The sequence below is a fragment of the Thunnus albacares genome, chromosome 15 (genome assembly GCF_914725855.1).
Source record: "Thunnus albacares chromosome 15, fThuAlb1.1, whole genome shotgun sequence".
NCBI lineage: Eukaryota > Metazoa > Chordata > Actinopteri > Scombriformes > Scombridae > Thunnus > Thunnus albacares.
The window spans coordinates 18,031,547-18,175,725 of record NC_058120.1 but is presented as its reverse complement, the minus strand read 5'-3'; the positions used below and the strand labels follow the sequence as shown (position 1 = coordinate 18,175,725).

General features: G+C 40.8%; 1 protein-coding gene and 1 long non-coding RNA gene across 4 annotated transcripts; one reads left to right on the top strand and one right to left on the bottom strand.

Annotated features, from left to right (window-relative positions):
• Positions 1 to 29,280: 29,280 nt before the first annotated feature.
• LOC122998754 lies at positions 29,281 to 86,121 on the bottom strand. 2 transcript variants are annotated; one of them, XR_006407495.1, is made up of 5 exons: positions 86,040 to 86,121; positions 85,127 to 85,276; positions 84,682 to 84,710; positions 73,423 to 73,548; positions 29,281 to 29,740 (listed from the first exon to the last, which is right to left on the bottom strand). It is a non-coding gene; the product is annotated as an uncharacterized LOC122998754 (long non-coding RNA). The 2 variants fall into 2 exon arrangements; XR_006407496.1 differs by lacking the exon at positions 29,281 to 29,740 and adding an exon at positions 67,737 to 68,142.
• A 75-nt stretch (positions 86,122 to 86,196) lies between these two features.
• On the top strand, positions 86,197 to 143,187 carry cdin1 (CDAN1 interacting nuclease 1). 2 transcript variants are annotated; one of them, XM_044375730.1, is made up of 12 exons: positions 86,197 to 86,294; positions 86,578 to 86,707; positions 96,528 to 96,573; positions 97,703 to 97,767; positions 98,595 to 98,655; positions 103,858 to 103,930; positions 110,796 to 110,875; positions 111,606 to 111,655; positions 113,467 to 113,534; positions 115,025 to 115,090; positions 115,327 to 115,432; positions 141,492 to 143,187. In XM_044375730.1, the coding sequence occupies exons 2-12, from the start codon at positions 86,607 to 86,609 to the stop codon at positions 141,625 to 141,627; spliced, it is 852 nt and encodes a 283-aa protein (XP_044231665.1). In that variant the 5' UTR covers positions 86,197 to 86,294; positions 86,578 to 86,606; the 3' UTR covers positions 141,628 to 143,187. The 2 variants fall into 2 exon arrangements, with proteins under 2 accessions (XP_044231665.1, XP_044231667.1); XM_044375732.1 differs by having other exon boundaries at positions 86,238 to 86,315.
• The last annotated feature ends 992 nt before the right edge of the window (positions 143,188 to 144,179 follow it).

The following is a 144,179-nucleotide window of genomic DNA, read 5'->3' as shown; positions in this document are numbered from 1 at the left end:
TACAGTGTATAAATAAGTGTCACATAAAAAGAAGTGTGTGATTCTTTCATTGTGTGTCAACCAGCTGAAAGGAAGACAGATAGAAGAATGACATTCACCATAGTTTTTTTTTTTGATGTAGTGCAGTGACTCAAGCCGCAAATTTGAAACAAAGTGTTCACATACTTTCATTGCATTGTCATCATTCCAGTCATAAGATCTTACTCTGGACATAAACACCCTGAGATGAAGTTACTTTTCTTTATGACTACTGGCCAGTTGGGGAAAAATGGTTGAAAAAGAGATAAAAATGGAGACAGCATAAAGAAAAGAGTAGAAAAAGTTGACATTACAAGGTGTATTTGTACAGAAAACACCAAAATGAGGGTGCATAACTTTAGAATTTGTGTACTGAGCTAAATGCACAGAGCACTTTGAATGCTCTGCTCGCTTCTACTTAAGGAAAGTCTGTTCTGGCCCTGAGAACACTGATTCAAGAGCCTGGTATTTGCTGCTTCCTGCAGCAGGACAAAGAGAACACCAACATCCACGCACACATAACATTTTTAGATTACTTGCGTGTGAATCTCTTGCCATTATCAGTTTATATCTGTACTTCTTTTGTTTCCTGCTGAAATGAAATACTATTCCGCTGCTGTTTCTACTTGTAGCCCACTTATTTCCTAAGCAACTATGATTGCATGGTGGACCAACACAATAGATGTGAATCTGTTAAGGAATGTATTTCACAGCAAAGACAACGACACAAACAATAACATCCACAAAAAGCCAACTTCCTCAAATGGATTCTTTGGAATAACAAATGTCGGCTGCTTATGGCTCTCTGATGGCTTCATTTTTCACTCTGCATAACTTGCTAATTTTTACTGCTCAATGTCCTCCACTCAGCATGTGTCACTAAGTCATAAGCATGCTGCTCCTGGCTGATATATGGGTCCGCACGATGATGTCAGCGAAAAACACTTTCAATAATTGCTAAGATTAATATTCTCAACCTTCCAACACCTTCCCTTCTCCATCCAGCCACATATCTCCACCAAGGTTCATCTATCAGTCTGCTCTCAAACTGTTTAAGTCCTCCGAGTGATGCATGGCACACTGCCAACCCTGTGTTCCAATGCACACCATTTACATTCATTCAAATTATGAGTCGATGAGCCTCTAGTGCACAAAATAACCATGAGTTAAAGAGGTAGAAAGAGGGAGAGGACCGGTATTTACTATTTAATTGTTCCAACTTCATTGTGCAACACAGGAGAATAAACATTGTTAGTCAGTTGAAATCATGACATCAAAACTCTTTGTGTTTGTCTTCTTTTCCAAACAGTTTTCACTATTAATTATTAAGTAAATACATGTGAATTGTGTTAATAGAAAAGTGTTTACCCACATCTATCCTGTCCATGTTGGGTAATGTCCTACAGCTGGCTGCATTGGCTGGAATGTGAGTTGTGGTCTCACAGTACAGGTTTCCTCTTGGCCTGCTCACTAATTGTTTAGGAGGAAAAAGGTGAAACAGATATGTATAAACAGCGGAGGTCTCCCAGAGAATCGGGAGAGGCCTAGAGGGCCTGGGACAGTAGCTGACCTGTCATATTCACCATTCACACTGAGGAGTCAGGTCTGCCATATTCTGTCCTGTGGCGTCAGAAAAAATAAACTCTCACTTCCTCAATGTTGATGGACAAATTCATACTCAAGTGGGAAGCACTTTTCAGGATGTCCAGAGTGCATAAACAGTAATAGAACAGTGAAGTATACAGTAAATTACTTTGCTTCACCAAATCGATTGATGTTCATATTATTGCTTGTATATGAATACAGCTTCTGGTACTTTCGTATTTATGGTATATAAAAAACATTTAAATACAGGGAAGAGGACTACTTGTTTTGTAGCATCCACACACACCATTTCTCAGATCATGGCTATATATGAGACACTGTTTTTGCTGTTCCATGTGAAAGAAAAAATCTGTAAGAACCATTTACTATATGACATAATTACAGCTTTATCAGTGAACATACAATGTATTTTTTGCATTTTGTCTCATATGATTATGTAGACTTCCTGCAATTCACAAAATACATGAGGCAATAAATATAATATGAAAATGTTGTATAATGTTTCATAAAAGTGGCAATTATTGTATTAGAAAAAAGTTGTAAATACAGAAATTTTGTATATCCAAATACTTCCTAAATTTACACACACACACACACACACACACACATATATATGTGTGTGTGTGTGTGTGTGTGTATAATCAGCTGTGTGTGTGTACAGTATTTGTGTGTTTTTATTTTGTTTGTCTTTTTTTTGTTGTTTTGTCTTTTTATGGTCTTGTTCTGTACTTGTTCCTACACTTTGCATGTATCCCAAAAGTGCTGAACACTGAAAAGGAAATATGGTCATTGCTGGGAATGCCTGCTCTCTGTATGAATGAGCTCTTTAGACAGTGATGTTCAGTGTGACAAATTGATAGGAGTCAATTAAGCATCTATTATTAACCTCCTATGGTTCACTGTCAATTATCTGTCCCATTAACTCTGTAATACTGTACGCAGTATGTGTTTAACACTGAGGATATCCAGCATGGCTCGTATCTAATTTGCACTTATGAAAAAAGAGCCAGAAATTATGACTTTTAATGTCAATTCAATTTAATTAGATTTAATGAAATGGTTAAGGTCATTTATACCTCTGTTCCTGGGCTCTTAGATGATTTATAGAAATAATAAGGTACACTTATATAGATTAGTCATAAATTTCCCACACTTGTTCTACAGTCTTAAAGTCAAGGCACAAAGATGTTTTTTCTGCAATGATTACCATATTAAAGATAATATTACTGTCCACTTCAGAGATGGTTGGGAATTACTTACATCTATTTAAAGTCATGGGAAAATTTGGAAAAAAGACATCTCTTAAAAGGGGACGACATTTTCCTCTCTGCTAAATGACAAATGCTGAAAGGCACCACAGAAAAAATAATCGCCACCACATGGGAATATTGCATTTTTATCGCATGTGGCGTGTGCAAAAATGCCCTGCAATTTCCTCCATGTTGCTTCCATGTCTGTGTTACGTGATGTCAATTCCTGCCGCGTCCCACTTGATGTTCATCAGCAAACCACTGTGCTTGTAACAGGAAATCATTTTACTGCTGCAATGACTGAGTCCTATTTACACAAAATCCCCCAAAACACTTAAGACAGGATATGTGATTGTGAGAAGTCTTTTCCATGTTGTTTTCCCAGAGCTGGCCGTCACCCTAGGTTAAGCCCTAAACACATGAAACACACAACTCACAGCACTGCTTACATGGTAAAAAATAAAGACCTGCTAATCATTAGAGACTGGGGTTGCTGTGTTCCACATCACTAATTTAGTCAGGCTTTGTTTGATGCCATTGTTTTGGTCTACAATGAATTGAATCAGTCATGTGTTTTACCTACTGTGTTGAGACACATTGCATCAAGCAAATGAGCTCAGGAAACAGATCACATTGTAATTGTAAACTATTTGGAGAAGTTAGCATACAGCACACAAACGCAATGACATTCAGGGCGCACATTATGCGACAATTCAATTCCTCTGAGATCTGGGAAGGAAACCATTCTAATCACAGAAATCCCAAATTCCGGCTAGCTGGTTGCTGACATGAAAAGCGGGGCTGCCAAGCCAGACATGCTGTCATCTGACCCTGGTGAATGGACTGCAACCACATACACCAGTGTCTTGATTCAGTATCTGGACATCCTCTCACTGTGAATAGACCAGCAATGTCCCTGTGGCAGAGTCCCTGCCAGCCATTTTTGCTAATGGCTCTTCCCTGAGAGATTTATGATCCAGAGACACAGGACAATTAGAGAAAGGGAAACACAAAAGCCTGGACCTCTCCAGAGAAAGATTTACAGTTTACAGAGGTGCTATTTTTGAAATTGAAAGTCTGATTAGAAAGTGCTGATGGTCTGATCCAGTATCCAGAGGACTATGTGGCACATACAATGTCATGTCACTTAACTGTTGGCCTTATTATATCCCCCCCTGGTCCATGTGAGCACACTCTTACTGGTCTTATGTGGTGACTGACATTTCCTTTTTGTGTGTTCACTGTCATGTTTCTGCCATTAACATAGGCAGATGTCATAAATAAGTCACAATTAGATATGTGGCATGTTGGCAGAGCTGGCTCAGTACAAAGTATCTCAGATTACTACCCCCAACAGCAGACCCACCCACACCTCTGCATGTCTCTCCACTGAGGAAACAGGAAATACTTGTAGTCATGTTCCAAGACTCCACAAACCTCAAGTCTTGTTACACAGAGAAAGGATGTAAGACTGCATGATAGAGAGAGGGACTGAGTTAGAGGAGACATAGAGAGACAAAGAAAAATGAAAACAGAGCGAAAAAAGAAAGAGTGTGGATGAGCTGTTCCATCAAACAAATCTCTCTGATTATTATAGATGCTAATTGTCACTAAATGCTGTCAACTGGCCAACCCATCTGCCTTCCATTGTTATGCAGACGATGCCGCCCTTTATCTGTCAGTGAGATTGTGATATTTGTATGATATATAGTCAGTATTACAATGGTATGAGCTCATGTTAAAATAAATGTGTGCAATGTTTTGCAACAAAATTAATTTCAGCTGTTGTTGTTGGTCCCAGATTAGATTTTGACAACAGCATACAAAGAGAGACAATGTTGCAAAATTTTGATCTCCTCCTTGTCACGCCTGAGAAAAAAGACACATTTCACAGTGTTTGTTTGTTATATAAAGTCCTTTTTATCTGCCTAACTTTCTGAGACTGGGCCCCACAGTGTATCAAACAGGGAAGGGATACATTATATCCATATATCCAAGTCATTATAGGGTGGTGCTATAGGTGTTGGATCTTATATACACCATTAACCACAATCAAGGATCAAACAGATTGCTATAATGACACTAAATCTACACAAAGCCAGTACATCTCCTACTGTCTTCCTCTCTGTGTACAATGTATTGCTCAGTGATTGTGTTCTTTGATTGTCCGTATTTAATGGCAGCCTCCATCTGCCAGCCCTGTGTGTCTGCAGGCTAGCGGCCCGCGGCGCCCCCACATTACAGCCTGTTGGCGTGGGCCCCAGGCGCATTCCGCTTCTGGAAGTGTGATTATTGAGGCCTGATTACAATGTCTGCGACCACGATAACAAACCAACCCTCACTGAGTGCTTGGCAATCTCACTGCAAAACAAAACGGCTGGAGAATTAATGACGCTTCAAACTCGGACAGGTTTTTTAGTGCTGATAATCTAGATCTAGGGTAATTTGCTGCAATTGGTGGCATATGGTTTGGTTTTACACTCAGTGTCCAGCAACAGATATGAAATCTGTTGGATAGGGAATGATATGGCATCACATAAACATATCCATTCAAGTTAATTTAGAGCAACTGGATAAACAAATAGAAAACAAGTAAAAATGAACAACAACAAAAGTGTTTTGGAAATGAAAAGAAAAAATAGGAAAATGAAGGAAAAGAGGAGCTTAAAGAATCAAACACTCATCAAAACAAAAACTCAGCTGTTTGGTTTGAGTTTTCCAGAGGATGTCCATGGGCTGGCTAAAGCATGCTGCTGTGGAGAGGAACCAGAGAACAGAGAGCATGCTGCTTAGTGTTTGACACACACCTGAAAGCCCCCATGTTCTCCCTGTGTAGAAGTGCCTGTGGTGGTCTCCAACTGCCTGCTTGTTTTTGAGGGGTACTCATTGCCTCATCCCTGCCTCCAGGCAAAACTCCATCCCTATCCCTACCTCCTCTCTCTTTCTCTTTTTCTACCCTCCTCCTCCCCACACTCATCAACTCCCTATTTTGCTCAATCTACTCTCACTCACTCTTTTCTTCTCTCTGTTTCTCTCTCTCCGTCCCCTCAGGGCAGCAGGTTCAGGTAGAAGTCTATTGCAGCGATCAGAGCTGATAACCTGTATTCTGGACAGGCGTGCCACATGGGGGCACACCTTGCCCGAGGATAGGTCCATCCATGCTGGGGGCAACAGAGGCACAGGGGCCGGGGGGCTAAGGCCGGGGGCTAGGTCTAGAGTCGAAGCTGGGAGGTTGAACTGCAGCAGGAGCAGGGGGAAATGGGCTGGATGCTGGGACAGCAGCTGCATGAGCCTGAAGGCCGAGGCTGGTGGAGGGGCGGGGTGAGGGGCAGAGATGTGGAGCCAGGAAGAGAGGGAAGGGTCAGGGGAAGTGACAGGGGTCTGCACGGTCCAGCTGAGGCTCTACTGATCCATGGTCGAGTGGAGCTGACAGGTGAGAGAACTGCACCACCCCTAATGATGGCAGCCAAGCTAGGGGTTGGGGAAGATGTTGGTGCTGGTTGGTGTGTACTCTTGCACTGTGAGGTGAGTTTGATGGGGTGGTAAAGAGGTGAGGTATAAGGAGAGGAAGCAAGAGATGGACACAGAGCTGTGGAAAGTGATGGAATCAACCGTTATAGCCTGCTGTGTGTAAAGCTTTTGTTTATACTGATGTTTCAAATCAGAGCTCAGTTGGAGGCCTCAGTCTAGCTATGTTTGCAGTGCAGCTAGTATACTGTGGCAGAGCCAACATATAATTATCCATCTCAAATTCAACTTCAGCAAAATGCATTTGAACGGCAAAAACTTGTGTATGAAAAGTCAAGTAGTTCACATTCTGCCACTTTTCACAATCTACACAGTAATAATGCTGTTTTTATTCACTTATCTGGCTCCACACTGTGTGACAACAGGCCTTGTGTTCTTCCTCCATTGCAGTCTGGAAAATAGGACTTTCTGTCACTTTAGTTAGAGACCACAAGTTGGAGTAGTTGGTCAGAGGAACTGGGAAGATGCTGTCTGCAATCATATTTGTGCATTTGTGCATGTCTTTCTGCGTGTATATGTGAGTGTTTGTTAGATAGGTTTGTTTGTTGCAGAGGCAGGACTGCGTGGCAATGCTCCATCTGCCAGGCTGCCTGGATTGCCCTGCCTGTGCTGCCCCGATTCCATCACCTTCCATGGTTTTGTGGGTGGTGGGAGTGGGGGTAGATTGGGGGAAGGAATGGTGGTGGTGGGGAGTGTACACAAAAAGTCACCCTGAATCTGCTGGCTGATTAATCAAGGTTGATTCGGCGGCAAGCGCAGCCTACCCGCTCCTTCCTGGCTAGTCCGTGTGTATTTATTTAGAGTAACCCGTGGCCAGTCACGCCTGACCTCAAACCATCAGGAGCAGCCACAGTTGCGCCCAAGCATAAACAAAAAATGCGTAATGAAGGTAAGGGGACAGAAGACGGGGTGGTATGGGGCGGGGATGGAGGAGAGGGGAAGAGGCAAGGAGAGTGGGAGGAGGGCTGGCGCTCTTTCTTTTCTCAGAGATAGGGATCTTGAGCTTCACAGCGGAGCGCATGGGTCCAGACATTGAGCTGAAATAGCTGCCTGTGTCCTGGTGTTTACATCTCAGCTGACATGGGAAGGGAAATCATTGACCTCTGTCAGACCAACCAGAGTCCATCCATCTTCCAGGCTAAAGGTAGTTTTTGTTGGGTATCAAATAGCTGGCACAGAGGGGGAAACCTTCCTACATACTTGCATAGGGAAGAGTTAATTGGAACTCCAGGCTGCAAAACTGAACAGACATTATTTATAATTTTATGAGATGGAAAATATGGCATTGGTTGCAGTTAAGAGTCAACGGTTGTGACAATAACACTTAAATGGCAGTCAGCAGTCAAATCTGTTTTCTAGTTTTAAAGAAAAGCAGTAAGATTTTACTCTATTTTATTCAAACCAACACAGTCTCTTCTGTTGCTGCAATATCTAAAATGCTCTAGTTCATATAGGGGTTAAAAGCATCTAGCTTGATCAATTTCATCATCTTAGCTGTGATGTAAGCAGCACAGCAAGCAGGAGAACAGAAACAAACAAACTCCAAAGACTAAGCCTCTATAGAGAGTTATTGATCGAACATGAAGGTTAGCCAGAAGTCTGAGAAGATTGGCTCTCAGCAGTCCCACGTGGCGCTGAGAGGCCCAACTCTCCCTGTCTCTAAGAGCACAAAACACAGGGAAGAAAAAACACAGCAGAAGGGAAGAACAAGTATAAAACAGTACTCACAGTAAGGATGTGTGTTTCGATGAACCAAGTGGTCAAAAGTAATTTAAGAAATAAACTAAATAAATCAGAACCAAATCAATTTTTATCATATGCAGTGTCAGTAATTGCATTTTTAAATTCACAAAGTTATTCTAAAGGCACAGAAGGAGCAGAAGTCTGGTGTGATAGGGGAAGGTGTCAGTAAAGATGCATGTTTACCAACCTCCTTGTCCTCCACACATGTCTCCCTCTTTGCCTTGTGTTGGTAAGTAATCTGCATGGCACATGGTGATTGTCCAGGAGAGGCAGAGTGGCATTTCAGGTGAGCAGGTGGAAACAGGCAACACACCACCTGGTGCTGGGAGAAAGAGGGATAGAGAGAGGGAGAGAGAGAGCACAGACTCCCAGCACAGCTTGTTGGGTTTTGACCCACCACAGCCCTCAGTCTCTACAAACCCACTTGCCCTCTTTTTCCTCTGCCGTCACATTCAGATCAGCCACACAGCGCTGCCTGACTTGAAGCAGGAGGGGGCCTGTCTCCCGTAGAGGCAAACAGAGGATGGGAGGATGAAGGGAGGGCAGGAGAGAAGGAACATAGCGGTAAACAACAGCACCTTTTGTCCTGCATCTGTCTGAGCCTGGCATCCTACGGTGGGTGACAGTTAAAGATGCATGTGGTACATTCAGCTTTCCCTGACATAGATGTTGAGTCATCCCAGATGGCCATGACTTTTTTTCCTCCCCTCTCTTCGTCCCTGTCTCTCTTTCACTCTGTCTGTCTCTATCTCTGCATTGCTTTCGCCACCTCACATCAGCTGAAGGACAGAGCCACTGTGGTGTGACTTTGAAGAATGGAAATGAAAAATTTGGGCTACACAGTGGCCAGCATGCATATCCAGTCAGCTAATTATACACTTTGCCTCTTGATATGAAATGGGCCTGTGTTGTAATGATGATGAGCACAACAGTGTAATGATAACGTAATTGAGAGTTCAGATTAAAATCTGTATCCGTTTAGGCACATTGATAATCAGTATACAAGAGTTGGGAAGGCATAATAAGTAACAGCATTGGAATGTGATGAAATTGGGTTGACAATTTACTTAATAAAGAATTCAATAAATCTTTACATGGAATGTAATAGGCAAGATTCATATTTTTCTTTTTTTAATTTAATTTTTCTTTATCTTTGTGTTACAGATACAGTAAATAAAGGTGCAGTGTGTAGAATTCAGTGGCATCTAGTGGAACGGACTTGGCAGAAATGGAATATAATATTCATAAGCATGTTTTCATTAGTGTATAATCACCTGAAAATAAGAATTGTTGCATTTTCATTACCTCTGAATGAGCCCTTTATATCTACATAGAGTGTGGGTCCTCTTCCACAGAGTCTGCCATATTGCATTGCCATGTGTCTACGGTAGCCCAGAACGGACAATGGACTTTTGTGTTTTTCATGAGTTTTGCAGCCACCGTAGGTTCTTCTACACATTTGGACCTTTAAAAACATTTTTTCAGTTTTTCACAACTATTACTGTGCATGAATGTAAGCTGTTCTTTTTTTCTGTATTTATCTGACTGGGAGAAATGATATTTAACAACCTGTACATTTCATCTCATAGGGGACAAAGAATGATGATTAACCCTCTCTAATAAAACTTCTAATGTAATTATGCACATGCTAACTGTAAAGAAGCACCTCCTGTCAAAGTTAATACCCCTGACAGCTTCTCACTTTTCGTTGACAAAACAGAAAAAAAGATGCATAACCCTTTGACTTTCGACAGTTTGGATTTAGTAGCTGGCTTGACAGCTATGCTATTCCCCACATCTAAAAATGCATTATTAATTTCACAATGTGGATAGCCAATATTCATAGAGTGCAAAGGAAGAACAGGCAGGCGGGCAGGCTGGCGGATGTGCCAGCCAACAAGTGAACGAGCAACTCTAACCTTGAGCTTTCACCATCGCTGGTTGACATCTCTGAAAACATGTTCTTTTTTTTCCAAGTGTGGGTTGTCAGCGGTACTGTCACTGGCAGGGAGAGGCGACGTTAAGTAAAGAAGGACACATGTGGCTCTGGGAGGAGGAGGGGGGGTCTCTGTAAAGTCACTCACAGAGTTCCTGTCACGGTTAAGTAGACAGGTGCTTACTGTTAACACCCCACTAATATCTTTATGCATATTTATGAATCCCCCTCCCTTATAATACGTTGCTCGTTAATGTCACAGCTGCCAAATATTGACTATGACTTTCTTTTAAAAAGTGCATAAATAAAACAGCTTTTAAAGATTCTGACCTGCTTAAATACATCGCTTTTCCTGTCCCTTTGATCAGAAAGCTTTTCATTATTTAAGCCTCAATGCTTCTTTATATTCTGCCACCTCATCTGCTGCAAATATGCAATATATCTTTATTTAGAGTAGCTACCTATCCCTTCGTCTTGCGTACCCACACTTAATCCCCCCTCATTTTCTTGAGTCTAAGTGTGGTCAGGGACGTCTAAGTGCTCTCATTATGGGAAAAGTTTGTGATCGGGGCAAAACTTGCTGCTGGGTCTCATCAGTGAGAAAGAGGGAAATGGCTTTATAGTCTCTGAGGATTTGTATGCTGATTACTCCCTAATTCTGACTCCCGCCCTATAACTGTGCCTTTCTATTCCCATGAAAACTTGGCCAAGAATTGCAGACTTCTGCACATAAGAGGAAAAGTTTTGAGGAGATGTGTATGGAACTGGACAAGTTCCTACTCTGCTGTGAAGTCGCAGTCCTAGTTTGGGCAAAGATTCCCATTAGACTGATTTGCTTTAAGTCAGGCCTTTATACAGTAACTATGGGGCTTAAACAAAGGCCTACAAGAAACAATCATTAGAGTTTAAGTACAATTTCATATTGGATATAGTGGCTTGGATTAAATATACTGTAGATTACATTTGATCTTAAACTGTGTTTTTTTTTACTGGCTGAGAATACTACAGACTGTTTGGTGGTTTGTATTTATCTTATTGACAGTAGACTGACTGCAGACTGCTGCAAACAGGAGAAAATGTCATAAAAGCTCAGGATGGAGACTGTATTTTTCATTTTTGCTTTTTCTGTGGTCACGATTGTGGAATTTGAAGATCTGAATCAAAAGCCGAATATTGTTCTATTTGTCAAAAGTCTGATCTTACCGATTATACGGTGCATTTTGGAAAGTTTGAAATAGTTTCCTGCCAGACTCAGCAGACTCAGCTGCAAAAGAAACCTCAATGATCTGATATAAAACAGGTAATGTCCTTAGCTATAATTTTGTCTAAATAAATTTTCCTAAGGTTTGTGAAGGGATGTAAACCAATGCTCTGTGCGTGATTCTACAAACGGTGATCATAAAACTTCTACTTTGTATTCACTGGACAGCATTTGTAAATAATGACATATGGTGTAGGTGTTTGGAAGCGAGGAACTGCAAGATCTCAAGTTCATTCGGAAATAGTGGCAAAAACAGTGAGCATAATAACATCACAAAAATTCCTGCAGTGATCTCCAGACAAAAAGTCTATATACCTCAGTAGAAATAGGCCCAAAGAGATGAGAACAATGATCAGACATACAGCGCATACAGTATATTTAAAGGTACAGAATGGCCATATTCAAACCTTGAAGCTTTTGCATTCTGGTGGGATTTCAGTTTGTCCCTTCCTGTCTCTGAGAGTAAACAAATTAGCCCAGTGGAGCCATGGGTGGGGTCAGAGGTCAAGCCTGACACAGGAAGGCATGGTGTGACAGGCTTAGGCCACTTGGACTTCTCGCCCAAGGAACAGATGTTAGCGTCGGCAGTGCGATTATCGCCAAGGCGACCGAGGAACAGGAGCACCGGCCCTCGGATGGATGCTGGTAATTACCCAGGCTCCCCTGGGAAGGAGATGACACGTGCCCGCCACTCTTGGAGATCACAAGGGCGTAATTAAAGCTGCAGTAACAGTTGTTAATAGGGCAGCAAATAAAGGTAGCAGGGGATGAAGGGAAAGAGAAAGCGACAGAGGGAAGTAAGTAAGGGGGGCATAATGGAGGATTGTCTCTCCTTTGTCCTCTCTCTTGTTTGTTTTGCACACTGTGACCTTCCTGTAAGGCGATGGATTTAAATGAAGGACAGCAAGAAGAGAGTGAGCGCCACTAAAAATTTGGTAATGTGGCCAAATAAACCCGAGTAAAAGAAAAGACAGATAAGAGTGAAACACAAGTAAAAAACATGAAATCAAATGTTTGGTGCTAATTTTCCAGGGGCAGTAATATGCAATACAATGTTAATATCTTTGTTTTTCTTTGGATAAATCAACAGCTACAGCTTTAATGTCCAGCGGCATAAAAAAGCTTCACTGTACAACATAAATGTCACAAAGTCACCACAAGACCTCTGCTGGCATGAAATCAGCTAGGAATCTCTTTAAGTGCAGCAGTAGTGTTTGCTGGTGACAGGTATGTTTTTGTCTTCCTTGGCAGTGTGTGATGCAGAGAGTGCCCATGCAGAGCTCTTAAAAGCACCATACAAGACCCCGAGTGTCAGAGCACATCACCACAGCCTTTTACAGCCACAAAACCCTCTGACAGCACCAAAATGGCTTCTCTTGCTTTTTTTGTGCTCCAGTCGGCTCCTTATAAATGACCACATTCAACCCTGTATGGCACTTGACAAGCCTATGAATTCTTCCTCCTGAAAGGCCTGATGTGAAGAAATACACATTGCGTTAGGGGGTGTGGGAGAGCATTCTGTAAGTGTGTTTAGACTTTTGTATGAACAACTTAAATGGTTTTCAGCTTGATGGTAAGTTCTCTTCTGGATGTCAAAGAGACATGAACAAAAGGTTAAATTGGAACTGGTGGTGGGCGAGTAAGAAGCTACCAAAACATTATGGGATACTATATGATCAGTCCAACTGATGAAGACTGGAAAGATTTTGGTGGTGATACCGTATAAAGGTTGTCAAATGTCTGGCCCTACGCAACAATAACTTTAGTTTTATAGTATTCCTACTTACATTAAAGTGATTTATAGAATAATACTTTCAGTCTTTCAACCCATGAAGTCGTCATTGTCATTTATGCCTAACCCATTGTTTTTGGCACTTTCCACAGAGAAACCTCTCCAGTAGAAGAATGACGGAGGTAGAGGAGAAGAAGCGGATCAGATGACTGTGGCGATAATGTGTGAGTTTGCCAGTCAGATCTGTCTTCTGTAGCAGAGGGGAGTCCCGGAGAGAATTAGCCATGCTGAGCTTGACACAGAATACACACACAGATAAATGGCAAGGTTCTGGCAGGACATATTTTTGGGATTAACTCGATGACCCAAAAATGTGATGTCCGCAAAATGAGACCACCAGGGACAGCGGAAGAGAGGTAGCCATTTCTTCAGCTGTTGGAGCCTATGTCAGCCAATGATCCTCGATCTTTCAATTACTGCCATTTAGTTCTCAAAGAGAAAAGAGCCCACTAGGGATTATGTGTCCAACTTGAAGCTGCCAATTTATACATAAGGCTAGCCAAGGCAACGGTATGGATAAACCATCTCTACTCCTGTAAAATAGCCTTACCATTAGCATTTGCTACTCATGAACCACTTTAAAGGAACAAAGTGGGGTCTATCCAGTGTCAACCGTTCTCAAAATCCAGAATGAAAGGGCCACATCTTCTGGTTTTCCACTTCCAACATACATTTTTGATTCGTAAAGACCACCTCTGATGGCACCATGCGAACCCTCATTCGTTTTCATTGTATCTCTCTCTTCTTTGCACTCCTACTCTCTGTGGTAACATTCACACATCACACATTGCAAATGTCCGCCTGCTCTCTGTTTCTTTGAGTGTTGTGTTGTCAGTGTTTCATGACTTATTCACTCATTTTATCCCACTCAGGACATCAATATTTAATAGAGATGGAAGTATGTTTTCCCATGGCTTAATAAAGGATATGGTGTGCATGCACTACACACACAGACACACACACACACACACACACAAATGAATATGTGAGTTTGTTGTCTACAGTGGTATAACAGCTTGTATTCTCTGCTGTCTCGTCCTGTGGTGAGGAACCAAACAGACCTGCTGTCAGCAGACAGGACATGTACTGTAAGTAATTCAAATTTTAATCATGTTCGTAATTTTAACTGCAATTCAGTGAAGCTTTTTACACATTATTAGTACTGATGTCTCTTGAGATTAATGGCACATTCTCCAAAAAGCCAGTTGATTTCTGGCACAAAGTCGAATTTAGGGTTTTCTCTTTTTGTTTGCTGAAGTGTCATGATATTTTGGTCAGAATTTCACTCCAACATTTAACATTTTAAGAAATTTTAGAGGAAACTTTTTTGATGGGAATTATGCTAAAGGCAAATTGCTAATTTAATTATTTTAAAAATGAAATTACTGAGCTATTGATGAAGCCGTGTATAGATCTGTGTATTTCAAAGACAGTAAAAAAAATCTTTCATGTACTGGTTATCTCCTTTTCATGCATCATCAAACCACAGCCATAACTTTTAAATGACTCTATCTGCATTTGATCTAAAGCTGGATTTAGTCAGGTAAATCGATTGGTGTAACCTCATGCATTTAAAGGGCAAGCATGACTGAATTAACATTCTGTGTTACTTGATTAGCTACCGATCGGTACAGTCCTACAGCTATATCAATTCCACAGTTAACACTCATCAAATCTAATCCTGGCTGGAAATCCCCATGCAGCTTGCTGTCATATCCCGTTGGCAGGTTGCATCTAAACTTATTTGGCAACCTTTTGTCTTCTCTAATCTGGCCAAATCAATAGAAACATTCGCCCTTGATCCAGCATGGGGGGCTTGAATCAATATGAATATTGATCAATAAGTGGTATTGGATGCTTTGGGAGGTCAGCTAGCCATAGTAGGGTCGAGGCTAATCAGTTTAAGTTGCCCACAGGCAGTAAAATGGGGGCTAAGCGAAGTTTAAGTAGTGACCTGGCCTGCAGAGAGAGAGTCTTTGGCTCCTTCTGTGTCATGAAAGCTCCCACAGAGGGAGAGGGAGGGGCGAGGAATGAAAACAGGAGCTTTTATTTAATATGTTAGATCATTTAATGGATTTATGCAACAGTCGGCAAGACTGTCACTGCAGCTTCATTTTAGGTCTCACCTGTACCAAAAGAGATTGCTTGGAATTGGAAAATACACATTATTTAGCATACACCTTTGTATATGGAAGGATGTGACTCTAATAGTACGACTAATGTAAGTACCAGAGAACACAGTGGCTACTGTTAAATCTGACAGATTACACACAGCACTGAGCAAGGAGACATGGCCGTCATGTGGACACAGACACAAACACAAACACACTCATACACACACACAAACACCTCACACAAACCTTTAGGCGGGTAATTAACACAGGGCCAGTGTGCCTAACCCCAAAACCGGTTCCATCGACATGTTTTTGCAGATTTGCAGAGTTTATCCATTACTTTGCTATTTCACTTTTTCTTTTACATGCTGAATCCGTCTTTCTCTCTCTCCCTCCCTCTTTCTCTTTTTATCTCACTCTAGGATGGATGTTCTGACGCCTGACCAAGGTCAAGGATACATAGAATCATTAGAAGAGAGGATACATATTAGAGGGATGAAGGAGCCCTCCATGGGTCACATGACATGAATGATAACACACCGTATTCTCTGCAGTTAAAACACAAAGACCTTATAAAATAAGAGGAAGAAAGATAAAAGAGGCAGAGGACCAGGACACAGACAGAGAGGTATGGGAGAGGAGGAAAACAAGAACATGGTGAGTCGTGGCGGAGTCGGGGCAATAGATGACCTTTTCAGAGAAAGCCCCTCATGCAGTCTTGGGCCAAGGTACACTTTTATTTATAGAAGGTATTTATAGAAGCGATTTTCCCGAGGTTATCCTGAGCAAAATGCCAGTTCTCATTACCAGCCGGGTCCTGCCTGTGCCTCATTTTACGGCTGGATGAGCCCAGGCAGCGGGGGACCCAGCATGCAGCCCAGGGTCACCTATTAAATCCTCATGTCCAAGAGAGCACCGTCATGCACTTCTTGTTCTACACTGGGTGGGGCTATGGAGCAGCAAGAATAGAGTGAGTAAAGGGTTGGCCAGGTGTGTGTACGCACGTGTGTATGCTTTTCATTGTGTGCAGAGTGATTTATTAAGGGAGTATGCCATTAGTACCTGAGCTTGCCACTTTACATCCCTCCTGTTGTTTCGGGTGGTGATGATTACATTTTGAAATCTAAGTCTTTTTTCATTTGGAAAGAAAATGGGGACTTACTGTGACAAAGTAGTTCACAGTACAGAATACAAACTAATTCATCATTTTTTAAAAGTAGTCTACTTCACTCTGTTAAAACATTTGATAGAGTGAAAGAATTTATGATTGTGACTGCATACATGAGTCTGATGAACTCACGTTAATAAGTGTTTGTGTGTATATCTGCATGTGTGTGTGTGTGTGTGTATGTATGAATGTGTCTCTCATCAGAGCAACTGTAAGTCACCCTGGTGAAGCACCTCAGGCCCTTTTGGCAGGGCCCTGGGGCCCCAGCATGAGGTCATCACAGCCCAGGGATGCACAGACAGACTGGAATGTCAACTCAAAGACATAACCAGACATGTACAGGCTCCAGGAAAAGAAAAGAAAAAAAACAACAAAAAAAAAACCCTGTCCTCCACTAATGATGACTAAGAAGGAAACATATCTTTCTGCTGTAACATGAACCTTGTTAGAACAAAAAAGTGTGATATAATGAATACATTGATGACTGTTATAGATATATCTGCTAACAACATAAATTTCTTATTTCTCAACATGTCCCTTTTTCTAGACTGAAAGTGGAAAAATGAATGATGAGGCAAAAAATCCAACACACCTGCACATTCTTCTACTCATCTGTCTCTGAGCAAGAGCAGAGAAGTGGGGAATGTACAGACTGGACAGATACAGTACAGTGGTGTACAGGGACAATGGAAAACCCCGGGGAATTGCACCGTATTCACACAGTGGAGCAATATTCCTATTTGCCCCCCATCAAAAGAATCTTGCGCTCCTACTTTTTAGTCTTGAGGGAGTACAACACTACCAGCAGAACTAGATGTATAAAGCAAATTGCTACAAAAGTCAGACAGGAAAATGACCTCCTTATCATAATTGCCATTCCTCAAGACACTCTTGCTGCATATGCAAGGATGGTCTGTATAGCTGTATAGCACATTGCACAGGGCTACACGCTACAGAAGACATTTCTCTCTATAAGCAGCATCTCACCAATAAATTTGATACTTTGCTATTGATTGTATTTTCCTCTAGTGACATATTTTCCAACAAGGTATCCTGATATTCTCCTCTACTCTTCTCCTCTGCCTCCTATTCCTATGCTGCTTGTTTGGTGCAAGGTTGTGAGGCTGTCAGGTGAGACGCTGGAAGACTGGGTCCTGACAGGTTGCAGTAATGACGGCCAATATAGAGGAGCAGGTGAACATTTTTTGCACAAGAGCCATGCACACGCATATACACACACTTTTGGAACTGCTACAGATGCTTGACAGACAAGAGTCCAGTTAGTTCTCTCTCGGCCTCTCTCTATCCACAGCAATGCTAACTCCTCTGGTCATCTTACTTGTGTGCGTATGTGTGTGTGTGTGTGTGTGTGTGTGTGTGTGTGTGTGTGTGTGTGTGTGTGTGTGTGTGTGTGTGTGTGTGCGTGCGGTTATGATGGGATGACAGAGAGCTAAAGAAAAAAAATTGGCCCACAGCCAACATATATTTCAAAGCTTTATAGAGATTACGGAAGATGATGTTTAATCTGTCGGTTGCTATTTCCTCCCACTAAGGAAGATCATTTCTTTTTTTGTGGGGTGAGATTCTACCACAGGTTTGACATAATCTTTATCTTACTTTTTGGCCTCATCATCTTACCAGCAGGACTAGATTGGTGCCAGTACCTCTTTAACAACCCCCAATGTCTGATTGGCTTACAGGATCGACTATAGGGCTGTAATTCTTTCCATCCCACAAGGCTCTGTAACACTTAGCATGAATGGAGCAATTCCAGAGGAAAAGATAGATGAATTGAAGTTGGGATTGCTGGGTTTTATTCTTGAAATGAAATGTGTCTATCCAACATCCATGTCAATATAAAAGAGAGCAAGGACAGAGGAAAGGCTCATCTGTTCCTAAATTCAAACTTAGCCTAGTTATAATGTAAGTGTTTACAAAGATTTGCCCCACACAAATTACTTTCTACCAGACACTTGAGGAAAATGCGGATTAATAATGATGTAAATGGGGGAGATTTTAAATTAAATTTCATAAGAATAACAGTAATTTCCAAAACTTTATCGTAATAAAGTCAGACTACAGATGTAATAGCATCAGGTAGGTTATCTTAATCTTCCTAACACCTACCTGAATTCAAACTTAGCCTTGTTATAATGTAAGTGTTTACTAAGGGAAGATTTGTACCACACAAACTACTTCTTAGCCAGGTGTAAACTGCCACATAGATACAGTAACTGTGCTAGCTGACAAAGATAACATCAGCTTGCTAATATATGACCAGCTTAGATTGAAGGGTAAAAGAGGTAGCCTAATATGAAATATAGTAATAATATAATAATAAATAACATATATCCCACCTGACGCTTGATAAAAGTGCTGTTTAGTAATGATGTAAGGGGGGTGGGGAGGGTGGGGTAAATTACTTTCCGCAAGAATAACACAGTTATGGTAATAACATCAGGCTACAGTAAATGCTTAACCACATATTTCCCCCTCAGTCTCAACTGCATGAGTACTAAACTCTGAAAGACATCTCCATGTATGCATACATAAATAAAACAAAGTAATACCTTCAGATTCAGACCAAGATCAACTTTATTATTCCACACAGGGGAAACACAGAAATTCATTTGGTCCAATGCTCCAGACATAAAACTATTCTGACAGTTTGTGATGCCAGAGTGACGTCCTATTCACACAGTTTACCAATTTACACGTTACTAAAGTGTTTATGATTTAAGACTTTTCTTAAGTTTTATTGGTGCAGCCCAATTTAGTAAATCACAACTTTGACACTAGTACTAAAAACCTACAAAGGACTTTAACTTGGTGATGAATTTATGGATATCTGGAGGAAAGTAATGCTGAATTATTGGCCATGTCTGAAGACAGAAAGAGACTTGCTTAAATCTAAATTACTCCACACATGTTATTCATTACGAACTTTAACTATACAGTTAATCTGTTCATCAAGAATGCCAATAGATGGAGCTTATTTTCCTCTCTGTCTTGGAGTGGTAAAAAGGACACAGGGAAAAACAGCTATACAGTGCAAATTTAATCACAGACACATGGTCTGGGAATCTGGCTGCCATGCTCCCACAATGCACTGCATTGGCAAAGCATGACATCTTCATTCCAGTGTTCCTCCCCTGTGAGTCTCCCTAAATTAGCTAAAATCTTTGCCTGATATCCGACAGAATTTTCAACTCGTTAACTCGGTGGAGTGGGCGGATTCAAGGGTCTGGACCCAGGCAACTAAAATCTCATCAGCCATCAACATCACACAGAGTTTCGACCATTGAGTGCAGGCCCTAAAGGTGAGATCCCCCACTCTCCTGCCTGTGTGCCCAGCTACCTTTCCTAAGCCACATAATTCCTGGTGTTCCGGTGTTTGGAAGTGAGGGAGCAAGGTCTGTCCCCCAGGGCTGTTTGCCTGCCTGTCTGACATCATAGACTGCGGCATCTTCTGATCCGCCGGCACAGAGAGACGATCTGACAGGCTTAATTTACAATGTCAGGCCTTTCAAAACCACTTCCCCCTCATGCTGACAGCAATCCTGCATTTATAAATTAGCAGAAACATTAACCTTTAGACTGATTATAACGTGTTCTGAGGGAGGCAAATTAACTTCCATTTGTTAATGTCAGATTTTGGGTTCAAATGGTACCAAAGAAAATGAAGTAAGGAGATTGAGAAGATAATGTGATGCATCGTGTGTCATAAAATGAAATGTTTTGTCAGGTTTTGATGATGAATATGATATTGTTTTTGAGGTAATGTGAAGCGCATTGCACAGCAGGTGAAGCTTGGTAATTGCAGTCGTGCTCTCATCACATGCAGCACAAAGGTCTTATTGTCTTTAGAAAACATGATAATATGTACTGTCTTTTCCATTTCACAAGATGTGACCTTATAAAACTGCACACAGAAAATACAACTAAAAATACACAATAATGTTTAAAAATACATGTAAAAAAAACATCGCAGATGTGAATTATTACACTGGAAGAATGCCAAATCAGATAAATACATTGTTTCCTGATTGTTGTTAAAATGCAGCATTGCTCTTCAGTTACATCAGTGCAATTGCTAACTTGTGCCTATCAAACGCAGAAAAGTCTTCACACATTGGCATGTAACAGCTTGTCATGAGGAAGTGTTGCAGTAATATTTGTGGCTATTACCCTAATTAGAGGAAAGCACACAGATGGTGTTGTTTCACAAACTCACAGGCTGAGAATCAAAATGTCATCACTGCCAAAATTAGTGATGGTTTGAGAAAATAACCTAAAAAAAAAAAAAAAAACTAAAAAAAAAACTGCATCACCCTTTCTCAAAGCCTAGTTTTCATTTTCAAAACTTCTCTCTTCTCTCCAAGTGAAACTGACATTAAATGGCCTTTCTTCGTTGATGAAAAAACAGGGTCTTTAGTGGTGAAACAATGGTACTTGGGTACCATATGCTGCATTTAAACGCTGTAAGACAGCTGTGAGGCCTGAGTGTTCCTGGATGTGGGCCAGCTCCCAGAAGAAGCCTTCCACTGGTTGGAAAATGTTTCCAGCAAGAGCAGGAAGAAGCCACTTTTCATGGAGCAACTTCCAGATGCAGGACACAGAGGATGAGATGAGTGCATCTGTGTGTGTTTGTCTGTGTGTGTGTGTGTGTGTGTGTGTGTGCGTGCGTGTGTGTGTTTGGCATGTGTATGTGATTACTGTACCACATTTGTAGTCAAGCACAATCTATGTCGATACCTCTAATGAAGGCAGTACGAAAGGGGAGGTTTTCTACAGATGGACATTATGATTGGTCCACTCTACTCTTTGCTTTGACCACTTCATATTTTATTTCTTTTGGCTGAATGAGACAAATTTGTAAAGTGTTCTGTCTATTTAAATACCAACCTACCATACCTACCTTTTTTTTGTCAAGAAAGATGCATTTTTATCTTACAAGTAAACTGAAAGAGAATATCTTGAATTGCATTCAGCCACACAGCAGGTGAAAGGTGGATATGCAGCAGCATTGGTTCTGACTTTATTACTTACCCCCATAGAAACTGTCTGTCAATCAAATCATGCTCCTTCACAGACTAGCCCAAGGGTAGAGTGCTAGTGCACCTTCTCAACAATGTTACATTGTTCACTACATATAACATATCTTGCACAGAGAAGCAGAGGATTCAATAAGGAGACCATAAGGTAAGACGATCCCCTTTGTTGAAAAGAATGCTGAAGATTTTATATTGCTGAGGTGAGCTTTTATGTGATGCTCGAACATGGTTATGATGAGGTGAGAAGTTTCCAATAACGGTATTTTGCCTTCAGCGGGGATTAAACTGAATCTATGCCAATGCTGGAATCTCGGATTACAAATCTGGATCCTGCCAAAGGGGGGTTTAACTCATCTTTGTCATTCCAGAATAATCTCCTCACATAATACCTGTTTTGCAGTGATTTTATGTCTTAAACATAAACATGAGATTTTTTTTTTTTTTACCAGACACATTGCAGAGACTTGCTCGATGTTTTGGGATTTGTGAGAGAACCGTTCGGCTTGTGCGAGATCCTACCTGGTGCCGATAATTCCCCTTATCCTGTTTGGAAGGGATTTGTTTACGTTTGTTAGACAACAAAAGCAAGGGATGAGGTGCTGCTACCACCTATGAACAGGAGGCCTAAGGTCTGAAGATGTTGCAGGTAGACAGAGAACAAGATAGAGGAACAGAGAGAGAAGAAAATGTGTGAAAGAAAGAGAATAAGATATTTTCAAGGGGAAGCAGGTTGGCATCAGATTCACTCCTCAGAGCTTTAATAAAATGAACTCAGTTAGCCCCTACTCATTACTATACTATGAGTATTGACTTTGGCCTAGAGTCATGACCAGATAAAATGGTGTAAGGGCTTGTCCTAAGTGATTACTCCGAATTACAAATCTGTCTGCATGTAACCCAATACAGCCTGTCTGCTGAGCACTTCAATTCACAAAGAACACTTACACACACTGTCCACATTTTTAAACACACACACATAAACACTGACAATTTGAACACCCTAACCGCGGGTGGATATTTTAAAGCATGCATGGGCATGAGGATCACGTACACCTTATGACACAGGAATGAATACATACGGTACACAAACAAACGCAGAGGAGACCGAGGAGAGAGGGGGTCTATTCATCAGCTAATGATGGCAAGAGCACATGAACAACCCCAGCACACACACACACACACACACACACACACAAATACACACATGCTCTCTCTGCTATCTCACAGTCACACTCAGTCACCCAGTGTTGGTATAGTGTCTGGTCCTGACAGCTGAGTTTTAATTGGCCAGGGTGGTGCAGCATGGGCCGCTGTCATGTGGCTGGCAGTTTGAGGGGTTGTGGGACAGGCCCCACCGTGGGGGCTGTCAAACGGCCCACGGTCTCCACGGGAACCCCCACTGTGGGTGTCCCGCCTCATTTAGGAGTGCACAGACAAAGCGCCAATTAAGAAGGGCTTTAAACAATCAAACAGAGTTCCTCAGGGCCCACAGACACTCCACAGGGCACTAAGAAAGACAGACAGACACATATCCATGCCTGGTAGTACACATGCAGGCACACACACACACACACATGCACGCATGCACATAGACAAAGACTGAATGGTAAAAATAGACTGATCATGACTTGATCTGAAGACATAATTAATGCTTGTTCGCAGGACTGCATGGGTGAACTTGTGTGCAGGCATCCCTCTGAATTAAAGTGGAAATTAAATGTGACTGACAACAACACAACACTGAACCAATACTAAAATGCTCAGAATATAAAACAGAAGTCTCGTATTAGTAATCCGGTGCCGAAGCCCTATATGATTTTTTTCTTTTTGTTGAATAAATTCCTAACTTTGCCAGTTTTCCTCACAGCTTTCTGCTTACAACTGCAAACAACAACCATAGCCAAACTTAAAAAGGAATCAAAAAGGAACTCGCTGCAATCAAACCCTCCTGCATCTGCCTGTGTTTGTCTGCCTCCAGTCCCACAGAAGGAAGCGCCACTGACTGATATTCCCCACTAAACTGATGAACCTTGCATTTTTAAGAGCAAAGCAGTGTCTTTAATGTATATCTCTGTCACTCCCCTCCTTTTGCCCCATCTTCTACTATGAGCTTCCATATGCCACTTCCATATGGCCCTGCACCCTCTCCTGACAAGCCCATGGCTAAAGCCCATCCATCATTCTAGGGAGTGCACTCACTTGTTATCAGCTCAGGCTGGTGCTGGGGAGTAGGGAACAGAGATGAGAATGGGGCTGGGAATAACAGAATTCAGGCAAATTGCCCGAGTCCCTCCTAGAACTATTTTGTCACAGAACAGAGCATCATTTGGCTGTTGGATATTTTATTTTGGGATGTTTTTTTTTTTCTTCCTCTGGTGATTTGAATGACAGATTTCAGAATATAAGGATGGAGATGGAAATGTGGTTGGTGCTGCTTGAGCGAGGCTCCCAAAACAACTGCTTTCTCCAGCCTCGACGTTGAGGGAGAATAGAACCATAATGCAAGTTGTCCTGGAGGGGGAGATACAGGCATGCAATCGAGCTGGAGCACTGAGAAACACTACACAACATTATGGTGGAAAAAAGAGCAAAGACATGATGTGCACCTCAGTGGAATAAAGACAGCATGTGAAGACTCTTGCAAAAAGTAAATAATGATAATATCAATACTAATAACAATAATAATACAATTACGAACGTAACCATTCAGACCTGTTAAAGTAAGTTTACACAGTACGTCTAAAATGATTTATTATAAAAGGAAATGAACAAGCAGAAATATAGCAATAGAACCAAAGGAATCTGGCAAAATATATCATCTCTCTTATACAGTAGAAAAATAAACACCGTCCTTAAGACCAGATGCTGCTTGGATTCATGATGTTTATCAATGCTAGTATAAACATGGGCCACAGACGGTTTACATTTCTATTAGAGAGCATGTTCTGGGCTCTCTCAGTATTGGAAGAAAAATATATTTTCAAGTACATGTGGGTGGAAATGGAGGACTGTGCTTGTATTATATTTCAATTATAAAAAAAACATTTCTATAAAAGTCATAACAGCATGTACAAGAGCCGGGTATTTTTAAAAAGCACAGAGTCAACGCGCTGCATAATTCTATATCTTTACATGCCTGAGTGGTATTTCCTTACATGAGTCAAGTAGGGCTATCAGTCTGCTTGAATAGAGTGAAATCAATTCAGAAAGAAGATAAACAAAATACACCTCAAGAACGATGCCACTGATGGCCGCAGGTGTAATGGCATTCAAACACTGATAGAAATCAGTAAACACTCAGGAGCGTAAAAATGAAAAGCAGCTCTACAGACAAACACAGGAGGTTAAAAAAATCCTCCAGTGGTTATCCACCGGTGAAAAACAGCTGCTTTGAAAGAGGAGGAAAAGGTGAAGAAAAAAACCTCCACCTTGAAACAAGGCAAAAGGTGAGGAAGACGATGCTCCTGGAGATAAGAGAGATGACAAGGGCGAGGAAGTGGAGGCATTGTGGCCATTTTGTGGTATCACCGGTGCCAGAAATTCTATCTGGAGGGACATGTAGCCTCCATACGCTTGTATGCCACAGTGGTCACACTAGTAGTCCGCTGGGGAGCAGAGGATGAGTAATTTTAAACCCCATTACCAATCACCATATTTATTTATGAGGCTGGGGCTGGTATGTATTGTTGCCCACACTTCCTTACTTACTTACAATGAGTCCAGAGGACAGATGATCCATGTCTGAGGCTTCCTGGGAGGAAGAGAAGCCTCACTTCCTTGTAGACACTCTGATAGCATGAATTATTGAGAGGGTGTAAGGAAAAGAAGCAACTTAAATGTAATATGTGGCCTTGTTATTGACTCCCACCTTTTGTAACCTTTCAGCTTTAATTAACACTGTGGGATAAAGTGGGGGGCTTGGGTTGAGGGTGAGTGCTGGCGCCTGTATGCAGATCTGTGGTAGTGTCGGTGATGGGAAAGGTGTGTGTCTATGTGATTTTTTTTTTGAGGGGGGGGGGGTGTTATAGTGGATTTTTGTGCTCTTGTGTTCATTATAGAAAGTTGTTGTCAGTAAGCAAGCATCTGGGGACATTTGCTTCATATTTCTTGCATTTTGCGATCAACAAGTTTGTGGATTACCTCACATCTTTATGACAGGCAAGGAAGGCACCGATCCAAAACACAAATATCTCAACGCTGCACTTTGCAGTCAGACCAATCAAAAAAAAAAACCACATGCTCATCCTCTTCTGCCGTTAAGGTCAAAAAATCTCCCTGATCAAACACTCTGTGTCTGATTCTGGCCATGTGTCTCGAACAAGTGCTGCCAATATGGCCGCCACTCCTCACGCTCCCCGGGCGGGACGCTGCATCACCGCTGCGCCCCGACGACTTCAAAGACCCCGCTGCGCCGCGTGCAACTGATGGACAGGCGGGGAGGCTGCCCGATGTAAATAAACACTCAGGCATTTTACCATCAAAGGGATTGAGCCATTGTTGTGGTCAGTGTTGTCTCACATGTGTCATGTTGGATGATGTGGCAGGGAGTGTGTTGGTTGTTTTGATGTACAGTGGTGCTTTTTATGACCTCTTAAAGGGTTGTGGGGAAGGGGGCGTATGTTCAACCACAATGCTGAACCTCTATCGATCAAAGTCAAATGTCAAAACAGACAATTGGGTGATATGGTATCAGAGGAGTTTTTTCCTCAAAACACTGGAGAAGGGGTACACGGACGGATATTTTTTGCACATCAAGGTGTTTCAGTTATGAAACGATGAGTCTTTAATTATAAAGTATTAAAAAAGACCTGATAGAAGAAACAACAGATATATTCAGTTGGATGTCGACTCTAGCAGAGACACTATTGCACAAACACAAAATCCATTCTTATGCATTCAGGCTCTAAAAACAAGGTTTATGTTTCATGCTCTAAGCCTCCAGGCTGTCATTCAAAGGGTTTGTATTGTAAGCATTTTTCTTTTGCCCTCTTCCACTTTTCTTTGTGTGCCACCGGCGACCATCATATTAAAACACCTTTGTTTATGTTTTCTCTCCTGAAACCGCCTCTTCTCCCTTTTGCCCACTTTCTTCAAAAGATGTGTCATCTTTTTACATGATAGGTCTGGACCTGCAGGAAAGCCCTCCCAGTCCAGCTGTTTTGTTCTGAGGGTTAAAGTCTGAGGAGAGAAGTGGGGGGTCAATATGGGGGGAAAGAGGAGGGACGAGGGGGGGAGTCGAGAGCACCGCTCAAAGGGTAAAATGAGCAGAGGGCTTCTTCTCATCCTTGCTCAGACCATGTTAACCACAAAGATGAGTGTGTATGTATGGGAGAGAGACACGCAGAGTGAGAAAGAGAGAATCGGGGTCTGAATATTTCCACCCAGCCCTCACAGCAAAGGCATTTCCATAGCAGGTGGTCTGGCTCAGCCGCCATCTGGAGGCCTCGATGGCCAGATAACCTTAGCTATTTACAAACCCCAAACTTTGTTTAGACAAACCCTGTAAAAGCCATGTGATGGCCAAAAAAAACTTCAGGCTCACTTTTGTTTTTAACCATCAAGACCTGGGAAAAGGGAAAGTCACGCTGAATTTCCCCAAAACCACAAAGAGAATACTTCTGTTGGGAATACATAAATAAATAGTGAATTAGAATACGATTCTGCAATTACGTCTCAGACATTTTGCATACCAGAAATCAATGTCCATAAAGTGGAAATTCATGGGGCTGCATATGAAGTAGTTTCCTATTATATCCTCCAAAAAAGTAAAAATAATCATTTAATTTACATGCTGGGAATACATAAGCGATGCAATTTTGTGGTATGGGAAATTATTTGCCAGAAAGTGTAATGCCTGAGAGAAATTTGACAATGAAAAAAAATTGCCTAAATTATCTCATTATGTCGACAATTTCACAAAACTGTTTAATTTGCATGTCTTTGTTTTCTTTTTAAAATATTATCTTGCATTAATACAACCAATCTCTCTAAATTTTCAAATTTAACCCTTCAAACCTCCCACCCTTTTTCACAGCATACAGCAGGAGATGAGCTGGTTCAGGAGTTTTGTTGAAAACTAGGTCATTTACATTGGAGATACACCTGAGTTCAACACTCTTTGAATTTTGTTTGAACATCCTTTTCCCCATGCAGCTTCTCAGCTTCTCAGTGATTGGGAGTGTAATACAGGCCGACTGCATTAAAGCCATTTCCGCTAAGTGAAATATGTGTCCCGTCAGTGCGGCTCATTCATTATTTATCCGTTTGCTCACATCTGAAACAAACCTGAAAAAAACAAAGCTGTTTATGGCCCTATGGGTTGGAGGAACACTCGCTGATGTCATCCAGGGGATGTGCTGTGGCTGATTTATTCTGAATGTTATTAACCTTTCCCTCCCCGGAAGGCTCCACTCACCTCCGAGTGAGAGAGAAAGGTAGGGGGGGGGGGGTTGAAAGGGTAAAAGTGTATCAAGGATTGGGTTGCTTCACGTTTGTTCGGGTCAATCTGGGCAAACCTTGTTCCCCTAAGTTCAAAGCAGATAGCATGTGGTTTTTCACTGTCCTGTGAGTAATTATGAATGGTAAAATAAAGTCACTATGATATTGCCATAACTGAGCAAGCGCACTGTGGATGATTTCCAGATGTCCCTACGCACTAATGCATTTGCTACAGCAATAAAAATACTTTCGATTATATTTTCATTTCAAGAATAGCTGGAGCTATCATTGCAACTGGAACAAAAGCACATGAAAAGGCAAAAGAAGATCAGAGGGAGATGATGAGAAGATGGGATTCCAAGAAAATGGCATTATTGATAGAATTTTATATGGGGTGAGAGAAAGGGAAAGATCGGGGGAAGAGATGGACTACGGCTCTCGGTATGCAAGCAGTGCAGGATTTATCATCTTGTTGCAGGAGCAAGCAAGGAAATTAAATGATAAGAAAATCAATCGCATACTCCTGGATCCATATAAGTGTTGCTAATGCTTAAAATTCTCAGTAAATGTGCAGAGAATGCAGCATGGAGGGGAACGTAGGAGGGTGAAGTAAGGGGTTGCAAGAGAGGACGTGGGTGGGGGGGGGTCGAGGGGCGTGGAAGAGAGGGTCATCAATCACGTCTGGGTGACACACAATGAAATCTGACCGCAGCCCAAGATGTTTTAATACGGCATCCATTAGAGCCCTCAAATAAATTGCAATTTGGAAAACAGAACATAATACCAGCCAAGTTTTCCTCATCCATCTTGCAGTGTGTCATGTAATGTAATTGCGTTGTTAATTTATCCAAGAATTTCCTTGGTACACCATTTCATCCGCATTGGTTAATTTCCCTGTAGAGTATATTTTTTCCCTTTCCCTCAGCCGGCCCTCCCCTCTTCTAGCTGTATAGCTAGCGGGGGCAGAGTAATGTTTCTGCTTAGCATGGCATTAGTCGAAGGGCTAATCAAAGCACTGAAGTCTGTGACACTTTATCAATGCCTGGCTGTGTTGGCTGTGCGCCGGCCGACCTCGCTGTAGTGCAGATCCAATCAGGCCTCCACTGCCTGTCATTATGTCCCAGTGACAGCAGGATCACTCAAAAATGCCTGTGGATTACATCAATATTATTGACAGAGTTTGGAGGCATTTAAAGCTGGACAGCAGCAGCAAATGCATAGCAGAGGACTGACACTTGTGTGTTTGGACCAAAGCTTTACAGCGAGCCTGGGAAAAGACGAGAGTGGGTGAGATGTATGGGCATGACCAGGGTAAATACAAAAATCAATGCACCTTGTAAAATAAAAAAAGAGGAATAAAACAGAAAGATGAAACAAGGATGTGTGATTTACTTTGATGAAAAAGGCAACTTTGCAAACAATAATGCAACGGTTAAAAATTCGCTCTAACCTCAATGTTTTCGTCACTGTTTGAGTGAATAATTCCAACAATAAAGACAATACAAGCACCTGGGTGGTTTAGCTGTCAGCAGTAATGGGCTAAGGACCTCTAATGCAACAATAACACCCTAGAAATTCCTAAAATTGCTAAGCCTGGATGGGGGATTGGCACGTTTTGACATCCTTCTACAGCCGCATGGTGTGATATCCACAGGTGCTGACCCCAGTCTTGGTTAGAGGAACAGCACTGACAGTGCATGGAGTAATAAACTAATACGGGCTCCTGTTGGAGAAGTCATTCGTGGTATATCTGGGAAGGACCAGGGGTGTTTTCTTACCTCCTGTCACCTGACTGAGGATCTTGAGGTGGGTAGGTGAGGTATTGGAATGGCCCTGCGGGGAAAAAGCGGACAGGGTGAATGGGATACTTTCGTCTCTTCCATTGCAGTCCTGAGCGCGTCTTCTCTGCCGTCAGACCCATGAGGGTAGAGAAGAGAGTGAGGAAGAGAGCGAGAAGCCTGACATGATCAAAGGATGACAGGAGAGCTAGAGGAGGAGAGTCGGCCAACAAAAAAGGCTCATTCTAAAGTTCCCTTGTGCAGGGTTCTATACCAGCTGATAGAGAGGGAGAGACATGGACTCCACCCCTCAGCCAGCACTCATTTCTGCCAGTGGACACATCACAGGCAACAAATGAGCCCCTGTTATTTAATTCATCTGTATATTTTACATGCAAGGAATATTCAACATCTGGTTCAAAGTATGCATGCATGTGCCTAGAGGATGATTTCATAGTTCTGTGAGGTCAGGTAATTGTCAAATATGGAATGTAGGTTAATTAAGTATTTTTGGGTGCCTTCTCTCCATGAAAAATATAAACTTTTGCATTACACTTACAGCAGTTTAGAAGACACCAGTGGTGAAAGAAGTGCTAATTTACTTATTTACTAAAGTGAATGCAGTAATACACAGTGTAAAAATACTGTTACAAGTGAAAGTACTGCATTTAAAATTTAATTTAAGGAAAAGTGTTATCAGAAAAATGTGCTTAGGTTACAAAAGCAAAAGTATAACTTATCGTTAGCAATAATAAAATTAAAATTGATAGTATTAACATATAGTCTACACATCATTTTAATGTTGTAGCTGGTTGATATGAGGCTACTTTTAACTACTTTATATACTGATGGGTAGTTGTATTTATAAAAATGCATTATATTTGATATTAGATATTATTAATATCCCTCTCTATATATTATTAATATCTATATTATTATATTATATATTATTATATTTATTTGTTGGTCATATGTGTGTAAAAATGTGAACCTGCAGAGTAATTTGTAACTAAACTGTCAAATAAATGTAGTAGAATACAAAGCACAATATTTGTCTGAAATGTTGTGGAGTAGAAGTATGAAGTAGCATAAAATAAAAATACTCAAGTACAACTACCTCAAATTGCACTTCAGTACCGTATAGTACGTGAGTACTCTTCGCCACTGGAAGACACTGACTGGATAAATCTGAAAAGGTCTTTATTTGAAGCTGATCTGGTGATGCTACTAATATTCATTTAGCTTAAATTTAGAACTGTTTCGGAGCTCATCACATGGGAATGTAACATTGTTGCTATGAGTCCAGCTGAGCTGTCTTCTCTGTGTTCTACAAATCTATCATTAAAACTTTAGTGGTTTACAGAGAGGAAGTCTCACAACTTCCAGATAAATCAGTGAAATAAAGACAAAACCCTTTCATGCATGTCCAAAAAGCAGCGGTCCCCCAACCTCACAAACCTCAAAGCCAAGACTGCAGAAAGACATATTTATTTTTATGGTTTTGAGAGGTATAATCTGATGTCATTATGTGGATTTGGCTGAGCTAAATGTCTACATCTGAGTGGAATGGTTATAGTTTTGAAATCAGCACTGAATAAGACGCATATTCTTTTTTTTATTTTTTATTTTATTTTTAACAGGCCTATGTATACGTGAGCATCTGTAAAGTTTAATTGATAATCATATATTTCAGTTTTTGTATTTGTATTCCGCAAATTTTCTTACAGGATTAGATTTCACACATTTCAGGAGAGCAAAAGCTACTTTCTGAAGGATATGGGTGATCTGGAGGTTTGACAAGAAGCTCTCAGCATTCTCACCAAAAACCAAACGTTTACTGATTCAGAAGATGAAAATAATGTTACAGTTTCTGGATTTGGTTTTCTGTTTTGGCTTGCTAGGGGTGAACATCTCATCTTTCTGTCAATGGACCGGTGTTTTCATGGTCTGACATTAAAACTCACATCGCCTACCCCCGACCCCCAAAACCCACCTCCACACCTTCTCTCTTCTTATTCTTTATAGAAGTAAATGATGTCTCAGGAGGAAGAAGACAAGGAAGAGGCGCTTCCTTACTGAATTCCCACCACCTCACATGAAGCACAGCTATACCATGAAGACATGGGGGGTCCTTGAGATGTGAACTCCGCCTATTTCCTCCCTACAGCCTGTCACGGCCAATGCGGCTGAAGACGACAGGAAGGGCAAACAAGCACTTGTACGTCCGTCACCGTTCTGACAGGTGAAATAAAACGTTGACAGGACTGAAATCTAGCTTGGCCCCCCAGACATGGCCTCCTCAGCTCTTAGTCCAGACCAGGGAAAGGTGAGAAATAAATTAGTAATAGTGCTTTACCTGTCAACAACACAGGTACTCCTGGCTATCGACCCACTAGCGTGTTCACAGAATGCAACTCAAACACATTCACCTATACTAAAAGTTAAAAAAGGATTCAAAACCATTGTTTGATCCCCAGAAGGGAATAATTAAATTGGATTAGAAGTCAATCAATAGCATTTGTCATTCTGTCATTGGCCATTTGACAAGAATGAAAAAAAAAAAAAACATAATCGTAGCCTCAATCACATTTCAAGACTGCAAGTTTATTTTCATAGTGAATGGAAACCAATCACTGCCTGGAAAGTGGGACAAAAAAATATTCTATAATTTACAAAACTACTGTATGCTTTGGAAAATGTCTTAGCAGAAGTGTAAGTGTGTGTGTTTTTGTAACAGGACACTTCTCAAAGCCAAAACTTAGTTACTGGTATTGCAGTGGTATCTGAAAGAGAACAGTGGTCCTGGTAACTATGGAACGCATTAGTTAGCTGCACAGTGCACTATTCAAAAGACCTACTACCATTTAAACCCAAAACAATTTAGTGCCCTTATCCATAGGAAAATCTTCCAGCTTCAGATGTATCAGATATCAACAAACCTCTGAAATGAGCTCAGGAATTTACCTAATTGAATTTGCAATCAACTAAGGTTTCAGCTCGGTAAGTCTACTTTCATTTATATTCTTTGTGGCACTATGAAACGATGTGATCATCTAAAAATAATACTTCATGACCAAATTCTTTATTTGTTTAAACTCAAAGCCTTTCTACAAAAAAAATATTTTTTTTTTCCTGAACATCTGGTTTTAAAACCATCACCTATCAACACTTACTAATTTAAAGATGGAGCTTTCTATAATGCAGCATTCTTGGTACATTTCGTCGGCCTTTTGCAGGATACTCTACAAGCCTCATTTTTAACCATCAGAGTTTCATGACCCCTTAAATCTTTCTGTGGGATTCTACAGGCTGGTAAAATGGTTATGACCTCTTTATCTGTTTTATGGACTCCCTGGCCATTTCAGATGGGCAAAAATCAATGTCATTTTTTTTGACTGAAATCAATCGAATTTACTGGTGGTAATTTGAACATGCAGCACAATAAGGGTACAAAGGAACTGTAGGCTAAAAAATTACAGTCAGGGAGATTTCTAGTCAATAAATACAACGTTTAAACTTAAGATTGAATATGAAGAAAACTGCAAGAATAGTTATTTTAGTTTTAATTCCACAACATAGGCATAGTTTGTGCGTCTTTGATTCCATGTGTTTTAAAAAATAAAATATATTTTAATGCATGACTTGAAAAGGAGAAAGGGAGAGGGTATCTTTTATAAGACAACACAAAGACATCATTGATCATTTTGTTCTGAAAGCCACATCTTGGTAATCCCTCTCTTCCTCTTGCCATCGCTGCACTGTCTAATGATGCACAGATTGACACTGTGGCCCATCCTCCCTTCCTTCCCTCTTCTCTGCCCATCTGTGTGAAAGATCCTAGCGTACAATACTGCTTCTGCATGTTCCCTTAGATGTGCCTCCCAGCCTGGGAGAATAAGGGATTAATGAGATAGATTTATCTTTTCTGGTAATACACCCGCCATTGTTTTCTCCATGCATGTCCTAAATGCATCCCAGAGTGCCTTGGGAAAGGGCTGCATCATTGAGTCCCATAGATCAGTGGCGCAGCATTCTATTCTACATTCCCATTTCCCTTTAAAAAAAAAAGAGCAAGACACGTATGCATACAGTACACGTATTATTCATTCACCATTTCAGCACTTTAACAAGTATGTTATTCTGAGTTTAGAAATGAATATTACAAGTATTTGTATGGCTCCAGTGTACTTACAATATTATATCTATATCATAAACAAATAAAAGAACTTGTATTATAGCCAGTTATACAATGAAATAAAAACATGACACTTTTTAAGTGCACACTTAGAGTAGTCTTACATGCTTGGATACATAACCATAATAAACTATGATATAGTTTTATGTACCAAGTTGATATTTTTATACTCCTATTAATGAGCAACGTATCTTCTCTACTTTCACTTTGTTTAATCACTTAAAATATTTAAATGGCTTCATAAAGCCCTTAAACAAGGAAAGACAAAAGATAAATCAGTTATTAAATGCTCTCCTGATTACCCCTTGGTTCATATCAATACAAACTATGATTGTACAGACTATATACATGAGCACATCAAAGAGCAATCTGAAACAACCTGGAGCTACTCATATACATGGATAGACAATTATAGTGTCCTTAGGAGAGTAGTTAAAAAAGGCTAAGAGTCAATAATGACTTACATGTTCTTATTTGATTTTGTCAGTGCTTTTGCCCTGTCTGGGAAATTGTTTTGCTGCACAGCCTCAAGGATGATGTAAATTAGCCAAGATTTGACATTACTGCCGTGCAGATGAATATGTGAAAGCTCCATCTTAGAGGACAATTACTCCATTGTCAGTGCAGTACCCATTTACACTTAGATTAATTGGTTATAGCAACATTTGAAATGAATTGTTGATGGGAATAAAGATTATCTTTACAAGTATTGTTTCATAAAATGCAATTAAAATATCATACTCATCTTCCAGAAAACGCATGCTTTAGCTGAATTGCATAGTACATCTAAAGAAACACACAAATCCCTGTCAGGGCACATCTCCATAGCATCTGTTTGAATAGTCAGCTGCTAAAAATGAGAGGACACACACTGTAATTATCAGGGCATGAATCACACACACTATCCTCCCATTGCCATGCATTCCTGCCTGGGTGGCAAACCAGAGAAAAATACACAGTGACCCTAGAGACTGGTGGGTGTTCTGCTAACAGGTGAAGACCCAGCTTTCAGCACGCCAGAGATTAAGTTTCAGAAGAAACCTGGGGAGGGTGCAAAAGCATTGATGACTGGTAACGTTCCACATTCAAAATGGATGTGTGCGTGCAAGTGTGTTTTTCTGCAATTGCAACGACCTAGAACAAATCAGGCACACATCTACCCCCAAAGTCCCTGACCTCCCAGCGTGAATGGCAAGTGCTTTGGAAATTTACAGCAGGAATTATTAGCTCATATTTAAATGCAACTTAACAGCCAACTTCCTGAGAATTTCACAGGAGTGAAGTAGTCGCTGGTAGCCATCCCAGTGGCAGCCAGCCTTCCTGATTGAGTGGCAAAGAGTGCCCATAATTAAAATGTAAAACTTGTGAGACTTCACATAGAGACCATAACCTAAAATCTCCACTGTATGCTCATGAAGCATGGCATTTAAAATATCTTCAAACTTTAGCATTCCAGCAGATGTTCAGTGGTGTGAAAATTCTTTTGATTTGTTTTCCCCCTCATTGATATGACTCCCATCCATACCCTTAAGTTGAGAACCATGTTCTTTTCTTATGTTTGAAGGTGAAGAGAGACGACGAGGCTGTACCCGCAGAACCAGCAGCTTCCACAGAAGCAAATGAGTGATCGTTCCGCTGGAAGACTTTAGCCCCTGTGTCACAGTAATGCGCGTGGCTGTCTTAACTTGAAATGGCGAAGCAACTGAAGAGGGTTTCCTCCCTTGAATCCCTCGCTCCTCTCCACACATGCACAGCCATCAGCAGGTTAATTAACTGTGAAAGCTGCTCACTTGAAACCTTAAATCACTCATTCAGCGTTCTGTCACGAGCCGCCAGCTTAACCATGCTGACGAGGGTTCCGCCTTGTTTACCCAACACAGGAGACAGCGGCGTGGAGGTGGGGAGGTGCGAGGATTTAGGTGGTGTGGAGAGGTGCATCAAATTTGGACTGTGTGTATGGAAGGAAAAATGTCAGTGAGTGATCTGAAATCACATGAAGAAATATACCCCTGGGTGTCACTATAAATGTGTTGCTGCTCTTTTTCATATCTCTGCAATTGCAGACTACCATTCTTTGTACTCCGTGAAACGTAATCTGTCGATTTAGACTGAACAATAACAGGTGGATTGGATATGAGAGTCTTGGGTATTTTGGAGGTGAACCAATCCCACCCACTCTACTGACATCCTACCCAAGCACATGTACACCCAGACATTTCTTTCTTTGTCTAACATAAATTCTATACCTATATACATGTATAATCTGTATTTATGCCTTCTTTTATCGTCCAAGCCATCCTCTCTGCTGCAGGGCACAAGGGTGAAGAATTCCCAGCATTCCATAGTGAAGGTGGCACGGCCTTTTTGGGTGACATCTGTCTGCCAGGCAGCCAGTCCCAAGCAAAGCTCCTTCACACCCTTCAGGGCTCATATTATTCCTGCCTCCATAGGTCATCCATAATATCCAAATGTGTTTGCTTAGGGAGAACTGTGACGTTTGCCTGTTTTCCCTCATTAGTCAAAAGGCTGCGGTGGGATAGGTCTTTCTTTCAGAGCAAAACCCAACAGAGAGGTTGTGTTCATGTCTGCTCATTTCTCCTTTTAACAGGTTGGACATCTCAGAGGCGCTGGTTCATGTTGTTCTCACTGCAGGGGTATTGACCAATAATGGCACCCTGGGGAGGACTGGACTAATATGTAAGAGCTTTCAACAACAGCAAATATCTGGGACACAGATTTGGATTCATTTTTGTCGTGGCAAAAATCCATTCATTAAAAAAGGATAAGATGAAAAACAAGAAAATGGTGCTTTCCCTTTGACTACTAAAGTGCTGACAGTATTGACCATAAACAAAATGACCGGCCTCTGTGTGAGAATGCTTTCCTTCTCTCTCTCTGCCTGCCTTTACAATCCTCTGTCCTTCCTTTGAAACATTACCGGTGAATATCACCTCCATAAATCACCTCTCATCCAAATAATCTCATAAACTTTTTTACAGAGTAATTCATGCTCATCAGCATTCTTTGTTTAACATTTATGTTTATTGATAAATGAAGATAGGTTTAAATAATTCAGACCAAACATTAGCTGTGAGTAGGGAGATTAATAATTGATGGGGTGTGTGAAGGGCTGGGGCACTCTGGGAATAGATAATATTAGCTTAATGCAGGGCTGTGTGAACAGGGGAAGTGTAATGGACCCGCCGCCTTTAACTGATGATGGTTATTGTGGCCTGAAAGTTGTTACAAAAGGGGAAAAAAAGGGTCTGAGTTGTGCAGAGGGGGGATGGTTTGTAGTATGGTCATAGATTTGGCTCATAGGAGCTGACAGTGCAAATTGTGGTTTTAATAGCAGGAGGTTTACACATTCTACAGAGAGGCCCTAATGGCCAGGCCTGTGCTTAGCGTAAAGGGAGAAAAATGGCCCTGTGCTATTAAAATGAAACTTGAGAAGGTCCTTGCTCTTAGTTTGGTGTTTTCCTTTTTTCCCAGTCGAACTATGTCTCTCCATCACTCATTTTGATCCCCTCCTGTCCATTTCCTCCTCGGGGTCTCACTTAAGTTTGCCCACACACCCTCAACATAGTGGCTCACAAAGTGATCCAGCGCAATGACCCTGTGTGTGGCAGCGAGGCTCACCTTACACAGAGACTGAGGACACTGAGGGACATGACCAGGTCACTTAAGAGATAGTCTGAGCTAGTGCAGCAGATAAAGTTCTCAGAATAATCTTGGCATTACATTAAATATGAATATATGAGGAGATTAAAACATGAATTGGAAACATTCTCTGACCACCTATAAGGCCATACTTGTATCCCCTGGAGAAGTGCACACTGCTGTATGTACAACAAAGCCATATTATTGAGGCATCATTATTTCTTGTACACAAAAGCAGAAGGCAGCAATGTTAGATATTACCCATATGCTTATGTTAATGGCTGCTCAGCGCCTGCAGGTCAGCCTGCAACAAAAGGGCTTCATTTACTCTCCAAGGGATACTATTCTTGTTGTGCCAGGCTAGTAAAAAAGATGCAGAGGGATAATGTGTATCAAAGGCAGAGGAGGACCCCTTCATTCTATATTGCTATCACAGCAGCATATTAGCATCTAAACAAAGGAAGCAGAATCCCCCGCAGCGCAGCAGTGTTTCAAGTGGTCACTCAGAGCCTTTATTTATTTCTCAATCCGACACATTTTATGCTGAGTAGCAGAATTCAGCACACCATTCCCCCCAAAAAATCCTCTTGTGTCTTCAGCACAAAAGTGTTGAAGTTGCTGCTTCTTCTCTTTTTCTCCCCCCTCTCGTCCCCCCCCCCCACCCCCACCCCCACCCCTCTCTGCTCTCTCTCTCCCTCTCTTTTGTTTGACTTTATCACGTAGCTATGACAGCTGTCATCACTCCTCAGCAGGCCTCAGATCTGCATTTCAAGGTTTGCAGGTTCACCGGTTCACCAGGTTCTGCTTGGGCAGACAACACAGGCAACGCGTCTCAAACCCATCTTCTGGTGAATCCTTCTCATAAACAATAGGTTACACATACATGCACAGCAGCAGCCAAAACATGTAACATTTCAGGAACATTAGTGTCACCTTATTTTAAGGCAAAGTACTATGCTATGAGGTTATTATTTATAATACACTGTCTACATTATTTCCTTTGCAGACAATACTATCCTGTTGTTGTAGTAACACTATCTAAAGTTTTTATGTCATTGATAATAATGTATAATTAAATCCATTAATCATGAACATGCAGTACCATTTATTGATGACTGTATTGTTGCAAGACCTTGTGCAAACACAGTAAATTGGAATTAATGGATGTTATATTCAAAACAGTAATAAAACATAATGAAAGTGTATGTATTAGGAGTCACATTTTGAAAGAAATATACCGTATTGCTCATATATACTCTGTCTTAAAAGCTTTGGGCTATGCAGAGGGATGCAATAAAAGTACAAAAAGAGCGGTAAGCCAGAGGCAAAGGGAGGGGAGGAGAACAGAGTGTCTTTAAGGACAGTAAGAGCATCAACTAACAGCATGAGATGAAAGTGACTGTTGGTTGGAGTTGTGGTTAAAATTTTTACCTTCATCAGTCTGCCCCTTTGAAGATTTGATGACTGTTAATGTGTCATACATTAACCCAGTCTCACATCAAAATGTGTAATAGCTATGTTTGTCCACAGCACAAAACATATTAGTTTCACTATAACGGCCCTAAAATTTTGAGATGTTTTTTTGGCATATTCTTTTTTCTTGGTCTGCATCCACGTCACATGACTAACAAAAATGGCTGCCATTCCTTTTATTGTCAGTGGAAAATGCAATATTTTAAGCATTAAAATGCGTTTTGATAACATTTCTAGCAAGAAATGTGCATTTTATTTTCATAATGTCTGTTCATTGAATGTATATGATGTTTATTTTGTTAGTTATTACAAAGGTTTTTTCAGGCTTACTATCATTGTTATGGTGGTTGCTATGGACAACTGGTTTGTATCAGGCTGCATGGCACGGCTCTAGGAAATTGTAGTTTTAAAATTTTTTAGTGTTTTTCCTAGAATTTGAAGTTGTAAATATTGAATTGAGAGTACACTGGGGAGTCTAAGGAGATGGTTAACACATTTGTGTAATCAGATATTAATTATCTAATTGTTAAATAGGTGAAAATTAATTTCAACCATATTCTACCCATATTTGACAGCGCCCCAGTTGTTGACTATACTCACATGATAGCAGAGGTCAAGAGGTCTATATAACAGTTGGTCCCATGTCTGAAGCCCCTTTTGTTGCTGAATTATAAGCCTTCAAACATGCACCAAGGTCAAGATTCAAAGGTCGGTATTTCCATGTACTCTCATATGTTACTCTCCAGGTCGAGATCTTTCCAAAGATGTATTTGGTTTAGCTCTACAACAAATTTTTAATTTTCTCATTTCATGGACAAAAGCCATCTCAGGCCTAGTTTCAGAGGGCACTTTGAAGGCCCAATATATAAAATGAAGCTTTTTGTTTGTTTCTTCTTTTTAGTGAAAATAGTGACCAAAATGAGTTACCTTCAGAGATTACAATACTGCTGACACTCCAGCGCATTAGTACAGGTTTGGAGGAAGACCTGAAGTGCTTGGGTTAGGGTTAGGGTTAGGGTTAGGGTTAGAGTTGGGGTTAGGGCTGGAAAGACCAACCCTTTCTCATTCCCAGGTCGTCAAATACCAGCACATGCATAGGCTACTATTTACACAACCCTGGAGATATTTATTGTATCTTTATGATTCTTGGTTTTGGGATTTTATATCCGCATGACATAGCCCATTCAGTCACAATCAGAATCTGTTTTATTAGCCAATGCAAGCATATAGAATATAATATATATAAAAATGTGTCTTGATATTTACTCCCAAAAAATGCAACAAAGAAGGATAAAAATAGACAAAAGGTAATAATAATAATAATAATAATAATATAAACAAAGTAATATTAAAATCAAATTGAAATTTTAAAATCCATTTACAGAATGGAATAGTAATGGTTTTGAAATGGGATATAAAACTTGAAATAAAATATTGACTGTACAAAGGAAATATGGACTGTACTATGGACAAAGAAATGAAAGGTATGAAATATATGAAGGTGACAAGAGCAAAAATTAAATGTGACATGTGCATTAATAATTGAATTATGTAACAATAGAGGTTGAATGCAATGCACAACCTTAAGTCGAGTTTGATGAGATATATGAAAGTGACAAGTGCAGGGATTAAACGAGTGATGTGATGTGAAATGTAAAATCCAGATTGATAACCCCTTCTTCATCCTGTTTATATGGCCATGGTACAAGATTTGATGCAGACACACACACACACACACACACACACACACACACACACACACACACACACACACACACACACACACACAGACATTGGAGTGCTTTATTGGATGACGTGGCTCAATATTAATTGAGGAAGACTCTATGTTTTAAGAAAGAGGATTTCATATTGATTATCCTCAGCCACATATTCTTGGAAATATAAAATGAGCAACTTCACATTTTACAATCACGGGCTATAAAAGGCCTTTTCAGAGACGATGCTCTTCCATAGCCTACCGCTATCAAAAACTGACAAAAAAACTTTCTCCGAATTCAAGGAGAAATAATTAAAACTGATGGCCTTAACATGAACCTATCGTATTGTTGAGTTAGTTGTTTCGAGTTCAAACAATATGCAACTACGTGGCTTCAGCTATAGCAGCGTCCATAGCAGCCACCATAGAAAGCCTGAAAGAATCTCAGTAATAACTGGAGGATGATTATGAAAATAAAATGCACATTTCTCACTAGAAATGTTATCAAAATGAATTTTAATACTGAAACCATCTTAAAATATTGCATTTTCCACTGTGAAGAAAAGGGATGTCAGCTATTTTTTTTTGTTTTTTTTATGTTTTCACAGACAGAAACTTGACAGTCACATGACATGGACACAGGCCAAGAGAAAATCTTTTTTATGAAACTAATATGTTAAAGGAATAGTTGGAAAATATACTCGAACTGAAATTGCTCACTTGGTGCATAAGTTCTACCCATAGACTTTACATGGAAGTGACAAATTTTAAAATTGTCTTTCTGGGCTTTAGGAAAGTTTTGCAAGTATAAAACCATCATGGACCAAAATTTCATAATACAAAGAGTAATAAATGACCTTATTTGCAGTTTGAGGTGTCCTGTAAACAGTTTTATAGACTTCTCATTATAATGGCAGAAATGGGGAAAAAACTTTTCGGGCCACAGGGGATATTTTTTGCTGTAACACCACGAGTGGCCTCTAGGAAAAAATGGCAGCAAGGCTGAGTGGTTATGCCGTATCCAGCGCTCTCATGATAAAGACAGGAAGCAGGGGGAAACTGCTAGCCTGGCTCTGTCCTTCTTTTCATAGACCACACTAATGATACCTCTATTCAAACTTTCAGTACTCGCTGCTGACATTTTACGATTGACACCTATTACAAACAAGTGCAGTCAATCATTTTCTCAGAAATGTTTTCAGAGATTTTTCTGGGATAAAATTTCAGCGTTGTTGAGAGAGCAATCAGGGGCAGGCAAGATTCCACACTCTTGTTAGAGTTCTGACAGACAGACTTGTTTGCTTTTGACCCTGACTGCTCTCCTCTAATGCTGTCAATGTCAAAATTGAAATGCCCTTTAAGACAACTGTTTGACTGGTCAGCTGGTGACCTGCCTCACAGCTCCGGGATGGACAACATGCTAAGACCATCCCCACAATTTGGCGGATCTAACTTTGACAGCACATTGAAAAGGATCAATAATAACCTGTCAAGAGAAGGCAGCCATTCCCTCTCATTTAGTGATAAAGGTGAGTTTGTGTCTGAGTGACGAGTTGCAAGCAGATGGATGGGAGCGGAGGGGAATAAAAACTTACTGGACACAGATGTTGTTGGAAAATTTCCATTAAATTGGTATAAAAATAAAAGATAAGGAATACATGAATAAATCAAAATACGTCTTCTTTGGTTATATTTCTGTGCTAATTCTGTTGTCCGAGCAAAAGCACAGAATGTCTGATTTATGTCACCATTGTCTTTAGGTTGGTGTATGACCTCTGGGCATGAGGCCTGTGCATATGTAACCAGGCTAATTTACACAATGCTCTGAGCAAGCTTTACTCCATAATTCACAGGCTTGGTTTGTTTGAACCCTCTTTCTCCCCATCAGACAGCACTAGGTCTGCGGCCACGCACAACTTCAACTCCCTGGCTCATCTGGATAGCTGGAGGCCTAGTCGGAGACAGATAATAGACCAAAGGTACAAAGGCACACATATCTCAATACATGCATGAGAGGAAAGTGCAGGGTCGTTATGGTAGTCTGAGATGGCCCCAGTCCCATCACTGTCTCTGATGTGTGTGTACAAGGGTGACATGTCATTGTCCTCATGCTCGGCCTAAAGCGAAGCTCCTTTGTTATCGTCTCTGAATGCATAAACCCTTCTTGTCTGGACCTCAAAACAGAGGACAGGGCAATTACAGACAAAACACCAGGGCTTCTTGAAGTCGTTTTGAAAGAATTTTCTGTTCATTTTTTAAGTTTCTTTTGAAAAGATGTCTCAAAAATGAGTTACATAGCTTCATGGAATAAATGAATCGATGGGTGTTTCACTATATCAGTTATTATTGCTATACGTTTATTACCAATCTATAGAATTAAAACAAAACTGTGATTTTTAGGTAGGATTTAGGTAAACTGGATCTTGGTACAAAACAGCCAACATGAAAAGTGTTTATTTGCGCCCTCCACTACAAATGGGAGAATAATATTGAGAAGATCTTGACATGATATTCCAGACTAAAAGCGAAACTCAAATTTCAGATCATATGTAACACTTTGGCGAGCCTTCAAAACAAACTTCACTGCCGCCAAATCTCAGAAATGTTACCACGGTTCCTCTGTTCCTCTGTGAGAGTGTGATGACGAGCCGTTCTCCCAGTTCAGAGCACTAATGGTGTCTGTGGAAGGCATGCAGCACCGAGTTCCAGGCTGGCAGGGACGTGCTTAGAGCGGTACACTTGTCACAGCCCATCATATGAGGACTCCTCTGAACTACAGCCGTGAATAATTTCTTCACGATCCAAAAGTCTTTCTTTTCTTTTTTTTTTACCCTATCTTTACAGAACTAACCACCAAGTCCTTGTAACTATTTCAACACTTGCAGTGGAGAAAGCAAAGAGATGGAATGCAGTAGTAGTCTCTCTTTGTTTAACTGAAGAAAGTTTGCAAAACTGGGCTCAGAACTTGACATTAAAAGAAGAGCTTATGTGAGCAGTCAGGCAGAAAGAAAGTCAGGGTGGCAGGCTCTGAAAAGGATTGTGGGTAGGAGTTAGCTTATCTAATTGTAAATGAGCACACAAGTGTGTGGACACTCATCATGCACTTGTCAAAACATGGCTGCCTGTGATTTTGCTCTGCTGTGTTTCTGCTGTTTGCTAAAGATTTTGTTTATATTCAGACAGGCCTTTTATAATTCCAGTTTGAGAGAACAATTGTAGCAATTACTCTGAGAAAGGTGCTGTGCAGCTGGAGAAACAACAGAATGAAAAGATTTATCACAAGCATCCTTTACAATTATTGCCTCATTCTTGTGTTTTATTTTCAGTCTTTGTGTATCATCTTTGAATAAAGATTTGCAGATATGCACTACTTCCATTGTAGTTTCACATGTAAACTGTAAAAACTGAAATGTTTTTTATTTGTATGCTTTGCCAAATATGACAGTTTGCAATCTATGGTGAAGATGAAGGAGGCTGTTAAATGTTAACCGTGTCATTCATGCAATATGATGAAGAAAAATATTACATTTTTTCATTTTGCTCCTGGGTCTTTGTTTTTTTTTAAAAGATTGTTGAAATAAATAGTCACTGATTGGTGATGTAATCATAAACACAACCCACAAAACAACAACTTTGAGACAATGTCAGCAGTCTTAACAGAGACTACAGTATGCAGCTCATACTGACTCAAATTCTACCTATGGGAACTATGTGTCAGTTAACAAATTATAAGATTGATTAGGTCTTGAGGACTGGGAATTGAATGGAGTTTCACACCAAATTGGATCTCAGGGCAGAGGAAGGTGATGCCACTTTGTACCTTGAGTGGATTTTAGAGAAAAGACGGCAATGCACTTAAAAATTTGGTGACAGGGGTATTTTACGAACTCTACTGATGATGAGAGGAGGGAGGAATGTTTCCATGAAGGGAAGTCAGAGAGCAGGCAGATGGGTAGAGGCACCGAGTTTGATGTTGATCTTCATTTCACAGTGGTGGGAGGAAAGTGAGAAAAGCTTCCTCTCACAGATGTTCACAAGCTGCTGTCAGAAGAACATCAGCATCTCCTCTTAACGAAGACACTCTGTCCAAGCCTGAGAACATGATATGATAGCACACATCTTGCAGTTTTCCAAATATACAGTACATTTGAAGGAGACACATCCCTCTGCATTCACTGGAACATCCTCGCTTATCAGGTGTCACTGGTTGCACAAGGGTCAAAGTTGAAGGAAGGAAGAGGCAATTTTGTTTTTCAGCACGGGACTGAAACTGCTGATGGATGCACTTCCTAAGTCTTTGCATCCACACACAAGCTGGAACAAATGGTATGATTGTATGCTAATGTTCTTGCTTGTGGCCATGCATTATCTGCTCAACAGAGCAAAAGATTAAAAACAACCTCCGATCACTTGTGTTTTGAAGAAAAAAAATATTTGTTCGACAGCATTTTGCACTTCTCTTTTAATGCCACAAGGCATTAATGTCAAGTAATGAGTCAGACTAATCCCTCATTGGTTTCTGTGGCTTTGAGCATTAAAACTTGATGCGTCTCCTCACTTTGCTGTAAATGCCTGCGGACCTCTTAATGCGCGAGCCAAATGCCCTGCTGGGTTGGATTGACCGTAATGGATTTGGTCCAATGACAGATATCCAGCACTCAAAAATTGATTTGATCTCTGAGGACATAGGATGAGAGATGATTTTTACAATTGAGACATCAATGGAACATACACCACAACAGAGGAGATGGAGAAAGTCAATTCCTGCTAAATTGGCACTGAAAAAATCAAACATGTTACTCAAGTGACTGGTTACTAGCATCTCCATGCTGCTTTTATCTTATTTTTATGACGTTACAGATCCGCTTAATAAATTAAATAAATCCTGGTCTACTTTAAATCCCAAAACACTTTATCAGAGCTAATACTGTAACGAGTGGGTAAAGGTTATTCTTACTCAAATGTAAATTGTTGTTACTGTAATACTTAACTTTTTACTTGAGAGAGTAATGAGAGGAATAATACCTATTATTGCTAATACTATTATCAACATAATTTTGGGTTAAAGATCTGTAATCTATCACAGGGACTATTTTTAAAATCAGTCACTCAGCCAGACAAAGTCCGATTGCTCATAAATTCAGCATCAAATAAAGTGATCAGATTACATTTAATGCATTTTTTTGTATCCGCAGGCCTCTGCCATAAATTAAAACCATCTGAAAGCGTCTGGAGTGCATTTCATTTTGCCTTGATTCATGTGCTGTAATATAACCCCTCTCCGATTCCCTGTGTGGCACAGGACAGCGAGGCGAGTGAGCTGAGCGCGTCAGGAGATTAAAACCTAACCGCGAGATTGGACTCAGGATGTAGGCATCAGATAATATAGTAGAGATATAATGAAAGTGTAAACAAAAACCTGGCACAAGAGAGCAGCGCCTGCTCATAAAATCTCCCCTCTCACCATTGTCTTCCTAACAAAAGAGATTCCACAGGCCTGGCGCCCTGCGAGTTATTAACAGTTGACTGAATTACATACTTCAAAACTTTAAGTGATTTGAGTTTTTTCCCTTGCTTTTCCATTGTTGGATAGTATGTGTAGACTTCAGACGTCCATACAAGGGCTGAGTAAACAAGCAGCACTTTGTATGGAAGGGATACAATAAGTGTGCTATTGGGAATCCTTCCAAAAATCACAGTTTAATTGCAAAGCTGACCCATGAATATAATGACGATGTGAAAATATTCTGTCAGTTTCCTATCTAGATAGACAAGCCAATTAAATCACTTTAGCACATGTAAGTTTACGAGACAGATTATGATGTGTAAAGCTCTTGCACTCTGTCAGCATACTGCTGAGCCCTTCTCCTCTGCAGGCTGGGCTTACACCTTTGTGTCCTTGTGTGCCCGGCTGCTGTAGTGATAGATTGGTCGTCGCTTTCTCGTTGGGAAGCAGCACTGAATGAGACGCCTGCCGGACAGCTGTGCTGGCACAGACTGCAATCCTTGCTGCCAAGTCACAGAGCCTTTTTACCCCCGCTGCTCCCTGAGCACTGCTCAGTGCTTACCGTCAGCCTCTTCCCTGTCGTGCTTCAATGACAAAACACACGTCAGGCTTTAACAGCTCACTTTGCACTGGCTTGGTGGACCAGTCCGGCTTTTGTGTTATTGGCAGGCTCACTGTCTGAGGTGTACTAGTGTAGCCAATGTAGCATACAAGATCATATTTGTTCTCCATTGTTCTTAATATACTGAGTGAATCAAGATGTCTAATCAGTGCAGAAATCTGATGAATACAAAGACTGAATTACATGGTTAACTCTCATAGTTAACTAATTTCCCTTGCTGGTGAGAGCTGTTCCCATTTTATCTTAAGGCTAAACCAGCTCATATTAAACACTCAGCTGGGGAAAGCATCACAGAAGACTTCTGAAATACAGCCGTCGGGTTTCAAAGACCTTGAATTGAGACATACTTTTAGTTACAGTAATTGAAGAAGTTAACATGAAAAATGTAGAGGCGTATATGATTAGCATTTTACTGTGGCACCAGACTGCATTAATAAGAGATGATGAAAAATCAATAGTAGTCATTACACCACTACACAGGATAAAATATTAACTAGTTTGGAAACTGACCTGCGGGAGATTTCTTTTCCTCCAGCAGTGAAGGCTTGATATAGTTATTGGTAATAAACACCTACAGTGGTGCGGCTAGATGGGGAAATATCATATTTACCAAAGTGGGAGGGAAGATGAGCAGTTAACCTTCAGTATAATTTGACCAACATGCTTCCTTGTATGTTCTGTCAGTACAGTACAGGCAGACGAAGGTGTCTGAACAGAGAACATGTGAGGTAATACAAACCCTGGGAAATTCAGGTCCTGTATTTGTAAGCTTGTATTGACCCCGAGCCCCAGACCAAGAAACACGTATCAAAAGTATCACGGCTTTGTCCAAACATCTGTCAGTGTCATACTGTATGGTATCACATGAATGAAGTTACTTTGATCACTGCGAGCTACTTCAAGTGTGAATGCAAAATCTGTTTCTATGGCATGTTATGATTGTCTGTATGAAAAGCATACGTTTGAAACAGGAAGCAGATGATGTCATTAACCAGATTCTCCATACATTGTTCCCATTCTCACTGTAGTTATCCACCCGGCCAAGTCATCCCCTCTCTATCTTTTGTGAATGGATTCCCAGTGGAAGGATCGACATGGATTTCACAAACAATTTATCCCAAATTGCAGGAAAATTGGCTGCAGATCTTAGAGAGAGGACAGGAAAAAAATAGAATGAGGTTAAGATGATCCACAGGGTATTTATTCACTAAGGCTCTCATGGTCGTTCCACAGGGTTCTCCCCTTTCAAAATAACCCACAGCCCCCCTTTCAAAGCCCCCGACAGCCCTCCCTTTCATTCGCCGTTTCAAATGTATTAATGGGCCGGAACCTTCCTGGATGATCTTGGCCCTCTCCCTAATGAAAACGCTCTGCGGCTGGATCCCAGCGCAGTAATCAGGCTCTGGCCTCCAGAGCACTAGGGCATGCAACATGTAGAGCAGGAAGAGCCCCAGTGTGACCCCACACTGTGTCCTTCAGTCACCCCATGTTGCCCTGCGCCCTCTCTGGCCTGGGCCTCTTCTCCTCTAAAGCCCTCAGCGCCAGAGGCCACAATCCTGGACCTCTATAGAGTGAAGAGGAAAATCCAGCAGTTTGATGGACTAGAAACATCAGCCTTTAACAAACTTGCTGTTTATGTAATCCCAATGGTGTGTAACGCCCTGCAGTATCACAGTTTTATTGTATGTTTTTGCAGGAAATTAGAGCTTGAGGAAATGCAAAAGATTTTGAGTATGTTTTGATATATTATTATCTTGTTGTGGGCTGTTTGTTTCAGTTCCATTTCAAGACGATGTCAGACAATGTTTACTTTGACATATATTTAAATAAATCTTATCTCAATGAAAGAAAGTTACTGTTACAGTACATATTTCAAATGATTACATCATCTCTAACTGTGAAAGCTGTATACTGTGTGCTCCCCTTTGGGTGTCTCAGATGCATCATCACATCAGCGCCCTCAGCTCCTGTAAACAGAAGCTAGCCACATATTGTAAACACTGAAATAAAAGCCATCCACTTCCCTGTGAGGTGTCATTTTAAAGGGCTGATAGGGACAAAACAGAAGCAGAAACCATGTCTTAGGTCCTGTCTGCGTTTAGCTTGTCGGTAGCCAGCAAGCCTTTGTTTGGTCTGTTCTGACAGGTCTCCTTTAGTCTCAACTCTCTGTCCCCCCAGGCCCCAGCCTTCAGCCCCAAGGTAAGCCCGGCCAGATGTGGCGACCCAGGGTTCTTTGCAGCTGCATGTGTAGCAGGGCACTAAAATGATGGGGTAGTCACAGGGATGTGCATCATCTGTTTTAACTTGTCTGTCTTCCCTGACAGACCCGCTGAGTGCTGTTTTCATTCCCAATGGATAATATCTTTTACAGTTTCGCAAAACTGTCAGCGAACCTAAAGCACTGAGCCCCACCTGCCTGTACTGTTGCCCATCAGTCCTAATGACAACCAGACACCCTCAAAGACAGGACACTAAGGTGCTAACTACCCCACAGAGCTATATCGAGTGCAGATTTGCAAGATCACATTTTCCAATTGGAGAATAATGGGCAGATTTTCTTAGATCATTTTACAACAGTTAAACAGCAGTTAAAGCTCATGCTATAGGATTTTGCTATCAGATTCTTGCTTTGGAAAAAAAATACTTTAGGATATGTGTAAAACTTTGGATTCCATTTTTTCTATAAGTAAACATGAACCACTTTACATGTTGGGGTTTGAAAAAAAAACTTCCAGACAATTCCCAGAAAACACTGCACATCTTAGGTGTGTAATAATCTAATGGAGGGGTGATGTCACTCAAGCTCAACGACATAAGATAAACTCTGAGGACCATTTTCTCAAATCATGAAAAACGCCCCTCTTACTTCAGTTTATGCGGGACACATTTATGTGTGAGCACTTCTTCGGGGCAATTTATTTGAGAATAAAAGAGGAGCCAGCCTTCACATGTGTTAGTGGAGCGTGTGACAACTACACTATGGTCTGCATTTGTTTTTCTTCGGCACTTCCATTCTTTCTCTCTGACCTTGGGGGAACAAGGACCGGCGGGCAATTGTCTGGTGTCTTAAACAGTTAAGTCAGAAATTTCGCTGCTCTACAAAGAACTGCAGCCCCTCTAACTACTGAAGAAATTATGGAGAAAAGATAATGAAAGAAAATCTGTCAGATATGAAGAAGTCTCAGCTTTTTAGTGTCAGTACTCAGCCAGGCATAAAATGCTCCATTTAGACCCTTTTCCAGAAACAAAGCTTTCTGGCACAGCCTCACAGGTAGTGATTGTCTGAGAATGTAGGGAAAGATTTCCATTTCTTCTCAGCCCCCTCTTTTCTCCTACACATCCAACCTTTTTTCTCACCAGCCCTCCCTCTTTCCTCATATGAGACTGTAACGTTCAGCAGCTCAGCCTGGAGTTGTGAAGCAAACTTGGTGAAAAGCAGCAGGAGATGAATCTCTTTAAGTCCCCTTGAACAACATAAAACAGTCTGGGCTTCCATTATTCAGGGGTCTGTGCTGCTTGTTTACAGTGGAGTGGGCCCCCTGCAACTGCACTCCGGATGGCCTGACAGCTTGATGGGCCCTTTAATGGTGATTCACTGGCCAGATCTATGTGGATAAAAATGGAATTCTGGGAGAGCAATCTAATAAGAAAATAAAGCGCTGAATGGTTGCCATGGCTGTTGGATGTGCTTGTTGGGCCCTGTTCACCGGGCCATGCTGGCTGGAAATCAAATCCAAACTTTGATCTTGGGGCTTTATTACACACTATCACCTCAGCTATGGGTCTCTTCAAATAGAGTGTCACAGGGTCAAGTAGATGGTACTTCAGTTTTACCTTTTTAAACTTGGGCTTTAACCTTGATGCTCTGTAAACAGGAATTCAATCCCAGCGTTGAGCATTATTTGGATGTCTCTGGCAGTGTGCCTCTGCAGTGAACTGTATATTCTATACAGAGCTGGGATAAAAGATCTAACTGGTATGGAGCTGTGCCAACAATATCGCTAAACCACATATGTCAATGTAAACACTGGATATACAGTATTATGCTAAGTATATTCCACTAAATATAGATTTAAGAATGCTACACCAACAGAGACCACATTAGCATTTTACTGAGGCTTGCTTATGAAAACAGTGTATCTCCAGATTTGGTGATTTAGGAGTAAATATTAATTTTTGCTCTGAAATGTTATATGTACTTGTTTAGCAAAACCATTGGACTGGATTAAATGTGAATTGGTCACAAAGCGAACAAAACAGCTGTTTTTCTTTGCTCACAAAAATTCAACACTTTTAGAGATACAAATGATTTCTCCACAGGCCTTTTTTATTTTTTTAACAGCTTTTTGACTTACAGGGAAAAGAAAAGATGTTACTAATAACATTAATAATGTCATTGTTCAAGTGTCCCAAACCACTCCCTCTTTCACTATTATCTTTAGACACTCCAAAGTTTTCTCTTAAGTGAGCAATAAATTGAGATTTCGGACAATTGTCATTTTGTGTCATCACTGACAGGTGTAATGTTTGAATGACTATGATTTTCACATCTATAAAATGTGACATATTACATTGTGGGATTATTAGCAGAAAGTAATATGGACACTACTTTTTTCCATTGTAGGAATTTTTGAGGGCCCTGTGGTGCCTAAATTTTACACAGAATTCAGACACTCAAATAAAATGGCAGGGTAAATATAGTAAAAGTATTGAATGATTTTGGATCATGCCATGCCAGTGTGACAGTGTGCACAGTTACAGGACCTTGAAAACGAAGCAGCTAAATGGAATTCAGCTGTTATTAATCTTATCATTTACAGCTATGCATTTCTTGCTGTGACATATCAGAAAGTATTTTGCGATGAAATCCTCTTGTCACTCAAAGCCATATTGCTGATTTTACCTCCCTTTATTCTCTTCCTGATATGATAACATGAGATGCCTGGTATCTTCTCAGTCCTAACACTCTCTAATTTTCTATAAATACCAGTAATAAGAAAAAAAAATAGACATCATTCACAAGAGGAGCTGATAAGGTTCCCAGCCTCTTGGCACAGCAGAGCCAAGGGGTTTCGGCTTATATGATAAACCAACTTTGATTCTGTGTGGAATTAGCTGCTATGACCTCTGAAGGCATCCCTGCCTGGTATTCCCAGCCTCTCTATCATGAGGTGTAATGTATCCAGAGGCAGTCAACTCTCTATGATGTTCAACAGCATGTACCCATTAAAGACAGCGCATGGAGTGATGCACACACACATACACAAAAATACACGTGTATATACTCAAGGATGGATTCAGATGCTTGCACACACACACAAACACACTGATCCAGGGCTCTAACTCGCAGTCTGCATTGATCTCCCTTGTCATATATCATTAATGAGGGTATTAAATCCATGTTTAGGAAGCAGAAGGCTGGCTTTAAGAGGGGTTTGCCAGAGCAGTTCATAATGCAAAAGACCCTCACTGAAATCTCCCCCAAGGAAGGGCCACTTTCTGGCTCTCCTTGGCTGAGGAGCACATTAATGGAATGATGTCATGGTGGCCTGTATCACTACTACTGTCCAGGGACAGAGAGAAAATTCAACTCTGTGACCCATAAAATGACCCATAACCAGCTAATGAGGATGGACAGAGATCATCATTAGAATAGCTTAATATCTTACATATAGTACCAATACCAACACCACAAAATTTCCTTTTAGTGGAACAATCAAAACTATTACAATTCATACACTTGTCTTTTGTCACACTAATATTGTAGGTAGCAAGTAGCAAAAGGATGGCGCATCCTTATAGAAACCTTGTCATACTGTACACCAGCTGTATTGATCAGTCTAAAATTCTCCCTTGTGCACCACACCCCTGGGTTATCATCGCATCATTACCATCCGGAGTTTGCGGAGACGCTACTGTATGATATGGCAAATGGACTTGCTATTGATTTTGTCAGAGAAAGAGAGAATGGCAGATGGAGAGGAAGTCAAAAGGGAACATCTGGAAGGGGACAGGGAGGATGGGTGTGTATAAAGGCCTCGGGTGTCAGACGATACAGGAGGCCAGTCCTCATAGTGCGGAACACATACAATCTTGCTGAAATAAACAACTGTGTCAGAGAAGAGTGTATAATAATAAAAAAGCAGAATGTGTCTTTTTACATTCTTTTTAATCTAATTACACATGCTCAAAAAAGACAAAACGTCAATGTTTATCATGTCTTCAAGGAAAGCGAGGTTTTAGCACTTTACACTACATTAGAAAATAGCAACTTTGCTCTGACTAATCCCATTATGAGAGAGTCTTTGCTTTGGAGTGTAGCTGAGGTGTTAATGTGATGAGCAGCGTGAGAGTTGAAAAAAAATAATAAAATTGGGCAATCCTTCCTTTCGGGAAAAGGATATCCTGAGGCACGGCTATATAGACCTTAAGTGCTGACAAAGAAGATATTGTATTTTTCCAGTAATCCTTTTAAACACCGCAGGGCAGAGGCATACAGTTCATTGCAGAGTAATGCTGTTAAATTTCATTGAAGAAAGACTCCTATTGTGATCTTATCATTCACTTATTACAATCCTGATGGAATAAGATGAATATTCATATACTTAGCAGTCACAGTGTGCTTTTCTAAATGAAAATTCTGAGAAAGTAAAATAATCGCAGCAATTCCCTCAGAATCAGGTCACCCACACACACCAAAAGGCCAATTTTTTTTTTTCTCCTTTCTTCCCACTGGCTTGGTTTGTTTTGTTCTGCTTGATTAACCAAGAATGCTGGAAACTGTATGTATTGTTTCTGCACCATGAGCAGTGTCTAAAATATTTGCTGTGCATTAAATACTTTAGCAGACAATCAAAATCCTTTCAGCACTCCCCATTACTGTGAATAGGCTTAAGGGAAAATAATGTGCTGGGCATGCTGGTTTTGGAAAACATGTCAACAATTCATCGTCAGTGGAGTTTCTCACTGTCAGGTGGAGCTTACTAGGGGCTACGATTAGCGCGGATTTGTGTGATGCACCATAACCTTGACACTGAACTGTGAAACAGCTTCACGCAACATTCCAAAGCACCTGTCAATCAACTCACACCTACAAGGATAAATATCCATCTGCTATGACATCTCTTTGAAGGATTTGGTACAATGAGTTCTGTGTGGCTGTGTTAGTTACATCGGGAATATGTTTTGAAATATATTATCGGCTGCGTTTTCTGCTCTTGCAACATAACTGACACTGTGGCGTGCGAAAGCCGGCCGACAAATTGACCCACACAGTTGTCTACAGGGATTGAGTTTATGGTTTACTTTAACAGATTTTGAGAGGGAACAAAGTATTAAATATCTGACACTATCTGCTCACCGGGCTTCACTTTCTCAGTGTGGACCTTGAGAATCTTCAGCCAGCTGCATCGGATGTTGGCAGGGCTGTCTCCTCGTCACGAGACTGTCTGACCAGACTGTCTTTTCATTACCAACAGTACAGGTGGATCCTCATTCGAGTCTGTTCTGTTGTTCAAGCTTTGTCTGCTCTGAGAGCGCCCTTAACAAGTGAGCAGCAGAGGTTATGTGAAATGCGAGGGAGAGAGGAAACACATTTTTCAATACATTAATTTTCGGGAAGCATCTTTCACAAATGTCTCCGTTATTAACTGACCTGTGGGAAGGGGTTGAATGAGTTTCACCCAGCGTTCAAGGTAGGATAGCAGCGTTTAGGAAGGGCGTAGGTCAGAGAGCATTCGCTTTCATAAAACTAGCTTTAATCACTCCTGTGCCACTTATGCTTTTGTTGAACTCTGGTGTGTGTGCGTGTGTGTGCGTGCATGCATGAGTGTGTAAGACACCATAAAAAACGTACATTTTCTTCTGCACGTGCTTAAAGCAGTTTACTTCAAAAGCACTTTTCTTTAGCGTTTCCAATTGATAGACAGAATGTAAAGTCAGACTGACTACAGTAGCCAAGAGGGAAACAAAAATGACCAATAAACCCATTAACAGCTAGATGTCTGTTTAAATTTATGGCAGATTTTTTTTTAACTGGGTATTTTCCCTGCCAACAACTGCACGTACGCAATGTCTCATGGCTGAGAAATACAGGAAGTCTGGCTGCTTTGCCAAGGGAAGCCGGTGGTGTCGCAAGGGAACCCCGCGGAGAGGAAAGACGGGCTGAGGTGTGGTGGAGTGGTCAGAGCACCTCACAGGGGACCAAAAAGGATTTCACACCAGTTGTGGCCAATTGTTTAGGCTTATCCTAGACTATCCCTGATTATTAAGAACTCCACCTCATTGGCAGGAATATGAAAGTAAAAGAGCAACAGTCCCACACTGGATATTATAATGATGTTTATTATTGTAGCTTATGCTTAAATTAAAAATGTAATTACCTAAAATGCTTTTGCAAAGACATTGAATGGTGTTTTGTGTTGCCATAAGACTAACGCTCACAAGATTAATACCCCAGCCTCGCCTCCCGCCATTCCTCCTGGATTAAGGCTTTGGCAGGGCGGTGAAGCTGTCAGTCAGTGACATGTCTGGACTCATCATCCACTAATCATCAGAGTTTACAAAAGTTCCTCACCTTTGACAGGTTAGTATGACTGATACCTCACAGCAGCAGGCCCCACTGCCTCAACATGCACTTTAGATCCCATCAGAAGCCTTAAAATCAAAACAGGATGAAATGGCCACACTCCTATCGTCGAGTGTTTGGGAATAATTCCCCCATGGGCAGATTAATGAGTATTCTTTCTGGTTTGTGCCTTGATGGAATTCACATGTAGAGTTTGACAAAGGCTGGCATTCTCTTTGACGTCTCTTCATTTGGTGCTCTGTGCCATCGGGGCTCTTGAGGGTGGGAGATGAGTGGCATGGTGAGGTACACACATGCCTGCTGGTGTGACGTAAGGGCAGTGTTTATGCAATATCATAAATATGCATGCTGCTTCGTGCTATACAGGGGCATTTATGACAGTGGAGTGACAGTATTTGCACTTTCAGAGGTCATTTCCTTGTCATACTCTGTGACAGTTGGGATGAACGATGCAGATGACAACTACCCATTACATCTACTGGACAGGATGACTTTAAAGGCTTTGAGTGGCTACAGGGATCTAATAAAATTAAAATTTTCCAAATGAATTTCTGAACTTAACATGAATGAACCATACATGAATCATTTTATATGTTTTTTTAAAAATTATTTTTATGTGTTTTTTTTTATTGTGGTAGATTTTGATTTTTAGAACAGCAGCACACACACATACACAGGACTTATTATTATATTATTATTTTTACTTATTATAAAAATTTTTTACACCTCAGAAAACACCCCCTGTGTGGATCCCCTCCAGTAGAACAGATGCCTTGAATACAAGTAATGATTTAAGTGTGGTGACAAAAGTCAGGAAATGTACAGGAAACACAAAAAAGTAGAGTCAGAGAAGTAAGTTGGACAAAAGGTTTGACTCCTTCAAGTACTTATTATTCTAAAGTGAGAAATTTTGGGGAAAAAAAGAGATGTGTTCACCCCACTGTTTTCTCTTCTTCTCTTTCTCATCCTTTTCACTCTCTCCAGGATACTGGCCATATGCTGATTGGGGTTAATGCACTGGACAATAGCGCAACGCTGCACTTCTGTTCCACATTATGCTCCTTTTTTGAGACAGTATGGTGCTACTTTGGAGCATACACGAGCCCTCGCTTCAAAATAATATTTCCCAGACCTAAACACCAGCTACAGCATATGGTATCACTCTTATGGAAGAGTAGCGAGGCTGATATCATCAAGCCTTGTGACCTGAAGCTTGTCCTATGGACGTATGAAACCATTACAAAGATGTCTGGGCTATGACGTTGCGCCTGTTCACCTTCTATGAACTGAAGCCCCAGTCTCCTTTGAGAAAAAAACTAAACAATTTATGATTAATTTAATTTATGAATAACTCAATTCAAAACAAATGTTTTTTCCAGTGGTAAAATAATAAAAAGATGGACATGCATACAGAAGAGATTTTCTGAGCACTGAAAATTAATTATATACAATAAATTAATGAAAGAGGAGAAAGAAATTAACAAATCAAATATGGTAGATGATGTCATCCAGAGATTAGTCTTTTCCTGGGTCGACAAGGGGTTGGACAGTCAGAGGAGGTGTTGATCTGCCAGGATGAGTTCTGGACATCTATGTGCCCTTGCTGCGCCCCCCCCCTCTACTTCATGTCCTGCCTCAGACAGATCATGTGATGTGCAGAGCTATGTCCAAACAATCACAGGTGCTCTGATTCGTCCTGCATGTTCCAGCACAAATCCAGGCATCCAGGGAGCCATGCTACCCCTCCCCAACGACCATCTGCCCCGGGGAGACACTGATCCTGTGGATCTAATGTCAACACCAAGGGGATGTTTGGGAGCTATGGTGGAATCTAGAGTATTGAGTCAGAGGTATGGGCGTGTGTGCAAAAGACGGCAGCTCGGGGGTGCACTGGGATGGGATAGGTTTTCTTTGAAATTACTGAAAAGGTACTTCACACATTTTTCCATGCAGTAAAAAAAAAGTTTTCTGCCAGATGCTACAGCTGAAAAATAAACAAAGTACTCTATGGGATATTGTAAGTTTAACAAACAAAGCTTGGTGTAGTTCATCTTAATTTTTCTCTAAAGATGGATGATTTACATTTTTGTTGGTGTTGTATTACATATCAAATTTTATCAATGGACAAAAAAAAGTATGTATTCACTTATGATGTATCAAGTTAAATAATGGAGGAAGGTCATACAGGAAAACAGCATAAAGATTTAGAGAGACTACCAATCACACGTGTCAGTAAGTTGAGAAAATGATAAAGCCCACCAAAAACAAACCCTGCTGTGCTGAGACTTACAATAGCTCACTGTTTCCCTTCTTGGATACAAGTCTCAACAATCTCCTCTCACTGGGTCAAAGTGTTATATGGCACAAGCCCAAACACAGGCCTACAGTAAATAGAGAGTGCTTCAGAGTGCTCAGAGCCCTGCTGCGGAGGGACTGTGTTTGGATAGGCCCTCCCTGTCTCATCCACATGGACTGAAATGTTGAATTAATGAGCTCATGTGTGGCATGTTAGATTTATCTCACAGTGCTGCTCCGTCTCCTGTGCCTGGCGCTTTCCATTATGCTGTGGGTCTCTCACCACAACATACTGTACAGCCACTTGCTGATAACTTTGAAGTTTATATGCAAAAGCAAACAACTGCTCGGGCACTTGAACCTGACTCCATGACAGCCGGAAACATTTATATGATCTTATCATTTTTGTTTTTGTTTACTGAGTTAGGAGGTAGGAAGTGCTAGCCTCTGGCTTTTGCTTGGAGTTTGTCCATCATCAGTGGGTTGTAAGCTGACAGGATTAGCCGTGTGTGTGTGTGTGTGTGTGTGTGTGTGTGTGTGTGTGTGTGTGTGTGTATGTGTGTGTATGTGTGTGTGTGTGCATGCACATGTGCTAACTACACGTTGAGGGTAAATTGTTTTGGAAAAAATTCAAGCAGTGAACATGCCTGCAGGAGAGTGAAGTACAGTAATATTTATGTATAGTGTATATATTTACTGTAAAGAAAAATTGGCCAGATAGGAGGTGGATGCCTAAAAACAATTTCACCATTCCTCTCACTGCCTGCGGCTGGGGCTGATCTGTCCCTGGCATGGGCCCCAGGCACTGAGCGTGGAGATACACTCCCCAAAATTATCAGCCTGGAGAATAAATACAAGTCTATCATCGCTCAGCTGAAAGACTCATTAGGTCTGGAAGGACAGAGGAAAGACAGAGGAGTCGGAGGATGGTGCAAGTTTGTTTGCGTATGAGTGTGTGTTTGGGCCGAATGGGAGAGAGTATGATCAAAAGCGAGGGGGAGGCAGGAAATGATGCAAGGCTGTAAAAAGACAAACTGCTGGTGATGCTTATTTTCACTGCACTCACCACTAAAAATGGACTGAAGTCTGAGGCCCTGAAAGGTTGGGGCTGATGCCTTGGAAGTGACCTGACACTACAAATAGCCCCCCTGCCCCTGTCCAAACGTCATTGTTTGAGTTCCAGCGTGGAATATAGATAGTTCCTATGGGGTCAGGATCCCATGAGATGGATATTTCCCTCATGTCCATATCTACAGAGGAAAGGAAATATTAAACAACTTCACCACGCCTTGATATTTCTGCCCACCACTGTTTAGAGTGTTTCCTGACTGAAATCCTGCAGACCCAGGAAACACACCACAGAGCCTAAAGGTGCACAGCCAGCTTCCCCCAATCTCTAAAGAACTTCTTTTAAAAAGACTGGACACAGAAATAGAAAGTGAGTGCGAGGCACAGAGAAAGAGTTAGACAAACAAATAAAGACAGACATGGCCGTACTCTCAAACAGGATGGTACAAGAAGCAGCTACATCAAACTGTCAGTGTCAGTTTATATGCTGTGTCTCCATAAACTGCTGGATGCAGACAGGCCCAGCATGAGGCCAGGGCCCCCAGTCTGCAGAGTGCTCCACTATAGCGAGCCCAGGGGAGTCCTGGGCCAGGTAAAGTACTATCCCAGCCACAGTTCTGTCTTCTGCAACTAGAATCACAACCCGTCTAACGGAGGAGACAGAGCACTTCCACCACTGTCTCTCAGAGTCATTAACAACCTTCACTCACAAAGATTTATAACCTCATGATAAATGTGTGTGTGACTGAGTACAATAAAGACACTTCCAAGGATAACAGTTTATTTTTGTTCCAGCACTGGCTGACTGTGCTTTGCTCTCTGCAACACTATGCACAAATCCCTGTGTTTTATAAAAGATAACACAAAGCCAGTTCTTGTGCATCATTTTCCATTTCAGGACAATTCTTTATACGCTTTTTATTTAAAGGGCCATATTACAAAAACTCTACTGGTATTCAGCCATGCAGATAATTTAGCTTTTATTCACCCAGGTTTTGAGATATCAATCTTTTTTCCAAAACCTCAATACAGTCAAGAAAATTTAGTTTGTAGTGCTCACAGCATTGGAAAAATTATATTTAAAATTGTAAAAGCAAAGTGTCTTTCCAGAAACATCTGCATGCTACTAGAGGCAATTGAAAAAAATGTTTTTTTTAATTGTAATTTGGATGAACTGTCTGTTTAATAAGCATATATGTGATATATACTTATGATATAACCTGCACTTAATGCTAATATATGAGCTTCATCTCTAAACTAAAATATAGCTCTACTAAATGTAATGGAAACCCATAAAGTACATGATGTGCAGCATCCATGTGCAGTTGTAAGTAATCTGATAATGACATCAATTGTAGCAAACCTGCAGTAAACATACAGCAGATGCACTAACACATGATCGCACACAACCTCACACAGACACAGCACTCTCTGGCAAAGAACACAGCAGGTAATCTGAAGCAGTTCCAAGACTTAGTGCTGCTTAGATGGCTCCATGCCTTGAGGCCCTGCTAAACACTGCTCCCTTGGCTAAAGCCCCGGAGAGGAAGAATGAAGGAGAAATCAGTGCCTGAGCTCATGCAGGCCTGCAGCACTGGGCTAATACTAAAGCTAACCCTCACCTGTCCATGAGGATCCCTACCTCCATGTGTGCAGGGTGCGTGTGTAACTGCACATGTGTATTGTGTAGAAGGATGAGGAACATGTGTGCGCTCATGTGCTCATGTGCCAAGAAAGTCCTTGCCAAAAGCACAGCTGCCTTCATTCTGACGCATGGTTCCATTCCATCTGATCTATCTATCCAGAAAATGAACAACCCACTTTTCGTTTTTCTTCCCGTGGTGTCTTTCTCTGACACCACCCCTCTTTCACCTCTCTCCCTCTCTTTCAATTCTCTCTCCTTTTTTTCACTCCCCTCGCTCTTTATCTCATAATTTCTTCCAGTCCTGCTGTCTGACTCTTCCCTCCAGTCTCAAACTGTGCCGGGGACACAACCTGGAGCCCCAGCCTTTCCTCTTGGAATGCCATTAATCCCGACATTCCCATCTCCGTCTAAAGTGAGATCATTAGACCGCTCACTGGCTGTGGAGTTAAGAGACATATTCTGATGAAAACATCCTGCTGCCTGCTCCTCCTCTCTCCTTCCAATATATGCTGCTGATGTGAGCCAAAGGTTTAGTATGGGCAGAGAAGCAGGAGAAAGAAGGTGCAGTTTGCCTAACACCACTCTTTTTAGTCCCCAAACATCTGCAGAAAAAGGTGCTCCAACTACAAATGGAAAACTGAAAAGAAGTATCTTTTTGGCACTGTGCACATTTCTTAAGATTTTCTTTGTTGGCATATTGGATAGAAAAAGGATACTACGAGAGCAGTGCAAGAATACTTTTAGCAAAGATACAGATGTCTTAGACTCCCTGTGGGTGTATTAATTACACTGTTTGGTGCATCACAATTGATCAACCATAAAGTCACACATACTGCTAGAAGAATTACAACATCAACATCAATAAAAAAGGGTTCAAATCAACACAATTTGCATGGTCTCCCATAGTTTGTGTCAAACAAGAGTTGGAAACAGTGAGTGCAGATGAACGAAGCAAAACCCTGAAACAGTCAGATTACTTCAGCTCCCACAGGAGGACCAAGGACAGTACATTGTAGCACAAATGTCTGATTGATCAGACTCCCTGTTAATTGAGGAGAGCATGAGAAGAGCAAATGATTAAAGGGGGAGGTGGAAAACTGCAACTCAATAGTGGTAGTCCTGGAGGTCCCCCTCTGTATGAAATGGACTGCCAAATTTGCTGGACTGTCATCACTGAGGTTTTGGTGGACAGAGGAGAGTGGTTTTCTTGGAATATCTGACTCTGCATGGCCTTGTAGGTGTATGCATGCTGAACTATTGAAGAGGAGGATATACCTTGATATATGTTCATCTTAGGCACAGCTACTGTATGTGCTTGCATTGGGATTGTCATCTCCACAGTTGTCTCAATTATATTTCTGAAGTTTACACTCACTTTGTCTCTCTTCCAGTCTCTTAACTTCTATTATATGGTGCCTAAATCAAATTCTGCTCTCAAAAGACTTCATTAAATGCATCCATTCAAACTAAACAGTGTTTATACTTTCAGCTTCACATGGTATTACTGTAGGTTATCATGCAATCTGATCCAGACCAAATGAACAAATAAAAGCCTTTTACAGAATACCGTGACTCAATTAGGCCTTTTAACCGAACCACAGCAAATAAATCACTTTGCTGATCAATGTCTTCAATAATTAAATGCTGGGCAATAGCTTCTCTGTTTGGCTGCTGTCAATACTGCTGAAATTTATTTCTCTCTGGCTGTACAGGAAGTCAATTTTTACAACCCTTCGATTTTCGACTGTGAAAGCAAATAATTTGAATGCAGCAGTGAGGGGGGTTTTAAACAGTTTGCTGTAGATGGGGATGTCTTTACAGGGGCTTTCGTTTTTTTTTTTTTTTTGCTGCAGCGTTAATCAATAGCTGAATTTAGATATACCCTGTAGTCTACACTCTAGGAATGTTGGTGCACAATGCCTGAGACTCTGCACCAAGATATGAACATGATATAACTATTCAGAAGTGGTGCTATCCACAGTAGTAATCTAACATGATGAAATACATCCTCTGAAAGCATTTCAGAAAGTTTTCTGCAAGGGTCTGATTGTGTCTCATGCTGTAATCTCCCTCTGGACAGGACTGTATATCATTATTTTCTCCTAACCTCAGGCTATTTACTACACTTTACACTGACGAAATAACTTACTTTCAATCAGCAACCCTTGCCCTCTTTGTAAGGTAATTTCCCTTGCTGAGAACTGAGCAACCAGAGGAGGAAGCAAAGGGACAAATTATCCTCAGTGTCTAGACGGGTACATGGGCAACAACAAAGACTAACCTCTACAGAGCGCAGATCTAAAGAAAAGACAGGCACACAGTCAAATCTCTAGGCTGCAACCTAAGGTTTACACAAAATCTACGGAATATACAGTATCTGTAACTGTGCTAAAGCAAATAATCACAACAAACAGATATAACTAATGAAGTTGTCAGGCAATGTAAGGAAGAGTACGTGGAGAACATAAATCACGCAAGTATCACAATGCAGCACCACCTTCAACACAGTTCCCTGGGGAAGGGTCTGGGCAGACTTAGATCCTGGACTCTCTCACAGCTATGTATATCATACCTGCCCTACTAGACCCTCCACCAGACCCCAACAGCCCCCTCCAGACACTAGTCACAGCTCCCCTGCTCAACTGTTAATTCAACCCAGAAATCGCTACAGCCGCAGAGCCTGTGGCTCCAAGCTAAATCTCAGAGGAAGCGCTCTAACCCCAGCCGCAAAGCTCTAGACCTCTAACCTCAGCTCCTACACTACAGCCCCAAGCCCTATGCTTGAGCCTAAGTCACAGTTGTGATGCTGTAGTGTTGAGGTCTTAGCAGCATCTACCTCACAATCCTACATTAATCATGAGTACAAGAAGGAGCCCTTCGATCCCGTCTCAAAATAGAAAGTACAGTTTGACAAAGTGGCACTGTCATTTTAACTTTTACGCTCAGTGCCCGATGATGAAAAAATTGTGGGTAGGAAGGAGGAGACAGATAGAGAAGAGTTAAAAGTTTTGCTTCAGAGGCCATATTTGATCCTTCCAGACACTTCATTGGGAGCCCAGCAGCAGGAAAAAAAAAAGCTGTTGATGGAATGCAGCCATTTGGTTGACCCTGTGGCCGTCTCAGGGAGGAAGGCCGGAGACAGGTAGATATATGGCCAGTTTGTTATTGTGAATTCCAGATCCTGTGATTATCTCCGACTCTCAACCTTCTGGAGTTTTTTAATCTGGGGATTCCTGAGACAGTTCACTTGTAGCCGCTGACGTCGCAACCAGCTCACCTTTGTCTGACCCCCCTCTTGACTACTCTAACACTACACACACACACACACATACACACACACACACATACACACACATGAGCTGCAGGATTCCCTGTTTAGAAAAAAAAAGAAATGACGGAGAAAAAAACAGTACCTTACAGATTCCAGGGCCAGGGTCAGGTTTCGTTTTAATGTCCGTTTGCATGTGGATGGGGGGCTGTGGGAGCGGGTGGCTGGGGAAGAACTGGGGTTAGTGTGGAAGGGTGTGGGGTTAGCGGGAGTTCCCCATGGCAGCCGTCCATTCTGCACATACAAACCCGCTGATGTCACCTAGCGCTACTTGCAAGCTGGTTGACGAGAAGCAGCCTTTTACTGCCACTGAAGTCGCTCTCCTTACTGCTGATGGAGAATTTAAAATACCGTTAGCTGTAAAAGACGGTGATAGACAAGACAAACAGGAGACCCCTGATAGCACAGACTTCTAGACAAAAGGAATCAAGTTTCTGCGCCTGAGAGGCGGCTGATTGAAACCAGATAAGGTTCAAATGGAACTGTTAGGTCCAGTAATGAGATTCCCCGAGTGTATGTTTGGATTAGGTGATTACAAACCTTGCCTTCCTCCTCACAGTCACTCACACATGCACATTGTCACACGTGCAGACTCACGCATGCATGCAGGCACACACACCAACGGCTAAGCACTGAGCATTAGGCTATCATAAGGGTAAGAGTTCATGAAAATGGTGAAATACAACTCTGTCTTCCTGTCTCTGTACTTTTATAGGGAGGTGTAGCAGAACAAAAGGAAAATGGGTTATGAAAATAGACACAGCTGGCAGAGCCTAAACAATGGGCCAGCTGGTTCTTTTTGAAAGTAATGATCCTCACGGCTTCTCACAGACGTGACAGGGTCTGCTGAGTTACTAATAAAAGTACAGCTAAGATTAAAAGAAGAGTAAAACTCAGTAACAGAACTTGCATGTCAGACAGACACCTGCTCTTCTGGAGGTTAATGTCAGTTTCAGGGCACAAGCAGTGTAGGTTGAGGTTAAAATAAAATGATTTTTGTCCATCCCTTAAAAAATGCTTTTCAATTAACACTTTAAATATTGCATTTGAATTATTTTGTTTAACTAAATTTAATCTATTATTACACAGCATGAATCATGACTACATTTTTTTTTATTTTACCTATGCACCCGGGCACTCTGCAAAGTATATTGACATACGTTGAAAGTTTGTAGGCTTAAGTATTCAGAGAAAAAAAATGGCGTGCATAATTAGGTGATGTTTCCATTTTTTAACTGCTGGGACAACACTGTCAGAGAGGCTTGCAGCAGCTCACTTCAATAACGGTGTGTGTGTGCATTGTTCTTTTGAAAAGTTTGTCACAGTGACAGCGTCACCGGGGTTTTTGACATCGCCTGTCATGCTGAAGATCTCTGCTGCCTCTGTTGCTGTCACTCCTTATCAGCACTCATTTCTTAAGTTTATGCTTGCAAATATTCAAAAACCATATTACCATACCTACAGCTGCCAGGGGGGCAGAAATGAAAGGAGGCAATAATCTCTCTCTTTCTTTATCTGCGAGCTATCCTTCAGCAAAGAATTCAGCGCTAGGAATTTTCAGCAGGCTTATATGAGTGAGAAGGATATTAATGTTTTGATTGTCATCTTTTTTTTCTAAAATGATCCAGCTTGTGTTCTCTATGGCAAACACTCTAAAGTTATTCTTTTAATACTTCTCTAAATTATTCTATTTTACCTCGGGTTAAATGGCAATGGCACAAAAGAGCGTATATAAAATTATTAAATGCAGCACACAATAGTTTGGGGAGTGTGGGGGCGGCTTACATGCACATTTAATTGCATTACAAGACAAACACTTAGCACCATAATGCAGAATCACAGCAGTACAATTTCACAGTGCTTTTGCACAAAAACATGCTGGCTGGCATGCATTTTGGCATATCCATCACAATACTCCTATCTGCAAGGTGCAGGGTAACCTGATTTAAGGGCAACTTATTGGATTTGTGGGAGGGACTGAGAGGGGTGGAAGGGAGAAAAGAAAAACAAAAGGGAAGGATTAATCACGATGCAGCGGCATGACAGTGCCTACAAAGGCGGCCATGAAACAGTTGCTTGACGAGAGAATGATTGCAGGATCTGCAAGTAACCGGCTGCCACCGGCGATGTTCTTCCTCCAACTCAACTTGTCAGGTGTAATCATTTTGTTAAGCTTAATGTTTTATGCAAATGCACTTGGGGAGAGTTTTGTCAGGGGGCTGGTTGTTGTTTTTTGTTCCTCCGTTGTGTGATGTATGTGTGAGTATGTATTGTGGTTAAACGTGTGTATGATGTGTGTGTGTGTGTGTGTGTGTGGTGGTGGTGGTGGTGGTGATGGGAGGTGGGGAGGGGGGGGTCTGTATTTGGCGGTGTGCATGTGTGTGGTATTGTTTTTTAAGCACTCTGAAAATATTTGCATTCCTCTGAACCCTGCCTGTGTTGCCCTGATTATTTCCTGTATGCATCAGGGTTTTCTCTCATAGAGATCACACGGCTCAAGTCACATCACACGCTGCCTGAAAAGGAGGGAGCCGGTGCTCACTAGAACCTGCCTTCTCCAGTCTGCGCTCTTTCAATAGGGAGGAGAGGATAAAAGGATCAATGAGGAGAGGGAGGAGAAGAGAGGTCCAATACTGGCTGCACGTAGCAGTTGATTTTCCACAATGTATGACACAAAACTCAATGTATTGGCATGGTCTCATTATGATATATAGAAGCATGTGACCCATTTGTGTGACTGAATCCAATGTAGACTTTCAAGGTGACCAAGACGCCAACAATTGTCTCATTTGTCCTTTCAATCGGTGTGTCAATATCAGTCAGTTTTCCAATTCTGTCACCAATAATATATTGCCGTGTTATTTTTGGTCACAACTATACTATATTATCCCAGTTTTTAACAGATAATAAGTCATAGATCTTTAGTGATGGCAAGAGTAAAGCCACTGTGTTATATATATGCAGCCTCACAGGACCCAGCAGACACAAACATCCAAGCCACACTAACTCCCTCAAATCAAAAAATGTTTCATCCATAAATATCCAAGGTAATCATCTCTAAAAGCCAGCAGAGGGAGAAGAAATGCATTGGCACGGACCAAACCTAACATGGCCCTCAGGTCCTCTTTATGAACTTGCGCCTTTTTGTACTTTTATTGAGCTATATCATTTTTTATGGTTCATCATCATCATCAGAGGATCTCATGTGAGAATCAAAGTCTAATGTCAGTGTTGAGGGAAGAAAGCAGTCAGGCTGAATGCGGTCTTAGCCTGGGGTTTCATTTTCAATCGTCCTTTTTTTTTTCCACACGTGCCTTAATTCGCTGCCAGATGCAATAAAATGGATGTAGCCTGTGGAAAGCGGGGTGGCTGTCTTATCTACAAGATGATATTCACCGCCTTGCTTTTTTTATCACCTTTAAAACTCCCTCATACTTTTACACAGCCGCCTGAAACGTATGGAGCAGGTTCACTTTTCTACACTCTCCTATTTCAGTCAGTCAAAGACAGAGGAGACAGATTGAAATTCATCTACACTTTTAAACATCACAGTGCTTTGAATGGAATTGGAACAAATTGCTCATTTCAATTCCCCAAAGAGTATATGCCCCTCAGCTCTCACTCTATATGTTTAGGTTACATCTTGTTCATCATTGTCTTGAAGTGAAACTAACTGTTTTGAATGGGAAGTTGAATGTTGATGATTCGTGACTTTCAACATTATTTTTGTGTCCAAAAACGGAAAAAAAGCTGCACGACCTTTAAACTTTGGTTCTGTTGTGCATCTCCCATGTGCATACAAGTCATGGTAAAAATATTTGAGGATCCTGTTTAAACTGACATGACCTTCAGAGAGGGAATAATAGTGCAGGGAGGAAGGGGGGAGGGAGAAATCTCAAAGCCTGCTTTAGTTTAAACTTTTATCACTGCTTTTTTTCTAAAATTAAATCAGAGAATTGACTTTGAACCAATAACACCATCAGCATATGTATCATCTGGAGCTTCCTGCTTACAATACTGATCAGAAAAAAAAGAAAAAAAGATTCTATTACAAACAATTGAAATAAACCTGTTTACTGTCCTGTGAGATCAATGACTCAGAAATTATGACTGTTTCAAGCCCTTAATCAGTTACAAAACTGAGACTTGACTATTAGCCGTTGGAGTTAAAACTGCTATGAGTCTAAACATGAGTGGTACAGTACACACTGCTCTGTTTCTCATCTGACTTTAGAGCAAATGTGATGGTTGTTATGGAGGAAAAGGCCACCTAGCAACTGCAGATGGTCGCCACGTGCCGTCTGTCTGTTCATTCGTCTTGTCAGCATGGTTTAGTGGGACGGTTATTCAGGGACTGGACTCTAAAAAAAAAACCCACATCACCAGAGGAAAATGACATTCAGGATTGGATACACTTCTTCTTCTCTGTACTGTTTGTGATATCTATGGTTTAATATATTTGCTTAAGATCATAAATATGAATCTCAATTTACAATTTTTAGGGCAACAAATTGTGACTAGCCATGACAATATTTAAGAAAATCAATGCATGTTATAGCAGCAATATACCAAAGTTTATTTTATGCTAAGGAATAAACTGGCATACAGAGTGATAGGACTTCACTACATGTTGGAGAAACAGCCTTTGGGCATAACATTTTTTTTTTTTCGGGACACACATGCACTGAGGCAAACTCAAAATCAACACACGCACGGACAAATAAATGCGCAAATGCACACAAACATTCCTTCTGTCCCTGCTCTGCCATGCTGCTGTGTACCAGGGTTAAGATTCATTCTTTTTGCTAGGTGCTTCTGATGTCCATCCACCCATAAGTAAGCAATGAACAAACTGTAACTTCCAATAAACACTGGATGGTGTGTGAAGTGGATTTGAATTATGGCAGTGAGAGTGCGAGTGTCTGCATGGGTGTACGCGTGTATTGAGCATAGGTTGGACCACCAAACCAGACCAGAGAGGACAAACAATGTTGCAAATGACAACAAAGGACTTCAATACAATTGCACAGACAACAATAAAACGGCATCCATGGGTGCAATTACAGAATTACTAGAGTGGTCTAGCGGCTTTCTCATTAGAATATACCTCTGGCTCCCAACAGCAAGTTGAGTCCCATTAAGATGACCTTCACTGGTACAGCGCTCATTAAAGTATGCTGAAATGCTCTTTTTCATCTGTGGCCATAATGAGGGGACCAGTGTACATATCAATATGGAATTTTATCAAGAAGGGCGCAGACTGCAATTTAAGGACCTTTTTGAAAAGTTCACATCTATTATGCCCCTCTACCACTGGTAATGACATTGTGGCCATAATCGCTCCCCCAGTAAGTTAATATCAAATATGAAACCAGATATCAATGGCCCCAGAGACTTTGTGCATGGTGTGTGTGTGTGTGTGTGTGTACATGTGTCTGCATGTAAGCGCTACCACAATGTAAGCAGGCGCGTCCTTCATTGCTTTGTGTCTTTAATCTTTTGATATTACAAGCCATTCATCATTTCATCCTGACACCTTCATAAAATAAAACATACAGTAATTAATTTTGTTAGACGCAGAGAGAGAGAGAGAGAGAGAGAGAGAGAGAGAGAGAGACAGAGAGAGAGACAGAGAGAGAAGGAGTTGGATAGATGAGAGGGTGGTGAGGAGATGAGGAGAGGTTTATGGAGAGAGGGTTTGGGAGTTTCTAAATTAAGATTGAATTTATGATATTGTATGTGTCACGTCGAGTAAAAAAGTTGAGCATTTTCAAATTTTGGATGTGTCAAATCAAAGGAGGAGCAATAAGGCCAATTGAGTTTAACAGGAATATAATCCACTGATTGCATGCTTATGATTCCTGAAATACGTTTCTCATTTATCAATATGAATGCACAGGATTATCATACTGTAAGACTGCCAGATTCAACCCCTGATAAATGTCAATTCAGACCATAGATACTCTAATATCCGCTAAATTATTGTATATTATGCTCCCTTACACATGTTTTCGGGTTTTATGCAGCTGGCTTGTAAGTAGCATGGTATCTATCTAAACTAAAGCGTATTATGTCGTATCAGGGCATTTTATCAGCATAATATGCTGAGTCTCTAAAGCACAAGTTGTGAAAATGACTGCAGCTCGTTACACATTATGGAAATTAAACTAAGGCATTCTTTTGGATTTGGATTCAAAGGGAAAAATATTATCAACATTTAATAACCACAAATACTAGGAAGCATTGTTTTTTCTTACTATAGAAAGTGTACAGTAAGGATTACAAACTGTGTGTATAGTAAACCGCTTTTTTTCAAGAGATCATTACTCCATTGCAACCCGCTTCTGCCTGTCAGTTGTGGGCTACACATCAGTCTGTTTCACACCGCTATGCTCTGGACCCTCTAACGGTGCTGCAGACAGCGGAGATGGATGCTTACACTGTGGAAAGTATGAAATTAAAAGGAAGAGTCTGATAAATTGACAGCAGGCACCTCAGGATAGAGAAGCAGGAGATGGAATGATCAACCTGACTTGGGGGTGGAGCGCTGGGCCGCTGAGGAGAGGCTGATGGATATATAGCGGGGTAAGATGTTTGGCTGTAAAAATGTTGCTGTGTTGTGTATTCTTTGTTGCATTTGGGATTTGCATGTTTATACTGTATGCACACTTTTTCATAGCCAGGTTTATTTAAGAACCAATAAAGCTGATGTGCCTGCATGAATTCCCTCAGCGCAAAAGGGAATTTCTACCTTTTTTGTCACAATACAGAAATAAATAAATGGATGATTTTGAATGTACTGTATATATGTAAACATCTAAACATCTAAAGACCATCACTGAAAAGTAAAGGCCTTCAGCACACTTAAAATGAATGATAACTTTGCTATGAAAGACGTGCATGGTTTTAAATTCAGTTTCACATAAAAACAGCTTTACAAACTACGGGGACTGCTATAGGGTTAAAATGTTTCTAAAGCAAAATATCTTAAAGAAATGAAAGCCAACCAAAGAAATTAAAATACATATCAAGAAGAAGATAAAATGGCTATTTTAGCTTCAGAGAAAAGATTGTCTGAAATACTGCCAGAGGCTTGATGATGCCAAAAGCATTGTAGCCTTTCTATTTGGCTGTAGTTAGCTCCATACCGTACATACAGAGAAAGGCTAAGTCCAAAAATGAATGTGCAGAGCCAAATCTTCACTCAAATATTATGATATGGGAAAAGAATGCCTTTGTTTAAATCTCTGACATCAGAAAAATTTGGGAGGATAGATTGTATCAGCACAAAAATACCGCTGGGAGACATAGCTGAATATTGAACTCATATTTCTGAATTCAGTTTTCCACTGCGCTCTCTCTGTCGCAAAGCTATAATTCTGATGATCTCAACTACAATAATGTAATGTATCTGTATATGCCTGTACACATACTGCCTTTCAGGGTGACCCTGTGGCATAAGGCTTTACTGCCAGCACATGTGTGTTGAAATTTAAGGGGCTACCAAGACATTACTGTAACTAATTTCCTTAGACCTCCACTTCTCAGCAGCAAATGGCGAGGATGTAGTGGCTTTATACCTCTCTCTTGCCTCCCCTTCCTCTTTTAACAGTCTTTTAACCCCCAACCCCCAACGCCTCCTCCAACATACTGCCCGGCTGCTCACCCCTGCACAGGTGTTTCCCATTGCCAGTCACAGTCTCCCTCGCCCCAACACCAACATTGTTTTAATACAGAGCACCCTGGGCTCCTTCCCAAGGCTTCTGACAAGCCATCGGACCCATGTTTATCTGCATGCATAAAACTGCATACATCACAGTGTCTACTCACTCAGCCTCTGGGGACAACACATGGTTTTAACATTAGTTCATCCCTCTGAATTGAGTAAAAGTGTATCTGTGAGGCCTTTAGCCGCCACAGGAGAGAGCAGACTGGGGACAAAAAACAGTCAAGCAACTATGTACAGTAGTTGCTTCACAAATGCTATATAGAACAAGTGCAGTGATTACACTGTTACCGTACCTGAGTTAATGGGAGAGGCATGCATGCAGTCATCTTGATAATTTAATTTGAGTGTGCCCTGAGGTGGAGCAATCTTTATTTCATCAGCTTAAAGCAGTTTATTTCATTAAAATGTCTACTTGTCCATCAGTAAGAACCTGTTCCTTTTGAGATAAGCTGGCGGAATTCATCATAATTGCAAATGTTTGCCCATAATGTAAAGACCTTGTGGGGTCTAGTATTCTTTGAGATGAAAAAGGTTGTCATGCATACAAATCAGAAAAAGTGACAGTAATTCCCGCCAACATTTTTCGATTAGTAGCAATTCAGAATGTCAGAGTTGCTCGGACCTGCAGGGCATTATAATTTGGCCCCACAGTTTGTTTTTAAGTCTGTGCTTTTAAAAGTAATCTAATTTTCTCCAAAAACAAAATATCTATTCTTTCATATTTTTGATTGTTTTCTTTGTCTAATTTCTTTCAAGTGACTAACATGTCAACAATTCTAATGAACTTTAGGCTTTCGATCAAATAGCAGTCAGGCTTGAAAATTAGTTCAATACCTCCTCCGCCTTCACTCTTCATTTGAGACTTCATTTGACTTCTACTTCTCCTGTCTCCCACATTTACACACATTTACAGTATACACATTCATATACACATGACACATTCATGTATGCACACGCAAAAACACACACACACATACAGTACACTTGTCTACACCCCACTCCCACACACATCTCATGGCGTAGAGGGGCCTAACTGACAGAGATTGCTGGGTAATTCAAGCCAACATGATTGACTTTATGATCACTTTAAAGCCCCAACTGGTCTTTATGCTTTCAAGAAATGCCAAAAGTTTCCAGCGCAAAAGTGGCAGGGAATCAGGCATGAAGGGAACAAGAGACAGAAAAACCCTACAACTGCTTCACTTCAGAACCCACCTCCCTCCCTTCCTGCTTCCCTCACTCTTTCCCCTTGGCACTTTTAATGGCATAAAATTATGGGCCTGCAAGAGCGACAACAACTGTCTAAGTTTAAAACATAATACGTTGACAGGAGTGACACGGCCATTTTCTCCTCCTCCCTTAACGCTGAGATGTGGCCACCTCCTCTGCTCTTAAAGAACCAGCCACAGCGGCAGGCCATAGTTGTCAGACGTCACTTCCTCTGTCATTACCCACTGACACTCTTATTGCTGCTGCTTTTATACTGACAAGCACAGAAACACAGAAAAAATAAGCAGTCTAAAAGTATTTTAAAAGTGGTCTCTCCTGAGTTTTAAATTATTGCACACTAATAAATAGGAAGATTGGAACATTTGGAAAGTCTATAAACAGATGTAAAGCATTTGGCATCTTGGGAGAGGTTTACACTATCACATTCAATAGTGTAGTGCCTTTCATTCAATAGTCCCTTTCAGATTGATATTCACAGGAGAGATTGGTAAATTAAATTTTACGCAAAGATAATAGACTTCCCCTCACGTGTGCATTGGTTCCAAGTGTCAGACACACTATATACAGTATGCTGCACTTAAGCAGTGCAAGAGCACATACCTCTGCAGACAGTAAGTCCCTCAAATGTGTCATCAGCACTGTAAATGTTGTGTTTATGCAGGACCCCAGGCCAAGTCCAAACCTTGTCTCAACCCCGATGCGGTGACAATCCAGACCATGAAATTTGTCCCGCAGCGCTAAGTCCTCAGCCTCTGAAACTGTAGATCTGTCTGTCAGCTAAACATTCTTCGCTGTTTGCTTCTGCGGCCTAAGAGAGAGGGAGAGAGAAAGAGAGTGGGAGAAAGATCTATAATTCAAATAAACAGGAAGAGCATTATCAATCATAAGCTCCTGAAGAACTTCAGTAGAGAATGTTGTTTTTGCTGTGAATATAAATAAACAAGTTTTCTACAAAGAGAAGAGATGGACCTCCTTGTTCTGGTGTCAGCTTGTCCCAACTTAATAAGTATCTTATTGTTGCTCGTACTATGTTCCCCTCCCGTACTTGCTGTGTTGTCCCGGTAGCGGAGCCAAGGCCTTTGTTTGGCTAATGTCCTGTGGTGGCTTCTGATTGGTCTAAATGACCTGTGACACCTCATTAACTCCTCAAGTTGGCCTCTCTGCATCATATTATAAATGGCAACATTGCAAACAGTAGCCATATTAACCACCTCACACTTAATGGTGTTGGTTTTGATTAACATCACCATCACTAAAATGACAGTGAGGTTAATGGGAACTTTGAACAGGACCTTTAGTACACACAAATACACATGCTGTAAGTATGCAGGCTTGCACACAAACATGCATATTAACATCTTCCCTATCTTGGCTGATATCATCTTACCGGGGATCTGGGTGGTTATCATAGTAGGCATGAAAAATAAGACTGAACGGCCCAGGAAGCCTCCACTGACTTGTCTATATAGAGCCTCATTAGGGACATTGATGGATGGGCTATTGCCACCACCGGGCTCGCCCAGAAAAGCTCTGGGTATTATTAGTGTTTGTGTGTTTATAAACTGACACTTAATTACAGGTGCAGTATCATACCACATACATTAACGAGTTGTGGCCCACTGAGTATAATGCAGTCTGGATGTTTAAGCGAAAGATCCTTCATTAGAATTACAGCACTGTGTACAAGAATTGGTCAACGCTTGATGATTTAATACTGAAATGTTATAAAAAAGACACATAAATTATGTGTTTGGTGATTTATAAAAACCTTTAAAAGTGTTTTATAGCAGGAAATATAAATTTTGAGTCAACCAAAATTAGAAATGTTTTCTTTTGGGAAAATAAATTAAATTAAACCTTTGAAAGTTGAAATAGAGGAACTGGCAGAGTATTTGTATTTACTTTTTTTTCAATATTTCCATTATTTTGAGGGAAATTAAGATGTTTCTCTTGTGACTCCTTGTTTAAAAAAAAAAAACAGAAATATGGTAAATGCATATTTTTTCATCATGCTTTTAATCAGTGGCCTAGGTAAAATGAAATCTTCTTTTGTGTAAAACTCTTATAACAGCAGCAAAAGAGCTGACATCACACTTATAAAAATGAAAAGCACAGTCACTATTTCTGCATTCTTCCAAGTTGCTCAGCTATTCAGCTTGAACCCAGATGCAAACACAATGCTGCGTTTTCTCATTCAGCCAGCAAATTTGAAAAAAAAAAAAGGGAAAAAAAGAAGAAAAAAGAAAAAAGTATATATTGGAAGCAGACCTTTAACTTTCTTTAAAACATTTTCCTCATACTGGGAAAATGTATAACTAGTTTCATATCAACATATATCAATAAAATTATTTCTGAAAATGTAATTTCCAACAACTTCATTAGAATTTACTGCAGGGACAGCTGGTATTTATTTTACTGGTGAGCTTTATAGAGAACTCAGTCTTCACACACACTACTGTACTTGTGTATCGGATTTACAGCTGATAGTTTACTTTTATACCAGAGGAGGTCATACGATATGATATTTTCTGTTTCCCAAAATGGCTTCAGCCAAGGACCCAGACATATAAAACATACTCCTGACAGCGATACATTTCACGTGATGACACCACTCTGAAACAATCTCGATATTGCCTTTCCCTGTCATAAACAAAACCTGACCACAGTTCTGTTTGCCGGTGTGTGTGTGTGTGTGTGTGTGTTGCTGTCGATTTGTCTATCCAGTTTGTGTGCGCGGGGGGATAGAGAGAGAAAGAATGGTAAAAGGGACATGGAGACGAAAACTCTTATTCTCAGCGGTAGACAGAGTGAGTAGATGGGCTCACTCTGGGGAGAGCAGTGGGAATGGCTGTAAAATGCACAACTCCATGGTAACTGAAGGAGATGTGGCTCTGCTGAGAAAAGAAAAAAAAGTGAAAGAAAAGGCGGGAGACAGGACGGAGAGAGGGCTGAGAGAGAGAAAGAGGAGGAAGGAAGAGTGAAAGAAGAAGAAAGAAAGCTAAAGGAAGGGAGGTGAGCAGACAGACAGAAAGGGATGGAACAGACATGGGGGAACTCTGGCAGGTGCTTCATCATCTGCTAAGGCATTGTCAGGCCGCCCGTAAACAGTCATTGGGCTTCTCGAGGGAGCAACCTTCTCCATAACTAGCACAGGTATAAATCTGCCTCTTAGCCACTAAATTAGACACATTCTTGAGAGAGACTCACTCTGCAAGTGCTGCACAAACCTGAGGGAAAAAGGAAGACAGAAAATTAAGCTAATCCACTGAGAGTAGTAGAAGAGGTGTATGAATAAGGTATAGCCTACGTGAATTTAACCAGATGGCCACTTTGATCCATATGAAAAATGGTTAATGTTTTCTCAAGCAAAGCTGTTATGAATAGTTCTTTACACCGAGTAAGAATTAATTTCCCCACCATCTCAAGGAGCTGTCATTGCATCACGGGTAAGTGCCTGCTGTGGCTCAAAACTGAGGGCCAAGTCCAAGGTCTGCGCTCTGTCACCTCGTCACAATGTTTATCCTTCATTACGACTCTGAAAACAGTGACACACCCATGATTTTTTTTTTTTTTTTCTCAATGAATTTTTCTAACCTATGAAGTGGTGACATTGTGCGACAACATGACACTTGGATATTGTTTTAACACTTGCAGGGGTTGGTGAAGGGAGGAAAGGTTTGGGGGCAAAATATACCAACAGGAGTGATCTAGTGTTCTGAACATATTAAGTTTTTACAGCTCTGTGTGTGTGTGTGTGTGTGTGTGTGTGTGTGCAGCCACGTGCGCATACTGCACAATTCTAGCCTATGAAGAGCATTGCACTCTAAAAATAGCAGAATGATATGTAGACATCCACTAGAGTTTTTATTTGATGAAAGGCAATGTAAATAAAAAGTCTACATAAAAAGCCTTAATTATAAGAAAACTGCCTGACATAAACATAGTACAGACACACATGCACACTTTCACATAAAACATAATGCAATGAAAATGTGAAGTAAGGTAAAACTAATCACATGTACTAAAATGTGTACTAAAATGTTCTATGATAAAAAAAAGAGGAGAAAATTGCTTACACGGTGTATATTTACATGCTCTATCTGCTCCAGTGAATGTTATCTGCTTCTTTGAACAACTTTTCTGAAGTCTGAGGTCAAATTTGTCATTGGAAAGCCCTGCAAACACGAAACTGAAGTGTGCTGCTATGTGTTGTAACAGGATGCTAATCTCCTAAACACTCCATCTGTATTTGCTAAAACGTTGCCTCACACACAACCTGTTTGCTTAAATAGCACTTTACTGAGTCAGGTTTTCAAAAGGTGTCCTGTCGGTCAAAGGAACGGAAAAAAAAGTAGGTTAATGTGCAGTCACAATGCGGTAATAATAATACTCTTTATTCTAATAACAATTTTCACAAACTTTTACAATGTGTTTTTAAAAAAAGTTGCATAAAAACTGTTTTCATGAGGTTGTTGTTAAGAAAAAGGTAGGCAATTACACATATTTGGACCATCAGGTGTTGTCAAGGACAACATAATAATGGGAATACTTAGTACAGCTCTCATAATGACTAACATTATTTTATTCTTCAAAATGTCCTTTTTGTGATGTCAGTATAAAAAGTGAATAAAGGAAATAAAAGTATATATATTTATCTTATTTTAAAAATGTTAATCACATGTATGCATGTCATTATTAAAATATACTTAACAGTTTACAATAGAAATGTACTGCATTAGTCTGTACTAGCATTCTCAGCCAAGGGCTTTGTCAGTCCTCCAGTTTAGCACGACTATTTTACTAGTTCCCCTCTTGGAGAGTTTCTCTAGAAAAATCCCCACAGGACTTTTTAACATTCTAATAAAAAGATTTTACAGAGTGGTGTGAGTGAGAATTTTGGAGATGATGCCACTGAAAAAAAGAAAAGGAGGTGAGCACAAGATTGTTAGTGAGGGACAGGAAGAATAAAGGGGAGGTGATGAGCATATTTTACTCATAAATCAAGATGACAGCATACCGTATCATACAGTAAGTTGAGTTTAAGTTGGTCGAATCATGCTGAGCAATGAGAAAATTATGCTCCAAATCAGATCAATGCACTCTCAGTAAGTTAATGTGGCTGTGCATATCAGTATTAATAAATATAATAAAAGATAAATCATGCTAATGTTGAAGTTTTAAACTTCTAAACAAGATTAATTGGAATAAAAAGTTCTTTCCCGCAATGCAAAATTAAACTCACATTCTTTTGTATTTATTTAAAGAAGTTTTCTTTTTCATTTTTGATTGATCACACAGACAATAGTGCATACTAAATCAACTAAGCCATAATCAACCTTTGATACAATAAGCCTAGTGCTGACAGAAATAATCCACTGGCCACCTTCTTAATGAATAATTGATGCCCATCTTAACAGGCTAATGAATGAATGTGGTTTGGGTTTGAGTGATAGCCCTCTTGTTGGAGAGCTATCCCAGGAGGGACGGGGCACTGGAGACGGAGGTGCCATCCTCTATAACCTGTATAATTGGTCATTTGACATGAGTGACTTGACTGTGTGTGTCCGTGCACCGCCAGTGGAGGCTGACCCTTTTACCCTATTGTTTATTAGCGCTGTTCCAGGTTATCGCACCAATTAGGGCTGGAATAACAGTGATCAGGAAAGGAAAAACTGAAAGTATAAAAATGCATACTATTAGCTGAGGGAATGGAGGATCAACTCACTCATGGCAAACATAAGAGAATACTCTTTTGACCTCACTAAAAATATACTAGAAAGAACAAATAATCAAGGAATAATTATAGAATCGGATGAAAAAAGTGACAGATGCAAAATGGTTTTTTTTGTTCTTTTAAAAGTGGATGCTGTGTATCTTAACTAAAAAAAAAAAAAGAGTGTGGAGAAGTGACAAAGCTCCGAGGCTTTTCCCTGTGTGCCTTTGCGTTGGGCTCGTCCAAACAATCATACTTACATTTTCGCACTATTATGCGCACACCCTATTTCCACAGGTCTGATAACATTCTCACTGCAGTTTCGGTGTGGCACTCTGACTAAACAATACCTTATTGACATGAGCTCTGGCCTCACAATAGCCACAAAACATCAGGGTTCCTGTTTTTGTTGACACTGTTGGAGCCCTCCATTGAAGGCAAAGCCACTGTGGACACAGCAATGCATAATTGGAGCTCTCTGTCATACAATACAACAAATCAACCCTTTAAATGTTTGAGCATGATAAGGCAGAGAGGAGGCACACAGAGAGGGTGCGGGACAAAGACAGGGGGAAGTCAGGTGAATGGAAGTGTGGAAAGTTGATGGAAACGGAGAGTTGAGAGAGACTGTGGAGTCAAGCACCACTAGGGGACAGTAGTAAGTCATGGACGGCAGCAGCAGTGCGCGTGTATGTGTGTGTGTGTGTGTGTGTGTTTGTGTAAGCATGTGAGTGTGTGTGCGGCAAACAGTGAACAAAAGACTTTCTTTGTTGCACTCTCAGATAATAAAAGAATTCAGAAATAGCTACTTGACTGCTTTAGAAAAGATCTTGACAATGCATTGGCCCATAATGCACAGGAACAGCTCCAGATTTACATAATCATATGTAATGTAAACCACTACGAAGCACCACAGCCAACAAACAAACTGAGTGGGGAGAAGGTGACAGAGAGAGAGAGGGATCCACTTTCCCCTATGGACTTTATATACTTACGAAAAGTACGTTTAGCTTCATCTGCCCACAGAAATTTTGTGAGCTTCTGTTCTGATGATTCAACAGAAAATAAGCTTCTCAGGTACACATCAAAATATACTTAAAGCAGAGCATGAAAGGTACCAATTTTAGGCATAAACTGTATTTTAAAATGATTTATAGCTTTAATTATTGCATTTTCCTGAAGGAAAAAAAAGCGTACAATAGAATGCTGATTCCACACTGACAAAATAGAAATTATATCTGGTATAGAAAAGGAACCCTGTGTGTTAATGAGACATAAAAATACAGGGCACAGATCAAGATGAATGGTCAGAGCATTTGATGCTGTTACTTGAGGCATTACTATTTATATCTGTTCTCTTTGTGTTGTATGTTAAAAAGGGTCATTTGTTTAGTAACTGGTTAAAACAGAGAAGTTAACACCTCCACGTACCTCTGACGTTAGATATGACTGTCAAGAGGGAGCCAGTGTTTCTTTTTTGCTATGGTAACCGAGTATGTATATTCAAAACATGCTGCCTCCTCCTCCTCCTCCTTCTCCTCCTCCTCCTCCAGCAATTAAAAGCAGAACAATAACAATATTCACCAATGACAGCGGCGTCTGTACAGTAGTTATGCCCTTCGTTAGTTTCACAATGGTCCTCATGAATTAGTTAAGTCTGTTAATTGCACATTTATTACACTCAAGGCCACAGAGAGATATACTAAATGGCCCCAGAATAAAATAAGACTTGAATGCATATAGGAACCATGATAAATAAATTAAGCTTTTAGATTACAGCTTAACCTTGTGTGACAAAAAATAAATCCTACAAATTTTATTTATGTAAGTTTTCATCTTTTAGAGGAAAATGTAAATATCTTAACTACTTAGTTTATTAAAAAAAAAGAGCAAAACTCCGAATTACCATACTTTACTTTAGTATAATGAGCAGGAGTGAAAAATCATAGATTAATAAATTGTAAAACTAAATTTTAGGAACTTTATTTTGAAGTTAAAAAAAGCTAACAGCCCTAATTATTCCAATATAGGTATTTACATTTGTCTCAAGTACCTCCAAAACAACATAGTGACGATCATGTTTATTCAGAGACAAGAAAATAAGGCAAATATCAAAATCATCCGGCAGCATAATCTCTTTGTGTTTACACTTTATCATCGCCTTTTCTGATCTCCGGCGTGTTTCATTATGGAGTGACGTTTGAGTGACACTGCGCCGGCTGTCACAGCCATGTGCTGAGGTTCCCTCTCATTTCCAGCACCAACAATAATAATGACTATTCTAGTGCTAGCCCCACTATTTGTGTTATTGTTGTGGGGTGTCAGACACAAGCCCTGACGTTTGCTATGCTATCAGCAGGAGTGTACAAATACAAACACATTTGCCTGAGTTATTGACCTTTATCTCCCCACTTTCTTGACAGCCTTCTCCAGTTATTGACAATACAAACACATGGGACGACGCATAACCTTTCATTTACAGAGCACTCTCTCTCTTTTTGTCTCTCCCTCTCCCTTTGCTCGTTCTTTCCCGCAGTCTGTGTCTCTCTGCTCTCGCAATTTGTTTAAATAAAATGGGGCAGACAATGGTACTGCTCATTTCTGCCATTTTTCTTTCACTCCAAATTTCAGAGGATAATATCATTAGACCGATACAATGGCTGCTATTCAGCCTTAGATACACAGATATTTCAAGTATTCAATATAGTTTTGACATGCTGACATTAGGAGAGAGTGTTGTTTCCCTATTTGTTTGCTTACAGTGTTGATTCTGTGATATATCTTGTATTCCTAATGCAAGATTTTTGTCTTTATGATGTTAAAATTACCAGGGAAATATATAGGCTACATGGTCAGTGCAGTCAAAACACAAATAATGTGCAAAAGATGCACAAAGAAAAATGATTTTGAAAAGCTAAAAATTGCTACTGTTGAAAAATAAATATTTACTGCATATGTAACATTTACATTTATGTTTAAACACAGAAAAGTATATAGACAGTAGTTTTATTTATGCAGAATGAAGAACAACATAATTATTCTGAAAATGGGACTGAATCCATAAACCCATAATAAACAGAATAATTTACTGCATCTCAATACAGCGTTGAATAACAATGGTCATAAAAACCACTACTATTCCACTAATGATTCTCCTCGAGGATTTATTGTGTTTTTCAATGTGTGTCCTCTTGCATTTCAGCGTGAAAAATAGCATACATAAAATACGGGTGTCCCCACCAGTCATCCCCTCTGCAGGTACTTCAGAGCCCCAAAATTAAATTTTAAACAATCCAGACCAGTGTTTGGTGACCATGGTTAATCATCAAGAAACAAAGACATCAAACAATATGTGATAATGAGAAAAATGCCTCCAGGATATTAGGGGATGGGGGGAGAGCACAGCGTGAGCCGCGGCGGCAGAGCTAGGTAGAGAGGCCAGACCAGACACAAGCTGCATTCACATGTCTGTGTGTGGTGATGGTGGGTGTCTGTGTGTGTCTATGTGTGTGTGTGTGTATGTGTGAGTGAGCGTCTGACACACACAAAAAACCCAGACATGCACGCACACACGTATTAACTTCTGTCTCATGCACATATGCACATGCATGTATGTACACACACTGACACACACACACACACACACACACACACACACACACACACACACACATTCACCTCTTATGGAGTTAAAAAGCCATTAAAACATTGCTTCTTTTTTAAAGTTCATGACGAGATAATTAGAATTCAGTGTATGGAGCCAGTGGTGAGATTACAGCTTTGTGAAATTGTGCTTCATTTTGAACTTCACTGCATCACGCCTCAACCCAATTATCTGCAGTTAAAATGGCTTATTGAGGCTCCAAACTGTGACTGACAAAAATCCAGATGAACCAAAAAAGTTTTCTTAATAGATAAAAGTGATTATTTTCCCTAAATTTTCAAAAAAAAAAGCATAAAGGCTAGACTTCAAGCTAAAATATTATTACATTTAGATGATATTAATATACCTTAAATGTGTATGTACTAGAAAATGAAATATTTTAAATGTTCAAGCATTTCAACATTTTGAAAAATATTTAAATTATACTGTCAGTAATAAGCGTAAGCGAATGGTTTCATTTTTCATCAGGCCAGTGTAATTAGTGCTAACTAAAATAAGAAGTTGGGCAGACAAGAGAAGGGAGGGAGGGGAAGGAGTGTTGGGTAATGAGGAGAAAATGTTTTTTTTTTTTTTTCCTCTCTTACTCTGTCATACTGTTATTGGGTTATCCTTGATTGACGCAGCGTTAACGGTCTGGCCAAATCGAGGCAGATCCAGCAACCTAGGCCGAACGGCAGCATGTGCAGCCACCTTGGTCATGCAAATTGCACCCGGGCAACCCGTTGACTATGATTAATGAGCTTGGGCTGCAGCCTTTGTTTCGGCGTGCAGCCATTTAGAGTGAAATACAATCCCAAAATATTATCAATCCCCTATTAATCCAGTAAATTTGTTCACATCGCACATGTTGTTTTGAGCAATTGACATCAACAACGTGCGCGCGTATGTGTATGTTATGGGGGTGATCACAATTGCATTTAATTACATGTCCACTAATTAAATTCATTAAAGGATAATAAAATAAATGGAAGGAACACGTTTCAAAGCTAGGGTGAAACACATGTGTCTTGTCTCCCATGATGTAAAATATGGATGTGGGATTTTCAGGGCCAGTCATGCTGTTCAGGGGGGAATGCATGAATCCGATACCTTGCTAATACTACAGGCATTTCCTGGTTATGGCTTGCCTCATGTTTAAACTGTGATTTTTAAAGCTGAGATCCCAGACTCCCCGAAGATTGGAGAGCAATTCTGTGGTACAGAGGAGTGAAGTCACTGACTTCACAAATGGAAAAAAACCCCGAAACATTATGACAGTAATGCTGATGATCTAGTGTAACAAAATGCTCTCTTTGTATGGTGAGTAATATCACTGGATATGGTAAGGAGGGACTAATATGCAAGACATGGGAGGACTTGCAATTTCCTTAAACTGTGTGATGAGGAAATTACACCTCGCAAATCTTAAGATGCATCCACTGAAGATGCTGTCGATAAAAAAAAATAAAAAAAATTCTCAAGCACACACGTATTCTCCCCTCCACAGCCACACACTTTCCCTCTCCTGCAAGCAAAATGTAAATGTTTTCCAGGCATTAAGGTATATATAAGTGCCATTAGTGGCACAGTGCTTAGCACTACAATGGTGTGCCGAGAGCAGTGGAGCAAAGATCAGTGCAGCGTCTCCTGGATATCAGAGGGAGACATCCTTTGTAAATTCATCTCCCACTGTGAGCAGGCTTCACAGCTGGTTAACGGCACTGTGTGTACCACTGCCCTGTTTACACGCAGCCTCCAAAGCACTCGTCTTTCCCCCTGCATCCTTCCCCTGTATCCCCTCCATCTCCTCACTCTCCCCTTCAGCTCTCATCACATCCCACTGTGGCTCTCATAGCCATCAAAGATGCACATAGACACCAACTGATTCATGCAAGGGTGTGTGCGCACACAGGAATACACACACACACACACACACACACACATGAGTAGACACCTACACACATAACAAAATCTCTGATCCCCCAGCTTTTGGAGCCATTACAGTACACTGCCTTCCAACCCCTTCTCTGATTTTTATCTTTTTATACCATCACATTACACTGATCCTTTTATACCTATTACACACGCGGCTCCCCACCAAACCCCCTGATCCACTGATACCTAGATGAGTAAACTGCTCCTCCTGCCCCTGACCTCAGCCCTTTGTAGCAATCAGACCAGACTTCCTCAGAGGCCCTGATCTTATCTGGCCATACCAATCCCACTACACAGCTCCCTTTTGTAGCCACCACAGAGCACTGAGCCCTTTCAGACGCGGGGACTGTGCCGGTGAACACACAGCCCGAGACCTCAGCTCATCTCAGTCATCATACTACACTGCCCAACAACAATGAGCTCTATTTTCTGATGCACCACAGGTCAGATAGATCCTTTCTGCTCATCCATGCATTGTTCACCCACAATGAGAGAAACCAGCAATGTTGTTGTCAAAAGAATGTATGACTATAGAATTTGTTTGATATCTTCTTTCACATTTTTAAAGCTAATTATTTGTGACCATTTTTGTGCAAAATGATGGGACAATCTATGTTGTGCAAACAACAAAATAAATAAATAAAACTCACCATAAAATGACTTTAGGACTTCCCTGCATCTGTATGTAAAGAGAGAAGGTTGCAGAGAAAATCTATTAGGGTAGACGGAGGTTTAGCACTGTTCAGAGACTAATTACACAATAATGCCATTGTAAAATAATATTGATCTCTATTTGACAAATTAGGCCTTAAAGATTGTAGTCCTATTTCAGTGTTGTCTAAAGTCAACACTCCAGATATAGACAATCATATGGTTCAAATGAAAATAAAGAAACTGAATTAATCATGAATGAACTATTGACTATTTTTTAAAACATCAGTTTGCATAGGTAGCAATTCCTCTTTACTTTAAAGTCAACATTATAGCTGTATGTTTTACAAATCTGCAGAGTTTTTTCCTACTGCAGTACTCTATGGCATATTATCATCCTTGGTCTCATTTACATATATGCGCCTGGGGCATTTAAAGCAGTACCTTCACTGGTGAGGTGAAAGGTGTTGATGATTCTGGGGGCCCACGGTTGGAGATGGCCCACGAAAATTTCTGCAAGTTAATTAAGGAAAGCCCGGACCAATATTCTCTCAGGAAGCAGAACTCCTAGTATCTATGCCCCTGATTCAACCACTGCAAGGTGAAAGAATTCAGTATATAAACATCACTGATGTCTCACTGCAGTGCAACTAGGTGAACTCCTTGACTTCTTTTTTGGTACATTTTTTAAATCACTTCACTCCATAATGAAACTAACTTTGTCTTAATTGGTGGAGTTAGTCGTTTAAGATGCTAGAATTTGAAGCTGTAAATGAAGATGAATAGTAACACTTTGTTTTACCTGGGCTGTTCTGTTAGGATTTACAATTTTAAAAAAACAGAAGAGTCAGGCCACTGAAACTGTGTCACAAGCTTCAGCACTGAAAAATATATCAAATTTTTAATCATTAAATATTTAGTTTGTTTATTTAGCCTTTGTCATACCCAACAGTACGTTTTATGTTACATCAGACGGTAGGCTACAATATAAAAAGTCACAAATGAGAACATGGTCAAAGCAGATTATCCGTGCATGGAATCAGTGAAGGAAGCAGCATCTTTTTAAATAGACTATAGGCACAAAGGCAGCCTGTATTGTTTTAGTCATTCTCATCAAAAATGCAAGCAGGCGCAGGACCAATATTAAACTGTGAAATCAGTGACACAGCAACACTTTTACACTAAGAAACGCGCTCCCTCCTTTCTCCCTCTCCGGTTGCCTCTATCTCTCTTTCACTCTGTCCCTCAAATACGACTTCCCTGCACGGTTTATGTATTTTTGAAGAGTTTTTTTTCTGGCCTTGTCAGATTTTAGGAGTATTTGACGAGTGTCGCAGGACAGCCAACGTCAACTTACTTCAAGAACTGTCCTTTGTGAGTATCGCTTACATTTTACGAGGATTGAGAGATGCTTCAGATCGGCAGTGAGTGAGCAGCATGTCATTGCTAGATACCGCCCCTCGTGCTGCAAAATAACCAATCATCTGCCAGTATACTCAGCTCTCGTGGATGTATCGACCAATCAACGCGCTGCTCACATAAAAGTCATCTCTTCAACTTCCTAGCGGGAAGCTGCTATCGAAGAACTGTCCACAGGCAGCAGGAGTCAATGGTAAACAAGCCGATTTGAATGGTATTTATTGTTCTGTGGCCATATTTGACAACGTTTTACATACATTAGCTGTGTTGTAATCCCTCCAAGATGATACATTGAATTGTTTGTCGCCACATGCTTTTAGTGCGGAGCGTTAGCCATAACATAAAGCTAAGTTCGGTTAGCAATGAAGGTACAGCTGTTTTTGACAGCTGTTAAGTCACCTGACACGTTTGTTTACTTCTCAAAACCAGATTTCTACAGTAGCATTAGTTAATTAAACTCTCACCTGTCTGTACAGATAGATACAGTGGCTGATCAAAAAGAAAGATGAGACTGTCCCGAGCTGAATATAAAGAGATAGCGAAATGGACTGAGCAGCTGAGACCTACCCGCCAGTGTATGAAGATGCTGAAGGAAAGATTTCCAAAGTAAGTGGTTACTCACCGGACTCTATTCATTTTGTCAGTCTCTTTTCTCTTTTACTTGTGCTTTTTCACATGGTGTAGTTGCTGTAGGTGCGTGTGTGTTTGTGAATCAACGAGTAATGTGTGAAATAAGATGTGTTTAGATAATGGGAAAGTAATCTGTAGTTCTGCAGGCATGTCTGGTCTTAATTACACTTTAAATTAAATGATTACTGTCTATCAATTCCCCTAGAAACATTATTTATTCTTGTCTCTCTTTGTTTTATCTTCCATTATTAAATATTTATAATCCCATTTAATGTACTTGTTATGATCACTAATTAATTCCACACAGCTTCTTGTATAGGCTTTCACCATAGCATTAGCCAATGTTTTGCCATGCAGCGCCTGCACATCCAGAAATCGAAGAGAGGGGTTAATGGTTGTGTTTGCCTTTCTCCTTGACACTGAGGGCCCTCACTTTATTGAACGTAACATGTGTAATCCCCCAAGGCCACCAGGACACCATGGCAGATCCCGTCTAGGTCACTTACAAAGTCGCATGTATTTGGAGCTTCCTACTTCCATTGTGACCTAATCACCAATCTAGAAGAAGGTATCAGGTCCCCAAAGGGGATGCAGCTGAGCTTGAGCTTGCCTTTGTTCTCACTGTTCGCATTTTACAGAATATGTCATGCGTATAAAGTGCATCTAATATCCTGTATGTTTAGGCACCAACACTAGGAGGTCCTTCTCATGTTTATTTTGAGTTCCTTTTCTCCTTTTGGTTTCCTAATCCAAACTGTTCAAATGCCAGTTTTTTCGAAAAGTTGTACTGGTGGGTGTAATAATTAAAGGAAAACATTGGACCGTTTTCCTTCCAATAATTCTGCACGATCTCTCCCTCCTGGAGGTGCTGGCTCTTTTGTTTAGTCTTGCTGGTTATTGTTATTATTTCGTTCACCATAACCAATCTTGGGGAGGCCCTTGCTCTTTAAAATCCCTGAGTCTCGTCACTGGGCCTGACAGACAGGCACGGCAGCAGTGTTTTCACAGCCTGCGAAATTATTCTGGTTGTCCAATCAGCTGAGCTGGGCTCTGGAGGGTTAGTGATTGGACTGGCAGGAAATCAGGCTCTTAAGACATAACATATCGACTAGGCCATCCATCATCTCTTAGCATGCGCTCAGGCACGGCAGTCAGCCACCCCCACCCCACACCCCTCCTGTCCCCTCGGACTGTGTGGGAGCCCTGCCACTGCGTAAATATTGGCTAGGCTGGGGCTGGCAGGGGGAGTTGGAGGGGGGTTAGGGGTTTGTTGTGAACTGGCCTGCACTGAATGGGTGGGCAGAATATTATTTGGGTTATAATAGTCAGAGATAGAAAAGACAGGTATCTGGATATCAAATCATTTCACATCGCACTGGATGATTTCTAAATGATGCAAGCAATGGTGAGGGAATTGTAGATTCATGTATTGTCTGCCAGTGTAATGTTGGAAACTGTGCTAGTTCTTTCAGGGGGGTGTGCTATATTTTTGGTAGAGCAGGACACGCTTATTTTTTTTATTAAGTGATTATTTCATCATATATACAAATTTTTAATATTTTTACGCTAACCTTTGTATTCAAACATATAAACCAATCAATATATGGAATTGTTGCCTGGGTCATGCATGGAAATACATGCTGATAAAATTTAGCTGCAATTATCGCCGGGCTATAATTCAATATTGTCAGCTATTGACTAAGTGAAGTCATATCGTCATGATAGGATGGTACTGTATTACCATTTTACAAAATTCTTATTACTAAATGAATGTCTCTGAGCAAATTGTAATTAAAAAGTAATAAAAGGAGTTATTGAAGTGTACGTATCACATGTGCAAAGACCTGTCTAGTGTAAAGCAGAGCAGTGGAACATATTTATGTATTACATCATTGTGGTGCACATCACATTTTACATGTGATTTTCCAAACCATGATAAATATTAATATCAGAGAAAATATTCTGATTAATATCCTGATATTAACTTTAATATATTGTCCAAAAACAATATTGTCCAGTTTTTTTTGGAATTAAAACATTAATTTGAAAACAACATTATATTTGAGTGTCATGATGTAGATCAATAGCAGTAGCCATTATGCTCAAGTCTCTGAATGCTGTATTGTGTATAAAACCATTTCGTAATCATTGCTTTTGATTGCGGACTCAAAGGGAGGAAAATTTAAACTTTGAACAATATGATAGTTATAGACAATTTCAAGGTAATTTCCACGGAAGGTCTGTCATTCTTTCTGTTGTACTATGAGTATAGTGGGAGGAGAGAGGGAGGGTCCCATAGACAGATAGAAAGAGAGAGATTGCGATGTGGAGTCCCTCATCTGTAACGGCTGCATAACACAGATGTTGGGAGTCATCTGTCAGCCTGGCCTCTCTTGCCGGGCCCGAGCTGCTCTGGGGGGAAAAGAATTGGACACGGTGCTGTCACTTTTTACCCCCACTCACAATGGAGGGACATGCAAATATCAACCCCCATTCTTGCCCTCTCTTCCTTGCCCTCCTCTTAGCCAGCCGTGGTGTCCTGCCTAGTATCTGGACCGCGGCTAGGCAGCAAGGGGGGGGGGGCGAGGGAGGGCTCATCGCAGGATGGTGCAGGGAAAAATGTGACATCAGTCCCATCAGGTCCTTCTCTTGCCACATATTAGAATTGGAAATGATGGGCTGCTCTCTGAGGCCTGGCCTGGCTTCCCCTGGGTCCAGAGGGGACCCCAGTCCTTCAACCCTTTGTCCCCCGAGAGAGTCTGTGCAAGGAGGGCGAGAAAAAGAGGGAGGGAATGTGAGAGTCCACTGTGTCCTTCTGTGCTATATTATGAATGAATTTGGATGTAATGATTACCCCCCTCTTTAAAATGCCATTCAGCTTACTCCTCATATGGCTTTCACAGTTATAGAAGTGGGAGGGTTTGCAGAAAGGGGCAGATGCCTCTATTTTGGAAAATGTTTTAAAAGTAAAGTGTGAAGCATCCCTCCCATCAAAATACAGCCAGTGCCTCTCTCTCTCTTTCTCTCTCTCTCTCTCTCTCTCTCTCTCACACACACACACACACAGACACACAGAGTTCCCTGGTGAGGAGTCCCTGAACGTTTTTCGAATCGGGCCCTAATGTGCCGTTTTCATCAGCACTGAGGCGGGCTGCAATATGGTGCTGGGGCTCGCTCTGGGAATATGAATGTTGATTAAGCATGCGTTCAGCCTTTTGAAATTCTGAAGAAGTGTCAGAATAATGGATGTTGAGCAAATGTCAAGCATTTGTTAATTTCTCTGTTATTTGGGGTTTATCTAGCATGATCTTTGGAAGGAAAGCGCAGGGCAGGGTTGTTGTGGCATGTGCCATTGATATGGTGATTTCTTGGCTCCAGACACTTTGTTTTTGATGGTAATATCTAGGCTCAGGAGGACGAAGCTTAGGGACTTGCTCATTGATTATTTATTATGGCTGTAGTGTTTATCTCTTTTTTTACATGCTGGTTAAATCCACAGATTTGGTAATGGGCATGATGCATTAAACTGGCAAGCTCTTTATACATTTAGTTTAACTTTATAGCTCAAGAAATTGACAAAAGACTTGATCAGTTTTTGGTTTTTTTTTGTGGACTCATTAGCAAAATGGATATATCTGTATACCTTGTATTGTTTCTCTGTACCAGCTTAGTGTTATTTGCAGTGTAGGCACTGTTTAATTCAAACATTGATTAAGACTTAAGGAGCCTTTTTACAGTTTTTTTTTCACACCTAAAAATTCACAACATTACATTAGGGTACTGTTTGGGCAAGATGATCTAATCACAAGTTAATTAATCTTGTTACATAGCTTAATTAGATAGTCAGTTCAATCAGCATTTTTCATCAAACTGTATTATATTTCCTGATTTAGTCACCAGAAAAGTCACATTCTTATTTTCACTTCAAAAAGCTTTAGTAAAGCTCACCTGAATGTTTTAAAAATATATATAAGGTGAGAGGGCATCTCAAGACATATGACATACTGAAATAATAACATTTTAAATATTTTAAATTGTCCCAGTTGGATTGTTTCTAGCTTTAACTGCGATTTCCATCATTGTCTCTGCGGAATCAGCTGAGTTGCTCTGTTGTAGCTCTTGTGAAGGTAGAATTCCCCAGCTATTTTGTAGCCTGGAAGTGGCAATGACATTACCCAGAGGCTGATCTAGTGCAGAGCTTGTGAGGGCAGCCCCGGCAGCCTCCAGTGCACGGCCTCACACTTCTGGCTGCCCATATTGAACAAAACACAAACTGGCAGTTGGGGCTTAGGGGTACAACCCTTGAAGGCTGAGAGACTGGCAAACTAATTCCACAGCTTTATGTGGTTAGATGAGCATTGGAAGGGTGAGGGGATGAATGAAGTGTAAGCAGAGGAGGAGAGATGTAGAAAGAAGAGAAGCTGTGCTGAGTTTACAACTTCATGTCAGGCTAAGGAGTTCATGAATAATAGATGCAATCAATTACTTGATTAGGAAGCACAGGAATGACTACTTCCTCTTCATATCATAGGGATGTTGTCCAAGCACACTCTATAGATTGCCCTGCCTTTTCGGCTCATTGGGCTAAAAACACTGAGGTAAGCAGCCCGTTGCACAAGTAAGGTGTAGCTTATAGCAATTATAGGGACACTATCTTGAAAGTTGCTGGGTTGCTAGACAAAATAAGATGTAAATATTTGTAGAGACAGATATTCAACTTAGGAATATGATAATGGTAAAAGCAAGTATTGTGTGCTGTATTTGGCAGTAGCATCAGTGCTGTCCCTCAACCCCCAAGCCATACACACACAAAGGGAAACCTACAGCAGAGTACTACAGTTCTGCTGGGCAGCTATGGTAGAGTCTATTGCCCCAGGTTCTCTTTGCATACTGGGATCAATTGCAAAAGAAGAATGAAACAAATTGCGCAGAATGGTACAAGTTTCCCAGCCACGCTTGGGGGAGTAGGCAATTGGTCAGTGTAATGTGTTTCCTTGCCAGACCAGTGGACGCTCGCCACTTGACGGATAACATGGACCTCATTTTCAATTTTCCACGAGAGTTTGCAGAAGCAGCAGTGACAATAATTATACTATAACAATGGCAACGTACTATAATAGCCATAACATGTTTTGTCACAGACAGAGTCATGAAGATCCTTAGCTTTCAAGAGGAATCACAATTAGGGTGGTGATTGCGGGACTTTTCCCGCTTTTTTTTTTGCTACCATTATAAAACAGTTCTGACATCTTCGGGCACCTCAGTAGACAGGAATTTTGAAAGATTGTAATAAAGTGAAGAGGGCCGGGTAAGGGTCATATTTTCCGTCTATTAGGACAGCAGTAGGCAGTGAGATGCCCTGTTGTGCTTCTGCTAAAGCAATTTCTGTCCACAGTACACCACAGGCTGGTAGGTTTTCTGTGGCCTCCCCAGAGAGACATTGAGGAGGGGGTTCACTATCTTTTAAATGTAGTGGAATGCATTTGAGTCAAGCTTTGGGTAAATATTCCTACAGTAATGTAAGTAACAAGCTTGAGAATACAGTGATAATATAGTGAAACTGAAAGAAATATAATTTTACTTCAAATTCTAACTTTTGTTGTCACTTAAACCTAATAATACAAATAATATACATTTTAATGTATATTATAAACATTATAATACATTTTGGCATCTAACTTAAACAATTGAAATTGAAAGAAGGCTATTCAGTTGTTTTACAGAAAAGCAAACAAACACGTAAAACTAATTTAAACTGTAAACACGTGTGCTCATTGTGCAAGTATTTGTTTGAAGCTGCATGACACTGAGATTTGTGTTTGCTTCTATCCCTTGTCAAAATATATCACATTTATACATTAACGCATGAACATTTTTTCTACGCATTTGTTTCACTGCAGATGATGGTAGGCTTAGCTGAGAAACAGATGTTAGCATTTTGCCTATCAGCATGTGTAATTAGCAGCATTTGCATATCCAGAGTGTTTAACCCACATTCAGCTGTTTTTCACTTTAGAAAATATTGATATATAGGAAAGTAAATGCTTAATATATTATTGTCGGCACTTTTGCATGAGTGACATCTTAAGATACATTCTGGCAATGCTAGGAAAGCATTAGCTAATAATAAAAATAAGAGGTGTGGGTAGCAATAGAATGACGTGTTCAAACTAAGCATTATCTCCATACACTCTCTAAGAGTGAATCATTTCATCCATGTCACCCCCCTCTTAAAATAGCTGCATTGCCATTAGTAAAAATATGTGCTATACCTCAATTAGCCAGTTCCATGCCCTGAAGAGTCGCACCATGCAACACTCACTGCATGCAGATACACCAAATGCTAAGTACTGTCGCAGCATATGATACCAATGCCATTAGCCAGGTGGCTTTCATTACCTAAATTACAGCTATTGTTTATAATTAATTATTTGTAAATAGGAAGATTCTGAATATAATTGATAGCATGATTTCCCCCCATCTCCTATTAATTAGGTTGATGGGAATTTCTAGTCTTTTCACTGCTGTTTTCCGAATGCATAAGCAGATCAGGCAATTCAACACTCAAACACCGCTTATGAATCTGACAAATTCAAGTTTGAATTTGTCAGATTCATAAGCGGTGGATGGCGTAACTTAATAGAGCCTAAAGCACTGACCAGACAGGCATACCAGCTCTGTGACAAAGTGAAAGTCCCTAATTGTTTTTAATTTAATCTGCCGCTTTACTATTTTGGGTGCCAGTGCATATTAATGCTCTGTCTTATGTTGTAAGGAAGGGTAATTAGGTTGAGAGTGAATGAGTCCCTAACCACTCTTCTGTTACCCAACCTTCTGTTTCCCCATGTTCTAAATTACATCCAAGAGGGAGGGATTTTTTCTTCTTCTTATAAAGGTCAATGTGAGGATGCGCTGTAGTGTCACAGACTCTTTTTGAAATGTATTTTCAAATGTGTTCATTGTTTACTTTAATAAATTTCAGTGACTGAACACTGATTTGAAACCATACCGGCAAACCTCACCATAATTCATAAAATACATTTAAGTAGGCTACGTAAGTAAGACAGGGATTGGTGACCTCAGTTGTTTACTTAGGCGTCTTACCAATGGTCTGTCTATACACAGATCGAGTTTTTAGGGCTCCAACCTCCCCGCCTCTGTTATAGCCAAGGGGTTGTTTTCGATTTACTCTGAGAAGTTTCTCTAATCTTAGAATCATTTTAATGACATTGACATAAACCTTTATTTTTCTTTTTTGTGGCTTATTTTTCAGTTGTAACCTCATCATCAGCAGGAAATTGTAGAAATATAAGAAAAGGTTTAAAATCTTGTTACCTAACTAATCTAGCTGCTGCACTCATAATGTGCACAAATATGGATAAAACTCTAATTACTAGCCATTTTGTAGGCTAAAAAGCAGGAATAAATGAATCTTGTTTTGCAATAGTAACAGATTTTTTTTGTATCAGTTTATTTATTTTCAAAACCCCTGAGATAAGATAGAATTCTACAAATACTGGCATTATGAGGCAAGAAGGTGGATGAATTACTGTGAAAATGTAATGCTACTGTTCAGCAGGCATATCAGATCCCTATTGTAAGACTGCACTTGGCTCCATATTTTAGCATGATGTGAGCATACTGTGCCCAGGAGAGCACAGGTTGGATATACATTAATGTAAAGCCTGCAATAACTTACTACTAATGTCTTTTAAATGGAAAAAGGGGCATTATACAATACGAGTGCAGTGTAAAACTTGACAGACTATAAAACCAACCCAAACTCTTGGTTTGGTTCCAGATATATGCACTCATCTCTTCACATTGCTCTCATTTTTTTTTCTCCTCTTCAAACCTAACAAAAACACATTCAAAAACACATCATATTTATGTACTTACTTTCAGCAGTTGTGGTGCTTTTGTCTAGTTTTGATGTCAGCAAAAATGGATTGACGTAAGAAAGAAAAACAAAAGTCCCCAAAGTTCTTAGTGTTTTTGAAACGGATATGTTTTCCCAGATATTAAGAGCAGTTTATGTCCCTTTAAAGTTAACAGGGTATAGATTTAGCAATTAGGCAGTAATCATGCTCATTATAGAGAGTAATCCATTTAAAACCTAACAGATGTCTGTTCCAACAGGGGGATCGCGATGGTCCCATGCAATAAGGCTGTAATGTTGTTGAAATGCTCAGGTGCAAGGTTGAAGTGTGGAAGAAATTTTTTTCCTCCCTTAAGTGTCCTCATGTTGACAGTTGACCATTTAATGGTCCACTTAATTGCAGTGGCCCCTTCGTCCCCAAGCATCATTGTAAATTAATGCTGAGGTGGCAATGTTTTTTTCTGAGAGTTTCCCCTACTTCAAACATTCGGTCATTCTCTTTTGCAACTGTACTTGGTGGTTGACGAGAATCATCTGTGTGATGGGTTGAGCCCCAGAGAGTTTCTAATTGTTGAGAATTCGCTGTTCTTCAGCCAGAGCAGTAAAACTGTTTAAAACTGGCATTTGGAGATTCCAAGATGATGCCTTTGGTGGGGTGAGTCATTATAAACTGCTAAACCATTCCAGTGTGTGAAATGCTTTTATTAAGATATGGTCACATACTGAGACTACAGACGGAAATCAAATGTTTGAGATTCCTCTGGCTTTGTTTATAAGTCACATGGTTATTTCATGGTTTATAGTGATTGATGTTGAAGGCCTATGTGGACTCAATATTTCAATGTGGATTGGAAGCTTCAGCTTCTCGTCAGTATTTACATACCATTCTCAGGCAACTTGTAATGAAAAGTCCATTAAATTTAACAATCAAGTATACTGAGAGCAGTATATGGAGACACAAAACCACTGGAGACGATCACAGACCGGTTTGTATGTGCGTATGCATGCTTCCGCTGCATTCATATGTTTTCTGTTGATATGAGGGGTGGAGGTATGTACCATCCAATTAGAATAATATCTGTCACTGCTTTAAATATCTTCAACTCAAAGGATGCAGTGGGGGTTGGGGAGGGATATATCGAAGGGGCTGTCGGAGCTGCCTGTTTTCCAGGTTTGCCTCTCTGCCAGGTGTTTGACATTGACTGGAGCTGGAGATGAATGTAGCTTATGGCAACCCATGGAATTGACCGACTCCTGGGAGTCCCAGCTTCCTGCAGTGAAAGTTTCCATTTTCAAAGCCCATCAGTTGCAGTGGGAGGGCTCCAGAACGGCCCATATGCCAGCGCTGACAGTGAAGCAGGAAAACTTTCCTCTATCTGTGAATTGCTACACCATTCACACAAACAAATACAGACACTCACAGCGGTCACTGCTTTTGCAAAGAGACATCTACCAAACCAAGAGGCGTAATTGGACTTGAACTCTACCAATTATTTGCATGAATTGAATTTAATTCCCTCTGATTTTGTACTGTTTGCTTACTTACTGTTTTGCTTTGTGTCGTTTTACAACAGTATAAACTGCACTTCAATTTAAAAAAAAATGCTTTAACTACAGTAGCCTAAATTTAAATATGGTAGAAGAATATGGTATGTATGAATGAGTGAAAGAAAAAAAACAGGCTATATTTTTCTCATCTCTCATACCACACACATCCTCCCCCTTTCTCCCACCCCTACGCCATCGTGGCAGGAATCCTTTGTCAGAGGTGTTCATCTGGAACAACTTTGCCACACTTGTTTTCATGTTCTTTTAGATTACAGGGCAGCTGGCCCCAGCTTTGAAGCTCCCCCTCTCCCTTTGTCTCTGTGCAATGCACTCTGGTAATTAACTTTGTCCTTCTTTTATTTGTTCCAGTCACTCGCAGTCCACTCTTCTGAGCATCTTCTCCCTGGAGTACCAGGTTAGAAGTTTTCTTCCTTTGTGAGCCCTGACAGGTGCCTAATTGAATGATGAATGTCCCTTTATTTCTTTGTAATTGAACTGCCAGCTCTCTGATTGGTTTGGAGGATGCCCCCCCACCATACCCCCGTTTATTTCAAGCCCCCCCACCCTCTCCTCCTCCTCCTCACGTTCACGTTGAGGGCCCTTGCCTGCCTGAGCCTCAGTGGATGTCTGCCAAGCCTTCCCATCCATCTGTCTAATAACATCTAGCCCCTGCTTATTTGGTGGACCTGTAATAAATTATGCTAAACCATTATTATTCTGACAATAATAATTTCCCCGTGTAGTGCGGCTGCGTGTGCTAAATGTTTGCTGACTCGCACTGTCACTGCTGCTTTCCACGGCTGACAGCGGATGATGATAAATGGCCGCTGCCGCCAGTGGCAGAAGGCAGCACAGGCAGAAAATGGAGTCATTTATCATCCCCCTGACAGGTGTCAGTCACACTGCCTGTCTCTGTGGAATTACATTTTTTTTGTGTGTAGTAGTTTTTAAATAAGTTGTTTTTTAACCAATGCTCTTCCTTTTTTATCCCCTGTCCTCCTCCTTCTCGGCAAGGATGGCAATTGAATTGCATGGAAATGTCAGGGTGTGGAATGTGGAATAGGGTCATTGTTTGATCGAAAAAGGGGAAATTAATACAAGGTTTGAGTGAGGAGGATGGGGGGTAAAACAAGCTTGCCTGGGCACACTTTGACCCTTAGCAAACTTATTGAAATTAAATCACTTTGACCCAAGATCTCTGGTGCTTATTCATACACAATAGGAGCCAAGGCTGAAAGGGTCTGCATTTTATTCAGGTGGACTGTAAACTTAAAACTTAAATCCCTTACTTCTTAACAAATGGAATTTTATGAAAAATTATTTATTATACTACTACTACTAGTACTACTACTACTAATAATAATAATGATAATAACAATAATAATGCTAATAACAACAACAACAACAACAACAACAACAACAATAATAATAATAATAATTTTGTTGTTATTGTTATTATTATTAGTAGTAGTAGTGGTAGTAGTAGTAGTGTTGTTGTTGTTGTTGTTGTTGTTTATCTTACATCAGTGTTCCCTTTGCGACAGAAACGAACCAAGAGAACAATCTCAAGACACCATGCGCCAGATGTCATTGAAAGCCACTACCAGAGGTACTGTATTACTCTGTATTTCTTTATTGCTCTTCTCTACCCTGTCTCACACACTCTGTTTATCTTCCTCTCATCTCTATCACTGTTTTTTTTTTTATTTTCTTTATCTGTCTCCCACTTTTGTATGCTCTCTTTGTCTTCCCATTTCTCTGACTGAGGAAGAGACTTGCCAAAGTCACATGAGAGTAGGTGGGCCACCGTGACAGATATAATCTCCCCCAAACAAATCACCACCCTCAGGATTCATTCCAGACCTCCACTTGCACCTGCTAAGTTAAAGCTCTGTTCTCCGTGTCAAACTGAAAGCAGAAAAAAATAAACAAATAACCAGCCATTGGACATTTGCCTTACACTGGCTTATGATGGGCTGATTATCTATAATTCAATGAATATGGATAAAAAAAACACAGGCTATAAGGGGAAAATCTTCTTTGCATATTGCAATTACCCTTTATCTAGCTTATTAAGCCATTGTTCTGAGGAAAACAAGGCTGGATAATGCACTTCTAATCCACTTAAACAACAAACCTCAGAGATGATCTGGGTAAGATCTGAAGGGGGCTGCAGTTTTAGCTGGCGAGGGAAAAAAGGCTTTTTAGGCGGCAGGAGTTAACTAACTATCATATGCTTGTCTGGCTTCAAGGAAATTTGAAGCCCTCCAAGCAGTGCTGTTTTAACCGCATAGAGCCTGCCATATGCCACCCAGGGCAAAGTCATCAGGGACATTAGCATGTCTTGGCTAGCCTGGTCTAGTCCCCTCTACCCTTCTGTCTGCCTTTGTGGGCCATGTTTTTTCACTGCTTTTGTTGTTCTTTGTTGTAATGAAGGTATCTGAGTGAAGCCAAGGCACATCCGACTGCTCCCGTCTTGTTGGAGTTGGCCAATGAGGTAATGGCATAACCTTTATTTTTTTCTCTGTCTTTTTTTTTTACCATTAAAAATCTCATCAATGGATGCCTGCTATTTTCTATAGATTGGATAGATAGAAGTTGGCAGCAGTTTTTGATTTTCTGTCGTCTGTTAGTCATTAGTAAAATTGGTAAAATGGTCTGCTCTATTATCAATTATTTGATGTAATTAGCTCTCACCTCCATTAAGCAGATGTGAAAATACTTTTTGTGTTTTATTATGTAATTTTCCAAATTGCAGTTTAGGCACAGTTGCCGCAAACTGCGGACAGGTGAGGGCAGGGTCATTTGTTAATTCCTCTCTTCATCACTTGTTTACTTTAGGAGGTCAGTGTAGTATTTGTACTTTGGTTGATGTAGTAGCAGTTGTATGGATACCTATAATTATATGTTAACTTAAATCCAAGCTATTCAATAGTACAAAATCCAAATATAGGATGGTGTGTGTTTGTGTGCTTGTTATCAAATATACTGATGATTTAAACACTTAAAATATGCACATCACCAAGTTTCTGGATTTCACATTAGTAACTATTAATCTTCCCAATGGCCACTAGTGTTCCTTACATTTTGTACCTAGTCAGTAAATTATCATTTCCATTAGAGTGGCACCAAATAATCAATCAGCAGTTCCTGCTCAGTGAATAAAATGCAGCAAAAACAGCTAATGTGGCTGAAATATTATAAATGTAAATTGATATTATGGTTAATTGATACCAGACGGATTGAAGCCAAACACTGAAATTCTTGCATTTATTCATTTGTCAATTGTATACATTGTTAGTTATTTTGTATATCGATCAATCAATCAACTTTATTTGTCACATGTCGTAATATAAGGTACAATCACAGTGAAATGTAATCCCATCAGTTCCTTCAATTTGTGCATTAAAAAGAGTTTGAATAGAATAGGAATAGTAATAAATATATGTGTATGATTGGAAGTAGAAGGGGTGGGGGAGTGTAGTCTTAGGCAGTGACCTCATTTAGGATCCTAGTGGCCTGAGGGTAAAAGCTCTTCCTGAGTCCCTCACTGCTGGCATGGTGTATCCGGTACCTTCCTCCTGACCGCAGCAGGGAGAAATGGCTGTTATCCGAGTGGTTGGGATCCTTAATGATTCTCCTAGCCTTATTCTGGTGTAAATGGTGTGCCTGGTGACAATATACTTTAGGCAAGGCCTTGCGGTCCTGTTAAGTGCTGTTTCCGTATCAGGCATTGGCATTCCCTGCCATGATGCACTCAATGGTGCACTCAATGGTGCAGGAGTAGAAATTCCTCAGTATTTGAGGGATACCTGGAATTTCCACAAGCATCCTAGGTGAAACAGTCTCTAGACCTGTTGATATTAAGGAGGGCATACTTCCTTCCCTGCTTCTTCCCAAAGTCCACTATCAGCTCCTTAGTCTTGCTGACATTCGGGAGTAGGTTGTTGTCCCGACACCAGTGGGTCAGGTCCTTTACTTTCTTCAGGTAGGCTTTTTCAATGTCATCTGTTATCAGGCCCACCACATCCGTGTCATCAGCAAACTTGATGATGGTGTTGGAGTCCAAAGTGGCTATACAGTTGTGTGTACAGGGAGTACAGCTGAGGGCTCAAAACGCAGCCCTGGGGTGCTCCGGTGTTAAGGATGATGGTAGAAGAGGTGTGTCCGTTTACCCTCACCACTTGGGGTCTGCCTGTCAGGAAGGCAAGGATCCACATGCACAGTGAGGTGTTTAATCCCAGGTACACATTAGCCTGGAAGGAACTATGGTGTTAAACACTGAGCTATAGTCAATGAACAGTAATCTCACATAGCTCCCTTTCTTGTCCAGGTGAGATAGGGAGGTGTGGAGGATGTGTGCTATGGCTTCTTCTGTACAGACGGTAGTGGGTCCGATGTGCTGAGTAGTTTGTAGTTAGTTAGTTTGGGGACCCGAAGTTAGGTATAACCCTCTTAAGGTCAGCCTGATTGAAGTCTCCAGCAACAATGAGCACAGCATCAGGATTACTGGCCTGTGAGTAGTTCAAGTCTTTGCCAAGATTCAACAAGGCAGCCTTAGTACTCACCTGTGGTGGGATTTAGACCGCTGTGATAGTGACCGATGTAAATACCCTTGGTAGAAAATGCAGTCTGCATTTGATAGACAATAACTCCTGATCAGGTGAGCAGGAACGGGATAGCATTTTAATTCCCACCGTCACACCAGTCCTTATTCACCATAAAGCACATGCATCCTCCTTTTTCCTTGCCAATCTCTTCTGTCAGAACGGTATACAGAAAAAGAGTCACCTGGTTGAAAGGTGCTGTCCGGTATTCCAGGATTTAGCCAAGTTTCGGTTAAACAAAAGACATTACAGTCCCTGATATCCTGTTGGAAACTGATGCTGGCATGGAGGTTGTCCAGTTTATTATCCAACGCCTGTACATTGACCAGCAGGATGCTTTGGCAGAGAAGATCCATGTGGCTGGGATCGCAGCTGGTGTTTAATCCCTCCATGTTTACCCCAATGTTGAGATGGATATGGTCTTAGATGTCTATGTGGTCGGGATCGTAGCTGGTGTTCATCCCCTTTAACTTTTCCAAGATGTTTACTCAGATGTTTACATTTGAAAACCTGGACCGGCCAGGTGGCAGAGTCAGCAGGGGGAGAGTTTGAGTCGGTGAGTTGACCATTTCCCTATCCTGATGAATAACTTGGAGTTATGTTATCATTGTCCAATATTCACAAAAGTGAATATAATATTGTAAAAATAAATGTAAACAACATAAATTTTCGTAAATTTAGCAGAGCTAACGGAGAGGCAACTTGATAGGTCCGCGCCTTCTAAAATGTATTATATATTGTTAGAATGGGCTGTATAAGCTTTTAAAATATTTAATTGCACATTTTATTTTTTATTGGTGCTTACAGCAGTCAATGAGATTTGAAGGTTTCTTAATCTAAAATCAGAGTAGTTCACATGCATCAGTGGCACCTCAAAGCTAACTGCCATTATTCATTCTCCATTTAATTGACACGTGATTTTTTTTTTTCTCTAAAGGATTAAATTCAGCTCAGAGATAACTGTCTATGAACCATTTAACTGTCATTTTAATATGCTACTTAACATTTAAACCAAGCACTCATGGTCTCCCACACCGCTAATTGATGTAGTTTCATCCCTTTATGAGACAATATATCTCCAACAGAGGGAAATGATTAACAATGATGAAAACTACTCATCGAATCTTTTTTTACCCCCAGAAGTGTTCGGTGAATATTGGTTCTAAACTCAGCAGTTGCAGTTATATGCTTTATATAGACTTTTATTTAAAGGTCAGTGAAACATACAGGCTTAAGAACAGGCACAGTTATGCTGTACTGTATGTGACACTCGTTAGCTTTGGGGGATAATAAAATCAGATCCAGAATTTAATGAACAATGATTATTTTCAGCAGGATTTCAAGGTCCTGTGACTCTCAGTCACATCTTAAGCTCATGAAGTGCTGCGATCTGACTTGAGAATCGAGATGGACTCATGATTAATATGAAAATTAGGGAGATGCAAGTACCTGAACTAATCAGGTGGTCCTTATTCAGGCTCAGCCAGTGTTAGTAATGTTGCCATTTTTCATGTGTCAACCCTGATGCAGGTTACCAGGAATCTGATGTTCTCTCGTTATCCAAAGGTGTGAATGGAGAGAAGGCCAATAAGCACAGGGAGGAAAGGATTGAGAAGGGTGAAGAAAGGGAGAGAAAATGAGGAGGGTTAGGGAGAGGAAAGCTACTGTAGCTGCAGGCTACAAATGCTAAGTCTGAAATGCTATCAGAGGTCTTAATGAAGATATAAACTCTGTGCTCACCCCTTAATTATTAGAGACATGTTTGGCCTTTTTTACAAGCTTCCTTCTTAATGCAGTATTATGGAGATGTTAACAAATACAACTGCGGGTAAAAAGACATTGTTTAGACAGAAGCCTCTCTGCTCCCAGCGTTACCAGGAAGCTTCAGAGAAAAGATGAAACGCACCATTCTCACTACAGGCTGAGGGCAAATTCACTTTTGGTCCCCAATTATGCTAACAAGAGAAAAAATGATCTTTGGCTGCAAGTACGTTGTGTTTCATAATGAGCTGGCTAGGAATGGCAAAGTCTTCAAGCAATGTTTTAATTCCCTCTATACTGAAGAGACTGTGAAATTTAGTAATGAATGACTTGGTGTGTCTTCTTATTTGCAGCATCTATTTTGTTTAAACAAAGGTCTAATACAATATTTTCAAAAATAATTTCATTCCATATGCCTGGTTTACCTTTAGAGCATATACATGCACCTCTACATCTTGGATATTTTATGTTAGATGCCTGTTAATTGAACTGAATAATTGTCACATTGTGCTGGCCTTGAAAATAGCTGCTGGTTTCCAGTGCATACCATTCTAACACTTTCTATTTATTTATATTTTGTGGAAATGCATTGTGCTGAAATGTGATCTGGTAGACACCTTCAGTACCAGTCATTAGTGCTCCCTTACCTGTCAGGGCTTCTGCCTGCACTCAAACCAAAAACATCTCACATCTCTCAAGGTGTCTTTGTGTTCAAAGAGTGCTGCAGCCATAGGTTCTATCCTTCCTATTAAGGACTGCATTCCCATAGTCCCTCTGGTGTGTCCTGTTGGTTCCTGCAGTTTTTGCCTTGGTGATCATCCTATGATTAAAGCTCTCTTTTGTCTCTAGGCTGGGCATAGTATGTGCAGCTTTTTCATATGAGATGAGAGACCACTATCTTCCGTTTGACAGAAGCAAAGGCAATTCAGCTGGGTAGCCTGGCTGCGTAATAGTCGATCTCTTGTTCCTTTGGGAAAGGTTATTGCAAAGCAAGGCTTTCAAAGACCAATTTGCGCAGATTGTCGAAAGTTGGGTCAAGGTTTGGAAAGGCAATAATATCATTTAGAGCCATTACAATCATTATTTTCAATGTGACATCAGCCAAAGGTAGACTAGCTGTGTAATTTCAGCGTTTCAGCTTTGAAATATGTTCGCACTTCCAACTGAATACGTTGGATTTAGTCTGAAGGTTTGTAAATGAAGTAATTCTCCAGAGAGGAATAACAATTCCACTATCCCTATGTATTGAAGTAGCATTAACTCCCCATTGACGCCTTAGCCTGTTTTTTATTAAGGCTAATTCTCTTTTTTTGTGTCCAATCTATGCTAAGGTGGATCTGTCTCCTGCACTGATGGCTCGTATCATCCTGGACAGGTTCCTTCAGGACCTGGAGGGTGGAATGTGTGAGTAACACTTTTCCATTTCCCACTCTGTCCTTTCTATCATTCCCTCCATCAGTCTTAATTGTAGCACTTTGTCTTTTGAATCCTTTTCTGTTTGAGTCCCAATTTCAGTTGTATTGCCACGGCTAGCTGCTGTATTTCCAACCTGTCCAAGCCTAATGAGAGACAGACCACATTTAGTAGCAGCGGCATCCCAGGGCACATGACTGGCAATTAAGCACTGGGAGGACCACCCACCTCTCAACTGCAGTGTGGATCAATGCTAGCTCACCTCATCAGTGTTATTTATAACACCCCTGATTTCTTCCCTCACCCTCCTTCATCCCCCAATGCCTCCATCTACCATACCCTCTCCTCTTCCCTCATCCCGGTCTCTTACTCCAACCCTACTGGGGTCCACTGAGGAAATTGTGTTGAAGAAAAGTGTGGCAGAAAAAGCAAACCATTCCTAGGTAGTGCTGACGGGCACGCTGCAGGAGAACTAAATTCCAGATGCAAATATTTTTGTTGAACATGTCAGAGATTGTCCAGAAATGGTGTGAATAATTGTCCATGTACGTTCTGGTTAGTGTCTTTTTTTGTCTTTTTTATGGCTTGAAATTACTTACATCATCTTCTGCTAAATGTTTTGGCACAATTCCTGGGATAATTTGCAGTTTTTGCGTGTGACATTTGTTAATTTATATAAAAACAAAACAAAAAAGCCCTTTCCCTTCACCTCTTACTTTCACTCTGGAACTCACAATATTACATGCACACATGATTCAATATTATTTTAATAGGTCCATGTCGAAGACTGTGTGTGTGTGTGTGTGTGTGTGTGTGTCTGTGCAGTAGTCAGTGCTTTGAGAGTGAATCGCATGATGTCAAAAAGACGTGCTTCCAATTTAATCAAGAAAGAGATTAAAGTGGATGTGTGTTATTTTCAACTTCACCACAGCACAGCCATTTGTCAAAGTCAAAGATGTGATTGCTTTGGACCCACCGTTATCCACTGCCTGTCAAAATACTAGTCTGAGCAGCTTGTAGAACAGGGCATTCATCCAGGAGAAGCACTCCGTCTCAGATAATAGCACACTACATCCCTCCATCTCCATACAGTGAAAACATGCTTTATTATTGCTCAGAATAGATTTGTAGCAGATGAAACTTCCTGGATGATCGTTGTTTAATTTCAAAACAGTGTTGTAACCATGCGGCGTCTCAGTGTTTGCGGGCTAGTAATGTCATGGTCATGGTTCTTGTAGAAAGTGATTTCACAGAGACTTTTACAGGATAATCTTATATCCAAATCCTCTTAACTAAACATAAGTGCTGTGACAAAAAATAGCTATGATATCCACTATTTTATATCCACTATTTTATTTGTTTGACTGTTACCTGCTATTTGAATATGAAGTATTTTCAAATGATAATGTCATCATATTGTACCTTTCCACTGTTGCCAGCTGTAGTGGCAGTGAGGGTGACTTCTGTTTTGACAGAGCTTCTCTGCTATCTCCCCATGACCTGCTTGGCCTTTGCAAATGAATCGCTGCCCCCATGGGCCGCACGGTCAAATCTTCCAATCTCCCTCTGTGTATATTAGACTCCAGTAATGTGTTTCCATTATAAAACAATGCAAGGATAATTGTCTTTGCTGGCAATTAGCTAACAGGTTGGTTCAGTGCTATTGGCAGGGATATCCGTCATGCCCCCCTCCAGCCCCAGACTGCGCTCTTGTGTGCATGTGTGTGTTTTGTGTGTTTTTGTCAGACTCCAGAGGGAGGGCGGGCAGGCGCCCTGCAAAGATCAATAGACTTCTATATAAGGGACATTACCCCCAACCGGGTGAGTGGCTTGCCTTTGCCTAGCACCGTTTTTTTTTATTCCCCTTCTCTTTCCCTTTGCATTTAAGAGACATAGGAATGGGGCCTTTGGGACTGTGGAATATATGTACAATCACTACTGCTGGATCAATACAGAGTTTTAAATTGTTTTCTCTCCCTTCCTTGTTTTGTTTTGCTCGCTTGTTGTTGTCCTGCCCTCCCCTCCTCTCCCCTCCTTCCTCCAGCTACATACACCACCAACACCACCACTACACCTCAACATGATGACAACAAGCTGCCTCCCCCTCTCCTTGCAGCAAAAGTATTGGAGAGAGCATCAGTCAAGCAGAATGAAAGACTATCTGGTGGCGCTTGTAAATAAATCAATACATTCAAAGCAGTTTTATCACGTATTGAATATGATATCAACATCCATAATGTTCCTTGTCTCATGAAAACAGACTAGGCAGTAGGGGAGGAAAGGTCACATGAGCACTTTTACACAGTTTATATCAACTATTTGCAGGTCATTAGAAGCTGTACTACATAGGACTTTTAAACTAGAGCACACACACGCTTGGGGTGCAAAAACTTTTATTTTAATTATGGATTTTTTTTTCAGAATTTTATTTATCCAAAAACAGGGGAGATCAGACCTACTTGAAGTGATTATCAGAACAAATTCCATGATTAATAAAAATCGAACAACACAGAGATGTCAGTAAATGCCATGAAAACAATTATTACATTATATATAACCGTATTGTCATTCCAACTCTATGTCAGTAGACATTACCTCTAAGAAGTCACTTGCAGGCACATTGGGGGAGCTCCTGCTCTTTCTTTCTCCTCCTCCTGCTATCTCTTCATCTTTTCTCTCTATTCCGCCTTTGACAGGAGTTGATGTGCCTCTAGATTTAGACATACTTTTTTGAGGAGGCAATTTTGCTAGCTATTTGACCTTTTCCATTTTCCCAAGGCCCAGCTCCAGATTAGATTGCTGCTCCATGTTTTGTAACTATGTGATTCGACCGCCTTTAAGATTTATTGTCACATTCCTTTACAGAAGCCTTGTATGCAAGGTTATAAATGTCCTGTGTTTGATGTTAACACTGTGAGAATGTTAGCGTCTACTATGATTCTTTGGTTCCTTGACAGAATTCATAATAGCTTCAGTGTTTTGCAGATCAGACGTGCTGATAGCTGAATATTGTATTATGTTCTATCCAGTGAAATCTTAAGTTAGTATCCACTAGTATCATCGTTATGGTTCTTCCTCTCTTGTCTTCAAGTGCTCCTCTCTTCTCTCCCTCACCTCTCTACTAAGGCAGAGCTGGTGTGTATATGCAGCCTCTTTTCAAATAATGAGAGCAAGGGCACTTCATTAGCAAGAAGGGAGGGAGTAAGGAGGTGCAGGCAAGATGAGTGTTTCTGTGCGTGCGCGCGCGTGTGTGTGTATGCATGCGAGGGGTGGGTGCAAGGGAGGTAAGCAGCAGTGTGGCACTTCAGTTGACAAGTATACTAATTACTCCTTTTCAGAAGAGAAGCTCCAGTCAGCCTCTGCCACAGTCTAATGGCCTGACCTAGGAAGCCTCTGTCTATGGCAGAGCTTTCCCAGATCTACTATTACTACTGCTACACACACAGACGTGAACACACACACACACACACACACACACTGTAGAGTCTCATCTCACCGCTATGAGGGAGAATCAGGTGGAAGCAGATCAGTTCTGCCCCAGTAACCTCTTCAGGGACTGGGCTCCTCCTGCACAGGAGATACCACCTCATATCATCAACTAGCACCTACACACCACCACAGATAGCTTAAAAAAAAAAAACAAAAAAAAAAAATCACTTTTTTTTTTTTCCCTTCCTCTTGTGTCCCACTCTCTCTCACTCTCTCTCTCTCTTTCCCGTCTTCTGTTTTTTTTCAATACGGGAGGATAAATTTAAAAGGAGTAAATTGGAAAATCAAATGAGGGCTTTAGGCAGCCGCAGAGATTTGCAGAGCTGTCGGCCAGCGTCGGAGAGGCTCATCCATCATGTCCCACAAGTAGTCAATTCCTCTAGTATCTGTAAATGTTTTCAGATATTAGCCAATTTATATGCTCCGAGATTCATCATGGAAAATCAGCTTTAGCGGCGCACATTATCAGGACCTGTCTCTCCCTTGCTCCATGAAGTTTGATGAACGAGTGCCCCTCCACAGCTCAATGGCTTGTGCATGGGGAGTGTGGGTAGGGGGTGGGCATATAGAGGAAATGGGTAAGTGCCCCCCCACCCGTGGAAAAAAGTGGGTTTTTTAATTAATAAACAAACTTGCAGAGGAGCTCATCAGTGTCAGGGGCAATAACAATCGTCATCCGTTATTGTTTATTACGGTCCTCCCTCAACAAATGTTGCTATCTAATGAGGTTTCTCAACATTTTTTTGTGTTTGAGATAATGACTTTTTCACCCTGGTGGAGAAAGGAAGAGTAGTTACAAATGACATGAGTAAGCAATGAGAAATCAAGCCAAGGTAATGCTGTTCTTTACGTAGTGTATCTTGTTTTGGAGTTTCATATGAAAACAGGCTTGTGATTTGTTTACACTGGCTGTTTTCTTTAGCAAATCCCAATGGAGGCGTAGCGTTTCACATCTATTATTCTCTTCTTCTCTGTTCTTTCTGTTCAGATGTTGACGGTGTGATACGGTGCCTTAGTCAGAATTTATACCAACATGGGACAATTACAGTAAATTTGGTGAATGTTTACAAGGTGCAAAGTCGTGCTGCAGGGCTTTGTTCTCTGTGTCTGGTGTTCTTCAGATTATGCTTTTTATTTCCTGCACGTGTTTTTATGTGTGCGTCTCTGTGTGCCTTTAGTGTGTGTATTTAAAGAGCATTGTGTGTGTGCGTGTGTGTGTGTGGCAGAGAGGAGCTCAGGGTGTCATAGAGGAGTGCTGCCGTGCAAGGCGGGGGCGTCTTTAATAAATGTATGCTGATGTTGGAGGCTGCAACGATGCGAGGGATGCAAGGGCCCTGTTGTTATTTACTGCTGTGTTTGTGCACAGCAGCGAATCCTGGGCCTGCAAATGGCATTACAGCCCATGATGAATGAGCATTAGGGTAAACTCATTTTAAAAGCATCCTGATTTATTAGCGTACTGGCCTTCCATTTTCATCAGGTCAATGCTTGGCTGAAATTCCACAATGTCAGCGCCAAGGTCACGTCTTTATGGCTATTTTTAACCCCATCGCTCAAAAGAGCAGGAGAAAGGGATCCTATCACTTATTATAACCATTTACCAAAAATATCCAAGGGCTTGAGAGGCAAGGAGAGGGAGAGAAATGTAGTCTTAGAAGTGTGTGTTTGTGTGTTATGTGAGAGACCAAAATGTGGTGGTGGTCAACCTCCAATTATGAGCGCTAGTAAGACAAGAGCTTTAATGGCTACCGTTTGCCTTCGGGGAGGTTTATTACACACTACTGTTTTGCAGAAGCAGCATCAAATCTATAAAACGACCATTAGGAAGAGGGAAAAAATCAATCAAAATGCCATTAAAGTGGAATAAGTTGCCAATATTGCTGATGTGGTTGCGGGTCCTTTGATTTTCCTTCAGATTATTAGGCACAGTCGAGTAGTGACTTTGTTAAGGGAAACCAGTGTTGTTGGGGAGTAATATGTCTCCTGGCTTCATAAAGTTTGCTGCCTCATATTTCCCGCTTTATTGATTATCCATTATCATTTGTCATGAGGTGTCCTAACTCAAGGGGAAAATATAACACTCTTTCTTCACCGCCGTCTGCACTGCACAAGAGCATGGTATGGATCTGCGTGTGAAGGTACCAATCTCTGAGAAAAATGAGCAAAGAAATAAAGCACAGCCCTGTGCCTCGCAGCTCTAAGAGGGAGTGTGGGGTTATGGGGTGGGCTGGGGGAGTACTGTGGCTAGGAGAGACTGAAACAGAGAAGAGGTAGCAAAAAAAAAAAAAAAAAGAGGTGGCAGAGAAAGGAAAGATGGAGACAAAGAAGAAGAAACTGAAGGAGAAGAGGGAGTACTGAATGGGCTTTGTTCTTCTTCCACCCTCCTCCCTCTTTATTTCATCATAGGGTAGAGTAGATGAGGGATCACAGCACTGTTTGTCCTTCCTGTAATTGTTTTCTCAAGGAGTAATGCCTATGAAATAGCGACAATGACGGGATGAAAGGACAGAAAACTGGCATTTTAAGGGTTTTAAATGTTCTTCTAAATGTATTTTTCTATTAATGAAATTCATTTACCACACGCTTAATGATCCAGTCAGCGTTTGTAAATCTAGACCCAGATCTTTTTCAATTAATCTTTTTCTTTGGTGGATTTTTTTTTATAAACATATTTTTATAAATCTTAAATCTAAATAAGCTGTCTTGTCTTTAAACAGTTTTACACCGCACAGTTTTTTAGATGAGCTAAGGAATCTCTGTGCAGCGTTGGTACAGGCACCATTCATGCCTGAAATGTGAATAGAAACATTCCTTGTATTGTCTGTAATGCTACAAGTCTGTCAGGACCATGTGTATATATATCACTAAAATGGCGCGCCTCAACCATTTCGTCACACAATGATACAATCCATTTAATCCAAATCTTTTTAAGAAATGATTTAAGGAATTTTTTGCTGTTGCAGTGCCAGGGAATCAATCCAGCAGGCTTTCCTTTCTGATTTATAATGTTAGTAGAGCAAGAATGGGGATGAGAGATGCAGAATAGTCAGCGTTCATAACATAGATAAACTACATGGGGCTCCTGTGCTCTGGACTGAAACATTTATCTATAGAAAATCTGTATAGACACCAAGCAGCCATCTAATGGACTAGTGTGGAAATACTGCACTAACAGTGGCATAGTGAATTACAGTATGTCAAGCTTGCCTTGTCTATTTTTTTCCACTGTTCGCTTCCCATTCAATGCAGCAATTACATTTTTTTAGCATATATATGTTACACACACACTACAATGTTTGTTTCCATTTGCATATGAATGTTTATGTGATTTCTGTTTATGTGTCTTACTTTTCTCTCTTGTTCTCAGCCTCTAAAACAGTCCTCAACAGCATGCTTAAGGAGCCATCGTTAATTCCAGACCAGACTTTGGCCAATAACGTCTACCAAGTAAGTGTTCTAAACTGCAGTGCGGTCCCTTCTGGCAGTGAGAGTAAATAGTTAAATAGGCAAGTTAGCGGAGAGCTAAGTCGGAAGTTAGCCGGCTCGGCCAGCGGAAGTCTCTGGTGCGCATCCTCTATGGGCGCCCTTCAGCTTTGGCACACCAATCATTGCTGGTTGATATAAAACACATCACTACCAGTGTAACAGCACGGGAAGCTCACCATAGACATCAGATTTAAAGACTCTGTATATTGTGAAATACAGAGATTTATCTGATGGTGATAGGCTTTATCAGCATTGTGTGAACTCGTTAGGCAAGAGCTTAAATGTAACAGACGTTCATTTATATGAAAAAATCCTGCACTCCAGCTTTAACTTTCACAATTTATATATTTTAGGAGATTATGTAAATCATTTAGTGTCATGGAATGGTTTCTAAATTTACTTCTATTGAATTTTCTATTATATATAAAGTTTTTTGTGCTACCTGTTTCCATGTAACAAATCTACTGCTCATGTAGGGAGCTTTTAAATGTTACTTTATTCACCTGTCTGACAGACAGCATCAGCCGCTCATGTTTGCTGATGAAGTCACGTGAGAGCCGGCGGTCATGCCTGCCAATCTGCCAGCATCTCCAGTGTTTTCTCCTTTCCCAGCACTGTATGGGCTTCCTTCCCTCACCTCCTCCCACCCACCCTTTTTGCACGCCATAATATTTCTTCCCCCTCTTTTCAGTGCACAATAAATGACTGCTGTTATGGACCGCTGGTAGACTGCATCAAACAGTATCCTATCCCATAAAATTTTAAGCCTGAAATTGACGAGAAGCTATTGAAGGGGATGAGATGTGTCTGGCTTCACCTGACATAAAAGTTCTGCTTCACAGAGGAAGTGTTTCATCCTGCCTGCCATCCCACTATCACCGATACAGGGTCTGGAAGGCGATGGAGGGGAGAGGAGGAGGAGAGGATAGGCTGATCTAAATGCATCTCCATGTGCACGCTGTGGATCGGACCCAATGTTCTATGCTACAAAGGGGGGGGAAATGGCATTCATAAGCCTGGTGTTTAATGTGTTCTTTTGTTTGGTATTTTATTCAACCCAGCTTGTTTGGTATTTATGTAAATTATGTGATTTGAGAAAAAAAAAACTGTCAAGTATCATTTTAAAAATGATTTTAATTTGATTGCATTTAGCTCTGATAAATCTGATGTAGTTCAGCACCATGGAGAGTTCTGGGCAACTTGAACTGTTTTATTTAATTATTTTATTGCACATTTTTTGTAATCCTTATTAAGTTTGACTCCTTGTGTTTTCCTTCCCCCTCCTTGGCCTTGACTATAGGGACAGACTATAGGCTATTTGGGGGCAACTATTTCCAGGGGGAGGGGACTTATTTAAATGAGTGTATACGTGTACGTCTGCATGTTATTGTTTCTGTCCAAGCTTTCACTTGTGTGGTCGGGCTGGATCGATCTGTTCATAGCCAGTCAACCCTGTCCCATCCTGCCCTCGTTCCACATCCCCACTTTTTACCTTTCTTTGGCAGTCCTCTCTGAAGTGTCAACTTAGAGTCAGTTACTCCACCACAGAGAGTCCATGATAGCCGCCTCACTACTATGTGCTTTTGAAGAGCTCCATCACCACATGAGCGTAATAGCTCTTAGTTCATGTGTGCATTAGGAGCTAGAGAATTAATACAATGCATCTATTAATTAGAATCCAGTTAGTGAGTAATCAGTGTGTGTTGAGAGTAGTATTATGCTGTAAGAAGTTCATAAGTGCAGGATGCCTTCTGAGACATCAAGCAGCATGCACCCTGATGCAAAATGGCATTTATTCTAAAAGCATTTTCTTTAAAGATTTTAGAAGCATGAGTGGAGCAGCTAGGCCAGGCGCATTTTACCAGATTGGCATTTGTTCTGTCTTCCTAATTTAGATAATGCACTTTGGAGATTTGTTGTGAAAGCAGATTAAGTTTGACCTGAAAACTCTGATTGTGCTCTCGCTATACATCGGTATGAAGGGAAGTGGCTTTCACTTTGCATAGTAAGCCAATAGACCTTTTTCACAACAGACATTTCGAAATGTCGATGCAGGAAAAGCAGAGGGGTGATTAATAACATTAATAATGGCTGAATTCCATTTAGTTTTTCCATATTCTTGACCCTGGTATAGTTCATGATGGTTCACCAGTATAGCTTCGTTAGACTCTTGAATGGAACTGAGCCATCTTTAACGTTATTTGCTCCACTTGTTCTTTTCCTACTATGACAAGTCAAAATGTCTGCTGTGAAAAAGGTCTATACCAAAAGCAGATTCTTTACTTGATGTCAAACATACAAATGCACCGTTAAGCTTACATCACCTCTCATCTGTCTTACCACAGAAAACTACAAAAGCAGATGTTTTTTGTGGTTTCCATAGTAACCAATTTTACAGGTAAAATGTCAGATTTTCTTGCAGGATTTTAGTGGGTTTTTTTGTTTTTTACATAAATATTGATTAGGAATTTTTGAGCCAATTTGATGATGAGTTCACATTTAAAACATGCTGCTGTTGCTGTATGTTGGAATCCTTGACTCTCTATTCTCAGTGCTATTGGCCAAGAACATGAGGTACTGCTCCGTGACAAACTGAAGGAGAGAAACCTTTCCTTTCTAGGTAAGTCATCTCTTGACCTTCTCATCACGATCTCTAAAGTCACAAAGGGCTGGACATGACTGATGCAGTGGATGCTATCTCTTATTGATTTGCTAACAACCAGGAGCTGTTATCAAATATCCTGTTTATGCACCAGCCTACAATGAATATTTAAAGAATGAAAGCTTGAAGGGTAGCTCTTAATGTGTCATTGGCTTGAAGGTTTGGCTCTCTCAAGTTGCCTTTCAATGTTTTTTCTTTTCTTTTCTTTTTTTTTACTTCAAAATTGATGAAATAGGCCCATTTCTATTCACATGAACATGTCCATTTTGCCTGCAATAGTTTTTTAATCATTTAATGTTCAGGGAAAAACACTTCACTTTGGTAATAATTTCAACCAATTATGTTTTTGTTATAATAATGCCTTTATAACACCATTTCTTGTAAATCAAAGTAGAGTGTCCACGTGTGAAATTGCGAAACTGAATTTTGAACCCCTTTCCCTCTTCCACCCCCATCTCATCACCATCCCCTAGGTCAGATGAGTGATGAAGGATAAAAGTCATTCCCTCTGTCATTAAGACCATATCATTTATTTGGACCTGGAGTGCTGACCTTTCTTCAGGGCTGTACAGAGGACTGTCCTAAAACTGTCAGAGTTCGGGGGGCACAAGGGCCACTGAGGCAGCCTCACCCCATCTGATAAATGGATTGGAAATAAGCTACCCAACAGCAGGGATGGCCCATTAATTTTAATCAAAGGTGATGTAAAAAGGCGATCAGAGCCACATGACAATGTCAACAGCCCACTAGGTGTGAATAGAGGTCCCCATCCTACCCCACACACATTACCACACCCAGGATGCCCCTCTGCACCAGAGGCTTCTGGCAGCCTCTCTGACCTCACTCGGCTCTCTTTCTCCATCCTTGGCTGATGCTGCCTCCTCACCAGCACTGACACCGCCACCCTCCATCTCTCCTCAATTCTCTTCCATGCCCCATTAGTTGAGCTTGGCTGGAGACAAAGAGGCAGGCCCTTGGAACTGAATGACCTGGTCAGCCTGAGATTTAATGGAGAAATCAGGTGTTGTAGGGATAATAGCCGAAGCGCGCCAGAAGTCAAGGACAATGGCTGCAGCCTGTGCAGGCAGGGGTCAGGCTTACAGAGGCTATAATGCCAACCTTGTCCCCTTGCTGTATATTTTATAAAGCTCTGCCAAACTGCAAACTGGAGAGCAGCTCTGTAACTCGGCTTTACAGGCTTTTGTGCAAAGACAGCGAATACGTGTCAGATGTAGTTAATGGTTTTACTGTGCTTGCTGTCCTCTATTATTATTTCTTCTGCTTTGCTCTGCTTGGAGTTTTGTTACGAGCACCTTGGTGAATCCTGTTAGGTTAGAAGCCTGTGATTGCTGTACAGTATGTAGCCTACATACAGTAGGCTTATTACTAACAGAGCTTGTTCAGTTAAGAATAAAACTTATACAATTCTGCACTTTTATCTCCTGTAGATGAAAACCAACTGAGAGCTATGGGCTATGACAAAACACCCGATATCATCCTGGAGGTTCCAATTGGTTAGTAATCCCATTACAAATGTCAATATTTTATCTAAAATGACTGCCTGGTACCATTTCTCAAAGAGGATTATGTAGTTGTCAAAATGTTGTCATGTTAATGCAGTATCTTTCATTTTTTGAATGACAGGAGTAAAAAACAAAGAAAATGTTACTTGTCCCCTCTGGATCTTGTTTGTGTGGCTTTCTTGTCAACAGTTGTCTGAGTGTTTCTGTGTGTTTCTGTTTATGAAAAGCTGTGGAGGGACACATTGTACACTGGATTGAGAGCAAAGCCTCGTTTGGAGACGACCACAGCCACCGCACCTATCTCAATGAACAGTTCTGGAGCTACTGGAACAGGTTAATCTTCTCTTCATATTCTTCACTCTTCGTATTCTCTTCTTGTATTCTATTTCATTCATAATCTCACATCTTTGTATTGCATTGTTTGTATTCTGTTTTCATTTGGACCCTGGGGAACAGAGGTTTGTGTGTGTGTATGCTTAGGGGTTTGTGTCTCAATGGTAGAATTGAAAAAGAGGCAAAACATACAGACCTTCATTGTCTATTGAGAAAACATAATTTTCCTGCATCTTTAGATATTTACAAAGTCTTCCCATGGAGAACACAAAGTTTTTGTTTTGTTTTTTTAATCATACAGCATTGAAAATATAGTTTATAGTTGTATGTAGAATGCTTCTGTGTCCCTTTTTTTAGCTATTGAAGCGTTAATTCTTACTTTAAAAGCTGCATATATTTTACAGTGTCCCTGCCATTGAATAAGTTGGGTAGGTCGATCCTTACCTATTACATACCAGCAAAAAAAAATGTGAGCATCTGACATTCACCATTATCCAAAAATTCAGCCAACTTTAATCTTAAGTAATCAGGTAGAGTTTTTTTCGCGTTGGGGCAAATACAGAGAAAAGTCAGGGTTACTCACACATGGTCTTCACATCCCTGCTTCTTTTTGCACGGGTTCCAGTCACCAAGTTGAAAAGTCGCCCCCACTGCCTCCATCGGCCTCGTTACGGCCTCGGCCCCCCTTAGCCGTGACGGCCAGCTGACATGTTGTGACATGGTGCTGGAGCGCCAGGAGGTTCCAAACCCCCGATGCTGTGTCCAGAAACTAGGCACAGCCAGCTCTCTCTTTCTTTGTCTCTTTGTTTTTGGGTTCTTTGTTCATGTATAGTACCAGTGTTGTGGTCTATCAAGACCCAAGCATAGAGAGGAGCTGTTTACCATCAATTCAAATTTATGTGTAGTTTATTATGTGTAGTTCCCAAACCTGAAACAATCCTACCGTCATCTGACTATTAGAGATTAGATAGCAAACTATATTTATATCAGGGTTTTTGTTAAATACTGTAGATAACATTTCCATTCAAAATAGCTTGTTATGTTTGTGCTCTTGCAACTTTGGCATACAATGAAAACTAAGTGGGAGCACACACTTTTGAAATTGATAATCCCATCATACTCCTGAGTTCTTAAGACACTCCTGTATATCCCACAAACAATGTAAAATAGATCAATATTTTAAGTAGCAATAACTTCCAAGGCATTTTCAAAATATGTTGTAATTAATAGATTTATAGTTGGTTTGAAAAAAATAAATAGAGTCACCACATTTAGCGAATCTTACCCTGTCTATGGACGACTGACCTGCTGATTTCACTCAGAAGCTGCCAGCAGAACAGTCATTTGATTTTCAGGGAAGATGACTCATTCAATATCATTGAGCAATTGAAGTGTGGGAGATGATGTCAAGGTCATAATCAATGGTGTGTTTAATTTTCTCAGTTTTATTTGGAAATGGCCTGCTTCCTGCTTCTTTTTTTTTTTTTTTTTTTAACTATTGTTGACGTCAGGAACTAAAAGTCACTGAGGTGTGAATTTAAAAAGCCCCATTTCTCATGGTTACCATCTTTGTTGGGCCTCATTAAATGCCTCTAAGAAAGTTGGAGACTGAAAAAGGCTTTGTTTAATCTCCAGAACATTCTTTTAACATGTTTAATGAGAATTTACTTAAATGATTGCTGTCTCGGTCGATCAAATCTAAAATAACGTAACAGTGAAGAGAGCTCATATGATTACCATTACAGGCAGCATGACAGGGAGATCAGATGTCTACATAAATATCTCATTGTCAATGTGCTTTCTTGGTTTGGATTGAAGAAAATGGAATGAATCTGTCTTTGGTCTGCCTCTTTGGTACTAGTGGCATTAGTTTACAGTAAGTCAAAATATCATAATACTAATAGGCTGATCGGATGGTTAGGGTTAGTCTGAGCCTTACATATTTGCCCAGGGGTGGCTTTCATTGATATTCACTGGGGCGGCCTTGTCCGAGTGTATTAAGGAACTGACAAAGTAGATCCCATCATGTCAGCCAGCAGCCCGGTCAGATAAACATTGTCGTGTCAAAAATGAAAAAATGTCAGTCCCTTCAGACCCTACCTTTTCCAGCACCCTTGTAATTTTTAATTGACATTTACTGTTGACATTTGAAAATGTGCCTCATCTTTCTCTTATTGTTAGACCTTATACATCATAGTCTGAGGTACAAGTGTGTGTGCGTTCGTGCATGTTTGTGGGTGTGTGTGTAAAGAAAAAGCAGTGAATTTAGGGTCAGTGCTTTGTAGTCACAAAAGCATAAACCAATAGAGAACAAGGGGACAAGAGAGTGATGGGGTGACATCATCTTTCTGTCACTTCTCATTAGTTGGTTTTAGTTTATGAGACGAGCCCTGAAGGGCTGATGTTTAGGGTGTTTGTCCATTCCTTCATTCTTCAAACTCAGATTTCAATGCTTGACTCCAAACCTTATGGGTTTCTTTTAGACTGCCCTTGGAATCACACAGCAGTGTTTGTAATTACTTCATTGCCCCTGATTGACATTTCCAGTGATTTGCTTATTTTTCATGAATTCCCTCTTTGCTTTAACTGAGCTGCTTCAACCATTGCTTGTGTTAATTGTTCTTGGTTTGCCCTCAAGCATTGCAGAGTGAGCTATGGGGACATGTTTTTGCAGACAGAAAGAAAAAACATAACTAATTTTCCCTCCAAAGCCCTCACCAACTGCATTTATCATCCAAACAATAGTCTTGCCAAAACACTAACCCCATAATGAACCCCTCTTCAGTGGAGTGAGGGGTAATGGCGCTTCACCTACAATGCTCCTAAGAAAAAAGAGAAAAGAGGAAAAAAATGGAGAGAAAAACGGTCTTCTGCAGAATCAAACGGCGTGTTCAGGGCCAGTGCCTGGATGAGATGGCGAAGCAGCAGCTATTGGTGTCTTCCAGCCATCAATCTTAGCTGGTGGCGTTCCAGAGCCAGCGAGCCCTCTGCTCTGACGGATGTTCAGATAATTGAGTTATCCATCTCGCCCAACTATCAGAGTTGCATAAAAATTATTCACCTGCTGGTGAATATTAAACACATAATGAGCCTCTTGTGTGTTTTAGGAGAAGTGGGTAAGGTTAAACACAGCATGTAATGAAATATGGACTCTGGTGTGGTACCACCTTAACTGCCCCTCCTTGATTATGGTGTACTTAAATCAATTATGGTTGGCAAAGTTCCCCCATTACTCTGCTAGCATCAGCTAAAGTTCTGGCCTTGTATTTGTCTGATTAGTTTAGCTTACCAATTACTTTATTCAGAATCTATTTAGATAATGACTGTTATTTGCTGACTTCGTTATTATTTTTGCACTTGAATTATTGTAATGCATTTGCCAAAATTATGTAGTGAGTTGTAGTGATTTTGGTTGTTGCTATTGTTCATGGCAAATGTTATCCATGCCAGTGGTCACTGTGAGATTTAGTTACTGAATATGTGTGTGGAGTCTCTTAAAAGCTGTGTATCTGCAACAGAGGACAAAATACAGAAATGAAGTGTCGGTACATGATGGATGGATAAATAGATGGGTATACAGATCAATGATAAGTCCTCATTGTTAGGAGAGAGCGTATCATGGCTTGCACAAAAAAAAAGAATTCAGTCAAAACACTACAGTCTATCATATCAAAGTACATTCATACAGCAAAAAATGAGACAAAAATGGTTAAAAGGGCTCCTCTTAAATTGATATAATGCTTGTCTTTTGTATCCTGTTTTACTAGCTTTGCCTGTTATGAAGCCTGACATCTTTTCTCTTTTCTCATTATGAATTTGTCAGATTATAAGAGATCTTTGTGCCACTTAATTGTCCTGCATGCAGCAGTTGTGTACCATGAAAGAATCAATAGAGTAAATCAGAATATACTGTACCATTTACCACAAAATAGCTTTTCGGCAACAGAGCTACTTTGCACTGTAGTATAGCAGATTAAAGAGTTAGATAAATATATTCTGAGCCTGTTCTTCTCTTTGCTGTTCCCCATTTTCCCTCCCCCAGTCCACCCAACCCAGCACAATGGACAGTCTGTGTGGAAATGAGCACGGACGCCAGCTTCCCCCCTCCCAAAGTAAATCAGCTGTGAGATTCGTAAACTGCAAATGTGTCAGAGTTGAAAATGTTAGCTCTCTTAATGGAGGCTTGAAAAGGTTAGATCTGATAAAAAGCTGTCAGCCGTCCACAAAAAATGATTTATAGCAATATAATGGGACAGTATGCCTCATTTCTCCCTCATATGAAACGGGGGTTAAGACTTTTGGGTTTGCCATTATACATCATCTGTCTTGACCACTTGGAAATTTGTTGAAACTTGAATGCACGCACATGCATTATGTTTCATCAGGCTCTTTTGTTTTAGCAATTTTGAAAGTCATGCGCTCTTGTTATGTGGATAATTTATGTCCTCCCATAATTACCAGCAGAAGATTCTCATGCTCCAAAAGTGCATATCGATCTCCATTCAAATCTGTTTTGTGCAAATGAGATTAGTGCGTGTCCTTTGTTGTAACGCTTTTTTGATGTACATAATGAAAGCAAAACTACAATTAATGAGGAAGTCATAATTCTGAAGACTCTCACCAGACTGTTTCTACAACATTACTAATCTGCTCGCTGACACATTGGCTAATGACTAGACAGAAATCTGATTTATGTGATGTTTTATATTAGTTGACACAGCTGCAATTAGACATCTTGAGTTCTTTGTGAACTTTTTCCAATTATATCTTGGAACTGTATGCTGTAGATTTTACAGCTGAAATTGCTTGATAATTCTGTTAAAGTCTGAGAACCGTCAATCCGTTTGCGACATCAAATTAATTTTTTGATTCAAGATATTGTATACTGTGGTCCTTTTTTTTAATGGACATGTCCATCATTTTTTGTTGAACTTTTCCAAAGCAGTGATATGAAGGCTTAATTAATGGAGTGTAATGACGTAGTATATTGTAGACAATCCTTACTGACTTACTATTCAGCTGATTAGGCCTTTAAGTCTGAAAAAGCTTTTATTACTAGATCCTTATGTTTTTGCTTCCATGTGTATGACTGGTTACATTGGAATGAATGCCTTTGTGTTGCAAATAGCCAGGTTATGTGTTCCCATTTAATACTATTGTAGCATACAAGCCTCAGCAGCAGCGGGGCCATCATAGAGCCAGAGCAGATAGGGGATGTCACCTGAGAGAGGGCGCCCACAGGCCATGGCTGCTGCTAATCCAATGAGGCTGGACATAACAGGGTGTCCCCGAGGACAGGTACTGGCGCTTGTAGGGTGACAATGTGACACCTCCAAGACCTGTGCCCTGCCATACCTTACCTCACCTTCCTGTCATAGGTGTGCACAACAAAAAAAAAACAAAAACAATTCTCCATCTTGATTGTGGCCTTTAAAAAATAACTGATATTCACTGTAATCATAGTGATGCAATGTTTAGTATATTAATAGCTGCATTACTGCACATTCCAAGTGGTTCTAATGGGTTTTAATGTCTTGACGTTTTTATTTATTTGATATATGCGAGAAAAACAAATCGAGTTAGAGCTTGATTTCCTCTGTTTTTTGAAAGCTCAAATATGAGTTTTCCTGGTAAAGCTTGTGCAGTAGTGCCTAGAACATTGCCTTCCCCCTATTTATAGTTATGGATACCCCATGTAGTGCAGGAACGTGGCCTCTTTTATTGTTTCCTTTGTTATGACATCCTCTTGTAGAATATTCCACAGCTAGAAAAATAGCTACCCACAATGGTGGTTCCTTTAGGGCCATGCAAGTGTTTGTTTTAGGGCACCTCAGTACACAGAAGTGCAATGCTGGCCCCCAAAGCACAAGTAACTTGGAATATTAATGGCAAATGACAAGTCAGCTCTGATGCTTCAAGGATTTCATGCTTTTAAGGATGCACATTTGGGTGCATTGTTTAAGGCGTCTGGGGTGTAATCCGCACTCTCAGGTCTCCAGCAGCCTCAGGATTTAGCTTTGGTTAAGCCTCCATGTCTCCTATTTATTTGAGTAGGGTTGTATGTGTGCATTATCCAAATTTGTCATTTACCATTGAGTCTGAGAGCAGCTTTGACACGGCCGCTGTGTGTATAAACGAGGAGCGGGACAGAAAGCGGCACCCCAGCGATATATATCCCTCCTCCTGTCTTTCTGCTTGCCTGCGACACTGTGAGATGGAGAAGAAAGCCTCAAGTAAAATGAGGTGCAAGCATGTCAGCTCCATGAATTCCTGTTTTGCTATGGAACTTTTTAAAAGATGAACGTACATGTTTTTGTCAGCTTTCACGATGTATGTCATCAGACCTACAGAGACACACTTTTTTTTCCCCCTATTTTCTCAGTCTCCCTGCCTTTTCCCCCTTCTTTTTTCCTCTACAGTGACCTTCTGGGTTTCATTCCCAGAAGAAGTCAGCAACATTTGTCAAAAGCACAGCAAGTAGTGGGCAAGGATTAGAATGGCTTTTTGTAAAACTCAGTCTAACAGGAGGATCTCGATGGTTGCCTGACCCCCAAAAGACATTCAGGCCTACATTATACTCAATGTGATGTGAAACTCGTAGTGATATTTTCCTGACACAAAGATAGCCGAGACAAATAGATTTTATAAACCGTGCTAGATGTTTGTTGCACATCACACAAAAGCCCGTGTGCACACACAGTTATTACTGCTACTGCTACAAAGTTTAAAAGAGATAACTGAAAAAAGGAAGATAATTATAGGGACGTTTGTTATCGTGCAATGGGTGAGCTTTTGTATCTTGCTGGATATTTTGCTGAATCTATCATAAAGGCTAAAGGAAATTTAAGACGACATTATCTTCATGTATACACACATTTAAGCTCAAACGGCTTAAAGCTATAACAGAAATATTTATGCTTTAGAGGACCTTTGGTTCATGAGGCCTTTTATGTATTTCTTTTCATGCACTTCCACAGCTGCTTCAAAAGAATCTTAATGCTGCCCAAGTTAAGGGCTTAACTGTATCCTAACCTCTCTGTAGAGGGGATGGAGGAGACCGGGAGTCATCAGATGATTCTCTGTGTCTTCCCAAGGTTTAAGGAGAGTGCTGGACCATGAGTTCTTTGGCCTGTCACAGGAAAAGAATGAGACCAAGAAAAGTGTGTAAAAAAAAAAAAACAAACAAACAAACAAAACAAAACATATTCTTTGCCATGGCATGGATTTACTGCAAAACAATTCCCACTTCAATGGAAACCATTATGTCTTTTGTTTCTCTGTTAGCCAATATGGTCCTGACGTTTTGTTTCAAGGAATGGCATTAGGTATAGAGAAAGAGGGCTTTTATTTTTCCATGATTCAGATGGATAGACAAGGAATGCATATTTTAGTTCTGAATGCGCGACTTCATGACATGGCAAGTGTTTAACAGCTTTTTGTGGATGATTGTGATTGCCATGATTTTTTATTCATTGATTTTGTTTGGTTGACTCTCACTATGAGGAGTAGCCTTGCTTTATGTATGGTGTAGGTTACTTATTCTTATTTTTAATGGTATATGTCAAGATTTAATTGAACCTTTTAAGAGCTACACTGATTTAATCAGTGATGTTTTACATGCTACAAATGAATAGTTAGGGTAGCCAATTTATCTTAGCTTTAATTTATATGTTATTTAGCAATGCCTGGGTACAAAAACAACCAACACTCTTTCTATTTCAGACCATACAGCAAATAGAATATTTTTACCAACTGACAGCCAAGGAAACAATGCTTCATATTTCTGCCTTTGTGTTTAAAGAGCAGCTCTGTGTGTACCAGATAATGTGCTGGTACTCATGGTCTGTGGAGGCCCATCAGTCACTGTGTGGAGCTGGCCGCTTGTGATAAGTGGTTCCTTATAGATAACCTAGACAGTAGGCTTCTTTTTATAGGCCCGCTGTCCCTCACATAACCTTGTTTTTTTCCCACCCATGCTTATTTTCTTTCTTTTACAGTGATTTCACCTTCTTGTTAAGGCTTCTTACTGTGTTCACAACTTTTTCCATTCAATTTCCAAGCAGTTACTGAATTAATTTCCATGTAAACAGTAAATATGTTACTTGCAGAAATTGAATCTCATACAAAAGATGGACACGTACATACGGTGACTGTGCATACACTTGAAAGTAGTATTTTAGTTTTTGTTATTTAGTGGAATCCTGGCTCAGTGTTAGCTCCTGTGAGTATTGACCGCAGAAGGATCCTGATAAAAGGCTTTTGATGATTTATACCTAGAACAAAGCTGAACCAAGAAGACAAGGTTCTCCCCCTTTTTTCCTTTTGCCCCCCTTTTTATTGGCACGGTTCTCAGACAATGCAGTCAATAAGAAAAATAACAAAATAATTTGAAACAAAGCTGTAGAAACCTGCATCACCAAAACATCAATCAGCGTCGTCTCCACAATAAATGACGTCAAAAAACAATAAATGACGTCAGGGATGCTGTTTTGAATTTGCACCCATCGTTCTTAATTTATAGTTAAGAAAAGATTTTTACTTTTTTCATTCATCATATGACCTCATCACTCAAGAAAAATAATGTTGATATATGGTTTGAATTGTTTGTTTCAGTATGTAAGACCTATATCTGATTGTACCTCATGGCAGTCATTTTGATTGATGTACCATAAGTGACTGAATTTAAATACCAGATGAAGAGGTATTTGTTTTTGTGAACTTTGCTTGATATTTCAGTATTAATTCACTTCAGGGCGTTGTTGCCAGAAACGCTGAAAGAGATACAAGCACATCTGAGTCTTTCCTCACTGGCCTGGCATTTGTTAAAGAGCTTCGTCAGGACCCTCTTCCCCCATCATTGTTCCCAGGCAGCCCTCTCCCTCTCCCATCTCTGGTTTGAGTTTCACGTCTCTCGGCGGTCTGATTGCCTGATAGCTTAAACATCTCTGCCTGCCTATCCCTTAGTGGGAGTGTGTAATCAAAGACACATGAGGAGCCTGTGTCCAAGTGCTGACCTTCTGATTTTGCTCATCAATTCTGGAGGTTAATGTACAAGATCTATTAGGTCAACAGATTTGTCTCCACAAGCTCTGTCAGGCCTATAAATGATTAAAAAATGCACTTGGCCACTGAACCCAATAAAACGTATTAGTTCTTTCTCCTCTCTTGTGTAAAATATGCTAACATGTTTTGTCTCTATTATGTCTTTTAAATGTGCATCATAACAAAACCCGTAGTGATTTAGGCTTAAGGAGTTCACAGGGTAATGATATCCAAATTCCAACTCTGTCCGCTGTCGATGTAACGTTTCATCATACGCGGGAAGTTGAAACAGGCGATACCCAATCCTTTCCTTTTGGACTGATGCAAGATAACAGAGGCATACATTTCAGAACAAGTGAAATATAAACTCTGCGCAGAGTTAGGGGGCTTTGAGCCAGCCCCTTTGAATGGCCGCCACAGAGATGTCGGAGAAATCTATTTCTCATTTTGAGTGATATCTCCATCAGCTGGCACGTTCACACCATGAATCTTCCCCCATGTTAAACCCGAAATCTGTCTCTTCAATGACGGCTGTGTGTTTTAAATGACCACTCTTATTTTTTGTAATGGCCGTCTGTGTGTCATGGAGGTTACAAGTGAAAGGGCAGAATAGAGCTGTCTGGCGAAAGGCCTCTGATAGAAAGTGCCACTTCAATTTGAGCACAGCTGCAGCTAAGCCTGGCCTGGCTCACTGTCCAGCCCGACACTTCACATTCTCTTCTCTTGCGGCTGGAATGGATGTGAAAACTATTAACTTTAGACAGAGTTTTGGCCTGACCATTTCGGATCTCTTCCCCTTATTCATTGCTTATCTTCATCTTGTTTTGTCAGAACTGCAAACTGACAAAGACTATCTCAGACACCATTTACATTTTGTTTAAGTTTTCTGACTCTTTGTAGCCCTTTTTTAAAAAGTTTGCTCAACATCAATTCCAAGTTGTTTGAGTTTTGACATTCATACACATTTACATATGTATATTGTTGTGCACCATTAAATTACATCTTATTTCTCTTGGATTGGCCCTTGGACTACACCTCTCTTAATTTGGTGATGAGGGGGTTTAATGGTTTGAGGAACTCTATCCTCAGAGCTGCTGACAGTCCTCAGCCCCCCTGAGTCTCTGCTTAGGATGGCGCTCGCGGTTAAAGAAAAGACTACTGGCTCTTCGTTGTGGTTTGAATTAGAATGGGGATACATTCTCTGAATAATGATCGCAAAACATTTAGCTTCAGCTGCCCGGGTGAAACAAAACACGCTTAGTGAAACTTTGAACTGCGTTTTCTTTTTTTTTCTCCCCCAGCGGTTTTGTTTTCAAATTGTAGCACTGAGTTCATGGGAAACTCACTCTGAGGTTACCTGCGCCCCTGCAAAGTGATGGAAAAAAAGGATTATGGCCACAAGAATGTTTTTGCAGTTAGTTGAAATATTGCTAACCTTGTCAAATATCATTTTGAATAAGAAAGCAAACACATTTTAATCAGGGTTTTAAAGGCAGGGTTTTTCAAACTGTGACTCTAGGAGAAAGGGGTCAGCTAATTGCAACATTTGATGTCATGTTTGGTCTTTCTCTCCATTTTGACGCGACTGCCTGGAAGCGCGCTCGCTCTCTCTGCTCTCTGTGTCTCTGTCTATGTCACACACACAGTTTATCACACACACTCAAATGAAAAACTACTGAAAGGTCTCGGAGTTCTCAATGCTGTAATCTTCATAATGTCTTTCTTCTACTCCCTGTCAGCCCTTCTCTCAACTTCAACCTCCAACCTCTTCTTGTATGCATCACTGAAACTTGGGCCACTCCACACAGACCTGACAGTGCTGAAATTTAAGGAGGTTATTCATAATTTTGTGAATGAATGTGCATGTCATTGTGTGGAGAGTGAGGTATGTCAGTGTTCAGTCTACAATCCGTCTTTCAGTCTTCTTGTTAAAATACAAACCCAACTTGGACCGATCTCCCACCAACCTATAACAGGTTAATCTTTCAAACACACAGTCCCAAATCTCTTTGGGTCTCATAATTACTATTTTAACAGCAGCAATGGGGGGATAGAGGGATATACATTGTAAATTATGTTTGACAAGGTGGGGTTAGTGGTTTTGTCGTGGCTTGTCTTTAGTTATTACTCATACTTCCTCCTGCCATAGATAAGGTCTGTTGGTGAACATACCAAGGTGAGCGCTGGCGCAGGGCCCTTATCGCCAGCATTGATTTAGGGCAAGAACCCAGTGACAGAGGTCATTGTGCAGTAAAGCTATCCATCATTCAGGTTTGATTTCTGCTCAGACCTGTCTCCAAGTTGTCTACACATAGGTAGAGGCCACGGGGGGGGGGTTGGAGTGGTGGGAGGTGCAATTAGGAGCTCTGGGTAGTACTAACTGTTTGTAAAGAGATGACTAGAATTAAGCATTTTAAGGCTGATTACAGGTTGACTCATATTTTTGAACGATGTTGCGGTATAATTTACAATTAAAGTAACAGTGTAAACTTTTCTCAATCCTTTAATTACTGTATGTAATCCACAAACTATTGGTCTTACATTTAAAGGTTTAACATGCTTCTGAAAAAACTGTAACCATTTGCCCTGTTTTTTTTTGTTTTGTTTTTTTACCAGTAGCTGATTCGCCTGTCTTTCCACAGTTTATTTTACCACTTAATTCTCCATGTGTCCTAGAGATTTTCTTGGTATGTGTTTGAGATGCTCACATTTTCCCCTATTTAAAATTCAAGGTAGGTCTCAGCCTGTGGTAAATAAATTTACACATCATAAACACAGGAGATGAATGTTTTCCCCTTTGCAGGGGTATTTTTTCAGATGTCTGAAGATGGGTATTTATTGCTGTTAATGTTGTTCATGGCCTTCATGGCTAGACTTGTAACTTTTGGCTTAAATGTTCTATTTATCCTGGCATCAACTTGTGGAGCTCATAGTTTCAAATATGCTATGAGTCATATTGATTTGTCATAAAAATTATTTATTGCACTTTTTTCTCGAACTTTTGCAAAAGTTGGAAGCTGTCAGAGATTCTCCTGGAGTGATTGCGTGTAAATGGTTGTTAACTGGCTGTGCTGAATCCTGAGGGGAAAGGTATTCTTGTTGAATCTAAAGATCTCTTTAGTTATGCTGAAATACCTAGCAAGTATAGCGGTGCTGCTCACTCTAGCCTTGCAAAGGATAACTTAAGTAGCTAATTACACTTCATTCTGTAATCAAACCCATGTCAGGTTGTCTGAGAACCAGGATTTATGTGGTGGATTTCAGTTAAATACAAGGGCAGCTTAAACATTTTATGGTTCTCTCCTCAAATTAAAGTTTTTTTCCCCAATCCCCTCTAAAATGTGTCATATCCCATTACGCAAATTTGGATATGGTAAATTAGTGAGGAGAGTGCTTACGCTATGAATATGTTGACTTTTTTTTGTGCTGTGTGCAGAGGGTTAGCTTGCTGGGGGTTGGGGGTGTCTTTAACTCTAAAAAGTTGTCTTGAATTTCCTCCCCTCGGAAGATGATGTGTTTTTGCAATTCAAATATTTGCTCATTCTCTTCTCCATTGCAAAGCTCCCTTTGAAGCGCGAGAGTTCTATCAGGACCAATGACAGTGTGAGTGTGCAGCGTGACAGCGCAAGAGGCAGTGCTGGACTATTTCTAACTGCATATTTAAATAGCAAGGAAATCCAAAATCAAAAATGTATGCAAATGACGGCATGTTTTGCATGCTGATATTTTTATGATTTGGAGCTTGCATATTCAGGTGGTGTTCAGTACGTGCCTAGCTTTAGCAACATTAATCAGAATTACTTCACGTCTTCACCCCATCCTTGATCTCCTTCTAAACAAACATTTGTGGGGGTGGAAGGCCTGCAATTTGGCAGATTTACTTTTAATTAAAGTTCTGCTTAATGTTTTTATAGACTGTTTTAAGTGGAAAGGCGTATTTAAGGCCATCTTAGAAAAGGGTGTAACCCAGAAACTCTAAATATTTGTATTTTAATGATTTTATTCTGTTGCAAATTATGGAAGACTCAGCTACCTGATCATCACAGCTGTATACTGCCTTTGTCATGTTATGTGGGAAAGCTTCTTTTCTCTGAAATTAAGATTTTCAAAGTATTCATAATATTGAACATTTTCACTATGACACCGTAATGCGGGTGCTTTGGGAAATGTATTATATGTGTAGCTGTTTATGCAATAAGAAACATATGGAGACAAAGCCTTCAAAACGGGCCTGAGGCTTGTCTGCACTCCTTAAGGTATAGAAAATACAGTATAAAATAATTAATTGAATTGTCATCTGTATGAGCAGCCCTTGCTCTCTGCACCCTATAATTCCAACCTCTTTCTCCCCCTTTCCCTCACCACATTTTTTCTCTTCTTTTTTTTTCTAAACAGCAATTAATCTCATTTTTAGTCCAATTTCCAGCCCTCTGCTGGAGTCAGAGCGATTCCCCTGTTTTGTTCCTATTTGGCTTGGTTCCTCTGCATAGTCATTAAGGGCCCAATTAATGTCACCCTTTAGCTGAAGAGTGCTCATTTTTATTGGGGAGCTGACAGTCACCGCCATGAGTGCCGCAGTGTAATATGCATTAATTGCCCCGTAACACTGGTAATTACCAGTTCTTCAAGCCTCTCAGTAAACTGTCATGCCCAGACACGACTGCTTTGAAATAGATTACTCATTAGGGGGACCTGCCCTGTTTTCCAATGGGGGCTCGCTGGGTTGGCATAAAGACGAAAAAAAAATCTTGTGCTTGAACAAATAGTTGCCAAGAGCAATTTCCTATTACAACTTCCCGGTGACGGCTTTTCTCTTTCTTTCTGTCTTTCTTTTTTTTTTCGTCAGATGGCATTCCAGCCGTCACTTGAGGTAAAGATCAGAAGTAGAGTTAGAGGTCCATCACAGATCTTGCTGATAGCAGTTGGTTTGTCTTCTCGTCCCAGTTTGACTCCTTGAATTAAAATGTGCCTTGGGATTTCACCATTCAGCACATTATCTTGGATTTAACTGACTTCTTCCGTATTCATAGTATTTTGTTCATTTTTTTTTTTCCTCGCTTTTGTTACAACATTGCCCCGAATGCCCAGAGACAAGTGTATAAGCGCTGCATTGAAAGTGTCAGTGTTGTTGCTTGATGTGGGGCATTTCAGGGCCTCTGTACATAAGATCAAGGCAGTGTTGATGTGGAGTTCTTGTTCAAATATTGATGCTAACTTCGCTCGGGTCTTGTGTTTGCAAACTGTGGAATCTGTGTTTTAAACATTAGCTTGTGCTTCACAGTTCCTGAAATGTGTCCTGCTTACCTGGACAAAAAGAAATTGATAGTGAATGCAAATAGATGAATTTAAAGAAACGGTTAGAGGACAAAAGCTGAGGATGTAGTGTGGGTGTCACCGTTGCACTGCGATAAGATATTATAAAGGAGAGACCATATCAAACAATGTTAGCTATCGCACATCCTCGGCAGAGAAAGGTGTTGGCCTGTTTAGTCACGCTAGAAACAATATTTAGATTTCACCACAGCTTTGTAAACGCTCGCTCTGAGTGTATGCTGGGCCAATTCCTCTCTGGTCCCTGTTCTTCCTTTTTTTTTTTTTTTTTTTTTTTTTTCAAAAGCACTTTTGTGTCATTACCCATTTACCATAGCAAGGAAAAGAACAGAATGTGAAGACCAGGGAAAAGCCTCTCACACACGCACAGATTGAAAACACACATATACACTCACACAGAGAGCTCCACAAAGGTGCTGCTTTTGTTTTATCTCCCTTATAGCACCTGCTTCAGGCAATCTGCTCCCACTCGTCTCAAATGAATTTTGTCACGGCCTTTCAGATTCTCAGCCAGCGATGCACTAATGAAAGGAGATAGTACAATTTGAACTGACCAGGTAGCAGCCAGCAGTGCACAGCTGAGAGCAAGGGATGGGAACACACCCCTCCTTGAAACAAAAGACAAGTCAACCGTCCACTGATATACCCATTACCCTTCTCATTAATACCCCGCAGACCTCGGTGTGTGATTGTGTGCGCCTGTGTGCGCTTGTGCGTGCGTTTATCTGTTTGTGTTGGTCGAGCACTTATCAAATTGTTTATGACAGGCCTAATTGGGCTAATTGAAGACATTAAGATTACCTGTCAGCTGTGTGTACCCAGACTCCCTATCTGTCTGACAACTCCTGACAAGTGAGGGACCCCGTAGCATCCGTCATGATGGAGCATTCCCAGGCCGTAATAGGGACAATAGGGGCCACTCTAATTTGATGTGGACAGCCTTAGCTGTGCGTATCAGCCTCCCTCTGTGTGTGTGTGTGTTTGTGTTTTAAGTATAGGAGAGAGTTGGGGGCTCTGTGCTTGGCCAGGCTAATGGAGTCCCCCTTGGCAATCTGACAAAGCGATGAGGCAGTCTGAGGGGAAAAGTGAAAGGGGCCTTCAAGTGTTTAAGAACATGAGAGGGAAGGTGCTCGGGGTGACGGCCTTCGCAGATTGAGTGACAGGAGAGGAGCACTGACATCTGTGTGTCTGTGCGGTTGTGGACGGTCACCCATCCAGCTTTATCAGGGACTCGCAAAGTTCTTGACTTGGGGAAAGACCAAAATGTAACAGATAGTTCCACTTTGGACAGCCCTCTTTTGCATAAATATGTGCTTTTAGTCTTTATAGAACACTAATAACAAGAAATATCGCAGATTTCCTATTCAGTCTATATTTGCTTTTAAATTTATCTGTCAGTGGAAATGTAGATTTTCAAAGGTGCAAATATTTATAGATCAGTGTTGCCACAGCTTAAGCAGAGCACAGTCCTATCTTCTAAGGCTTAAGGAATGTGCCTCTGCATATCTGTATCAAGCCACCCCTCCCCACCACCACCACTTTCCTCTCCTGTGTGGGCATTGTGTGGGCTTTGCAGTGTCATCGCTATGACAGATCAACGCTGTCAGCCCAGGAGATCCCTCTGTTTGTTTGTTCTACTCCAAAAGGGGTTAAACTGTCAAGTTGACAACTCATGAGACCCTTAGACTCTGCCCTATTGCCTCTTTCTGACTCTCTCTCTCTCGCTACATGACTCACCGCCCCCCCCCCACCCCCCCACCCCCCGTCTACCTTCATCCCCAAACGAGTGAAAATCAATACCAGATTGCCTGAGGACCACTGTTTGGTGTGGGCCTGACCCCTAGATGTCCCCCACTCTGCTTCTTTCATTACATGTAGCCCAGTATTTAACTTCCATCCTGATCCCTCGCCTAATTAGTTTCGATAAGCTCTGAGTCTCTCTCTCCCTCCCTCTCTTTCCCCTTCTCTTTTACACACGCACTCGCACACGAACACGGCGAACACACATGGACATTTTGCTTTCTTGCCCTTTGAAGGGACAGTCTGGGCTGGGAATAATAAAAAGACAAATCCCAACACGCACACAGAAGCTGTTAGCCATTCTTGAGCTAGGATTATTGTTTTGTTTGCATAGCAAATTTTTAAAAACTACAATGAAATTAGATTTGCACCCCAGATCATCAGTGAAAACACTGGGGATATCCTGTGTTGTCCAAAGCTAATGGTGCTCTGTGGTGGGCCTGCTACCAAGACTACACCCTCGCTTGTGTGATTTTCCACTCTGCCTCCTCGTCGGCTTGTGTCTCCATTTAGTTGTCCAGTCCAGCTTCAGACAAAGTAGATATTGATATTATGTAGAAGATGCTAGCTAGCTCTTTTTAAATTTACTAAAAGTAGTAAATAATGGAGTTGCAAACAAGATAAAAGTTCCGCCTGAGGTCTGTGTGTGTGTGTGTGTGTGTGTGTGTGTGTGTGTGTGTGTGTGTGTGTGTGTGTGTGTGTATGTGTGTGTGTGTGTGTTTTTATGTACCACCCACATGTCCAGGTGCCGCCACTGCGCCGGCTGGCCCGTCGACCACTGACAAGACCCAACGACATGTCGGCCCCCCTGCTCTGCTCCCCCCCGGGGGCTAAAATTACCCTCAGGAATGTAAACAGACTGCCGAGTAAGCACACAGCTTTCTGTGGCCCTTCGCCTGTGTCCGTCTCCAAACTCGCCCCCCAAACTGGGACAGTTCCATTTTGGAACCAGAGGCCAAGGTTGACGGCTGGGATACCATAACCTGGCTTTGGTTGTTTTGCCACAGCAGATCTCCGTTCAATAGGACTAGTAGTGTTTCTGTGTCTGGTGATGATAATCATATGAGTGGACTGCAAATGGTCTATGCAACAGCTCAAAAAGGAATATCTTTTTGGGCTGGACTGGCCACAGACTAGCCTTATAACCCTGAATGTCTGTCCGTCACTGACTGATTGACTGACTCACTGAGTGATGAAGTTACACCATTGGTCGGCCAGCCCAGTGTTTCCCCACTGGCCATTGCTCTTTCAAAATGAATTTGTGCAAACAGTTTGTATTATGTCCTCATGGGATTTTTACAGTGGAGCCCTGAGTGCCCTGAACTCTCAGCGGGGCTGAGAGTGAGTGTAGTCCCAAAATAAGTTTTAAAAACACGCATTTACCAACCGAAGCTTCTCACATGGAGGCTCCAACACTGACAGGAGCACCAACCCACAGATACAAAGAGACGGGACAAATCTATTTTACCAGCTTGCACGATGGCTATTGGCTAGTTAGCATGGCTATCATCATTAGCATAGCTGTGCCGTGCTGTGTGTAGCCCATAGACTGTATAAAAATAAGGTGTAGCCGCGGTGTTTCTGGTTTAACAGCACTGTGCTGGGCAGGTGACAGGTGTGTTTACGGTGTTTGTGTGCTATGAAAGATGTCACGGCATGGATATAAAGTCACAAAGCTGATGGACTGGTAGCCTAGCATGCTAATCCTACGTATTACTACTTTGCAGACATGCACAGATAGAAACAGATGAAAGAGCAGGGGGAGTTAAAAGTTCATTAGAATAGCTATAATTAAAATTAAAATAAGTTATCACTCAAATCAAACATTCCAAGATATGAGTGGAAAGTATTGTTCTTGCAACTACATTTATGTCCTTTTTTTTGACTCAAACATTGCTTAACCATGTCATGTGATGTGCTACTTCAGTACACTTTAACAACAAACATTACTGGGACTGCTACAGAAAATTGCCGATGAACTTTTAGTATCCAGGAATTTACATTATACACACTACCACTACTTATCCCTGTAACAAATTGGCCACAATTTTGCACATTGACCACACACGGCCCAGCCATATACTGGGTTTTGACCGAGTCTTGTTTTCTTCTTTCTCCTCATATCTCCTTTCCCCTTTTCATTTTAGCAGACAGATGGACGTTCACACCAATTCATTAGGTGTGTGGGGTAGCTGTAAGCGGTGGAGTCTGGGTGAAGAAGTTCACTGGGCCGGGCGCTGACATGTTGATTTAATGGTGGTAACACGACTGCACTTCCAAAGGTGCTGACTTGGACGAAAGCCAGGCCTCTTTTTCTCCTAGGGAGACATTAGAGGCCACACTCTAATTTTGGGACAGGGTTTTACTCGTGGATGCAGAGGCCAAGAGGCCCTACACAACAAACATTCACACCTGCCTTTCCATGCCTAACTTTTGATTCAGCCCTCACTGAAGTGGCAGCAAATATGTGACTTATTCCTGAACCCGAAATGAAGAACAATTAGGAGTGAAAAAAGGATATACAATGTGTATTTGTCACTTTGTAAAAAGTCACCTAAAATGTAAGCATAGCCATAACAACTTATCACAGTTGTTGAAAACAGGAAACAGGATATTTAAAAAGAATCTAGAAATAATCTACTTTCAGCAAAGTAAGGTGTTCTCAAAATATGTTTAAAAATAGAGTTCACTTTTTATATATACATTCATCATTAAGTGTCTGATTATACGCAGCATTCTGTGTGACTAACGTGTGTGTGTGTGTGTGGATGTTTATATGTATATTTTCATACCCTAACAAGATAAGCAAGACAAACAGGTAAGTATAAGGCACACATCCTATGACCTCACAACCTCACATATAAACATGATATCATACATATACACACACAACACTGTTCCTCTGCTGGACCCATCAGGTTTGCAGGCGCCCGGTCAGGCTGATGCTGCCCTCGCAAGGGCAGATAGGGTTACAGTACAAACTGTTGTTGATTAGGGCCGTGGGTGTAGAGGGGGATCATCCTAAATTGAAAACACGTTAGCCGCTAGGGTTAAGGGCAGGATTAGGACCAGGGCTGTGTGGGGTGAGGAGCAGCAACAGAGACAAAATGGCCGACCCTCTGCCTGCCTTTGACTGTGTTTCCCCAGAGACAGGTGGCAATTATCGGCCAGGGCTGCTGGGAGTTCACAATAACAGGTTAAAGGAGCATGTATCCCCCTGACGCTGTGGTCTTCTGTGTCTGCGTAGCCTCCCAGCCCCCAGCCTGCCTGCCTGCCTGCCTGCCACCGCGGGGAACTTCCTGTCTCCATGCAGAACTTAGAGACATGGGGACTCATCAAAGGCCAGAGGGACTCTCTGGACAGATCTTCAAATTAGCACTGTGGCCAGTGTTTGGCTTTGGAGACTAATAAGCCTCATTTTAAAACACTGAAAGCCTCAGAGACATTTTTTTTATACTGTTATTTTTACTTCCCATATAATATATAATCAAGGGTATCTCAATCCTGTTCAGTGTATTTTTTTTAAATGCGTTTACACACATCAAGACTCAATTATTACCTATGGCACTTGCATAGGAGACACCATTTGAAGCCATTGCCATAATAGAATTTAATAATATCAGTATCAAGTGCTAATGAATACCCACTCAGTGTGTCATAACTGAAGCGATCAAGCCATTTTCATGATGTAGAGGGTCATTATAGAGGAAAGGGAGTCGATATCTGAGAAAAGATCAGGTGAGCTCTGACCATCTGAATGTTAACCCTTATACAGTCAGAGAATAACACAGAGACAGACCGTTCTAATCAGTGCAATCATATTACAAAGACAAAATGTAAAAGACAAAGGAATGACGCACAGAAAGTCTAAAATGTAAGTTTGGTTTTTGCTGGAGAGAACACTGATGTTGAAGTGTAAGTTGTTCCATAACTCCAACCCGACTGTAATGTCGGTCATCCTGGTGTCATGGCGGAGCTGTCGTCAGTAGGTTGTTTTGTCGTATGCATTGTCCTCAGTGCTGTTTGGACCAACTTCTGAACACTAAACAGACAAAGCCAAGGCCAGACCACACCTTGTTTGGTTTCGCTCCACATCCAAAGCAGACCAGAGTGTGTCAAAGCGCGTTGGACCGTGACTTCATAGATCTGAGAGGGGACCAGCACACATTACACACACAACGCACACTTGTTCCCTCAGATATGTGTTGCTAATGTGGTAGGCGACATGCTCAGTTAAGGGACTTAACGAGTTCCAAACACTGATTAAGACTCCTCCCTTCGGCTGGAGGATGTTTGCAGATCCTAACTAGGACCAAATGGCGTTGCGAAGCACGGCTCTCTGTGTCTTGCTATTGTCAAAACAAAAATAAAACCGCTCTTTATGTGACACTTATTAGCTCATGTGCTCATTCACAGAATGATGTATTAGCCAGGTTATCAATCAGCTGATTGAAATAGGCTCTGTCAGATTGTGTGTGTGTAAGGTGATAAGATTTTAGGTTAATGTGAGAAGGTGGCTGAGGTAATAGGAGGCTGTGAGGGGGACTGAGGTCAGAGAAAGTGATAAGTGGTTATTGGAAGATAAAGACTGGAGAGTCCCTGAGTACAGTGGTGTAGGGGAAGTGCGAGAGCAGCTTTGGGGCAGGATTTTACTCATGGATGCAGAGTAAAGTCAACGGTTATTAATAAAATAATAAAAAGAAATATTTAGAAATAGAAATATTTTTTTCATTGAGAAAAAAGTCATAACTTAAGTGTCATATCTATATGTAATTGTATTTACTTGCACAAAGTAATGTAACATATAACAAAAATTTAATTAATTTTTAATTTTTAAAATTTTTAATTTTTAAGATGTTCAATAAACAAGTAGGGCATTGCAGTGAGTACCAAAAATTAAAGATACTCATTCTATTTATGCATGTTAACTAAAATTAATATAATACATCTAATTATTTCACATTACAGTAAAGTGATAAAGATTTCTGAACTGATTTGACTATTCTAGGTTAGTGTCACATTGAATACCTATTCGATTATCATATCAACATTACTTATTTATATTTTTAAAAATTTCTGTCTTAAAATGTCTTCTAAAAACACCAGTAGTCATCTCCCAAATACTGTTATATTATCAATATCAAAGTATTCAGCAAAAAATATAATGATATTTGCTTTTGTCAAAACCACATAGGCCTATTTGTCAGGTCAATCTTTGTTTAAATAAATATGTGTGAGTTTGGATGATAAGATTTTCAAAGTGACAGTCAGCACGGTCTCCACATCCTCATGCAAATATCATGGTGTGTTTGATAATACACCATATCTTAGTGTTTCCAAGATTAAGGTAGATCAGGTTGATAATGACTAATTTTGTAATGGTCATTGAGTCCTGCTCCATAGGTTACAGTAGTTGCTATGGTTACCAGATAAAGCATTGTAATCCTCTCATCTCTGTTCTGGTATTGGTATCTTGCATCAGTGAGCGTAAATTAGCTCCCAGCGCAACACAGAACTCACAACACACTCACTCGACCTGACCTCCCACTCCCTTCATACTTACACATCACACCTCCACTCCCTCATGTTAACCTACCTAACACCACAATACACAAACATACCTGCGCATAAAACACTCTCTCCACCTCCAACAGTGACAAAGACGAACTACATCCGCGTCACGTTCCATTTCCATAACCCGGCAACAGAAAACATAAAAACGTCGAGGAGAGTTACACCTGGCGGAAGATGTTTTATTCTTTATTGCCTTCTATTCCACCTTAATTACAGTGCTTGTGTAGGTTTGGGTGACTCATTTAATGTACAATTGTGTGCTACGGCTGCCTTGTATTTGTGTTTTACATACCTGAGCAGAATCGAAATTTTCCTTGCCCATAAAGAGGAAGAGGGAGGCGGGGGAGAAAAGAAGGTGTTCTATTCTAAGCTCTAGTCATGTTAATAACTTGTCTGTGGGAGGTTAACTCTTCCATTCAACTCCTGTTATTTATGGACACTAGGATGTATAGTTTGTTGCAGGGGATTATTTACCTCCCTGTTTAAGGATGCCCCTCTGGGCAGAGTCAGCCCATTTGTGTGCACAGAAGCTTGTGTTATCAGGGGTGTCTTCATCATCAGTCTGGCTGACTTGCTACAACAAACTACTACAAGGCAATTAAAATATACAAGCTGGGTGTTCAGTGATCAGCTGCAGAACCATATAACCTGGCATGCAGACCTTGGGTCACTGCCCCCCTCTGAAACTCCACACATACAAACACATCACACAACTGTTATCTGACCCTGTAAATAAACTCCTATAAGCAGCTGCCTTTGCCATGGACTGACCCCGAATGAACAAGCCATTTGTCACTAATACACACACTTTCTCTCTGTCTTTTGCTATGTATACACACCTTCTGTTGTCCACGCAGAGACTTTTATTCCTCTATACCTATCACCCCAATCACTCTCAGTGCTCTCTGTTTTAAAAAGAAGTTGAGCGGGTTCCATACCTGCATTTCAGACAGCAGAGAAAAGCTAATGTTTGGCAGCGCTTTAGTGGCCGTACCTTGCGACCTGATGTATGGATGCCGAAAACAAAGAGGCCTTTGTGGGGAGACCTCAGAGACGTAGAGTTCACCCTCAGGTAGAGGCTTATGCTGTCTAAATCATTGCCGGGGCGTTTGTTTAAAATGGGTCTGTGTGGTTTGTAAAATGAAGTGAGGGTGTTTTTAAGTCGAGTGTAAATTCATCTTTATTTTATTGATAATTCATCATTTCTTATAATGTGTTTTGGCAGAAGTGCTCGGCCTCCAGTTTTAGAAAAGCTTTTTCTCACCAAACGTGGCAGATCAAATTAACCTTGATCTGTGTGTTCGGTAGAAATGTTAAATGTGAGTTTTTCGGGGGGCCACGCTGTCTGACCTACAGCAACCTCAGACTTCTGAGAAAATGAGAGGGGCAGAAATAAAATCAAGAAAGCAAGTTTGCACATTCTTTGAAGGTTACAGTTTGTGTTTTATTGTGTTTTTATTAGCTTTTGCAGTTTGTGTTTTTGACTCATGCTCTATGTATGTATGGGTTGTGCATTTCAGAGGCAGAGAGATCTCATTGTGTGAGGCTTGTCTACATGACTCGCTGTGTGCGCAGGAAGGCACTAATAACGCTCTCCTCTTCTCCATTCGAGGGTTTTTTGTTCCTGAGTGCCTTGCTCTCATTAAGCTGCCGTAGTAAGCTGCTTGGCACCTGCTTTAAATGCGACCAGCACCCGCTCATTAACACTAACGAAAGCGTAGCTGGCAGCCGCAATCCACACCCGGGCTCGTCAAGTGGCCCCCTTGCTGAAATTAGCTACATTTCACAAACAATTTCACCAACTCGTTACATAGTTAGGTGTTTATTGGAAGATGGCTGACTCTGACGGGGTGTATATAATAAGCACGCGCCAGGTTAAGGTGAGCCAGCCCATATAATCAACCATAATTAGCCTACAAATTTAAACACGAGCCTCCATTCACTTAATCACGTGTTACAACACACATAACTTCAGAGGGACCGGTATGTAAGGCACCATATTCTATGTATTTATAATTTCTCTTTACAGTATCTGATGCTGCTTGGAACTTTTTATCGAGAATCTCACACTGTAGCCATCAAGCTCAGTCTAAGCCTCCTGACTGCACCCTTCCCCCTCAGTGTTTTTGTTTCTATTCCCAGTCTCTGATTCTTACCTCAAGGTCCCTGTAGTATTAACTTGTATTAATTCTGAGTAGGATTCAAAGTCCATTTATTTTCTTTATGGTATGGAAAGGCCTTGGTGACATGGCTCCCCTGTGTTTATAATTTTGCTTGTTTCAATTTGTGCTCGGCCTCTCCTGACAGACCCGGGACATGATGTATCGTACACCGCTGCCTTATCTGTTGATGTACAGTTTTAACCTTTTCAGAAGGTTGCCTCTCTCCACTCTGCGCAGACTGGTCTCCCTTTTTCTCCCCTTTTCAGCCTCACCTCCCCATCCAGAACACAGGAAATACATACAGTGCGGCGGCAGAATAAAAAAGAAGAGCATAACCCCTTTTCCAAAGTCATCTAATGTAAATGTTTAGGTTTTGTTTCCATAACATTTCCATATTAAGAGTTGGCGGCCATGCACAGCCATCAACCATGGAAACAGTGAGAGTTTGGGGGCTTGAGCTTTGTACAGTGCTGAGAGGCTGAGCTATGTGTGTGACATTGTGGTGAACTTGCAGTGTGCATCTGTGGGCTTTCTCCAGGGCTGTTAGCTTTGGCCTGTTTGCTCATAGATACAGCACTGTAAATCACACACTGTAAAACGTAGAATGCAGGGATGGGGTGCAGGAGCATGTACTGCAGCAAGGGCCTCTTGGAGGGAGGGATGTGTGCGTGTATAGTCACATATTATTTTGTGCATGTGTCTGTCTCCATACAAGTACTGTATGTAGAACATGCACTGCCTCAAGGCCTTGTCAACACAACACAGCACAGTACACACATATACATACATACATACGTCGCAACAGCTGATTCTTGCTCTAGCATTTATGTGGTTAAAATACCTTGGTGAAGTAGTAATGTTGACCTTCTAGGTATTTATAATAAGCTCATAAATAATAACCATACAAAAGACTAAATATTCCCATAATTATTGTTAAAACACATAGGATGCTTGAGTCAGTAGTTTAATATGAAATGATTGGTCACAAGTTGAGGTTTTATGCACTTTACCTTGGAGCTAAACTTTTGCTGCCCTCCGTGGCCCTTTGCTAGCTTCCTGTCAAGGTCTCCAGAGGCCCCACAACATTGTTAACTGTCTGAGGATAGAGTGTCTGGGACCGGAGCACTGTCAGCCAACTGAATCTGGTTTTGCATGTGGGGGCTGAGATGCTCTCCGTTCAGAGTTCAACTGTGACATGTCTTTATGTATGGCAGCTAATGTTCAAAGAAAAGGTATGATCTATATGAGGCAGAGAGAGGCCACTGGTGGCTCTTTGGGGCATAATAAATAGCTTGAAAGATGATTTATTGTCTTTGTGAGGAGACGTAGTGAAATAACATTGCACATTCCCGCTGAACAACTCCTCCGTTTTAATTGTTTCTGCACCTTTCAGCAGACCTTCAGGTGTACAGTAGCTACAGTGTCTATGAGACACAATAGCAGCAAAAATATGCAAGGGAGAGAAGAAAAGATAGAACAAAGGAAAAAAATAAAAACACCTAACATTTAAATAGTCTGAACTTGATTTCTCAGTTGCTTGAAAAGTCATTATTTATAGCTCTTGGGAACTGCAGTGCTCGCCAACTAAGGCAAAGTTGCTTTGGCTTTCAAAGCGAATGTGAATGAAACAGCTGGACGCTGTTGGACTGGCTAACATTAACCACCAGATGCAGTGTTTAAGTCTCAGACTTTGTGTTGAACTCTGTGTGCTCTGCTATGTACCAAAGGCTTCCGATGACAGGTTCCGGAGGCCTTGGTAGTGCTTTGTTATTTCACAGATTATTGTTATTTCACTGCCATTGTAATGTGATCAAGTGTGTATCACCCTGTCAGAGAGATCTTAATCTTCCTGGCGGCGTTTTTGTTTGATTCAGCACAAGTTTCCTGGATGGTGATCAAAGGAAAATACCTAATTGACCTTATCTCCCATAGATCAATCCTGCTACTCTCCCATCTTTGTATCTCTTCACTTACTGTCTGCTTTTTTGTTATGCTTTCCAAATCCAACATCAACAGCCATGAGCATTTTACAGATCTGAATTTTAAAGCAGCTAATATAACTCAGTGAAAGCTACTGCAGAACTGTCTGAGATGACAGCAAGGATGTACTAACAAAAGACCGGCTTTGTTTCTTTTGTTTTGCACTGCAGATTTGGTCCAGGTCTTGTCATCTACTGGTATGGTTTCATTGGAGAGCTGGACTGCCAGAGAGACAGAGGTATCCTACTTAAAGACTGCTTCCCTACAGACATTGTCACCCTGTGTCATGCCACCCAGCAGGACTGACTGCCACAAGAGCCAAAAGAGGGACAAAGAGTGAGGAAATAATGAGTGAAGAAAAAAAAAAAAAACAACTAAAGATGGGTGGATGAATGGGAGGAAAGCGAGAGGAGTACAAGGAGGCGGGAAGGGTAGGAACAGTAACACTGAACTGTGCAGGGGTGGATACCTAGATCCGGAAGCAATTTGGCTTTCCTGCAGTGTGAGACTACTGGCAGAGCTCTGCCCTGAACTCCAACTGACCCTCTTTCTCTGTCTGTCTCTACCTTTCTCCCTCTCTTTCTGCCGCAAAGCTACCACATGTAAATACACACCAACACATTATGTATATCTGACAGCAAAGGGTCAGATTCATACCTGTGTGTGAAAACACCATCTTGGAGGCTTTCCTGGTTGTGGTCAACTCCTGGCCCCTGGATGGCTTTTCGTAATGGCCAGCCAGGGTGAGAGCCAGGGCCAAAGCAGGACATAAGGCCCTTCCTTATCACACCCAGAGCCCTGGCCTTTGTCACTCCTTCCTCCTCCGTTCCATAGGCAGATAAGAGAGGTGCGGTCCGGGGGCTGGGTGGACGCCTGTCTCTCACCTGCGTCACTCGGTGCCCTCTCAGTCACTCTCCAGGGGGGTAAACAGGATCATTTCTGATTAAGGCTGGCCTCACAGTGACCTTTTTCACTTCACAAATGTATTGAAGATTTTTTTTTTTTTGTTTTGATTTGACCTCAGTTCAGTTCAGTACAGTTCACAACTCAACTAAATTTCATCACAAAATTATTATCTACAGTCTGTCTGCTTTATGTATTTTTGTAATTAACTTAACTATGATTAAGAAACTATTAAGAAATTATTTAACAATAAATCCAGTACCATCAATGATTTTTCTCGTCCGCTACTTTTCAGTAGCGTTGGTTAAACAATACACATATTTTAAATCATATTTATAGTTTGGGCTGCAACTAACAATTATTATCATTATTTAGTCTATAAAATGTCAGACAATCATTTAAAATGGCCATCACAATTTCTCAGAAGCTCTTAAAATTGTTGGTTATGCATGACCACCATACCAAAACCCACAGATATTCAATTAACAATTATATAAAACAAAGAAAAGAAGCAAATCTTCAAAATTAAAAAAAAAAAAAAAAACTGCAGTTGATAAATGTTTAGCATTATGCTTCAATAATTAATTGATTATAAAAACTGTTGTTTGACCAATTGATAAAGTGACTAATCGTTTCAGCACTAGTTCACAATGTTATTTATAGGGCTAAAGTCAGTATTTAATATTTAATATGAACATTTTCAACAAGCAAGAAGCCTAATGTTTCAGTGTTCTCCACAGAAGGGACTGAGGTGTCTGTTGAGCCAGAGAGCTGAGGTCACAGTCAAATAAAATGCAAATAAATTAGGTCATTGTCACCTCTATGAATGCAGAGTGGGACTATAAAAAAAATCATTCAGTTCTTGTTATGTTCTATCCAACATTCATGCTGTAATCGTTTTTGTATTGTATATTGCACAGTGTATTTTTGTATGTGTTTATTATTAATAAATTCTGACAAGTGGTTTAGAATATTTTTTGTCATGACTATCAATAGCATAAACTTGATATACTTCTAATACACTTCTTTAACTTCAGCCATGTCTGTGCCCACAGGTACGTAGTAACACCTGATTTCCATGTAAAGGTGTGTGACTATCCAGCAGTTGTCTGTTGCACATCTTTACAACCCAGCTTTCTTTTATGAGCAGATACTAATGGAAGAAACACAGCCGGGCTTCGGGAACCAGAGGTGAACATAAAGTTGAGTGATGCTTTTAGAAGCAGATATGCACTGCCTATAGGGGGTCCCTGTCCTGTCCTCTTCTTTATGACACACAAAACGATAAGAAGAAAAAAAGTGAAAGGGTGAAGAACCTGCTACCATCTCAGAAAATGCATCATTTTACACAGGTATTGTTTCTTCTAACTGTGGCAGTGTTGAAACTGAGGAAAAAAAGAGATTTTTTATTTGTTTCCCAATATCACAGATCTGTCAGTACAGAGGCTTCATAACTGACCATCAGCACTCACCTGTTGTCCTGCAGAGAGCTGAATCTACCTCGGGTAAAAAGTACAGTGAGATATGAATGAAGAGATGTTCTGTTCTTGCTTCGTTATGGTGTAATCACTCCCAAACCCGACCCATTCCACTTCTATTACGGAGGGGAACTCCCCCGTATAGAATAAAAGCATTTCTATGTTTGTTCTGCACAGTCATGCACCACGTATGCAGTTAGAAAGATATGGTATGTGGGGGGTTAAATACCACTAAAGTGTTACTTGATTTGTTACCCTTAAACCTCTAACCCTTAGCCGGCTCCCATCTAGGCCTTGATCCCGCCATGAGGAGGCCATTGGGTCACTGTGGGGTCGCCAGGCGGCCATGGCTTCCTCTATCAGGCCCCCCTGCTCCATGTGGTACAAAACAACTGTCCCCATGTGTCCAGTTAAACTCAGCCCTATTGCCTGGCCATGGAATGCTTAGACATCAGTTTATGGCTCCTGTTGGACACA

Bases quoted from the DNA above. Each gene is read 5' to 3' on its own strand.
- cdin1 (XM_044375730.1), top strand. From the start codon at position 86,607: ATGAGACTGTCCCGAGCTGAATATAAAGAGATAGCGAAATGGACTGAG. The intron at 98,656-103,857 runs GTAATGGCATAA...ATCTATGCTAAG, and splicing joins TGTTGGAGTTGGCCAATGAG to GTGGATCTGTCTCCTGCACT. The intron at 113,535-115,024 runs GTAAGTCATCTC...TATCTCCTGTAG, and splicing joins GAGAAACCTTTCCTTTCTAG to ATGAAAACCAACTGAGAGCT.